Source organism: Falco biarmicus, chromosome 3, assembly GCF_023638135.1.
Source record: "Falco biarmicus isolate bFalBia1 chromosome 3, bFalBia1.pri, whole genome shotgun sequence".
Classification (NCBI taxonomy): domain Eukaryota; kingdom Metazoa; phylum Chordata; class Aves; order Falconiformes; family Falconidae; genus Falco; species Falco biarmicus.
This window is the reverse complement of record NC_079290.1, coordinates 77,100,788-77,244,966: the sequence shown is the minus strand read 5'-3', so window position 1 is coordinate 77,244,966 and position 144,179 is coordinate 77,100,788. Positions and strand designations below refer to the sequence as shown.

Here is a 144,179-nt window from a genome sequence, read left to right as displayed (position 1 = left end):
TGGTCCAGCTGTACCGCAGTCTTTCTCAGTGACACCATTTACCATGCCCAGAGCAATGGTGCCCTTGCTTTGAAAACCACAGCGACTGGCAAGGGGGTACTCTTTCAGAGGGAGCTCACCAGCAGGGACACATGCTGTGGGCACCCATTGCCAACCTGGTGCTGCAGGTGCATAAGCATCCAGAGGTGACGTCTGAAGGGTGCTGTGGAAGGTACCTAAAAAAAGGCAGTACGTTTAAACAGCAGCCTGCACCTTGTGTACAAAATGCGGGGGCTATGCAAACTGAGGGAGGTGGTGAAGCATTACTGTAGGTCACTGACTGGTGCTTTTGACCTTACCCAGTTAGGAGTAAAGTCTTCTTGCAGGACTGGGGGAGAAGGAGACTGGCATCCAAGGGACCAGCAGGGCAGCAGAGACAGGGCCCCAGGATGTGCCTGTCCCTTTCCCACCCATGGAGGGCAGGAGGGGAGGAAAGGAGGGCTAATCTCCACTGGTGCACAACTGAGCCCATGCTAGTGCCTCGCTGCCCCAGGATGTTCACCGCCCTTCTGCACCTCCCCAGGGAGGCATCAGGGTGCTACCATTGTTGGCACAGTGTGCTACTGCACAGGAAAACCTGAGCCCATCACACCGTCCCCAGCAGGAAACCCCATCTTTGGCCAACAGGTGCTCCCTGGAGAAGTTTGAGGGTTTACATATATATACACAAACACATATACAAAATATATGTATTATATTTTATAAAAAAATTAATATATGTATATAAGCCCTGCGTTAGATGTGCATGCAGACAGAGTAGCTTCCCCAGGGCCCAGCAGCCGTGGGCACTAGTGGAGCTCAGGACCAAGCCCAGGGCTCTCCCACTGCCTGGAGCCATGTACATACATGGGGCATCTGTCAGGGTCAAGTGGGACTGCAGGTCCACATCAGCCTCTGAATGCTTCCTCGCGTTACACCAGCCATCCTAGGAGTATTCTGCTATCTTCCAGAGCTGAACTATCTCAGAGCTTCCCAAAAAAACAGTGGGAGGAAGCTCATTGTATTTCATCTGGAGTTTCAAGTGCTAATAACATTGATACAGTGCTTTCAGAACACTGAGACCCTTCGCATCCGTATTGGGCTGCATGGTCCTGAAGGCTCACCAGTTTTAATAACACTTGGAAGAACCTGGGTGGGATTTTGCAAGTGATATGGGGCCAGGAACGAGGCGAGTTTTGCCTGGTTACCTCACAAATAACTTTTTTCAGACTAATTTTTAATCAAGGTTTACATACACTAAGTAGGCATCACTGAACACCGGCAATAAAAAGCTGTATTTCATGTAGCAGCCTTCCCATTCCCATCAATAGCAACAAGAACGTATTTAAGAAGCCCACTTCAAACAAGCATAACTCTCAAGCTTCCTCTGACAAGAAAACTATCATGAAAGAAATCTCTTGTTCATGAAAGACAGGAGCAAAAATCTTCAGAGACCTCCACCCTTCCTGCACCTCCACCCTCCCCAGGAGAAGGGAGGGACAAAGAGCTTGGGGGTTTTGTAGCCAGATGGAAAGAAATCTGGTGAACCCCTGGGTTAGAGACAAGGTGATGCTTGTCCAGCCCAGCCTAGTCCTGTGTCAGAAGCAAAGCACCAGCAGTTTTAATAAAAAGCACTAGATGGGAGTAAAACATCAAGCAAAGTCTGCTTGAGGAGCAGCAGGGAGGTTTTTCCAGATAGGGCAAGTGGGCAGAACATGCTGCTGCAAAGATGTGTTTTATTCTGATGCAGCTCCAGAGTGGTCTAAATTAACTTAAAATAAATGTGTCTGGAAGCACTGTAATAAAGTTCAGTGCACAGACAAATAAGCAGAACTTCCCTGACATGATGCAGAGAGTTGGCCATCTGTCCAACACAGAGCTGCTGTAATTAGAGGGAAATAGGGAGGCTACTTCATAGATTAAACATTTTCCTTCCTTTGGTGAGTGTCTAGGTGATGGTGATTGGTGCTGGTTCCCAAATGCAGGTGGTATCTATCACTTAGCTGGCAGTGGAAATTGCTGACCAGAAGTCACACACCTGGGCCAGGAGGCTAGAAACTCAGCAATATAGGAATTTTGCAGCATTTACAAAGCAGAGATGTTTACATGCCTGCAGAATATTACAAATGCAGCCCCTTCCCCCCCTAAGCCCATTACCAGGAGAGAGCAACACTCTCTCTGCCTTTCACAAAAGGCTAACCAAATGATTTCTTTTCAATGAATCCTCTCAATTCCCGTATACACAGAAGAGGATGAGCTCATCTCCCAGATATGTAACTGGTGTTTGAACACTCCCCCTCTCTTTCCTCCTTCCTTTCTGCTGGCCTTCAGGAGGAAGCTGTGTTTCCCCAGTGCACGCAGCCATTCCGAGGGTACGAGAGCATGTCACATACCAGACGCATCACTACATTCAAAATCAGGCACCCGGGCTGAACACAGCACGTGCTGGCAGTGAGACATAGTTTCTACTTTGAATTCTTTTTCCCTTAAAAAAAACCACCACCACAATAACTTTAGAGCTGTTGATGTGACCTCAGGATTGATAAGAAATACCCTGGACACACACCTTTGACAAATAAATGCCCCAAATCACAGTACTTAGCAACTCTGTATGTAGGTGCTGTTGTTCGAGCACTGAAGTCAGTCAGGAACAAAACCCCATGACTTGTCCAAGCCCTGTGCAGCTCATGACCCAGGAGGATAAGGCAAAATGTCCTGTGATATTTCAGCTTCTTCACCCTTTTTCCTCACCTGTTCAGCACAGAAAGTGAGTGTCTTCCCTGGGGTGCACGGTTAACCAGGACCTCCCATTAGCTCTCCAGATGAAAGAGTCCCAGATCCCATCAGCATGATGTGCAGCACTGTTCCACTCCTTCGGAAACAGCCAGACCCACCATCATTTTCAGAGAGGAAACACAACAGGATTTCATTCGTGACTGACCTGAGCTGGGTCAGGTATATATGATCTCTGAGAAAAAGGAAAATCGTATCTCTGGCCCATCACTTGCATTTCAGATCCTCATGGGCAAGAACCAAGGCTAATGATGGAAGGCATCTACAAAAAGCGGACAGAAAAGTAGGGTGGGAAGAGTGTTGTGATCCGACCATGCACCAGGCCTTGCCCAGACCTAGACTAGAACCTCTTGGGACCCACCTTCAGCCCTGCCTTAGCAAGCACTGAGCTCCAGGGGAGGGGAGAGGTGGTGTCCATCTGTGGCCAAGTGGGGAAAAAGTTTTAGCAGGAATAAACTGAGGCACAACATCAGTGCCATCATGGACAGTTTTGGAGCCGTTACACAGTGTGGGCAGGGTTGAAGGGGGAAGCTCTCCAGCAACACCAAAACGCTGCTCATCTGCTGGCACGATGGTGCACGAGCTGTATTGCATCCTCTAGAAAGGGCACAGCCCAATGCTGCCTCCACACCTTCATCTCCAGCTACCTGGAGCTATGTGGGTACCAAGGTCAGTGCCCTAAGGTAATCCATCCTGTTGGGAGTAAAGAGGTCATGGAGGATTACTCCTCCTTCCCTACCTGCTGCCTTTGCTGCTGCTTGTTCCTCTCCCCCCAGCACATTCCCTTCACTCTCCTCTTTGCTAACATTTCTCTTTCTCTCTTGCACCTTCCCTGTAGTTTATCCTCTGTAGCATCAGCCTTGGCTCAGCCTGGCAGCCCCATGGTCCCCGGAGAGAGCACCAGACCACACTCCAGCGCAGAAGCCCAGCAATCACTGGGTCAATGCTTGCCTATAGCTCCACACCAGCAGCACTAACAGTGCTGTCTCCCTTTCCCACTGCTGAAATAAAAGCAAACCCTGCTTCAAATGAAAGCCAGCACCTGCTTAACTAATAGTTCCTGTAGTATTTGAATAAAAAGACCACCTCCGACACCAGCTGGAAGACAGTTTTGCTACAAAGATTTTCCAACTCTCACAAGTAAGCAACAGGCAGATCAAGTGGAGGGCAATCTGTGATGGAGAGGCAACGTTGGACTAAAGGGTGAGGGGTGGGGAACACAGCAGTAACTCACAGGAGAGAAAATTAAACCCACCATAATTAAATAAACCTCCAGGATCAAAATTATATATGTTGAACAGGGCCAGTATGTTTTCATTAAATCAGGGCCAGACTTTCCCAAAGAGTTAGGCCAGTTGTAATTCATCCTGTTTGTTTACTCAGAGTTCAATTGACTTCCACCAGTATTAAATATTTATTTAATTTCTCTGTGCATAAATGATGGGGCATACTAGCACAAAACAGTGACACTAAAAGCTGTATCCATTAACTGATGCTTTGCAGGGAGAGGGAGAATGCTACCATGTATCTTGCATTATCATATAATGTAGGAAAGGGAGAGGAAATGGCCTTTTCAATTCTCCAAAGCATGCAGTTCGACAATTCTCAGCAGTCTTATCTTGTGCAGAGATTAGAGCCAGGCAAATAAATTAAAGCAGTGTAATCAATGAATGCTTTCCTTTTTCCTGTTTGTGAAGAAGGGAGGGAGGCTGGGTTAACATCAGGCAGTCAGGTTAATGAATGTGTTCATGGGCCAGAATTACTAAATGAGCGTTTGTGCACACACACATACACCAAGCTATTGATTACACATAACCCTATTTCCAAAGAAAACTTCTCTGAATAGTCGGTAGTTCTGATTAGACATTGGACCTGTGAACCACCTGTGGGGACTGCAATTAAAAATATCTGTCCCAGCCTAACTTACCAAGTTTATCGATTTTAGTGCAACAGTACAAAAATCTCGCTGCTGCAGGATATTGAACGTGCATTACAGGTTTGCGCTCGTATCATTACATCAGGTCAGCTGAACACAGAAAACCTGCAATCCACCCAGATAACCCATGTTCATGGATCACTTGAGACCCCAGCTAAAGCCACAGTAAGATTGGTCTCAGCTACAAGATCAAACTTTGCAATCAAAAATCACAAAACAACACAAATCAAAAAGCTAATGGGTGCAAACAGGCATATAACCCAGGCAAAGATCCTGGCTGAAGACTTTCTGGCACATTTGTAAATGAACTGTATTTTGCAGCTTTAGCACCTTTGCTTTGGATTCCTCGATGAACAAAGTCAAACGGGGTTAACATGAACTCGGGTGTAGTGCAAATGTTCTTCCAACAATAAGGTGATGGGAAGCACTTCTAGATCAGAGACTCGGGGCTGAGGCCTGAAAGTTTTCTGCACCACTCCAGCATCCCGCAGGGGCAGTGTCTGCGGTACGTTCTCATCAGGAAGCTCAGAGAAGCACACAGAGCTGCCTCACCTCCTGAGCACCCTAGGAGCAGGGGTACTCAAGGATCAGGTTGCTCCAGTACCAAAGGTAGCACCCCTCCCCAAAAATGCACACACTAACCCAGATGGCTGGCAGACAGATTTATTGCCATAGCTGAACTATCTGATCTGGCTAGTCTGTGTGCCTGCGCGCTGGGGAGCACAGATTATCCCCTCTCTAATCTCCTCTCACATTTCCCTAACCTGCAGACTGCTACCCGCAAACACACAATGTTTGGACTAGTCTTAAACTGTTAGCTATTCACATCAGGGCCCTACTTCTTATTTGCTCGCAAAGCCTCTGGTGCATTTTGACGTGACATAAATAGAGGGAAAGTCCATTTGATTTGCTCCTCCTTGTCAAACACAGTTTCCCCAGGTTACCTCTTTGTTTGGGAATACTGGCTTTTATCATACCTTGGATAAATACAGCCAGCCCTTTTTTAATATTTCCCCCATATCTGCACATTCATTTCATCTGTTTGTCCTGAGACGCTTCCAGCTATTTTCAGTGTCTTTCTGCGGGAGTTCACAAGCGAGTCTTTGTCTCCTACAGCAAGGTGCCCAGTGTAATGCAGAGCAGCGTCTGACTGCACCGGTACTGGAAAGAGGCAGGTTTTCAGATTACTAGAAAGAGCAGCAGGAGAAGACACCATAACACAACTACAGGCCCATTTCTTTCCTTCCCAGGGCCCCGCTGCAGAAGGTGGGGCACAAACTGCAAAAGATCTCCTCCTCCACCCACAGTTTACAGGTTTTCTTCTCCAAGACACCAGCTGAGTGGAGCCACTCAGATGCCAAACTGCAGCCTGCTGTACCCACCATTGGCACCTTGCCGCTCCCCATCACCCCCAAGCCCAGAGCAGCACCCCTGCTCTCCCTACAATGGGCTTCCCACACTCCTCTGCAGGTGAGACCCACCACCCTGGGCTCTACCATCACCACACCAGGTGTTTCAACAAGAGTATAAAGTGGTCCAGTTAATAACCAGGGCTGTGTGAAGGTTCAATGTACAAGTATGAGCTCTGCTCTTTGGTTTGTAATAACATATAATGTATTGCCAGAGGGAGCCATTACAGTAGCACTTAAAACTGACCAGTTTCTGCCCCCAGCAGATAGGATGCTACAAGAACAAAGCGATCAGGAACAGTCTGGTCATGCACCAAGTTTTTTTGCACTTTGCATTGTGGTTAAACTTAGCTAAAAACTACTCCTAACACAAGCTTTTCAGAACATTACGGTGACATCATGGGTTATGCAAGCCCTCGATTGTATTTCTGCACAGCCAGCTAAGAAAAAGTCCCACTGAAGGGTAATATTTGATGATATAACTTTGTATAGCATAACAGGGAAATCCCCCCACAGTGCTTTTCAAGTGAATTCATAATGTTCTATGTTTTTTTGGGGAAAAAATGCAGGGATAAAGTAAAAAGGAAATCAAAAGCACACCACAGTGTGCAAACTCCTCCATTCAGTCACTCTGAAACAGCAAGAACAGCTCACATTTGCATGAAATGGAAAGTAATGTCTGCCAGATGCTTGCCCAGGAAATTATTTCAGGGAATGCTACCGAATTCAGAAAAGCAGCAGCACTGTTATTTAAATTAAACATGGAACAGATATGATAGTTTGATTTTGCTCTATGCATCTCAGATCAGCCAAAAAGCAGCCATCCCTGCAAGGGAAAGCAGCAGTGCTTAGTGACACACTGTAGAGCCCAGGGAAGACTTCGGTTAACTGTTCACAAAGAGCTTTAAAATACCATTAAACCTTTACTAGAGCAGGCAGCCTTTGATTAATAAGGTCTCATCCAAACAAATGTTAACTACTAAACCCATTAATAATTGAGACCAAAGATGAAAACACATATATACTGGGGTCTGCCTCTGTGAGCTCCTTAAGTCAGGGGAGAAAAACAACAGTGTTGTGTGGCTGAAGGAGACGTAGGACCTGCTCAGATATGGAGAAGCTATGAGACCTGGTCCTGCTAAGACTTAGAAGCGATACTCATTCTCTGTAGCAGTAATAAGAATAGGCCATAAGTCATCTGCATTTCTTCATGTTTCCTTTGGAATGGGAGACAGGGCTGGGAGAAACACGCAGATGCCAAAACCTTCTGCTAAGGAGGTGCACAAAGCTGGCTGTTAGCGCTGACCTGCCCTATTGCTTTCTTTCTGCCATACCAGCTTCCCTGAATAAATTATGTCTCTGGGTCTTTTACACCTGAATTTATTCTTCAGCACCCTTTGACTAGGTTTCTTTCTTCGGGAGCAAATTTGACCACAGTGATGACATTCCAAATCACCTCCCATAACCTCTCCACCCTCCCTCTGTGCTCGAGGGGCATTTGGGGGGGTGCAGTGACCTCTGCCCGGACCACTGATACAGCAGCTGGGAATTACTGCCTGGGCTCAGCCAAGCAAAGTGCTCTACCAGCCTTACTTCAAGGGTATAGAGATACCCTGGCTGCTACATAAACTGACACCAGCAGCTGAGAACAGAGCCTCACCTGCTGTGGTCCTATGCTTGCATGCACATTTTATGGTAACTGTGCCCCAACACAGCTTGAGGGGGGGATGCCTTTAGAGATGATGGGTCACTGGCTAGAAACAGTGCCAAACAGCGACAAACAAACAAGCCTCTAAACAACAACAACAACAAAGAATACCTCAAAAAACTACACATTCAAAGACAAGAATCAGTAGGTATTAGCCAGAAATCTTAAAATCTTACTGCAGAACTTCATCCTCTAGGATTAGCAGCAAGAGAATGGATTTACTTTTTCCTCTTCTTTTAAAGCTGGCAAGTGTTTCCCAGCTCTTGTAGTGAAGACACAGTTATCAGGGAAAAATGCAAGAGGGGTTAGTTTTTTGTTGTTCAGCTGTGATCATTGAGGGCAGGATTTTTCTTATGCTTGCTGTATTAGAAGTGTTATTTTAAGAAACAAATTGGGAAATGTCCATCAAAATCACTACAGTTTATGGATAAAAGTGAGCACATCTGTTTCATCAGGCCTTTAAAAGTGTTTGCCTGAAGAGTTTCCTGCAAAATCACCTAAACATCATGACATGTGTATAACAATGTTTAGAATGTTACTAAAACATAATATTTATTTTTATGTATAACATACAGAATATGTATCCTATTATATTATATATACGTTTTATATTCCATATGTATTTCTGACAACCCACTATCTTACTGCACTCTCTTGAGACACCTTTTCCTCCATATAGCCCCAGCAACCAAACCAAACAAAACCTGTACCACTCCCTCCTCTAAGTTCTTGTTTGCAGCAAATCTGAGATGAGAAGGAGCATGGTGAGGCCACTGAGAAATTCTGTCTAATTGAAATCAGAGTGCTTTTCTTGTCTTCTCGATGGGTGATTCCTCCACAGAGCTGACATTACCATCTTTCATGAGAAAGGAGGACTTTTTCACTCAGCTAAACATCAAAGCAAATCTGGTCCTGGTCCTCTTCCTCTCCCCAAGCATACAGTGGGCTTAATGGCCCCTGTGGCCCTTATGTTCCTGTGTGCAGCAGGTGGTTTCTCAGTGTTTCTAGACAAAGGCTTAGATTAAATTAAAGAGATGGGGAACCTGCAGGTCATCTGAAGGGCAATACTCCTGTGAGTGCTGAGGAGAACATCAAGGGGCCCAGAGAACCTGGACCTGTGGTGCTCTGTGGCTGTGAAAGGTAACGATGAGGGAGAAGAGAACGATGAGGTGCTTTCAGGGTGATTTATTTCTGGAGGAGAATGGCAGATGGGGAATTTAGAGGGAAAAAAGTGGATATTAGCAAACAAAGAGCAGAAATGGAGTTTAACAGTCCTGCTTTTTATAAATACATTCCAAATTTTAGGAAAAAACCCAACAATTAAACTTCAGAATCATTTTGGACAGGTGGAGAGATCAGTGATGTGGACAATCAAGGCTGCAGGTCACCAGCAAACAGCATGCAGAAGAGATTCAAGCCTACCTATGAGCCCTGCCAGGACACAGAGCACATTTCCCCACTCTGGCATGGCTGTTACTTTCCAGGGACAGGGCCCGAGTCGCTGCATTCATTTCCTCAGCAGTTATTTTCTTGGAACTCAGCAGAGTATTTCTTTCTTTTTTTTCCTCCCAGACAGAAAAGCATGTGATTATTTAGTATGACAAGCCAGCTTTCCCATCATTTTAATTTCTTTCAAGGAGAAGCACCCCACACAGAAACATACAATGCTACACAATAGCCTGCCAAAGGGTCTATGTGGGGAGTAGAGAACTCTTTCAGAGTGTGTCTAAGGAGGTGACATGTAATGCAGGGTTTTTTCATAATTTTACTTTATTTTCCCCTCTTTGAAAGGCTTCCAGTCAAGTGACATTTTGTTTGATATTCACATCATTTCCCAATTACAGTTCTTTTAGAATTCTTCTGAACAGCTGAATAATTCCTGGCGTGGTTTTGTTACAGCTCATTTCACTGCATTAGCTTCCACTGCCTCTCCTCTTTAGAGAGGCTGAACCTGGGGATGCAGTTCAAATCTCCCTCTCTTGCATCCCTCCCTCTCCACTTTTGCTTTTACCAAAGCAGGTCTCTCTTATTTCAACTTCCATTTTGCAACATTGCTATTATGACCTGGTTTAGTGTAATTCTCCCTGCATATGATAGCTACAAGAAAGGCTAAAATGTATCATAGTGATACACTTGCCCCAGCTGTTCAGCACTACTCACTTGAGGCATTCCTGAGCAGGCAGGGCACTTAGGAATGAGAAGGATCAAGAGCCATACCATGACTCTTACATTCAAGACTCTCCAGCACACTTTTACAGTTGAAGGAGAGCAGTACATTCAGGGTAGGATATTCAGAAGCAATAAAAAAGGAGCAATCCATCCTTTATGCCTTTGAAAAGATTGATGCTCGTTGAACATCTTTCCTGCAAATACTTGTCATCGCTGGCAACTTCATAGATTTAACAGAGCCCATTGAATGCCACTGACAGTCCTCTCGGGTTAAACTATTCACACAGGGAAGTATGTTTTTTTCCCCAGGCAGAGCAATATAGAGAGCTCGTTAGCCCAGAGGCCATCTTAAATGGATGGTGCAGTCCTGGCCTTGCAGACAAAGTGCTTGTCAGTCTGGTTTCTCTCCTCTCCCTCCCCCCAGATTAAAATTGCTGTGCAAAAGCAGAGTGGAAAATGACACACTCATGGAGAAGCTCATGATCATTACTGAGTTTGCCCACAGTTACATCCACTGAACGCAGATTTCAGTGGTACCCAGCCACAAGCCTAAAGGATTTTTCTACTGCACGTGAAGATCAGTTTTGTGTGCTGTGGCAACACTGAAACTCAGTGGGGATGGAGAGCAGCTTCCTGAAATGCATCAGGCTTATTTAAGATAGCTTAATGCCTAGAAAGGAAGTTTCCTGTTGAGGAAACAGAGGTGGATATTACCTCTATGCATAACGCTTCCGTCTTATATAGTTAAAAAGGGATACTAGGAAAGAGCCTCCCCGAGTGTTGTTACTCATAGCCTCATCTCTGCAGACTTTTGAAGCCAAGCTGCAGTCTAAGTTCCCTGATCCCTGCTGACATCCAAAAAGCAGTAACATACGCATCAACAAGAGCAGAAACTGGAGTCCTAGGGCTGAGCATGCAGGGCAGAGCTGATTTTCAGCTACTTGGTCGTTATTTTGTACCCCCAGATTCAAGTCTGTTCTCCAGCCCACCTGTCCCCCTTCTTTGTGGGGCTGTGGGAAGTGCCTGTGGGCACAGATACTCACTGAGAAGTAGAGCACAGGTCAGGAGCTCACTGGGGCTGTTTCACTAAACCAGGCTACCAATGCCTAAACTTTCCTGAAAAGATTGCAAGCAGAGCTTATGCTGCCACCTGGGCTCAGGGAAAAGGCACCAGGCTGGGGAGTCAGGAGCCTTCAACTGCTGTCTCAGCTATGCTGATGATGCTATGCAATGATGAGCATTGCAGTGATCCTGTGCAAACAGGGTCCTGCATCCACAAGCTGGTCTCAGCCCTAAGGTTAACACCAGTTTTTTCACCCTTTCCCCTCTTGCTAGTCTCAGGGAATGAACTCCTCCACCCAGAACCCATCTCCTAGCTCACATCTGAGCTGAGAAGTCGAGATGCTTTCCCTTCCCCAACGCAAAAGCTGAGCAAAGATTATCCTGAGGTCACCTTTACAGCAAGAAGCATATTTCTGAGAACATTCCTGACCACAGAGTCCCCACTGTGCTTTGCTTCTGCTGCACTGAGCCAAGAACCTATAGATTTCCTGCTCTTAAAATACATTAATGTAATAAAAGTCAGAAATACACAGCCTAGTATTCATGATTTAGAGCCCTAAGCCAAACACAACAATTAAGAATTAAGAACATCCTGTGGCAACTCAAACAATCCAAGTCTGTCATGCAAAGGGGTGAACTTTTTACCTGCAACAGAGGAAGAGAGATATCGTGTCCATTACAGCCAAAACAGAAGTGACAGAGAAACATCTGCAATGTTTTTTTCTGGTTTTCCAGTGAATAGATCAACATTACTAATGACTGGCCTCGGCAGCTGTCCTGTGTAATTACCAGCTGCGCTCCGACATTATCATCTAATATTAATAACCACTGGAAACCCTGATTATATTCAGTTTATCATGATGTCATGTCTGGCTTCTTGTCTTTCTACTCCAAGTCTGCATGGTTAACTTAGACTAGTATCACTCCCTGCTTTCAGACTGAGCTAGCATTTTCAGAGTCTCTTTGCTGAAGGTGGTTTTAAGAAAAACATCACAGAGTGAGCAAGGCACTGCAGACATTCAGTCTTTGCTCTGCAATTAGCTCTGTTCTGTCCAGAGTCTTTTTTTTTCCTTTTCATATCCACATCAGTATTTGATCTTTATGCATAAGCTCAACCCCAGCAACCAGCTAATGAACCTGAATTTTAATATTTATTTTAATTTTAATGTGTTTTGACCTGAAGAAAAGTGCTTTTACTGACACTGACTGAAAGACTTAAGTGAGCAATCAGCAGCGCTCCAACACTGCACCTGTAGCACCCCAGAGGAGCAGCCCAGATACACGACCTTTGCCTTTCAAGCCTATGTATCAATGATAAAGCCATGCTTTTCTGTTAGCTTCAACAAGCGAAAAAGGGAGAATCATCTCTCTGCATTTAAATGAATGACCTTAACAACGTTTCAGAAGGGAGACTGAGGAGCAGTCCAATTCAGGAGAAAACTTAGGCTAAGGATTACACCGTACTTTGTGTTTGAGGTTCCACAGTACCTAAACACCAGGGAAAAGTGCATCGGGGTGCTCTCTCAGGGTCTGCATACTCTCCTGAGGGCAACATAGGCTTTGAATGTCACATTGAGATCACAGAAAGCTAAAATACTGCACTAATCTCTAGGTTAAACATGTGGCAGACGAGACAATAGGAGCTTGTGTTTTTTCTTGCTAGCATGCTTCAGCAGCCAGATACCCAGAGGGATGCACCTGCAGGGATGAGGGTGAGCCAGACCTGCGTTTGAGGCTGACTTTTGGCTTCCTGTTGGTATCAGCTTCTAGGAAATGGGTCCTGTTTCCACGAGGACAGATACAAACTGGGCATTTTCCATAAGCCGGTTGGCTTGTTGTCACTACTTATGAGGCTTTTTTCCCCCCTCCTGCCAGACCGCTGGGGAGATGGGCCCCACATTCCTTCAGCCTTGCCAGCTTGGCTCCCCCTTCATTCTGCTGGCAGCAGCAGCTGTGGCATCACATTGCTCCAGAAACCAGGTGCTTCTACCCCAGGGGTACAAACTGCATGACCCCACTCTGTATAAAAGGGCCACATTAGTCATGGAAAGCGCTTCCAGGAAGGCTAATGACAGGAAATGGATCCAGGCACTGACGCTTTGCATATTAAGTATCTCGTACTGCAAGGATCTTCCCTGCTCTTCAATTAAATAATATTCAGAGGAAGTACTGGTCACAAACCTTCTCTACCCTCATCCTTAATAGCTGGTAAAACAGTTACATTGACCCCTTGATGATGTTGCATGACCACAAAAGCAGCGGAGGAGTAGATGCTGTCACCAGGCACAGTAAGTAGAAATGACTGTGCATGCAAGCTTGACGTTTTCTCACGAACATCTGCTTTGAGGCCCTTAGCTGCCATGCACCCCTCTGCTGCCCTCCATTACGGTCATCTGCAAGAAAGCCAGCAGTTTTTATAGTGCAGAGACCCTAACTCAAGAGCTTCATGCTGATAATATACACAAGTCTTCTCTTACTCCAGAGGAGGGCAGACTCAAGTCCTGAGCCGTCACACACAAATTTGAGCACGAGTCTAATATGAATGAAAACATTGCCTTTTTAGCATTTTGTTAAGCATAATAGCAAGGCTGAATCTGAATCCTTATCCCAATCTTAAGGAGTAAGTTACATGTGAACATTGAAAGATCCTGTGCTGAGGATCCTTCAAAATCACAGTGTTACTATATCTAGAACATATGTATGCATACGTACAATGAGTGGCGGATCAAAAAATGAAAGACCTTTTCCAGCTGTTCTCCTATTGTAAGTTTTGCTTTTTTCACTACCATGGGAAAGAAGAATCTGATTTTTCAGCTAAAACATGTGTATTTGGTCTTCCTTTTTCTCTTCAGTGTAAGTGGCAAGAAATAGGGTAATTAGTTTCAAATATTTACACTATTTTGGTGGGGTTTCTTAAGTGGATGAAGCAATATCAGAATATACATGCCATAAGCAAGGGATAGCTGAGCACTAGGGGTAAATGAAGATCAAAGGGCATATATGCACCTGGATGTGCTTCCTTGAAATGTTTTTTGCTTGCACAGTAAAGTACTAGGCTCTGTGTCTATCATATAAACAATATAGAGCATGGGAGTCATGGAAAGGAAAGTGAGGAAGACAAATAAAAATGGTTTGATATCAAATGTCACATTTGAGCTTTTCTTAGAAGATGTAATAATCCTCCAGAAAAGAGAAGGTAAAGGTTTTCATAACATAAAACACTGTTTTCTGAAGCAGGGTACCTAGGCAAAAATCACTGCAAATGAAACAAAACCATAAAGCTGGTAGCAGCTGGGAAGTTCAAACAACCAAGTAAGGGTCTGAGTTGGGTCAAATTCAAATGGACTTATCTAATACAAAGTTGCTGGGTCTCCAGCCAGCATGTGGCAGTCACACAAAGCTCTACCACATCCCTGTGCATCTAACAGGGCGCTCCTGACCCAGGCACTCCAGTTTCCTGCCTTCATTCACTCACTTCTTGATGGTTGGTGGTCTTCCATGCATCTCTGAGAGGCTATCAAAATGTTTTAGTGTTATCACCTGTTGGGAGTAAAAAATATAAAATATTTTGCTCCTTCCAATGAGGTACGATTTTCTTTAAGTTTCTGAACTCAGGAGAGCAGCCGTGGTGCATGATAGATATGATTATTTCTTTTCTTACAGAGCAAATAAGAGTCATAAACATCTCTGCAATTACTTCAGACTCCATCACTGGTATTTTACATACATTTTAGTCCATCGGATTATTTTCAGGTGAATGTTCTTGTTGCTGCTGGGTGCATTTTCTCAGGATCTGCAATCCCACACCTTTATAAGAAGCCTCACAAAACTGCAGCGCTCCCCAGCTGGCTGCTTGCTCCCTTGGGATGCTCATGTATGTCTCGTGTCAATAAAGCTGTCCTCAGTCCCCCTGTGAAAAGGAATTGTTATTTCCTCATTTGAATGTTGAAGCAACACCGGGTGAGACAACAAAATACACCAGATGGAGAGGTCAGGACAGCACAGTCTCATTTATAGGACTCCAAACCACATCAATTTTTTGTCTTCTTTCAGCATACGAGTCCCAGCTGTGTCTCATTTGCTGGTGACAGAGGATGCTAGCAGTGAGAAGGGGGGCAAGATGCCAGGTGAGATCAGCCATTTCACCCCCTTCCCCAAGCCTGGGTGACTCTGACCAAGACCAAGGGGGCCCCAACAGGTCTCAGGTGGTTAGGGAGGGCAGATCTCCCCTCTGAAGCCTGGGGCTCTCGCTGACCTCCCTCCCCTGCCCCCCGAACCGGTGAGGCAGAGGAAGCACCTCTCCCCACACACAGCACCACAGGCGTCTCTTCTGCCACTATTCACACCGCCAGCCCCTCGCATTAGGCCATGACATGAAACACCAAATGAGAACATGAAAAGCAGCAGTGTGCATGCAGCACAGCTAAAGGTCACTGCTGCATGTGAATCCACTTTCAAAAATAATTAATTGAACAACAGCCTGACATTTACCCTGCAAAGGGATTTTTGAAAGTTTGCTTGCTGAAGCCTGATGCTCACAGGCTGCAATGTTTACTGCTGGAGGAGCAGAGGATCATTGTTATTCTAGAGCAAATAAAAGAAAACGGATCAAATTCAACTCTGAGTAAAGGGGAAAAAAAACACCTATGGGCAAACCTTGCATTGGATTGCTCAGCTTTGTTCTTTCTCCCTGCTTTGTTTCATGGGACCAGTGAATACCATTAAGGCTGAACAAATATTTCCAATGCAAAAAGTAATTTCCACTTGCACGGATTGTTCTTCCTCAGGGCTGAAGTTTCTCACACCTTTCCCTACCTCAGAAATATTTTTATTAACGTTATTTTCAACAATGAGAGTCTGAATAACGGTCAGGCAGGTTTTTTGAGGATATAGAGGAAGGAATAAAAGAAAGGAAATTGTGGTGTTCTCCTCACATCTTCTATTTAACTGGTAGCTCAGTTGCAAGTGTCTCATCCTTCTGTTTCACAGATGGGCTGAGCTGGGTGTTTGACCAGCATCAGTTGTGAGGGGCCAACAACCCAAACCCATTCTTTTTACGTACTTGGCCTCTGCAAGCCCATGGGCCATCAATTTCCTTCTGACTATATCTGCCCTTTTAAGCCCTGGAAGGAACAGGCCACAGACTCATTATCAATGATGTTGAACACAGCGGTTACTCACCCAGAAGCCTGTTCTACACAATGTTCATTAAGTATTTTGTCTCACAGGGAAGCTAAAATGTGAATTTTCATTGTGGACTTGGATCAGACTCTATTCCATTTTCAAAGCATCTGAAATTTGGATTCAGTGTCTCTCAGAGCATCTCACCCTCTAACCAGTTTTCTGTCCATTCTGACCTCTAGTGTGGACCCTTACCTAATGCTGCTAGAAAATCCACATGCATCCCACTGTCCTGGGCCCTGCTTAACCACAGACGTAGTGACAACCCCATGCGACCCAGGAGGCTAGTCTGGTAGGGTTTCCCTTCTTAAAAGCCGTGCTGACTGCTTCCTACAGGCTGTGTTTATATCTACCTGCCCAACGCTCTTATTCCTTACTATCACCCCTACCATCTCGCTGCCGCTGCTGCGAGTCAGACGCATGCCCTGTGGTTCCCAGGATGCCCTGGGAAAGCTTCTTTTGTGAAGCGAGTTTACAATCAGGGATTTCAACTCTCCTTTAAAGAAACAAGCTTTTTGCATGCACCGATACTGATTTTAAGTTTTGGCAATGAAAATCTCAGTCTGGCGTCTGTACGTTCTTCTAGTCACAGTCAAGCCTGTGATTCTCAGCACTACAGCAACTGCAAGCACAAGCTTTATTCTTTATATATCACATGCCTTGCCTAATCACCTCCTATTTGTCACGTAACACACAGTTTAAAGAGAATCTCATACACTAGCATGCTGTAGCACCTGGCATTAGAATGCATATGTAAGGACAACACGTACATCTCCCAAGTCACAATATAAAGCAAACATTTTTCTTGAAACAGTATACAATTTCTGACATATTTGCATAATTAGATTTTGTATGATTTATCACATAAATCACAAATACAACCTGCTTTCTGAATACACATCAATATACACAGCATCATACTGCAGACTGTGTGCAACATAAAGACACCCAAGCCAGACTTTCTAGCTCTGCTGTTGTATAGGTACTAGGGGAGGCAAGGAAGCTGGCTGCCGTGTCAAGGTGGTCCCTGCAGTCACATGAGATCGGCTGGATAATTTACCTCATTACTTCAGCTCTGAAATTAATGGCGCAGCCCTAACAGGCCAAGCTTAAGAAACAGGTAGATTTGCAGATTTATTGCAAGAGCTTTTAGGTCAAATATTTTTAAAAATCTTTTTAATTCCCTAAAGGTACATTATGAAGTTGGTTAATCTTCTGGCTGGCAGGCTAGATAGGGCCTGGGACCTCTGGTACCCCTTGGCTTTGGATCCCAGGTCTCCTATCTGCTGGCCTGGGTTACTTATGCTTGATCTCTGTGATAAAACTGGGGGCAGCATCCAGGCCACTTGTTCCTCAAGCACAGCTGATGCACACATGGCATGTTTGTTGACATCCAGTACTAACATTTTGCAGTTCCTTTATCTACATGCTCCATCAGCGGCGTTCCTCCTGTTTGCAAACTCTGATCCACGTGCCACTCTGAGCATGATGCTGAGCTCATTTTTTCGCAGGTCATTGGCAAAGAATTTCAGAAGGAGCAGAACAGAGCTGACTAGGCAGAAAGGTGATAGGTGAGCTTTGGTGTTGATGTAAGCAAGCAAATACACCTAGGGAAAAACAGCTTACCTGCGCCTACACGATGTGAAGCTTGGGAATAGGCAGTTACAACTCAGAAAGGAAATCTTAGAGTGATCATTGACAGCTCTCAGCAATTTCTAACTCGGTGCACAGGAGCAGAAAGAAAGAAAACACCAACATAATTGGGCATCATCAGGAAGGGTAATGAGAACAAGACAGGAAGGAATGCTTCGCCGCCACATAAGAAGTTGGCAGCCTCCATCCTGAAAATGGCATGTGGCTTGGGTGTCTGCATCTCAAAGAGGACATTGTGAAATTAAAGAAAGTCCAGAGAAGGGTTAACTGAAGTGATTAAGGGGATAGTGCAGTTACCCAACAGGGAGAGATAGTAAGAGACTAGGACTCTTCAAGCTTGCAAAAGACAAAGCCAAGGAATATCATACAATGCAATATTAATATAAGGACATCATATCAAAGCTGGTGGCCATGCTGAAAGCCAAATTGTTCAAGTGATCTCATATTGCAGGAACTATAGGACACTCAAGGAAACTGGCTGGAAACCAGTTTAAAGTTGAAAGAAAACAATTCCTTACATAGAAGGCAGTGAACTTCTGGGACTTGCTGCCAGAGCAAACCATGGATGTTGAGAGTAAGAGCTGGTTAAAAAAAAGGAATTAAGTTCACGGGCAATATAGAAATTATTTCTGAAAGGACTGGGCAAAGCTGTATTCTATAATTTTTATGATGGTGATTGTGGATGTTGGAGAACTATGAAGGGCATGGACCAACACAAATGGCAGGGCCTGCATAACCTCCTAAAACAGCCCCTCCTGTTGCCATTAAAATCTATGCCAGCTTTGCAATCATCTTCAAATTAAGCCAGTATACCATAGAACCAGCGTAAGCTCCCATATATCATGAGTGTGATTTGTTGGTAACCCAGTAACTAAAGGCTGTGACGAACTAAAATCTGCTTGATAAGTAGGTGCAACTCTCAGGTGCAGAAGCTTCAGAGGACTTCTGCAGTTTTGACTGGACAATCCAGTTCCATCACACAAGGAGCAGGGTAGACCTCATCAGATCTTAGGCAAAATCTGAATGCAAACATTACTACATATTGCTTACCAAGATACAAGAGATATTAACAAGCCACAATGCACTTTGTTATAATTGAATACTGTGGAGCTGCACATTTATCACATCCTAAAGATACTACATCTTGACCTTCAAATTTTCAGAGACAGACAAAGCAACTCAACAATTGGGAAAGAGTCATGAACAAACTGGGATTCATTTGGCTGCGTCAAGGTTTATATGAAGTTTTTGTTTTCTTGATTTAGAGGATTGTTTGGGAGTGCCCCACAAGGACACTCTCTAGAGCAATGTTCCTATTTACAAGTATCTGCAAAATATCCCCTAACCTCCCTGCCTTTATATCATATATTTTTAAATAGCAGGAAATCCAGACTACAATAAAAAAACCTGCACACTCAGCCCTTCCAGCAAAATGCCAAACCACATGATAGCTTATTCATCTGGTTTGAGTTGAGCCTGTCACAGAGAATGAACAAAACTGAAGGAAGGGGCCATTTATGATGGTTTACTAAATCTCTCCTATGCCAGTTTTCAGTTGCAAGGGTAATACTAGTCACAGTAAAGAGCCTAAATCATGCCCTGTATGTCAGCTGATAATGTCAAAAATAACACAGAAGGGAAACATTGACCCTTACAACTGCTGCTGAGACAGAAGTCATAGGTTACTGATGGGAAAAGGAATGTCTAGCAGCAAGAGAACACCAAGAAATGCCACAGGTAAAACCTCCAAGAACTTCTTGGAACCCCACACCTGAGGACAGTACCACAGCACATTACACTTTGCTTACTAAGGTGTCTCGGTCTTGGACACTTAGCAGGCAACTCTGAGTCTTCTATAGTTCAGATAGGTTAAGTGGAAAATACTGGGTTTGATTTTGCTATCCCAGAGGCTGTGAGGGTTGCAGGAATTTTCTAGGTCTAATTTATATGTGCCAGCCTACAATTTGCCACCAACTTCTGTTGGTAAGGAGATCTGAGAGGAGGCTTGAAGGAATGCACATGAGCACTATATCTCAAGAATCAGAGCTAAAATTATATGTTTGATCCAGTTACAAAACCTGTTTCTCATTGCAACGCAAGTAATCACCCCTGTGATCCTGCTAAATTGACTGGTGTGTCCCAGTTAATGTCTTGCACCACCAAGTTTGTTTAGATTCCTATAGATTAACTTTGGCTTTTGGAGTAAGAGATAGCAATAGTTACTTCTCAGCTAATCACAGGTACCGGGTAAACGTAAAATTGTATCGATATATTGTTCCAGAAGCAGTAACCTTCTACCAAGACACACAGATATCTCACTCGACATGAACTTGTGACTCCTGGATGAAATGAAAACCCACCCTGTTTTGTTCAATTCCAACATTTTTTCTTGCATAAGTTAGTGTTTATGATTGGCTAAAAACACCTCACCTCCTTACCACAATGATGCATTTGTGTGGGAGCAATATTATCATTCCTCCTTAAGGTTCAAATTACACAAACTCCCCCTTTACTCATCAGCCAAGACACCCTCTGAGGAATTTCATAGGAGATGAATGAAGGAACAGGTCAAAACAGGCTGCTGCCCAATGCCATCCTAGGTAAACCCTGGTGTACATACTCGCCTCGAAACCTGGATAGAGAGGATCTGTTCGTATCATCACAGCTTTCTGATGTGGTTGCACATTACAGCATCCTGAACATTCAGTCCCTATTTCAAAGCCTCAAAAGCAGTGAGGCTGAGCCACAACTTTCTACTACTTTGATGAGAATTTGGATCCATGGGGCTTGTTGGGGGTGAGGGGTGGGGGCAAAAGAGTGTGAATTGCTAAATTAAAAAAGAGTTACATCTGTGGTAATAGACATTTTCCATTTGCAAGCCAAGAGCTTTTTCACTATTTTGCTTCCTTGAACAGATTAGCTCTGATTAACAACTGCTTTTAGAATCCTGTGGTGTAACATCAACTTCTCCTGGGTTTTTGGTTATTCCTCTCCATTTACAGAAATATGAGCTCATGTCTGGTGTCTGCTTCTAACCCCTCCTCCCTTGCTCAGACAAAATAATATGACATGTGCCTCCATGCCCTTGGAGGTGTCTGGCTGAAGGTCAGCTCTGGAGCACACCTCCTTCTACCACGAACTGAGCGAACATCACACTTTATGAAACCTCTGTCTCTTCATCACACCATACCAGGGCAGTTAGTGTTACATATTCTCTTAATGTAATTTTGTCCACGTGAATCCTGAGTCTTTCTGAGAACTATTTCCACAGACACAGCTTGCCTCTTCAGACAACAGCTTACAAGGTGAAGGCATGAATGGAGAAACATTGTGGATCAAAGGAATAGCCTCTAAGAGCTGAAGGCAGGAAGCAAGAGAGTTGCACACACACAAGCCAACATTGTTCCTGACTTCTGCAGCTTTCTTGTTGTGGTTTGGTTTGAACAAGTGCTAATCAGTAGAATACAGACATGAAAGATGCACAACGTGTCATTGCTCCTCTGTGGTCTCCTGTGCTCTGCCACCACCCACATCCTCTGGAAAATCCTTCCAAGCTGAGTTCTGAACTACTTCAGCTGAAAAAAAGCCAGAATGTACTAATGCCACCCATGTGTGACAATGGTCACTTTTATCCATAAACATGAGTGCAGTATTGGCTGGTAAAGATACCCGTGCAATAGATGGATATTACGTTACCTCCAGCGTGCTGCACAGTACCAGTTCAGATGACTAAGTTTGAACTCAAAGTCTGGCCTGTTTAGACAGAACTGAACTCCAAGTATGGCACCACAGCTGCTGTCAATACATCTGCACTTTTTTCTATTCCTACAAACACTTTTCCCAGTTTGTTAAGCTTCCTTTCCCCTTTTATGCCTCTTGCCCTCTGAAGGCCTTGCCCAAATACTTGCAGGCTACACCAACGTGCACTTCCAGTCAAGTGAAAGCAACACCCGGGCAGGGTGAAGAATTTGCAAATTGCAGATTAAGGCCTGAGAGAGGAGGACAAAAATAAAAATGGACAAAGAAATGAGGTTTTCCCCCTATAACTTACTGTTGCAAACATTCGAAGAACAAAAATAAGATTCATGAAGGCTGCTTGTGGAGGAGAAATGGAAAGAAAATGTGGGGACTGCACATTAGCTAAACAGAAATGCACATTGATGGTCACGTACACTCATACACACAGTCTGCACGAAGCAGATGATGTGTGTTTGAGACAGTCAGATGCTTTACCTGTCGGCATGTATTGACATGCATATACTCCTACTCATGGACCATGCCTCGATGGAGGCAATATAATCCAAACTGCGTTTTAATAATACAACCACACTTTCAAAAAACTATTGATAACTTTGAGTGTTGTTATTATTCAAACCCCTTGTCATCTCTGGAGACTTTAATTTAATGTGAAACCAAAGCTGATTTTCAATGAGTTCATTCTCTTCATGTGAGAAGAATATGCCTTATCTAGTTAAAAGAAGCTCTACCTTCAGGATTAGACATCTGATTTCATTAAGACTTCTGAAAGCATTTAATTAAGGATTCTTCCTCTTTCCACATTCCTGCAATCACACCATATTGAAGACACCAGGTGATTCTCTCATTTTAATTTTGTCCCCAGTAGCTTTCAACAACTGCTGCTTGAGCTGGAAAGTCTTTCTGCTGAGCCCTGGCAGCAACACCCTGATAATGGCAACATGATGTGCAACACATGCACTTGTTTCTTGCATGCAACCAGAAGCAGCAACTGCACCTCCAGGCCTTCAGGGTACCATAAGGAGGAAAAGGCCACCCAGGTCCAGTGCCGACCTCCCATACGCAGCATGTCTCCTGAGACTGTGGTATTGATGTAATCAGTCAGGAAAGACAGCAAAGGAAAGATTTGGTTTCAGTTCACATGAGTAAACATCTCTTTACATGTTCATGTTTACAAGTTCAGAACAAACACTGAGAAACTAATATCCAAACAAACCTGATTTAACCCAGGATTTTGCTTTTCTGATTTTTTAAGGGCTGTTTATAGCTCTGACAACGTTATAACATCATTCCTGACTTGGCGTTAGTTCCACAGAAACAGAGAAAACAAGACGTGTTACAAAGTTCAAGACAAGCAAAGCATTCAGCCTGCAGGGCATCCCTCTGCCTTCGCTCCAGGGTGCTCGCACCTCCTGGCTCCTTATATCCACCGACAAACCAACTGTATGGTAGCAGCCACAAATGTCTCCAAGAGCATGGAGAAGGAAAGCGAGGGCAGGGTGAAGGGTGTCACAGCAAGGAGGTTCCTTGGGCCCTTTATTGGTAGGGACTGCCTAGAGACACTGCTAGGAGACCCGTATTTATCCCTTGCTAAGGCAATTCATTTACTGCCGGTTGCCCACAGCCTAAAACAAAGTTCAGGGAACACAAATAGGCCTCCAATGCTGCAAATAGGTCTTTTCATCTGTAAAATCCTTTATTGTTGCTAGACCCCAGAGGACTCGTCAAGCTGCCTCACCTGTTTCTTCCCCCCAGTGTATTTATGTAAAACACAGGAGCAATTTCCTCCCCAAACAGTGATGATCTTCCAGAGCCCACCACTGACGCCACGCTGTCTTAACACAATGTTTGTGAAACGATGTTCCTGCCTTGCATTCCTCAGGTACAATAACCCAAAATTTATTAATATGTTACCTTTTTGAAAAAACTTGGATCTACCTGGACAGATAAAAAAAAATAATCAAACCTGATGAATAAATGTATTCCTAGAGATAAAGGTCTGTGATGGGTGAGTTTCAGCTGCTGGAGGACACAGGCTGAGCAGCAAAGCAGCCCAAGCGGAGGGCAGTGTGCTCTCTGCCTGGGCTGCCACAGTGGTGCCCAGCAAGACTCTGCAGCACCCAGCCACTGGTCACAGCTGGCCCGGCTAGCCACAGAGGACAGCTGGCTCTTCAAAACAATGCACATCGTTTTGCCAAACACGTAAATGTCACTGCTAAAATCTGCAGATGGATCAACCACACACAGGCAGTTTATTAACAGTAAAATAGCAAAGTGAATGAGAGAAAGATTATGCTCGATCTGCTTGTGTGCATGTGTGTTCACTTGCATGTGTGGGGAACAGCAACCAAACATGAAGGTTTGTGCAACATATACGAGTGGGCTAATAAACACTGCAACTAAAGATGTCAAATGCATTCAGTGAATGCACAGCAGTTTGCCTATTTGGATATACTTAATTTTGCAATCCATTTATCTATACCCTTACAATAACTTTACTTACCAGCATAGAATTCCCATCAATAAATAAGGACAGTGATTCAATTTTCTTTTTCTAAATGGAAAACACGGTCCATATGACCCTAATCCCTCTGTAAAATACCCCGCCAAAAATACCATATAGACACACATTTAAATATCTTCATTATTTTTATATATGCATATAGGCATATTTAATATGCACACAGAAGCTTATACTAAAAAAATGTTTTCCAGCCATTTGACACTATGACTACTCATTAGGCTGTTATTGCACACAGGAACAGTTTTGAAACTTGCAAAATAAATATTTCAACCACATTCATGGAACCAACCAACTCCAGTCAGAGAGTAGCAGCTGAACCCATGCACATACAGCGTCCAGGAGGGAACTGGGAGTCCGCAAACAGGTGGCTTAGCTGCCAGAGGTCTGAACGGGGCAAGGGGGCCCGGCAGGCAGAATATCACTTTCTGGTACTCAGATGCCCAGGGACCTGCTCGCCGGGCACTGAGGGCATGATGAAAAGAAGAGTTTGGATTTACACACACCTGGAAGGATGAAAGAGTTGAATGCCTTGGTATTGAGTGTATGGAGTCCCTCAGGGATGGAGATATTTACGCAGCATTTCACTGTGAACAAAGTGAGAACTCACTAGCAACAGTGAAGAGGACCTCATCTGGCAAAGTGGTGTGTGTGGTACGTTTAGCTGCTGTCAGATGAGTCAGGCAGAGGAAGATAATAGGAAGGGTCCATGATGAGATGAGCAGTACAACACGGTTCTGAGTGTGTGACTGATGCAGGGCTTACCTTGACCAGCCTCTCTGACACTGTTGGAGCCTGAAAAGAAATCAGACTGCAGTGGGAACCCAAAGCAGCAGCCCTAGAGTGACTACCAGGAGACCTGTACTTATCCCTGGATTACTCTATTTAATTTCTACAGGTTGCACACAACCTAAAATGAAGCTGAGACTCTGATGCTGCAGTCAGGATTGTCTGCCTCCAAAATCCTGCTGATCTTAAAACCAGTCAAGCAAGCTATGGTGAACTCCACTGGCCAAGACAGAATTAAAAGATGAAGGAAAAAATAAAGGCATGCAACGAATTGCCTCATTTTTGGCAAACACACAGTGGACAGAAATGATCACCTCAAGCACTGCTAGCTAAGGGGAATTGACAATCTGTCCATAGCCTGCTGCAAAGCACTCTGAAAAGCAAATGAGATTATTAATTTTCAATTGGATACTGTTACACAGTTACAAGTCAGTTTCCAGAAACAACAGTATTAAATAGAAAAAGAAGTTCCAAGTACTGAAAAATTGTCAGGGAATCCAGCATTTATCATGAAGAGCCTGTCCTGTAAGAGGAGAAAGGAAACTCGGCATGCTGGTGAGTGAGCCATCATCAATATTAATGAAGAAGGAAATACTTGTGGCTGTGCTCAGGAACACACTGCTCTACCTTATACTGGATAAAGGATGGGAATGCTTGCTCATCGCTGCACCACAGAAGCAAAATTCTAAGTGTTTAAATACATGGACCCTGAAGACCCGATTAAGACAACTACAAAATTACTCGCTACAGAGCTTTACCCTCCAAATACTTTCTTTCTAGGATGACCAGTTGATTTGGTTAAAAATATTGGGAAGCATAAACACTGATGACTGGCACCTCAGGAAAGAGCCAGAACAAACACAAACCAAGGCAAGTTTCATATTACAGGAAATGTATTAAATAATGAAGCAGCAACTGATAATGGATGTTAGGCTAAACTGTGTCTACTACAGCTAAATTTAGAGCAGATCTACAATATAATACACGTTTCTGGTAAACAAAGTGTTTTCATATTAAGGACGGGGGTGACCGTGATGCTGAAAGCTGATATCAGAGGAGATGGGGTTTATGGATATGTAAAAGGTAGGTAAAACTTCACAGACAGCTCTCTGATTTTTGATGCTAGGTCCCACCTCCACTTTCTGCAACACAAGCCCACATCTGCTGGAGACAGCAGTGACTTCAGACAGCAGTCATCACATCAGCTTGCCACTCCAGACAAAGATGCATTGGGAGAGAAGAGGTAACGCCATCCCTGCCATCCCCCATGTCAGGGCAGAAGGAAGCCAAGAGAAGCTGAGGACAGGACTCCTGCTCCCCTGGAAGGCCTCAGGTGACAACCAAAGGAGATCAAACAACTGCCTCAGGTCAGAAGAATGCTACAATAAACAGACAAGGACGTCCCAGTTGCAAGCCCAGGCAGTCATGCAAAGCAGCTCGCAACTTAATTGAACAGCCATAGCAAACCCAGATGGAAGCTCAGGAGCTTGTGTTGTACTGCAGCAGGCTATGAAGCCAGGTTTAGCTGAGAAAAGATGGATGTGCTATGGGGACCAACATCCCCAGGAGCCTACCTACCTTTCCCTCCTTCAAAGCCCCGAGGTAACAATTTTGCTTGCACCTGACCTTTGTGTTATACAGTATTTTCTTCTTTATAAGAAGCCACAGGCGGCAGGGCAAGGAGGGAGAAGAGGGCCAGCTAACGCACCCTGCCTATCAGAAGATGACAATACCAACATACTCCCCCCAGCCAAACCCCTCGTGCAAAACCATCTGCAGTCTATGGAAACGTTGCCTGACAAGGCTCAGGAGGCTCACAGGGAGCAAACTGCTGGCATCAGCACAGTGCAAACAGATGAAGGAAAAGTTCACCAAAGCGCTGCTCGAACACAACAATAATGCAAGTTTATTCAGTAGATGGTGGTCAGGCTTTTACTGGGAAGTTAGCTACCCTACAAGTGGCTCTTGAGATGGAAACACTCCATATACTCCCATAATCCCTCTCTTTTTCTTTTTTAGTCAGACCTAGATATATAATATTAAAAAAATAACAAAAACACATCCAAATAAGACAACAACCATTGCACTCCAAATTATTTCCAAATGAAGACTTAATTTCAAACAGATGATGATCATTATGTGAAGCAAACAAGAGTAAAAAATATTGAGTAACAGACTCTGAAACATAGTTATTTTAAACAACCATGTTAAATAATAGCTAGCACACTAAATCACATGTTGGCATTTGAGAAGGTGGAAGCACAAAGACTGAAGACTTACACTTCTTGACCCAGCACCAAACACGTCAGAGGCTGATGGCACGGCTGCATCCTCTGCTCCTTCCCCTTCACTTTTTTCTTTGAACTCTGATATCATCCAAGTGCAGCTTAGGAACTTTCTGTAACAAAAGCCTGATCTAACTTTGGGGCTGGAGGGGTGGGGTGGGGGGAGTCAAACTAGTGCTCTAAACCAGCTTCCCCATCTTAACCCTTTGGCACATGGTGCGGTTGTCAGAGGACGGCATTTATAGCCCAGAGACACTTTTCTGGTAGAGCTGTGCCTCAGGAAAGGAGTCCCATTGCATCATAGCAGAAAACCAATGTTTTCTTCTAAGGGTTTTATTTAGTTTTTGCTTACAGGTTTGGAGCAGTATTATTATTTCAAAGTTAAAAGCAGGCCATGTCATCTTATTCAAATCCTCTCCTCTCTTTCCAGCATTCTCAGTTTATTGGAAATAACTGTAAACTCGCCTTGTTCAGCTGAGCAATATGAAAGATCAAGTCAATTCTAGACCAGTTCTTAAGTACAGTAAAATATAAGCACAGAAAGGAAAATGTCAAGGAATGACCACTATTTTAATCCTGAAAAGCAGGGTGGAAATCACATAAGATTCTGCAAATTTCTTATTTAGTTTTAGAACAAATGAGACAGGGTTAAAGTGCAATACTTGCATACATCCTGATCTTCAGGACTGAATTCCAGCCCTATGTAGTGAAGCAGAGAAGCAAAGAAGCAGATGACTTCTTTTAAATCACAGGGAAGTTGTAGTTCTTGCAGTCCTACTCCGCCAGTAAGGGGGGAAAAAAGACCATCAGGGATACTGTCAATTTACTTACCCAGAGAAACACAGGAGAGACCATTTATCAGCAGTGCAAATTAATAACTGGAGCTACCTCTACTCTTTATATTAGGGTACTTGCTGTCTTTGAAAGCAAAGTCTGCAAACTAGATAAAAGTCATGGGTAAATGTCTTGAAAATTGTAACCATTGTGCACTGAAGCAAAATGTGGTGGCAATAGCAGGTTGGTTTCACATGGCCAGCTGCAGTTTCGGTGTCCCCTGTTTGACATAAGCCTGAAAGATTTACTCTCTCATTCTTTGTATTCCTCTGCTTTTTGGAAAGGGACTGGAGCCGAGTACTTTGGTTCGGGGTAATTCCATGGTTACTCCAGCATTTTAAGGCAGATATGACAAAGTTTGACAAGAAAGCTGATGATTACTGTTTACTCTACAAGATCCTCAAATTTCACATCACATTGTTAGGCAGAGGAAAGACATTTAATTTCTTTCATACGATTTTACAGCTGCCTGTGGCCTTGCACAGCTGTACTCATAGTAACTGATGATCCTGGCTTTAACAACAAAACAGGGGGTCCAATACAAACACTTCAAATCTGTTTAAAACAATTGTAAAATAGTTTTTGCTAAGATTTGATCATTTGCTGCTATGCAAAGATTTTGCTTGCAATGCCAAGAAGTTTTCTGAAAGGTTTTCATTACACAGAGGAAAAAAAGATTGCACATCTTGGGAGAAACCCACAATGTGACTCACAAGCAAGACTGCTAAAGAAAGAGACCTGGTTTTGGCTGGGCCACATTCCCTGGTTTCTAAGTTAGCTTTACATAAGTCTACTAGCTGGACAAAAACCATGCTGATGGCTAACAGCCACCAGGGAGATCACTGGTGCCTTTCATAGCACCAAACCAAAAGAGCACTTTTTATTTTTTTTTCTTTTCCCCACCTGTAAAATGTCGTCAAAAATCAAAATGCTTGCAGGCACTTTATACACCATCTGGAATGACGCTGGCATCAATCTACTTTGTCTTTGCCACCAGCTTGAAGCTGTCACGTTGAAAGGGGTTGCACCTTAAGGGTAGGTGAGCAGAAGCCATTTACACCAAGAGCAGCCAAACGATGGGAGGCAAAGGGGGGTGCCCTGTGGGAGGTGGTGGGACTGTGGGAGCTGGGCAGCCAGCAGCAGCCCCAGTGGCCCAGGGATGGTGTCAGGGCTGGTTTAGCTGTGTCTGCTACAGCAATTCAGTCAAATAGGCAGTCAAATGAAACCACAGATGTGGATCTGTCCTCTGAATAGGGCTCCAGTTTTAGATGTACGACACGTTTGCATTGGGGAGGGAAAGCAGAGAGGAGATAATATCAGAGATACACCCAGAGTAAGGAAGGTTTTGAAATCTAATGGTGCCTCTGGTCCCTGGTTTGAGATCAGAAGGGTGGGTAGTTGTTCTGATTTGGTGAGTGAAAAGTCACATGAAGCAACTGTCTGTAAAAGTGTAAACAGTGGGAAGCAGAATTGCAAGAATAATTACCATCGAGCAAAGCACAGAGCAATGCTAGAGCAGCAAGACACCACACCTGCTTGCCTCCTGCTCTGCCCCAAGATTAAGTCTCTGATGTAACCACAGAGTTACAGTTTTGGCATTCAAGACAAGGGGGAAGGGGAAAAAAAAGTGAAGATGTTGCAATGGCAAGAAAAGGCAACTAGACCTAAAAAGGAAAAATTGAGCTCTTTCAGCTGTCTTCATCTTCAAAATACTTTGCCAATTCTTTGCGAAATGATGTGTTGTGTGTTCTTCTTTAAGGGTAAACGTTTCAAAATATTCAGCCATGGAAGTGTCTTTGGATTTGCTTTTTGTATAAAATATTTGTATAAAATAAAAAAATATTGCTTTATGTATTTTCTTTTCTTCCTGTGAACTAGATGCTTATGCTGACAGCTGCAGATGCCTGCCTAGCTAGGCTTTCTGTGCAGTTCAATGGAGACATTTAAGACTAAACACAGTCTCTTAAGAGTCTCTGCTTCCATATACCTGCACCCTCCCTTCCCACAAAAAAGAGAACCTAACCAGTTTCTCCTTTGACTGTAAAACAAAGCTTCATTTTCTTTGTAAATTAATCTATTCTACCTATGAGCAGAAAAAGGGAGAGAAAGACGATGAACATTATCTTTTCAATGAGAAAAGAAGGATGGCTTTTGTGGGCTATCCCTTTCACGAATGAAAATTGAACAGAGCATGAAGCGACTGCGATGGCCATTCTGACACAACCACCACAGCTGTACTTCAGAGAAAGTCCCTGTTTGCAAAATTCCAGTCCTGGGGCTGGTGCTGCTTTGACCCTTAGAAAGACAATCCCCCAGCCTCAGCATACCCTCCTCTTTCAGGACATCCAGAAGCCCCTTGTGTGGAGAAGAAATGAATGATACTATGAGTGTCAAGAAGTCACAATGAGCAAATCTTCAGAGGGGTGCTTCTGCAGTTCACAATGTTTCATGTTCTTTTCCCATTGCCATCGCGTTTTAACAGACCTCTGCTCTTGTGTCTCAATAAGCTGCTCTGTGCCCATCACAACACTCCGGAGCCCAGATCCCTGGGCTGTGCTTAGCAGCTGCAGCCCAAAGCAAAAGTTCCCTGGGCATCTCTGCAGTGGCAATGTGCAGAGCTGGCCCTTCTCACCGAGCTGGTCGCTCCTCACAGAGGTGACAGGCATTAGTTACCTACCCATAAGAAGCGTTTGAGCTCAATCACCTATTTCAGAGGAAGGATCATAAAATCCTCTGAATTCTTAGTTTTCAATAAGCCTCATGCTCTGAATAATCAAGATAGTCAGAAGTCAAGGCTCACTTCATCAGTTTAGAAAAAATCATATACAAGTTTGCATAAAAGTGAGATTTAAGTTTAGCTAAACCTTGTGAAGACGTCTCTTTATCCAGTAGTGATCCAGATAATGGTTTTTGGCTTTCCTAACTGAAAAGAAAAATAATTTGTTTTTTCTAGGACTCAGCTGTATGTATTTATTGTAAGTTACTTGAACGAACAGAATGACTCCTGGGAAAACATAGCTTTTCCCTGTGCTGACCCTAAACATTTCCCACGTAAAGCGCTTGCATATACAGCAAACACTGGTTAAGAAGATAAACTGTCTTGGACTTCAAAAGAAAAAAAATTCAGCTTTCAGTAAGTAGAGGAGCATTAGAAATTAATCTTTGAGAAATTCAGGAAAGCAACTTCAAATGTTCATTGAGTTTTTTTACTATCCCCCTAACTGTGAGAAATTATTAAAACAGTATGGTCAGGGCTGGCTTTTTTTCAGCTGTTGGTTTTGTTTGTTTGTTTGTTTGTTTGGGTGTGACAGCAAGGAAAAAAATCTGTTCCAAGTCACTTTTACCCCATTACATTTTAATCTAAACCCCATCAGGTAGAATATGAGCTCCTATTCCTTCTCTCCTTGATTATATGCAGCTGTATTAAATCTATTTTAGCTAGTTAACATTCCTAGCCCAGGCACATCATAAAAAAAGTTAGCTGAAATTTGCAGTTATCAAGCTACATCCACAGGATGCAGGAACAACCACTTCATTAGCATTTTGCAACATGGTCCGAATAATTAAGATAGTCAGAAGTCTAGGCTCACTTCATCAGTTTAAAAAAAAAATAATCATATGCAATTTTGCATAAAACTCAGATTACCTCGAACTGGATTTCTCCAAGTTGCAGTCTACTTGCACATTTGCATCTTGGTTGTGCATATAACACAAATCTTTGTTTCTAGTATCCATATCGGGGAAAATAACTCTTCTGCTCTTCATATTTGGGGTACAGACATGCCTAGTACCATCTAAGTTCCTTCTCAGCCACTTGACTGATAGCCACAAAGTGTAAGGACTCTTACAGAAAGGGAAAGAAGGGAGGAAAATGAGCACACACATCTAATTAATCCCAACTGTGGCTTTTAAACTATGCTATTATCAAAAGAAAGATGCATGGAGCCACCTGTGGTGTTAACATAAGGTGCCTGACATTGATAACTACTTGTCTGAGGGTTTCTTCTCACAGACACCTTACTGGTGCCATGTTAGCCCTAGGTCATCGCATAAGCTACTTAAGAAGTGGCAGGAAGAACACTTAAGATAACTCCAACTGTAGTGAAGTACGCTGCAAAGGAGGAGGCCATAGTGTGTACACGGAGGTGACCATTCTCCTAGCTTTGTCAACTAATACTACAGACAACCTTGGGTGGGCTTGTCTAAAGAACCTCGTACCACTGACAAAGGCAAAACTATCTGAGGTAATGCTATGAAGCACAGCTTTTGGTGTGAGCAATTTAATGAAAAACCTGGGTGCATTATAGCACAATTCAAGCAGACATCAGATTAGAAATTTAAACTGAACTACTGTATCTCAAAAAAGCTTGGGTACAGGTTGGTGCAGGGTATGGGAGTTATTATCCAGAAGTGCTCTATCTTCTCTGTATTTCTGGCAGAATTTGCCCTTCTTTCAGATATCTTCATAGAAAAATTCCATCAGGGGGGCAAGTAGGATCCATCTAACTTCCTTATGGAGCTGTAATATTACGGAATGTGAACACAGCAAAGAACAGGAAACAAAAAACCACAAAACGCACAGAATGAAAACAAAACCCCTCACAGCATGAGGTCCCTAAAACTGAAGGACGAATCAGTCTTCTCCAGTTGCCACTACTCTAACTGGCAATATTAAGGACTATAGGAACAATACTCTGGAAAACCATACGACAGTATACACTGTGTAGCTGGTTTTGCCATTGATGAGAATATCTTGCAAGGCAGAAGAGATGTATGCTCCTGAAAGAGCTGTCTCACCCATTCCCAAGATCAAGTACAGTAGAACTGTTAGGCACAGTGCTCCACCGTTCTCCATCGGAGGTCTGGGAGACGGGACAGCATCACTGAACAGCGTTGAGAGAGCAGTAAAGACATTCCCAGTATCACTACAGTCCCCACCAACCACATCGATTATTACTACATTCCCATCATTATGATGAGTCCAGTTCTGTCATCTCTTTGAAAAATGAAGGAAACTTGTACATCAGCCTTTCCGGCCCTCCAGCCAGAATCACATCTAAGGGACCTCTTTTTTAATTTCCCACACATCACTGACAGGATGAGAACAATTAATGTGTCTTATTGATGTCCAAGTCAAACATACAATTAACAGGCAGATTCAAATAGCCCCATGTCTGGAAGACAGTCCATTACACATTCCTCTGATATTTCCTACAGGAGATATGGAAACTTGAACCAATTCAGCCCACGCATCAGAATATTCGGAGCATGCAGTAAATGAGCCACAAACAAATACGAGGTTCAGTGCATCAATACATCAGTAGTCAACTGCTTCGACACCAAACCACAACATTTTGCTGTGTTGTGGATATTATACCAGTTGGTTACATGCAGCTGACAACACTCTGTAACATCGCAGAAGATCCTGATGAAACACCATGCAAAAGGCGTTGCCTGTTCACTGTGCAGAATAATGTGGCCTCCTACTCCTTTAGGAGCCAATAGGCTGGTTCTCCTCTAAGCAAGTGGTTTACATGGAAGCATTTTTAATTAGCTACCCAGGCAAAAATGGGACAGAGGCTGCCACCTCCCTGAGTACCAAATCAGTTCCAACACCAAAAAAAACCAAAAACATTTCAGCCAGTAGTTTGTGACCTTCAAAATGAAACCATCCATCCATCCAGGTTGTTGCAAACCAGGTCTGCAAACTTCGGGCACCTGGTTGTGGGGTTAGGTGAAGGTAGGGTGGGCACTGCCACCTCCCCATGATGTATTACGGTGGCAGCACAGTGGTGGCAGGAGCAGAGAGGTGCTCGCAGCCAAGCTGCTTCCAATGCCAAAGGCAGAGCAGACCAGCTGTGCTGAACTGGAGTGAGCAAGTAGCTCTAAAATGCCAATGCCTGAGCACAGTTGAAGAGTTGTCTCCAGTTACTGTCCCGACAAACGCAAAAAATCCATTCTCTACTGACAAAGTGTGTATTTTGGGGAACCTGAAGAAAACAATTAATTTCTTTTTAGTGATGTCAGTGATTACTTAAGATCACTCCAACATTCGTCATAAATCTCACTGCAGGAACCAACTGAATGAATGGATTTTATACTTCCATAGCTTCTGCTCTCACAAGGCTGAAAGATCACTGATCCAATTGGACTGAAGTATCAGAGAAAGAAAGCATGTCTTAGGGGACTCATCTTGACACATTCAAGCTATCCAGCCTCTGGCAAGTCCTTAGCCAGACCTTTGGGATCTGGTTTCTGCAAAACCCATGACTCAGATGGAAGATACAATTTCCTTCAAGACATCTTTCAGCACTGTTGCAGGGGGCTGAAATGCACTTTTCAAGGCAAGAGTACAATACAGAAAAGTGGAAATGGCACACAACGCCTCCCGGCACTCCAGAACCATGAAAAGAAACGAGAACAATGCTGTGTTTCATTGCACGCGGGACCTGACTGAGCAGGCTGGGGATGGCACTGGCTGCATCTTACGTACCAAACATGAGGGGCAGGGATAAGCATGCCTGCAACAGATAATGCAGAAGTAAACCAGCCTCTGATGTGACAGGGTGTGCACACTCCTGCTGGGGGGCTGAACTTCAGTTATAATTGGTTGAAGTGGTTTAATGTGCTTTGTCTGAACTACTTCACATAAATACACACATATGCACAATATGTAATTAAATAACTCTTTGCTATTTCTTTCAGTAATTCACACTGAAGATCACAAAAAATCCCAGGCCAGATCAGAATAATGATTGGCTTTGACTTCAAAGAGTAATTTTGAGAGCTACTACATTCAAGCAAGCCATAAATATGGGTAATAGAGTTGGTTCCTGTGGTTTTCAGCATCTGGGAATAAGAAGATTTTTGAGTTTCAGATTTGTCTCCAGTTCATTCACCATATTAGTAGAGCCACATCTGAATGGAATTACATGTGCAACTTGATCTCACTGCCTCAAGGATACATTTCTTTTTTCATTTCACATGGGGAGAGGTCCTTTACCCTGGTAATGGAAATGACACTTTCCACTCCCAGCACCTCCCCGATTTAAAAGACTGCAGGAGAAACTGAATGCCAATGAACCCTTTGCTTGCAACAAGCCACCACTTACTGCATTACAGCAATCACCTACAGTGACAGCTGTTATATCCCGCGATCCTAGAATACTTACCATCAGAAATGGTCATGTGAGCTGTGTCCGTTTAACTGGCATAGATCTGAAACTATTACTCTGCTAATCTGGTTAGCTACCTGAAAACATTTTCAGAACAAAAAGATCCATTAGAGACCCAGATACCCTGATTAATCAGTTTGCGTACATCAGAACCATGATGGAAAACAGCAGCTAGAAAATTCTTCCTGTTTTCACGAACTTGAAACAGGGCTTCTGCTCTGAAACAATCCAGATCTCCTTGTTGTGCAGCCAAGGCAACTACAACTTACTCTCGAATTCTTCAGTCTGAATATTTCCAACGCTGAAGTTGCCTCAGCGATGAAGGCTGGGCTCCCTTCCCACTTCCTGTGGCCTGGACACAGACCCAACAGTTTTTCTTGGACCACTTAACAGGATAGGTGCCTCCCTTTGCCAAAGTTGTTTGCAGGAAAGGCATATTTCTAGAATTTAGGGGAAGGAGCGGTGAAGTCTCTGGTTTAACCTACTTCCTATGAGCAGTACACTTTCAGTATAGAAACTATACATGGCCAACTGGTTATAGTCCCAGAAAGAGGAAAATGACATAGTAGACAGAGTATCTGAACAGTAAAGATGTATGATTGATTTTGACATGCACAGTGAGAGACTGAGAGGCAACAGCCAAGTTGCAGGAAAGGAAATTCTGATTAGGTACTGGGTGGGGGGGGAGCAGGAACCTCTACCATGAGAGGTGTCAAACACAAACAGGTTGGCCAGAAGGTTGTATTCTTCAAGAAACTGAGAACTTGACTGGATGAGGCTCTGAGCAACCTGATCTAACTTTGAAGGCAGCCCTGCTTTTGCAGGGGTTTGGACCAGATGACCTGCAAAAGTCCATTCCAACCCAAGAGAAAAGCCAAAGTGGGAATGTCAAGAAACTTGTGACTGAACCAGTACCGTTAAGTACTGAGAAAGAAGGCCAAGTTATTTAAGACATCAAAATAACCAAAGCTAGATGATTAAACAGCATACAAGGAAAGAAAGCAAAAATCTAAAAATTCAACTTAATGCAAAATGGAACACAGAATTACTTCTATAGTCCTGTGTTATAAGCTCAATGTTCAGAAGACTAAAACGCCACTGAAGATCACTCCACAAAAACATTTACTTAATGCACTATTAGAATGTGTAACGGGTAACAGAAATAATGCACATGTCTAAAGACATTATATGAAAATCACCAGTACCTTAAACACCATAATCCAATCTTTGAAAGAATACAAAAAAAGAAGACTAGAAAGGTGATAACAGTGAGACAGAACTTCACTTTGGTGAGACCAAAAAGCTTTTTTGAATACAAAGCATGAATAACATCAAGGTTATCTGAGCACTCCTAAAGACATTCACCTACTGAAAGGAAAATGCATTTAAAACTGAACAAAAGGAAGTTCTGTGTATCTTACTAGTTGCTTCAGAGGCAAGGAAACCGGAAATGATCATTTCAGAGGCAGGTTACTGTCTATGCCCTGAACTGGTGATACAGCAGTTACTTGGTTTATTGTCAGAAGTAGCAGCTTGCTTTCATCTCAGTTTGGTTTTCATATGGAGTAGCATCACCTGGCTGAATGGCTTAGCATGGCAAGGATCAGTTGACACTGCATGAAATGCAAGCAGAACTCTACAAACTCATTTCCCAAGATTTAAAATGAAAATAAGTGAACAATGTAGCAAGTTAGTTTTCATCTCAGTGTCATAATTCTTAGTTTCTAGATAACCTATTAGCTATGTGCCAGTCATGTTTTCTACAATGAAAACTTTTGTTACACAAAAAGTACTATCTTATTCAAAGCACTGTACACCACGAGCACCATCTCACCTTCACATAATTTTACAACTATGTTTAGTTGAGCAATTCTCAATTATTAGAGTGTTTAGAGTAAGACAAGGTTGGGAACAATTTGCTTTATGATGATTGTAAGAAATATTCTTACAGACCTGAGAGCAAACAGCACTATGATGTTGTGCAAGTCTGATCATTTTAACTTGATGCATTCCTGTCTTACCTTAAATCTCTAGTATTACAACTAACTTCAAACAAGATGCAAAGCTCTCAAAGCTATTAAAATCTATTCTGTAACACTCACGTTTTACTGCGTTTCTTCATTTGAAAGCATGGAGGAATTGTTAACGTTATGAAGGAAAGCTTTGAGTAACGATTTCTCAGTCAATCTTCTGAAGCACACTTGCATCTCCTTACTTACCTTGAAAGGGAAATATACCAGAATAAATCTGTCAAGGTTTAGCTCATCTCTCTGAATGCATTACATTACTTGAACAAATAAAAGCAACCAAGAAGCATTCTGCAGAGTAAGAATTAGAAAGATTATCTTACTTTTGCTGCTAACTTGTAACAAAGATTCTTTCTTCTGTTTACAGTACATATCTCTGATTATGACTGTTGCTGTGATGAAATGGAAAGCAACTGCTAAGCCCTTTTGTATAGCACTACCATAAAAATAAAGCTACTAAAATACAACTTAATTTCATACTGATAAAACAAACTGGCAGATGGAGACAAAAACATCCATATTTGCATGTACATGCAGATAACAGTTTTGTGACTTACAGCATCTAAACAGACTGAAGATGACCTAATCAGATGTGGCACAGTGTACTTATCCAAAGTTTGTACCATAATATGTAATACACTTCAACTCAGTTAAGGGGCACTGGTGTTTCTCAATAAATGTCTGCACAAGCAAATGAGAAAAGATGTGGAACAGAACACAACGCTGTCTTTAAAGCATGCATAGGATATTTTGCTAAATACACCGAGCACAGAAGGGCAAAATGAGAGTTTACCAGTTCTCTCCAAAATACAACTACTGATTTTTATTTTTACTTACCCTGTGTGTATTTGCTATCAATGTTAAATAAGACAGTAGTGGTCTTATTTTTTCCCCCTCCTACATCTGATCTGAACAAAACAGCCATAAATGCAGAGGCACTGGAGAGCAGAGTGGGATTTCTACTAGAAATTGTTCATATGCCTAATCACACAGGTATGTTACACAGTAAGAAAAAAACACAGTGCTGCTTTTTTTTTTTTTCGGAACAGATTAAACAAAAATAGTTACAGAAGTTCTAAAAATTCCATATGAAGACTTCAGTATGAGAAGACAGATTCAGTGGAAAGGAATTAAGTGTACCTGTAACTCCGAAAGGACAGTCGACTAATGTTCCTATTGCAAGCTGGGACACAGATGTACTGTGCCTGTAAGCGGAGGACCGCCACTGTGAGACTGTAGGTGGTCACCAAGGAAGGTCGCTTGCTGCAGGGAGCTCTGACCACAGCCACCATGTTTGTGGTAAGAGAAGCCAGAAGAAAACTGGGGGCAGGCAGAGATATTCTGTGGCCACATTTGAGAGGTGCTTAATACAACAGACTATTTGAAATGCACACTAGTAGAGGGACAGGGAATCCTTGCAGAATTCCTGTTGTTATCCAGCGCAGTACAACTGCTGAGCATGAGCTGTAGCAAGATGGGCAAGCTAAGCACAGCCCGCTGCCAGTGAACCAGCACCCGTTGCCCTGGCTGAGCTAAGGGGTTTTGACCCACACACCTAGAGGCTGCAGACACTCTCCAGTCTGCTGCTTCCCCTCCCCACATTCAGCAGGTAAGGATCGGTAAGGTATGAACTGGAAATCAGATTGCTGCTTCGGTGCTGCGAAGCTGCGTGCGGGTTTTGGCTAGGAGAGGGTTACTTTCCTTCATAGTAGCTACTGTGAGACTATGTTTTGGATTTGAGCTGTAAACAGTGTTGATAATTCAGGGATGTTTTCCTTACTGCTGAGCAGCTCACACAGAGCCAAGGGCTTTTCTGGAGGAGCACAAGAAGCTGGGAGGGGACACAGCTGGGACAGCTGACCCCAGCTGACCAAAGGGATATCCCGTACCACATGGTGTCACACTCAAAATTGAAGGTGGGGAAGAAGGAAGGGGGAGATGTTCAGAGTGATGGTGTTTGTCTTTCCAAGTCACTCTTAGGTGTGACGCAGCCTGGCTTTCCTGGAGATGGCTGAACACCTGCCTGCCCATGGGAGGTGGTGAATTCCTTGTTTTGCTTTGCCAATGCATGGCTTTTGCTTTACTCATTGAACCGTCTCTTATCTCAACCGAGTTTTCTCACTTTACCCTTCCAACTCTCTCCTCCATCCCACCAGGGGGGAGTGAGTGAGCAGCTGTGTGGGGCTTAGATGCCAGCTGGGGTTAAACCACAACAAGCTGACAACTCAAGACATGCATTTTCAGTTGTGCGATGATTTTTACTGCAGTTCTATGTGACCAACATGTAAAATGAGTTGTTGAATCAACAAGGGTAAAATCATAGTAACACTGAGGTCTGGCTACAGGTTTAGTGATATTACAAGCCACAGCACTTCAGTTTTGTTAACAGAGTAACACAGCATTAATCCTAAGAGTTACAAATATAAAGTGAAAATGATTCATTTTTGTGTGTTCAGTGATGTGCCATATACTTATGAAAACTGAAACACTAAGAAATTTTCAAAACTTACAGGACTTTTATGCTGCACTTCTGACACTCCTTGTTCTCATTCTACAAAAGGTTACCCACCTTTGATTTAGAGCCTCTTTGCTGGCGATGTTTTTAAAGGGATGTATTTTGAGTTTCAGAAATTGTTTCTGAACTAATACCCTCATTTTTACATACCATCACCCCCACACACACACCGAAAAGTGCTAGCTTGCTAAGATCAGCTAAAATAAAACCCAAAACATGACCCGAGCCATCACTGGCCAATACACAGCAGAAAAATGAAAACAGTGCTTTGGTGGCTAATAAGCAGTATCAGACAAAAACTTCAGAAACAGTATAAAAGCAGCAGGGACCACAGAGTATCTAAGGAGCAAGAATATGCATCAATTACAAATGATGACATGGTTGCCCATCCCATCTTCATCATGGCCTGTAACAAAAGGTATAAATCTTCTTACATCACCACTAAGACTTTTTTTTAAAGTCATCTTGGCACGCTTCAATATCTTTCTGATAAATGTACCATACCATTTCTTTCATAAATCACTTCAACTTTATAAGATTTGCAGGGCTATCCACAGAGGGGTCAATGAAAGATAGATATTTAGATGCTTTATCTGATATTAATCCCACCATCTCGTCCTATGTATTTTTAAAGCAGCAACATAATACTGCAATTTGTTAACTTCTCCCCTGCTTAGTGTATGAAAACTCTTGTGTACTGCTGCAGAAATAATGGACATAACACTGACTAAAGCAACTTGGAATAGCAAATCTAAAATAGCCATAACATCCAAATATAATTCCACACAACTTTTGCATGAGTCTAGGTTTAATTTGCTTTACAGGACAGTTGGCCAAACAATGACATTTATCATAAAAATATCCTCTCCATTAAGCAAATCTCATTTTTCTTTCCAAAAGAAAATTCAATGTATACTCTGAGCATTCAGTGGCTCATTTTCAAGATTAGCCCACACAGATTTTTTTTTTGTAACAAAACAAAGCAATTCAGTTAAAAAATGCAGACCAATGTACTGACATAGTCATATTGCTTTTGGCTATGTTGACTTTAAAAACCATGCCAATTTTGCTATTTTTCTTTAGGTTTTATTAGAAAAAAGCAGCAGATCAACATTACAATTCAGAGTCTAATCTAAATATGCACTTGACAATGAAGCACATCTGAATATGAAGTGAAAAAAGATTCCAGAAAACCTTCAGTTTTGCCAGTCTCCTGCTAGCCAAATCATGTATCTTTTCTGCTGGCTTTCTGATGACTGAAATCAAACAAGAAACAAAAGATTTATTGCTATGAAAACAAAACTGTAGTACAGTAGTATAGGTCTTGGGCGCTAAGTGTATCCTGTCAAGTTAACTTAATAATTTCAAAGTGTACTTAAACCTTTTGTTTGGCCATGAAAGACCATAAGCTGACTGACCCAAGTAGAAACTGAAACAGAAGCTTTGGACACAAAAAAAAAAATAAAACAAAACAGTTAGACAGCATGTTAACCTCCAGTTTTCAGACAGTAATAAAAAGATACAATTCCAACAGCCAAGAAATTAAAATAAAAAAATGAAAAAAGTTGACCTGACATTCAAGAGCTATGTTTATTCTTATGCTCGCTTTTTTTGCACCCAAAAGAATTTTAGACTCACCAGAAAAAAAAAAAAAAAAAAAAAGAGTATTTATGGACTATCTCACAATTGAAAAAGAGAAACAATTGTCTTTTGACTTGGTTATTTTCCCCCACTGAGGTATAAAATCTACATATAAATTTGATACTTCACTATAACAAATCGTACTTTTCATAGTTCTGATTTAGTTTCCATTAAACCCTGTTTACTTTTTGTTTTTAAATCACAGAATTCTTATTTCATGTTACTGAATCTGGTTTCCAGCTCTCTCATTTATTTGTGAATCTATATTTAGTAGTCTGGTTACCACTGCTAAACCAGGGAAAAAAAATCTTGGAACTTTCTTCATTACAACAGCACTTTCAGCAGAGTTTACTGATGTGCAAGCAAACTACAACGATATGCAGCTCTTCAGAGAGATTATTTCATTGATTATGTTTCCACTGTCCAAACGTTCTCAAAATGACTTGCTGAAAGAAATTTTTTCGATCTTGTAAACATCAGTGGGCGCAGTTTCACTAGTATGTGTGGTAGTTTCACATCCTTATACAGGAAGGCTGGTTCACAGCTACTGAGAAGCTGCAGGAGTTCTAACAGCTGATGAACTGTGGATTCTGCAGAGCAGAAGATTCTGTTGCTACTTAACAGTGTAGCCCAAGTATCAGCCGAGGTAGCCCAGTCAATTTTTTGCTTTTTTTTTTTAGAACCTCTCAGAATATTTCTGGAAGGGTGACATTGCGAAGCAGCCACTGCTGGGAGCGGCTGCCATTGCAGTCTCTGATGCTGGGTACTTGGCTGTCCTCTTCGGTGGCTTTGTCCAGGCACTGGTTACTGTTCACGTGCAACAGGGTTAATTTCTTGAAGACAAAACAAAAAGAAATTAGTTTTACAAAATTCACCAGGCATAAGTTCACCAAAAAGTTTCTAGTGGCCATTAAAATTCTTCCACAGGTATGTAGGAACTAGACAAGACCCCTTGGTTACTGACTCCATGTCCCAATCCTAAAGAACACTGAAACACGCTATTTGATGTGGTAGATATTAAAAACAATGCTTTGTGAAAAACAGAACAGTCTGAACTTTTAAATCACGTTCTTTATCAAGCAATATCCACCATTCTTTAAATAGGACTATATACCTAGGGATATTTGAGGAGTTAGAAATTAAAGTTTGGTAAGATATACAACTTCAATTATTAGTTATAAGAGAAGCTTTGATCAGAATGAACACGTGAAATATGTATTTGAAAGTACACTTTTATCCTCAGCTGGGGACACAACACTGACCTTACATTGTGTTCTTTTAGTACTATGTTCTTTTTTAAAAAATATGTTCTTTAAAAAAAAAAAAAAGATGTGTACAAGTTCACATACATATGTATCTTTTGCAATACCTACTAATCTTACTTATGCAATCTTCCATACACCACTCTGTCTACCTCCGCACTATCCTCATGGACAACAGATCTTCAAAAGTTGCATTTCCTGCCACTGTGCTGTGGGTACTCATCAGTGCATCAACTTCTCTATGGTACTGACAGGCATTACTATCAGTATTTCTTCTCTCACTCAGCAGCGCTACTGGACTGACAGAAAAGTGGCAGAACAAGCAGGCCTTGTGTGCACAAGCAATGAAGGGTAAAATAACCCCCAACCAAAAACCTGAGCACATTTCCTCCGCTCATACAGCACATGAAGAACGAATGAGACAGTTGGAACAGACATAAGCAAACAAATAACTAACACACAGGTTTAGGTTTTGCTTCCCCCTCCTTTCTCTTTCTATCTGGTAGACACCAAGGGAAAGGGGCTTCTTACATGTCTCCTGAACAGAGGCAAAAGAAAAATAAAACCTACAGGAAAATCATCCAGCTAAGCAGGCAGGAGTTCTTGCTAAGTACTCCCTAAATTGTTTTTGTGTTTTATTAGCCAGCTTTCAGTAAAGTTCTGAAGGTTATACCTAGATTTTCCACTGGCAGAATGAAGAGAAAATACAAATACAGCCAAATCTATGGCTCAAGATTGACACAGGGGAAGTTTTACTGTCTTTACTGTTTTACTGTCTGTGTCAATCATTGCAAGACAGACTACTGCATCTTCAGACACCTAAGTGCAATGTTCTTCCCAAATGATAAAGTAGAAACAAAATAAAAAGTACTTTGGTGAATCGCTGCCATGTAGTAATATTACTCATCTTATTTACTTAAGTCATGTGAACTAACTACATTAAAAACAAGAATGAATGGTTCCCAAGATTCAAATTTAATCATTTAAATTAACATTTAATCCTGAAAGCCTTCAACAGCTTGCTTCAGTCTCCTACCAGCAGCTGCTAGCAACGTGCAGAAATTCAAGTAAAGATCCACCATCTTCCACATTAACTACCATCCTAATGAAAAAATCATCTTTCATACATATTTCCTTTTAGTCTTAAAGGCTGTAGGTTTCATTAACACCTCAGCTACTAAAATCTACAGCAAGTCTATTTAGTTAGAAATACCTTGTTAGGTATGCCCAACCCACCCTTATTTCTTTTCTTTCTCTCGCTCTCTTTTTTTTTTTTTTTTTTAATCTGTGAAATTACTTTTTAGTAGCTAAATATCCACATGTTCTCTTTATAAAACAGTTGTCATGATTATACTGGCAAGATTCTCCTTCCACAAATTGTCTCACAATTGTCTTTTGCAATAAGTGATTTTAAATTAAGAAGTTTTAGAACTATTCCTTACTAACTAGCCATGATTTAAGTCAGAGTTCTTGACAGCACTATATCACAAGGGAGTTTTTAGAGCTTGCAAATCAAATTAGTGATGAATGGATCAACAATCAATGATTTCTAGATCTGGCAGTTCAACATGTGAACTTCAAATAAATTTGAACATGATGTACAAGAAAAAGAATAAATTAAAGGTAAAATTAAAATAAAGCTGCTTTAAGCATCTCAACCTTAAACATATCATGATTAGAAATGTAAAATCTTCCTTATAATTTTGGGATGCTGATTTTTTAATTAGAGAAGTATTTCCTTTTAACCTTGTGCAAGATAAGATACCAGGTGACGAATTTGTCACAAGTTTGTTAGCATTAACTTTTACTGGTCCAGAAGATACCTGGAATACTTTTCCATTGTTAATCTCACTGTAACACAACACTACACTAGCAGACTAATCTTTCTCCAGAGGACCTAAAAAGCACATTAAATATATTCTTCTAAAAGCTCCCCCAAAATTCACCAGGTAATTAAATCGATACAGATTGATTTAATGTCTATTTAGTGATTACACAATGAATTAATAACAGAGGGAACATAACCCTGACCTTGTTTCCTGTTTTGACTGTCCAGTAGTGGTTTCACACTGGAATATGTTGCTCTGTAGGTTCATGTAAAACGCAAGTTGTCACAAGTCATTAGAAGACTTACCACTGGATCATATTCCCAAAGCTGATTTCCTTTTAGATGGTGGCACTTGAGCATCGTTACTGGGCCATTAAGTTTGGATACATCTAAACACAAATCATCTGTTCGAATTTCCTTGTTGGCAGTATATGAGAAAACCTAGACAGAAAAAGAATGAGAGGAACTGGAAAAAAAGTTCAACTAAAACTTCCTGGGGCAGGGGGAACATTTGTGCATTACTTCATTGATATCCACTAAAACTTTCAGGGTTTTATTCTTTTCCATTCAGCGTGTATAGAAAGATTATGGTGGGGTTTTTTAGGGAATAAATATAAACACTATACGAACAAGCTCTTCAGTCAAAACTGACATTTTTTTTAATTCTAGACTGCTTCCTGTACAGAAACAGGAGAATCCCCAACACAGGTAATCCCTGTATACTGAAAAAAACCCCAACATCAAGAATTATTGACAAAATAGAACAAAAACCAAGATGTAAAATAAATTCCAGAACTGACCCCCAGAAAAATGTACATTATAAACAGCGTTTCAGGTACAGGCATGTTTGGGTTTTATTTTTAAAGTAATAATGCCAATAAGGACATCTAACCAGAAGACAGTCCCAGAGAACCTACAGGAGGTGAAAAGTCTTGCTTGCAGCAGGTCTCCTTTCTCTCCTCATTTCTTTTTTGACTTGAAAGTTGATCTAAAACCTATTACAATAAGGCCTCAAAAATCTACAAATGACAAACCACTCAAGAAATCTTCTTATGCATTTCCTCTTACAGGCATCTTTTTCAGCAAGGGTTTCCTAAACTTTACCACTTTGGTATATTTTAAAGATAACTACTGAAAGAACTGAAGAATTGTCCCAGTGAGGAGAAGTAGTGTTCCAAATAATTCAATATATTAAGAAAATAAAACAAAATAATCACCTGATTGCCACCCATTCCATGGCAGTTAAAAATTCCAACCTTCTCATTTTCTTTCCTTGCCATGTTATCCAGACATTGATTTGTCTCCACATTTCTTATCTAGGAGTGAAAAAGAGCACCTCACCAAAGGTTATTTTTTAGAAGAGAACTAGGTCCATATCAAACCACACTGGCACCAGTTTTCTCTGCCATACACCAGAGATTATGGGAATGAAATGTAAAATATAGCAGCAACTGTACTACAATGAGAAACCACTGTCTGAGACTCAAACTCCCAAGCAAATTCTCAAGCTACCAGGTTACAGAGCCACGTTTGTTTCTTTACTTTCTTTCAGGGATCCTTCCATCCTGGGGACTCTCTTTGCTTAAAGGCTCAGCTATAACAAAATGGACACAGTTGAGTCTCCAGCCCAAAACCTTCAGAAGTTTTAAAGCACTCTCCTAGGCATGGTGGGTTTAATTCCCTTTGAAATCATGGGTGACTGGTTTCAATTTCCTCACTTCTTAAGTTACAGCCTTAATCCCTGTATTACTATATAGTAAGCAGGCAGGGGTAGCAAGTCTCTTGATAGTCATGCAGCAGCATGAATGCCTGCTCCATTTTGTTAAAAGCGCTTCTTTTAAAAACAAACGGTACAAAATCACCCTACAATGTGCTCAATATTTGCCTCAGCGTGGCTTGTAGGGGAGAGTAGGTGCATGCTCATTTAGGAAAGCATCATCTGTACTACCTTTACAGTCACCTAAGAAACTTTAAAGAAAAAATAAGAGAAATGTCTAGCAAGGTTTAGGGATCACTGGAGTTTGCTGGTCACGGACGAGGGTTCTGGCGGTAAAGTTCAGAGCTATTGTTGGGCCAAGCCCTTGCTTGACCTGGTCTAGATCTTTAAGCAAAATTCTGCTCATACTCTACTTAGAGAATGTTATATAGAAAGTTATTCATAACTATAAGTTTCTGAAGGAATATTTCTAAAGCCTTTCTATGTAACATTTAGTATTGTAGCAAAAAAGGGAGAACATTCCAGTTACAGTACTGTATACCGAAGTTCAGTTTTCTGCCTCACTGAGAAGCCAGATGTATCATTTCACAAGGAACACAGGTGCAAGATACTTGGACTTTGCTGGAGATAACTTGTTTGCACTACTCAGTTCAGAACACAACTTACCTACCCAACGTAAGTTGCACATTAAGATATGTAGAATAAAATCTCACCTCTCCTAGAGAAAAGTAATGGCGTGGAATTTGGGAATCAGGATAAACGTTCTCCAGGTACCAGGAGAAAGGCTTGCACTGGAGCTTGCGTCTTAGTCCAAGTCGTGACGATATGTCCCCATAATCAACTTTAGTAACTCCTGTAGCAACAAAGAAAGTTTTGTTCAATGACTGCTAATAAAAGTTATGTACATCCACTTGATACAAAAATGATCAGTATAATACACTGCTTGCATGAAAGACTTTCTCTTTAGAAAATCATCTCTACACAACAAAATGTTTTGGTTTTTTTTTAATATAGCATTACACTGTTTATATTCTCAGAAAGAACATGTCAGTCACTACCTGTGACTTCTTTTTCCAGATAATTATAGAAAAGATGGAATCACTACATCCGTGCTACACGTCGATTTATTACCTGTGGTTTGTGGAACAATCTGAATGCAGTTGCTTACTAAGTTATCAAAGGAGCAAGGTTAAAACCATTACAGTCACTAACGCCATTCCATCCCCAATGGCAATCGGGGTGTATAACATGGTAGTCTCCTCTGGAGCAAGGAGAATTCCATTTTAATTTAATTCTGTAAGCCAGGTACCACCTGCTGGACCTTCACCATCTATCTAACTGCACAAAGAAACAGTCAGAAAGCAGCCTTCATACAGGGAACTAATCCTTTAATAATTCAGTATTTGTTCAATATAACTGCAGCATTTGCAGGAAGTACATTCACCATTAGACTGTTATCATTTTTTGTGGTATTTTGCTTGCCTTTCTTCTCCTTTGCTTCTCATTTATCAAAGTGCTCATTCTTTCTGTACCTTCCTACTGCTTTGTGGTTATTGTAATTCCTTCCAAAGATTAATTTGTGCAAGTCCCATCTGCAGACAGGTTAAGGAAGGTGTGCATGATCAGTAGATATTTTTGCCTGACCAGCATTAAGCGCTAGTCATTAATATTCCAGTAATACTGATTAATTAAGGGTAGAATAATTTCTAGTTTTCAGGCATCATGGGTTTTTTGTATTTTCCACACTACACTCCATAACACACAGGCCAAAAGTAATATACTACAAAAAAACCCAAAAAACAACAAATAAAACGAAAACCTAAACCAAAAAAGAACAAAAACAATTCCTAGCAATTTAAATTCCCCTCACAGACCACAAATATGGCTCAACTGGCCGCCACACTATAGACCTCCAGCTGCATACATTTTTCAGAAATCCCTCCACTTAGAGGACTGTGAATTACCTCTGAAATTGTTGAACTTTTGAAATTGAGTTCGAGACATTGTTAGCATACTGTGTTATTACATCGACCAACCAGAAGATGGTGTATGTCTACTCAATTAAGACAGATAACTGCCGTTTCAGCTAAATCTTTGTAAACATCAATAAAAACATTAGTAATTTCAGTATTCCAGAAATAAAAAATGTTACACAGGCTTTTTTTTTTTTTTTAAAATACAAACCTAAAAGGCTTTTTACAAAGATGTTTGAGAACTACACTGGAAAGGGAATGAAAGCAAAGGAGAGCTTGTTTTTTTAATATTTTGAATAGTGTGAATGAAATTTAAAAATCTCTTGGAATAGAATACCAAAAAACTTCAGTTTGGGCTTTCCAGTCACAAAAGAAATTCCAAAACCAAAAACCACAAGACAAAGAAAACCTCCAAAAAAACCACTGTTCTATCTTCACCAAAGCAAGTATTTGCTCTACACCAAAAGGAGCACTCATTCAAAAGATGATGAAGCAAGAAGAGAAAGGTTGTACCAACCACAGCTAAGTATGGAGTTCTTCGTTTTTCAGTGATAAAAAAGCTGCTGATGGATGAAACAGTTATCATGCCATCCTTACAACAACCTTACAGCACTCAAAACTATTTCATCAGTCTGCTAAATCGACCACCTTAAGAAAACAACACTGTTAAGGCTTTGTCACATCACTGGATGGCAGTAAGAATTAAAGTCACAACCATAAACAATTAAATGCAAAGTGACTTAATAGCATATGTGCATGCTGTTTCTTAAAGTATTTTAAAATGCCAACAAGTAGAAAGAAAAGTGGCAGCTGATTTTCTCTCTGTTACAATGCAGTAAAAGGTATGTATTATATTACATTTAACCATTTTTAGTCTGAAAGATTTTTTTAGAAATCCTCTCTTAAGTTAGGTTTGCACCAAACTATATATTGCCACATAACTGCAGTTAGCAGCAGGTTAGCAGATGGACCGAATAGCAGAACAGGTATAGTTGCCTTAGGGGTATCCTTTAAAGAGGCTGAATTACTCCATTTCCTAGATTTCTGGTACTTTATCTGTATTACTCAAAACTAGCTTGAGTGTTCCTATACAGTGCAGTGGCGGTCACTTACGGGTTACAGTTCTTTTGGGAAGGAAAAGAAAAAAAGGAAGCAACTAGGAAAACTGCAAAGTATAAAACATATAAAAATTAAGTACATGTGTAAATTGTTATTTCCTCCACAGACCAGTAAAGTTTATATACACATGAAAGTGACATATATCTTCCAGTGTTTTTGTACTTGTTTTTAATGGCTCAGCTAAAAAAACAAAACAAAAAACAAAGCACAAAACAAGAATTAGATCAAAACTTCCCCCCAGGAAAGAATTATGCCAGACTCCACAGCTATGTCCACAATCACATGCTTTTTTTTCACACATATATTTAAAGATGTACTAAAAATTAAATATTGATAAGGCAAAAACTACCACACAAAAAAAGTTACACCACCACCAGTTCTTTTGCACAAATAAAGACTCATCTCAGCAACAGCTTGTGCTACCACTATTCTTGAAGAAGTTTGGTATGCAGTACCAGACTACTCTGATTAGTAATATATAATGGTCTTTCCTTACACCTTTAGAAACACATACATATAATGATGTCTATCAGTAAAGTACTCCTTCAGATTAATTTTCTTTGTCACCTTATATTTGAGCTTCCTATCGGTTGTGCTGCAACAGTTCTGCCAGCCTCAGAACTTCAAAACAACTAAAAAATTGCTTGCAAAGTTCAACATGTGGCAATATATTTATGCTAAATTGCTTTGAAAGAAAAAGCAGCATATTTTGATCAAGACTATCAATTGTTCAATCATTTTCAAAAGCATGACAAGTATGAAAACTATTTCATCTAAAACTAGTCTTCTGTTAAAAATCATAGAACTTGTTTTTACTATTATGAAACTCGATAAGCAATAATAATTTTAAACCAATTTGAACAGTTCCATTATTTGCATTCCCAATTAATGCTAACAGGGAATACTAGCTGAAAACAAAACCACACAAATAAAAAAGTTATCCATTTCCAGTCTACCTATGGAACCTTGACTTACCATGCTTGCCTCAAGACAAGTGCATGCAACAATTAGAAACTAGGCCTACTGATGCAGTTTTCAGAATAACACATCTAATGTCTGCCTAGATGGCTCTTGCTCAGGTAATTCTGCAATGCTGTCTTTTCAGGCTTTCTGCCTTTCCACTTAGCCCCAGTGCAACAGAAGATACCTTCAAGGGCAAACTTTTGCTCAACAATAAAACTAATTTCTATACCAGCTAGATGAGGTTCTACCCGAGCTCACTGAAGTGGCTTTCTAAGATGCCTTCAGCTCGCCAGCTGGGATGGGAGAGGCTGCTCAATGACAAGAATGCATGCCGGACAAGGAGTGGGGGTACATGTAGGAGCTGGAACCCAGACTCACATGCAGAACAGGGAAACCATGCAGTCTGAAGGTATTCATGCTTCACTTTTAAACTGAGGATACCAAATTTTGCAGCTGTCACTTTATCATTAATTAGTAGTTAGGAGAGAAGGGCAGGGTGAGGTAGCTGTGGTAAGCCAGCCTAATGCTTTCAGCTTCTGCTGTGGAAAGGGGCAGCTTTCCCTTGCTCACCTTCAGATTCCTGCTGCACCTCCTGTGCTGCCACAGGGGTGAACTTAACCAGTGGAGAGCCAACCCACAGGACAAATAACCCTAACAGGTTTGGCAAGTCCAATCAGTGGACACAGACAACAGTCAACAAGTGAGGGGAGGTGAAGCCCTATCACCTGCCATGGAAAGCAAGGCACTCTCCTCACAGCAAGCTGTCAGACTGCCATCGCCATCTTGTGAAGCCTCACCTTGGACAATCTAGTCCTAGTATTTTAGGCTGGAGAAAGTGATGAACGGCCACCATTAGGAATAAAGAAGTGGCAGTGTCCACAGAACAGAATCACTGGAGCCAGGAATCAGATTATTCATCTGCATGTGCTGGACCCATTTTCTGAAAGCCTAAGAGGAAACGGTCTGGGAAACAACACCTTGCCGTAAAGCATGACTGTGAGGAAAACAGTCAGCTAATGAGAAAAGACTATAGCCAGTGCCATTACTGCCATGGAAAATAGCTGTTGTGTGCAATAAGATAGGTTTGATTTTAGTTGAGGAGCAGCTGCTGCAATACTTCCCTGCCCAACTACTCAACTGCCCTACCCAACCTAACCACTCCTAAGGAGAGAGGTGGCTTCTAAAATGCATTAAACCTTAAAACAGACAAGTAACAATTTCTACTAGGCTGTACTTATTACAGAAAAAAGGATTACAGGCTTATTTTTCAAGAGGGCAGCTTTCCATTTAACTACATTACATTAATAGTACAGTCTCTTGAGTCTCTATCATTCAAGCAGTAAGCCTTTTTTTTCCCCCCGCATAACACAAATTACATGAAGTGGGAAAGCTACCTGAAAATCCTAGGTTTGCTTTCCTGGACCAATCCCTCTGTGATTCAGTATCTTAGGGGAGCAGAATAGAAAGGATATAAAGGAGGAAACAAATTTCTTGTTAGCTAGGCTCAATGATGCCTGTCAGTATATTACCTCCCCCAAAATCCAATTTTCTCTTCCATGTCAACTAATAAGAAAAAACCTGGGTGCACAGCGGATTGCTTGTTTTCCTTGCTCATCTGCACCCAGGCTTGCAAACCAGCATCAGCTTAAAAATTCTCACCTCAGTCCTTGCAAGAACTCAAGACAGTGTCACAGTAATATTGAAAGTACACATTGTACTTGTACTAGCGAAGAGTTTCACAAGCTGCATGCTGTACTCTGCCAGAGGGCCACTACACCATCATTCTGTATGAACTAAACATTAAAATGTTTATGTTAGAAGGATACCTGGAAAAGCAGAGTATGGCTAAATGAGCCGATGCAGCAGAGATTCACTGAGTTTCTAAGACAACTATTGGCCAGAAAGAATTACTGAAATTCACACTGATGTTACTTGCTGTCAACGGGTAAGATCAGGGTCTGCAACACTCAGGTAAGATTGGAGATATATCAGAATAACAACAGCAAAGTGCTTGTGAACTTCCCAAGACAGCAATCCTTTCTAGTTAACACCTACCGGCTCTCACAACTTACGTGGATTTGGGGGGCGGGGTGAGAGGCATGAGTGGCACTGAGTACATTTATGTGCTCATTCTATGAACAACAGGTATTACATCATACCTAAGAATGACCCACAGTACTAACCACTCTTTTCACAGCCCCAGGCAACAAATCAGTTTCAGAGCAACAACTTCTTCAGGTACTACATGATCCTATTCTTGAAATGCTTAGAAATTCTATTAAACTTCAGTGCAGTGTCAATATGGACACACGTATAGAAATGAGATTGTGTGCCAGTTGGAAGGTGTAGATGCTCTTAAGAGGAGCCTGGCAAGAACACATCCCTATCCAGCAATCATTCAGTCTATCAGCATACTAACTATGCAGACATGCATCTTTTGAAAGGAAAGAAAATATACAGTGCAGTTAGACAACTGCTTAAGTTACTTTCACCATTTCAAAATTTTTACCCTATTCTGGTTTAGATTGAATTCTTTCATTCCTTTTCTCCAACAGCAGAATGCATGTATATTCCACAACACTGCAAAACTCTGAAAGTAAGTCCTATCAAAATAACAATCCTACAAAATTCAAACAGTATGACTCCTTTTGTAGCCTACACTTAACACATGAAACGGAAGGACTACAGAGATTATATATAAAATAACAGCCTTATCATGGTGTTCAGTAATGTAAATTTCTTTTCAACAATTAGATAATTTTTATAGTTAGGTGTTCCAGCTACTTTTTACATTTTAAAATCTTGCTTGACATGGATGCATAAAAGCAATCTTAACCAAAAATGATTGCACCTATTTAAATACAAGTTTTCTGAATATCTATACATGTCATGTTTGAATTCATAATGCTTCATTAACAACAACACAGGGCAGTAACCATAAGCTATTAGCTTCTGATTTCAGCTAAGCTTTGAGTAGCAGTAAGAATTATTTTTAATTAAAAAAAAAAAATCTTACACAGTCTTGAGTAATACATTCTCTTAAGACAAAAAAAGAACATAAATCTGCACAGTGACTTGTTCTCAACAAGTATTCTTAAAACCATTAATCTAAAATTTGACATTGTTCAGACTCATACTACATTGTATTACAGCTTTTAAATTTGAATACTAATGCAGGTTTGATAAGTCATAAGGAAATATTAGTTTTAAAGATACATTTTTGGAAAAGCAGACATGGTATATAGAACTACCACTTCGTATTTAAAGTCAAAAGCCTCTATTGTCTCAAGTATTTAGAAATTATGTCTGTTGTTACCCAAAGTTTGTCTCTTTTCGTTTGTTTTTTTGAACAACAACAACAACAGCAACAATATTCAGTAGTGGAAAGTAAGTAATCAGTATTTCCCAGGCTTCCTCTCTTTCCCTGATTTATTTTTTTTTTCCAGAAATTGAGTTAATAGTAAATTTGCTCTCATATTTTACATCCTCTTGGTTTTTTAACATCCATTTTATGAAACATAATAAATATCATACAGACAAGTATACTAGCAACCTGTTCCTATACTCTGGATAGTGAAGTGCAAACTCTACTAAGCCAAAAGATGTTAACGTTTTAATATTTAATAGGTATTTCTCATAACCAAAGGCCTGCTCACCTGGGGAAATGATGTAAAAAAAGTTTTTGAATTCATCCATCCAGACTTCTGCAAGTCGCCTGTTATTTTTGTTGATAATCTGCCCTGTACCTCCTGGAAAAGTGTATGGTGTTGCTTTCCTGAACACATGACCAACATGTGAACAAGTTACAATTTCCAAAGTGCCACCACACTGCCAGATCTGAAAGTGATAGAACAATTATTCCATAGCTTCAAGTTGTTAAAAAAAAAAGTTTAAAACTGTTAATCACTTGCTTCTGCTCGAGCTGGAGAAACAACATTAGTTGAGGTCTAGAACAAACACATACTGCATGGAAGAGAAACATATGCCTGTTTCCTGCTCAACAGATAAAGATGCTCACAAACATGAGTCAGGCACCATAATAAAGTGTATATCAGGCCTCGAAGCAGTAATGCATCAGCAAGGCTACTTTGGAGAACTGGGCAAGTTGACAGCATTGGGAGGAAAAGGCTCACATGAATCACAGGAAGTAACAGGTGGTGATCTGTCCAAAAAACTCTATCATAAAGTAGAATATACATGTAAAAACCCCCATACATTTCCCAACTAAAGATTCTGAAAATATTTGCATTTTTACATTGGACCTCTAAAAATGCAAATCCAGGAGGCTGAACTACTTCAGAAGTATCCACCTGTATATTCTGAGATAATAAGTAAACCAAAAGCAAATAGTTCAGTTTGGTAGGAACCAAAGCGAGAACACCACTGGTTAAGTCCACATCCAAATGAACAGATGCAATAATTAAGTTAGAAAACAGCACGAGGAGAGTTTGTAACAGAAGTGCTCACATTTCACTGACACATTAAACCATGCACTGATGATATCACCCTTAACTTATGCTACCCAATTAGCTTTTCTAACTGAACTCCTTTTGACACACAGCCATTCTTCAGAATGACCGTCCCAATCTTTTAATCACAAAGCTATGCCAACAATTCACCATGCACTTTTCACTAACAGCTACAGTCTTTACATATCTACATTGGAAGAACACGACAGAAGCAAAGTGCTAACTGCAACAGGGGAGGACACTGATGCAGGCAGCAGATCTGTATTTTACAGAACTCAAGATGCACTGTCCTGAGTAACAAAACACTGAAAAGTTTTACCTACCCTGAAAGAAATTTCTAAGTTTTCTCCACCCCAAATATCCATTCCAGCATCATATGTTCCAATTTCCTGAAAGTAATCTCTGTCTATTGAAAAAAGACCTCCTGCCATTGTAGGTGTCCTGGGGGGGGGGAAGACAAAAGGTAAGTGTCAGTCATTATGAAAACATACACTTAAATACATTTCACCCTTACACTGACAAAATATCTTTTTATTTCCCAAGTTTCTAACACATTCCTGCTCAGTAGGTTTCCATCCAAATTCAGTTACCATCGATGTACTTGCTAGCCCAAAATTTTCCAGGGATGGAAGCAGTTATTGACAGTTCTTCTTATTTTCTCACTTCAAATTGTAATCCAGATAAACAGCTCCTAGAAAGCTGCTGCAATTCCAGAGAAAGACTTCTGGCTTCAGTGCTGGTAATTCATAAAAAAGAAACCAGTTTCTGACAGGAAATTTATACTTCTGGCAACTGTTCTTGAAAAAGTTATGGGAGGCCATGAAGCGGCCTGCTTGCTTGCACTATTATTGCTTCATAGAAGAAAACTGTCGTCAGGGTTACATCCAGATTTTCTTTAAAAATTCCTTATTGGTAGAAAAAGAGAACTGTGCTGGTTTCTCCTAACTTTACCAACATCTCCCAGATTTCCACCTTTTTAGTCAACTAGTGTACAAATGGTAAATTATACATTAGGCTGATGACACATCTTTGCAGTTCAAGTACACAAATTACTCACACTTTTAGAATAAATTATTTTATATCACTAGTCATTTTCCTCAAATGCATTGGACTTTTTCTGAAGGACACAAAATATAAACCAGGTCACAATCTAACAAAACATTTATGTAGCTTTCTCCCCTAGAAAGGAAACTTGGTGGTGGTGGTGGGATTATACAATTAACCATATCCTCAGAAGAACTCTTGATTTCTTAAATGAAAAAAAAAACCCAAAACCCAAGAAGCAGTAAAGGCCATATCCTCAACTTTATGGTAAGTAAACATCGCCCACTTTTCAGAACAGGAAGGCCAGAAAAGGTAAGTTTGCAATTGTTAAGAAGTATACATTATACATAAGTTATCTTTTTTCTTATTACCTTTGCTACAACATCTGCATGACATCCTAGTATTAATTCACCTCTCAACCATGCACTTTGAAGAAATTACGTTTATATATGTATGCACACACACAAATACATACATACACATGTAAAAAATCGATGCACCTTTTCAAAATGTTGTTTACTTGTTTGAGTAAAAGATAAAAAAAGCCTCAATAAAAATCTGTATATTGGTACAAAAACTAGTTAAAAGCTAGCAATTTATCAGTAATTGACATAAAACTTAAAATTTTCTCAAGTCACAGGCTGACTGCTTCCTTCATTGCTACCAAACCAACACCAGTCCATGTCAAAGAACTTTTATGCTGTTCCTTTGGCCAGACAAAGATGATGCGACAACACAATTCATTAAGTACTCACTCACAAGATTAACGTAAAAAGGATATCATTAAACAATCATGTGAACACTAACTGACTTAATATTTTCTCATTACCTAACAGGAAGGGTTCGATCTCCTTTCCGTCGATCCATCTCTCTCTGAGGAACAGGATACCAACGAAAATTCAGCTTCCAGTTGAATCCACCATAGGTCATGTCAGACCCTGCCATATATTCAAAGGTGTCATCGCTAATTACGTCAATGATAGGACACACCACTGTTCTCCTAGACAAAGGAGAGAATCAAACCCTATTAATTAAATTGTCAAAAAAGATGGTGGTGTTTTTTTAATTTTGTTTTTAACACATGCAGTTTAAATTTTCATAATGCCATCTCTTAACAACTGTACTCAATAGATTATTATCATGAAACATACTCTCTGTCTTGCTAATTAAGAGTTAATTCCCCTAAAGGACAATGTGTTTTTCTGATACAATTTTGGCAATACTAGCACTTTTTAAAAATAATATTTGCATTATTACCAGTAATAAAGAATCATCTCTCTGCAGATAGAAAAATTGATCACAGCTTTCTCAGTGGTATAGTAATTGTATAGAAAACAAGGTTTTCATTTCTAGTTAAGCAAAGTAACTTGCATGTTTTGAAATTAAAATGTGGTCATTATGTCTGGGGAAGTATTCTTATATGCCCTTAGGACTAAGAAATGATAGCCATTGTTAACGAAGTATAACTACTGTATCAAAGTTGACAGAAAGAGGCCTCCTTGTCCACTCTCCTGACATTATTAAGACATACTCACAGAAACTAATCATCTTAAAAACACTTAAGAAACCATCCTCAAGCAGGCTCCCTCTCACAGAAAGCTCTGCAAAAAGATTCAGGGGTTGCAACTATATTTAAAGGACTTAGTTGAGCCATTTGCACAAATTTTAACAACTTACGTATCGTAGTCTCATAAAAAGTGTTTTAATAGTAACTTAAAGGTTAGTATTACATCAGCACAGTGCTGAACAAAGATTCATTATCTGAGGATTTTTCACTGTGTAATGCTGTATTTTGTAACGTTAAATTTTCAAAGTTATTTTAATCTATAACCGTAAGAACAAAACAGAACTGTAACGCCATACTTACATACTTAATATCTAGTCTATTTAATATGCTGCTCACTAACAGACTGGTGTGCATCTACAGAGTTACTGCTCAGATGTATAAATGTCCTATAAAGCAGACCATTCTCTCACTCCTTTTTTTTTTTCCTCTCAATACAATTTCCATCACACTATCATGGATATAAGTGCTGTGAGTATTGACTTAAGATAGAAATATAAAGCTATGATACTGCAGTGTAGATCAGTATGATTCCAGTAGCTATTCTAACTCTAGAAAGTAATCACAGAAAACCAAGTCACAGCACGTATTTCCACAATAGAAACACATTACAAAATAAAGAAAACGCAATGAGAACCTGAAAACAGTAAACCTGACAGTTCTTGTTCAGAGCGTTGGCATTGCAAGAGATTAGGGCTCCATCCCTTCCTCAATAATGTCTTCCCAAATTCGTGAAGAAACGGGCCAGGTTGCACACGGAAGACCTCAAATTCCACTGCTTTCTCAACTCCATTTGTGCTCAGGTCTTCTGCTATTTAACACACTATCCCACACTTCCCAATATAAGCTTCAATTTAGATCAAGTTTACTTTTTAAAAGCTGTACTGATTTAGCCTTTTATACTTACACCAATGAGCATTTATCCACCCCTTCAAAAAGTAGATAGTTGCTTGTAGGCTATATTGTAATACTTTGAACATTTCTTAATAACCAAAAAAACCAACATGGACCAAAGATGGATAATTACCTGTCAGCTTTGATCCTTGCCAGCAGAGGCTCAAGCCAGCCTACTGTACATTCACAATGAGCATCTAAGAAGGTGATGACCTGGCCTTTAGAAGCAGCAGCCCCCTTTAATCTGGCTCTAATCAATCCAGAACGCTGTTCCATTCGAATCACATGAACAGGTACTTTTAATTTTTTCACATAGCTCTCCAGCGGTCTTTTCAAGAAATCTGCAAAGAATGATCAAAACCATGGAAACTGTTAGTTACATAGTTAAGCTTTTCTTCCCCCCAACTCTCCTTTGAATGAAGAGACTTGAATTAAGAGACATTTCCTCATTTCTTTTCTTTTTCCTACTTTCCTCTGCTGCTTATTCTACACTTCACAATATGCCCTTCCACAGTTCCATGTGCTTCACTTGCTAGAGCTGGAAGTTCTTCCTCCTCTTCATTATGGAAAACATGGAAATGAAGAGAGTGTAGAATGCTTACATAGAAACCAGATGGGATAGGCAAGCTGTTATTATGGAGTAGATATGACTCTTACTTTCAAAAACATACACATAAGTGCTCTTGGACATAAAACTTCTCTACCAAGAAAATACAGAAAATGATCCGACTAGCTGAACATAAGGAATTGCCTTTTACAGGAATGTAACTTTTACAGGAACCGTAACAGGAATGTAATTTTTTTGAAAGCAGCTGAAAACATGCTCAAATCTTTTTTTCAATTTTGCTTTCTCTAGATTTTTCTGGCTAATATTTTTTCCATTAATTTATCACTACAACACCATAAAACAAAAATAAAGACAAAATAAACTATATATAAATGAGTATCTGTAACACCAACAAACCTCAGCTTAGCTGAGGAACAATTTATTCAAAATAGAACAGCCATAACTGACTACCGTATGCCTAGGGACTCAAAATTGCTTGCATTACAAAGAGCTGCTAAATCAACAAATTTCCCATTGCCAGGCACAGTTTTTGTCCATCATGAAAAATTAGACTATAATGGATGATGCCAAAGGAAGAACAAAGAACTGAGGGGGAACGCAACTGACAGTCACACAAACAATAACTTGCAGATCCGAATTTGTACAAAAAGAAAAACAGTCTTGTAACACAGCTACGGAATATATCAGATTATGCACTCAAAGCACATGGGAGTTGTACTACACCAGTGCAAAGCCTGTAGTAGGATTTAGCATAAGGTAGTAAGTACCTCATATAAGAATAAGCGTGACACTGGAGGGGAGGAAAAAAGGCACAGCATGAACTCTTAGTGGTTGTTTTGTAAATCTCAAGAGGCAGAGCTGACCTGAGGGTGATTACCATTCCTTACCACTGCTCTGGATGAATGAGTTCTAATTGCCTCCTCATTTTTTTCTGTGCATTGTTGGACTGTCACAAAAACCCACAGAAATAAGTTCTGACAGATCTTGCAAGCTGAACTGTGCTAAAAGAGCATAAAAGGTTGATAGATCTTAAATATTTGTCTCCAGAGAAACTCAAAGCAAGTTAATTCTTATTTTGCATATTAACAGAGACTCATAAATAAACGTTTATTAGTACAAACCAAGTGTACACGTCTGAACATCTTGCAGGCCTTTTGGGGTCGAGCACAGACAGATCATTTGGCTGAGGCTGTAGCAAACAATCTCAAATCTTTACAGTGTAGCTTTCCAAAGCCATGCATTACAAAGAACTAATGATAATGTTTATAGTTTTAATGTATATGGCTTCCATGACATACACAAAGAGAATAAAACGGCAAAACATTCTCTCTATGCTAACCATCTCACGAGCATGTCACACAGATCAGCATGTTCCTCTGCACATTTCAGGTGTAGTTCCAATAAGCTTTCTAAGTAGTTCTAACTACTTAAAGCTGAATGAATATAGGCTGTTACATTGGTCCTTGAACACAGAGTTACATTAACAGAATGGTAAAATTCTACCAGGAGGAAGAGAGGAAGAGACACGTTTCAATAATACAACTGCAGCCATTCAAGAACTAGCATAAAACAAAGTTGCATTACAGAAAACCATGGGTCAACATATTTAATATAAAATCCTAAGTCCTACCTACATTTTCTCAGTAAGGTATTTCAAATTTCAATTTATCTTTTCAAGTAGTTTTCAATTTTTTTTTCTCTAAGAAACAATCACAGATGTATGCAGTGTTTTCACTACGGTGGGAAGAGGTTTAAGATCAGTCCTTCTCCCATGTTTAACAGCGTCCATAAAAATATTCTGATTGAACACCTTGTTCAAAACTTCAGAAGTTTTCTTTTCCCAGAAGCAAAACACTGTGACAGACATTCAGTAACCGTGCCCTTAAAATATTACTATAGTTTCAGTAAAATAAGCAAAAAGGTAAAGCTTGACATTTCATCCCTACAAAAGCATGGAAGATAACTCGAGCATCAAGATTTCTGGTGCTCCTATACTAGCACCAGTTAGGGTTAAATGCTCAAATCTAAGTAGCTATTTTCCTTCCAGAGCACTGCTTCTTAGAGCAATACACATCCCTCACAAACTGCTTCCTTAGTTCAAGTAGCAAGAGGCTAGAGTTTTGGACTAGTCATACATCCAGAAACTGGTAATAGTTTCTTGTGAGGCAAGACTTGCTTTTTATTTTTACAAAAAAGTATTTGAAAAGTCTTCTAATGCAATAAATGTTTGGTCTATAGGAGATGCCAGAATCAAGCAGGAGAGATTATTTTCTATACAACCCTATTAGTCATATTTATACTAAAACTTGTATTAAACACTGGAATGAAAAGTTTTGTGCATTACAGAGTCAGTTGTTTACAAGTCATTCAGGATGACAGCTGCGTAAATTTTTAGCATTGCCTTCTATGCCTCAGAGTAAGGTTTGATAATATTAAAAAAAAATTACAAATCCACAAATACTTTTACTTGGGAAAAATAATAATTCATGTATTTTCAGAGGTATAACTTCACTTTCATTTAACTCTTTCTGCTGGATATTCCTTTCAAACTTTTTCCGTATCAAAAGGACGCATAATGCTACCCATGACTATGGACAGTTTAAAGAGTATCTTCTATGGCAGTAGCACAACTATGAAAGCCAAAAAAGTAAATCTATTCAGTTCAAGTCAAGTAAGTGCATAAATTGAAAAACACCTTGCCAGTTCTATTAATCACATCTATATGAATATAAATGAAAAATCTGGTTTCAAACAATTTCTTTTTTAAATTAAACTATACCAAAACACTCATTTTATCACATACAAGCATCCAAACACAGTTTTCAGAAATGTGAATACTTTTACAAGACATTATTGGCAGGAATTTAGTTTTGGTTAGGTTGCCTTGATCTGTATCTGTATAACCAACTTCTGTGAGTGTATTCTAGCCCGATGCAATCTGCCTACCATGCCTGGCCATTCAGTGCTGACCTAGTTTTAAGTACTGACTAATCCTGATTTCTCCTGTTAACTTTTTTTAACTAGTTAACAAAGATCAATACTTAAAAACGAAACATGCAATTCTGATCAGTAACTAGCGAAAAATGTTACAGATATATCTTGTTTCTGTGTGTGTGATGTTATTATGCAAATTCATTCTTCTAAGAGCATGACACTAACAGGTACAAAGTATGCTTCAGGCAGACTGAATGCCTACTTTATTCCAATTAAATTGACTCCGGTGCTAGAATTCAAAATAGCCTACTTAGGCTGAACATTATATTTTTTTCTGGAAAAGTCTGCTGGTTTAGTTCAACACAAAAAGAACACAAGTACATATACTAAACTTCATATCCTTCTGTTTTACTTAATCTAAAAGCATGCTTGCTGCAACGATAACAAGGTTTTGAAAAACAAAACAAGACTTTCAGTAATCATTGAAAATAACTACAAATAGAAGGTGCTTGAATGATCTGAAATGAAGAACACAGATTTCAAATTGAAACAGGTTCAATAATACCACCAAAAAAAGTCTGAAATGCTGTATCTTTCAGCCTGGAATTAAGTTCCCTTCCTTCTATTACCTAACCCAAACCCAGAAACAGTTATTTAGAGAAAGCCACATGGTTTTTTTCACTGGACTACAATTCTACTTCATAATGAGGACATGGCTGCTGCTATGTTAAACATTTTTCCTAAAACGGAAATTGAAGAGGTAAAGCAAAAGTCAGATAACGTCTACATTATTTTACTCTTAGCTTGCTCTTTATTTCTAGTTCATATTGAAAGCTGACCTGTAAAAATTAATCATTAGCACTGATCTGAATTAGTGCCAAGGACTGTTTTCATAAATGAAACAGACAACACTTGCAATAAACTTTGTTTTCCTAACAAGAGTCTGCACACAAAAGCTAACCAAAACAAATGTATTGTCTCTGTTCCATTAAGGAAGCATATACCTGTACAATAACCAGGTATAGGCACCCAGAACCCAACTATCAGGATCTGTGTTAAAAAGAGGATTGTTCCCTGGGAACAACTTCAAAAAAAGTGAGCAGTTTCACATGCATTAGAACCAAAGAAATGTGGAAATTTTATATAAAGGTTGAAAAAACACAAGAAATTGAGGGATGCAATTACAAATTCCCCACAAGTGAAAACAGTGAAAATTTGACCTTGTGCCTTTCTAAAAGCAAAAGTCAATCACACCTCTCACCTAATCTGGAACACATTTGTATGGCAGCCTTGCCCTTTGCATGGGCATTCCTCCTCTGCTGCCAGAATGTAATTGTGTTTAAGGCCTCTGTCCCTTCTTCCAAATTGCACTGAAATTGGCTGAAGCAGTTAAAGTTAGTATCAGGTAAGAAAGAAAAAGCAAGCAAGGTGCCCAAGAGAGGAAAGGAACACAGACTGATAAGAGTGCAAACACAATCTGAATGCACAAGCTATTCATCCTTAGGAAAACACGTTGGTCAGGTCTCAGTTTAGCTGATACTACCTTTCTTTTAGTCTACTCAGGTGCTCCACCACCAGCTAGCTGTACTTTAGACCTACATAGTTTGGATATGCTACGGCATCATACGTACACACAACCTGAAGAAGTTCATTATACTTTCTACCAAATTAGATATGAAGTGCAAAAATCCCCTCTTCTTCAGCTACAAAAACTCCTGTTAATGGTTACTATCATAAAACCTCCTGTTAACCACTGCAATCCATATGCCATTCTGCTACTTAGACCATAAGATCAGGAATCTAACGTCTCTCTTTGTACATATATGTCTAAACAACATCTCTTGTTCGAACAACAGTCAGCCACTTTACTCTGAAGTTGGAATTACCATAAGCAGTAGAATATGGATTTTGCATGACTGGAATCAAAAGTATCAGGCAGACACGTCAGCATGCTGGGCATAAACACCTTCCCTGACTAAAGCATGGGAATTCCTGCTGCGACAAGTAACAGCCTACAACTGGTGGCTGCTAAGACATTTTCTGGTGGCTTACTAGCTATTAGTCCTAGTAAAAAACTTTCAACGTAGAAAGATAGAAAAATAGGTGATTCAATACAAAAATATAGAAACGTTTTAGATTAAAAATCAACATAATACCCTCTCATGTCCATTTACAAACACAAGGAAAAAGAATATCCCTCAAGTTATACTTTATAATCCCTACCACCGAAGATTAAGCAAGAACAAGCCAAATACCAACTATTAACCAAAATTAAATATAAATTATTGTCTAGAAAATAATTATTTCCACTGTATTGTAATTCACAAAAAAAATACTAAAAGAGTAGAATCTAAATAAATCAGCTTCAAGTTTTGTCTATTAATTTCATTACACATGGAACATTTCATTCTGTAGCACTAGTAAAAAGCAGAATCTCTTACAGCATAGAAGTTGAGTTTCAACTTCCCTTGAACTGAATAATCAAAATTAATCCCTCTGAACACCAAGCTTAACAGTGGTAGTGACAGTGAATTTGGACATGTGTGACAAGCAGGCCTATTTACTATTATTCACCAGGTGATTCAGGTATTAAATGCCCTCAAGCTTTAGGAATGCGTTTAAACACAAAACATGAAAACTGTAATAGGATAATCCCACTAGCAAACACAAGCTCTACAGAGTCAACAGAAACATAACCAGATAAACTTACACTAGTTTTCAGCAGAGAATGATCCACCTGTATTTCAAAATGGGCATCGCTGACTCTGCCTTCCCCTGCCCCAGCTACTGTGTTACTGTCTCTTGCTGAGGAGAGCTAAGCCCGTAGAAGTCAGTCTCAGGTTTTGAAGTAAAAAGAGCAGCAAGCTAAAGCATCAACGTTATCATTACCTCTTTCACTGGCATCATCGACAAGGACAATTTCTTCCAGCATGTGTCGTGGTGACCGGTTTATCACACTATGAACAGTTCGTAGGAGTGTGCTCCAAGCCTCATTGTGAAAAACAATGACAACACTTGTAGTGGGAAGGTTGTCTACGTACACCTTTGTTTTACACCTATAAACAAAAATAAGGCACATATTTGTAAAGGCCAAGCCTTCAGTTAGAACTGCAATGTTTAGGTTTATTTCTGGGTATCAATACTAACATTCATGACATAGCAATTGTATGTGAAATATGACAAAGGAGCAAATGGTGCACAGATTTATATTTTTACCTAAAAAACATCCTGACTTTTATGTATACTTCTATGTATTCCTACCACTAAAAAGGGGGAACATCAATTCAATAACCAATTCTAGAAATGAGAGAGACATCCACACTGCTAACACACAGAGATGATAGCAGATTATTTGTTTCCACTACCCATGTTTTTTGAAGAGTAGCATGTCCAGACACACTAATCCAAGCCCCTGATTTAGGCTTGCATTCCATCAGAGGACAAGGGAGAAACCCTAGTACTGTAATGGGGACAGAGGGGGAATGGAGAGAGACACATAAGAAATGGCAAACAAACTAGGAAGTAAATGCAGTAAAAACACAATAAAAAAAAACCCCAAATAATAATTAAAAGAGGTAAAGAATTCTAGACACAGCTGATGATTGGAAAAAGCCAAGACTACATGCATGCTACCTATAAAACCAGTGAGTTAAGTACATTTCATAATTTAACGTGTTTATATTACATGAAGAGGTTAGGGGTTTTTTGGGGTTTTTTTTTCTCCTCATTGTATACATGTTGGAAGTATTATAAAAGTTCATCAAATTAAAAGAGAATTACGTTCACACTCCAAAGTTTGCGTGGAAGACCATAGCTTTAGCTCTTCTAACAGCATATGTAGGGTATTTGTGCAAAATATGACATGCACTCCAAGTAACTCCACATGCTGCCAATATTTTACACTCTGCAACACTATTTTAACACAAGTGATATTTTCATTATCTCGTAGAAAAATCAATACACTGTACATAAAGTACTCTTAACAATTCTGATAATACAATTCTGCTCAAAAAAATAACCATGCAAATTTAAGTGTTCCCCCCACAGATCTGTTCCTCCTTCATATTCAAAATTACACACAGAAACTTACATAAGATTTGATGGTGCTAAATCCTGTAAGAATCAAAGCTAGAGAGATACATGCAGATCTCAAACACAAGGAAAACACTGAAGCAGAAGAAGAAATATACTCAGTGGAGCTTCGTTCCAACAAAAAAGCTTTTATTAGATCCCAAATTATTGAGTTGATTCACTGTAATGTAACCTGATCTAAACACTGTTAAAATGCATTAACAAGTATTCATGACTATCCCCTGAACAGCAGTGCTGTCTGAGAGCTTAAGAAATACCTAGTGAATATTCTTTGCCCTGAACATACAAAAATAATACTGAAGAAACAGCCTGCCAATACAGGATCATGGTGTCAGCATCTAATCCCACCCCACCCAGTGACACCAGGAACGTCAAACAGCCAAAACCAGGGGTTTTGCAAAAACCAGGAACAGCCAAAACTGGGGTCCCAAAATGAGTATTTTATTTGCTGGATAACTTGGTTATCCAGAGCTCTTCTAAGTGAGAGCAGCTCTCATAATACATAGGCATTTCAGCTCTGATGTGGTGACAAAAGCCCAGTGTACCCAGAGATCCCAGAAAAGATAAGTCCAGGTACAATTGAAGAAATACCTGGATGAGCTTCTGTGGAATCATGTTTCATTTCTAAGAACTGAAGCAGTAGGATCAGGCACTGTCTTCAATATTATACTTACTTATTATAAAATTATGGCCAAATTTAATTATTCACCACACTGAAGTGAACAGCATAAAATCTTTAAGAAAAGCAGCCATACATCCTTATATTTTCCAATTGAATTAATGTGTAAAAAAAAACCTTGCAAAGCATGCCGACTGATAATGTTATTTCTGTGGTATCACTTTAATACCTTTTCAGAAAAATGCTATGAATTTCAGATGAGAAATTCAATGACAAGCCAAATAATTTTTCATTTGTCACTTTTTCAGCCTATTTTGCTACTTTAAAATCGAATTCTAAATGTTTTATTCCTTCTGCTGCGTTGTTCCTTACACCAGAAAATAAGTGTCTGATTGTAGACCTTCAGCTACAGTACTAATACAAATCCACCAATTGTTCCTCTACTTTTTGGCACAATAAATGTAAAAAAGTTGTGAGAAACCTGTTACCAGTTCTCTGTAAAAAGCAATAACAATGTGTCATTCATCAGGAGTATCCTGCTGCAGTGGCCACAGGATCTACCATCGCGATATGAAATCTTGCACCTCCAGCCTCTCATTGTTTAACAGTTTTACAGAAGATTTTATTTTACTGAGCTCAAATCAATGAATTGGTATAATAAAAGCCAGCCAAGTGATCAGAGACTACCATGTTTATGAACGATTACAGTCTGAAGCATAAATATAACAAAACATTTGAGATCTGTCTTTGAAGGGGAACTTATTAGCAATATGAGAAAACCAGGTATTTTTTGGGACACACTTTCCCCCTGCAAGGCATTCTCACTGCCCTGTCCTGCAGAAGGTGAACATTCTCCTTTCCATAACAAGACTTGCCTATTCTCACCCACAGAGATCAACCCCTTCTGGGGTAAAAACTTGTACCTGGGGTAAAAAGTGACCCTGGACTGGTTTGTTTACCAATATGTAAAAGGCTGCCATGCGTAACACAAGGGTGTTTCTGGCTTGGAATTTTTTAATGCTATTCTTAATAAAGTGTTTGGTGTGAAGTTATTCTAAAAAGACTCATTGATGCAGGCAGGATAAAGGAAAGAATTAATAGCATGATACCTGATTTATAATACTCCTTTCACTTGCCTTTCTGTATATAACTTTTAGCCGTATTTGTACAATTTTTTGTGAACGCATATGAATAAACCCTCTTGTTTTTCATTTTGACAACACTTACATACACTCCTTCCCACCCTCAGGAATGTATGGCTGCAGAACATAAACCAAGCAAAATGGAACAGCTGATAACTGTGATCAGAGCATTAGCCTTCTACGTAAACCTGTTTTATCCTTACTAACAAACATTTAAATTAAGAATCCTTTTTGTCTTTCATTTGAAAACAAATTACACCAGACAGGGATTACTATAGAATTTAAAATAAAGCATTAGTTTCAACCAACCGTTACGCAACATTAGTAGCGGAATATAACCATGAGGGGTATGACACATAGGGTATGAATTAAGGACAATTTGAATTTTAATGAACTACTAATACATTATGTTCCTTTTCTTGGATCATGCCTCAAACAGTTTTAAAATTGAGTGCATAATATTAGGAAGGCATACCATCTCCAGTAATTTAATGAAGACTCCAAACGGCAGCTGAGCATGTCTACTTCATATGGAATGCATCATCCTTTCCTTAACCTATGGCATTCACCATGCAAACTCTCGGCTAATGTGATTCCATACATTATTTAGATTGTGGAAACTCCCCAAAAATGTCAGACATTTTAAATGCAAGCAGAGACTTACTGCCCTATTACCTAAAGACACAGAAAAAGAATAGGCCAGATTGTTAAAATATGATCAAAACAAAAAGCCTAGTTAGTCTACATTTCTTAATGTACACATTCCAATGCTCAAATCAGTAATACTTTATTTCATAGCAAGTCTCCGTCTCATGCACTTAAATCCCCACCTTCAGCTGCATTAGCCTTGTATTCTTCCCTGTTTGATTTCTTGCTTCCATGTAATTAGGAAATGAAGTGGAAAATTAATTAGGAAATAAAATTAAAGTTATCCAAGATCTTTAATACCCCATCAAAATCAGATTTGAGAAAAAAATTGAGTTTACAAACGATACTTTAAAAAGTTGTTGTGCAAAGGAACAGGACTATAAAGACATAACTCTCCTCCAACCTCTGTTAAGATGTTAATAACATTCTTCACAGAATGTCACTTTTTTGCAATTTAGCATCATATATTCAGAATACTTTGGCCTAGTTCCTTATAGCTACACGGTTACTCCTAGGTCCACACCTCCCCAAAAGCACAAGGCAATGTAACAGGTCCAAATCCATCATAATTTGAATTTCAGATCAATGGACTAAAGGCAAAGGAAGGACAGATTTTAGCATATATGTGTATAACATTCCTAAAGAAGAACAGTGACAGCAAAATAAGTACAAGTTGTTGTCCTTAATACCCTGTAGCCTGATTTCAAATTTTAAATCCATTACAGAAGTTCTTAAAATGGGAGGTCAAAAGCAGCTCTGGGTTGTGTTATGCTTCTCTGTTACCACGACTTTTTGTGCAGGTGTTAATTGAATCATATAGAAGCTCTGCATGTTGTAGATGGGGAGACATTCAGGGGAAAAAATAATCTCAGAATTTTATTCAGTGGACTATGTATAGCTATTTGAAAACTACCTGATGCTACTCCAAATGCACCTGAAAAGCCTCTGAAGAAACTGCTTTCCTACTTTCTCTTTCACCCCAGGGTACAAATAGCCCACAGAAGAAATGACAGAAATAACAAGAAGAGACATCAAGTAAGGCAATTCTTTCCAAATAAAATTAAACCATTAAATCTCATAGTTTAACTGCTGCTGCAGCACAGTCGTGCACAGAAAGACAACTCCTCATACTGTGTTTTCTGCAACACCACAACCACGTACTTTCAACCCTCCTCCACATCTGGCCAAACTGGAAGCCTCTCTTCTCTCATGCCAGTGAGGGAATGAGAAAAACATACTTCACCACCGCAGGGACAGAAGAAATCTACCAGGCAATCTTACAAGATCCTTCATTTGAATTCCTCAGAAGGTGAAATACTTCTGATACCTATCAGCTCTGCTCAGTGCCCTACTCGGAGATCAATAAGGCTTACGTGCTCTAGCCACCAGCACCCAAGATGCACAGATGCTGGGAACTTGGGACACCACCCTTCGCTATGCCAATGCCTCCTCTTTCAGCTTACTGTTGGCACTTTTACAAACACTTCAAATATTATCTTAAAAAGGTGCAACTGTGCAGCCATCTTACTACAGAACAGCACTTGGCATTTTATCAATGTTATGAAATTGTATTTGTGGATCAATTTACTTAGAAATTATCCCTAAAACCCAAAATTGAGTGTTACATGTGCAATATTGTCATATCTTGAAAGACAAATATTTAAATGTTAGCAGTGATCTGTTTGCACACTCTTCCAAGTCATGCTAAATCATTTCTGAAATTAATATAATAAAATGGGATTTAATGTCCTGATAGCTCTTAAACACTTTTGTTTCACAGGCTAAAGAACCATACACCCCCAAAAACAGCTATAAACAGGGCAGAGGTCTTGTAGGAAATCAAGTATACACTTTCATAATGCTATGCAGTGAGACACAATGAGGAAAACCTCATTCACTGAGGTGAACAATGGAACGTGAAAAAAAAATCTAGATGATTTTCTAGAAAGATGATGTCATCATTATATTCTGTATTAGAAATAAATGCTAAATTTCTAAATACTGTAGTGCACGTCTCTGTTCTTTCTGATGCCACCAACAGGTTATTGTCTATGAAAGAGCAATGAGAGGACAAGTAACATCAGAGTATTTTAAAATAAGGAATTTTCAAAATGAGGCCACTTATGCTTACCTAATCACAAAATTTAATAGACTCAGACACTACCTGAACCCTGACTTGCTATACCTGATAGCAAGTTTATTCCCAGATTCCACCACTTTTTCACAGAAACAAGGCATGACCAGTAATTTCCAGTGGCTCAAAAACATCAACAGCAGTAAAACACGTATGCGATCCTTGTTTTCTAGCCCAGCGCACACAGCCCAGAGCACTCTGATAAAGGACAGAGATGGAACACAAGCAAAAGTGTCTCCTGTGCACTAGGCAGCTCAGTTGGGAAATCCCAGCGGAGCTCAGACCGGAGTTCGTATGTGCAGTAGGATAATGCAGTGCCAATGTATTTTTGAAAGCTGTGCTGGCAACAGATTGGGGCAGGGAGGAAGATATATTTCGTCATCTTACAAAATTAGTACAATGCCTTATCTTGCACACTACAAACAAGAGTTATAAATAAAAGCTGCAGTTATAAATAAACTGTATCCCAGAACTTAAATGTGACAAAGGAATAATCTGTGTCTTGCTAAAAATCAGGTTAGAGTTGAAGTTCTGAGGAAACGATACACAGCACAGCCCCCGTAATAAATGTGTTTAATATTACCAATGCAGTACAAACAGCATACTCTTTAGTATTAAAATATACTGGAGTATCTGGGATGTAAGCATCAGTATTCTTAGACTTGAAAACACACATTTATTTTCTATTGAGGTTACCAAAGTTAATGCCAAATCAATAGAGAGAAAATCAGGAAGTCTGAGCTCCTCTCATGAAACGCCAGGCTTTAATTACTGATATCTGATGAATATTGCTGCAGCGCCATAAAATGTCAGTACTCCATTGTTTACCTGTCCATTTTCCATAAGTTATAGCCTGCAATGAAGTTAATGTAACAAAGCTGAGGCACAGCTATGCCCAACACAGAATCTCCTCTCTACTGAAGTAATGAATGAAAACGGCTTTGAAACAAGACCGAGAGTCACCCCGAAGCTGCTGAGACTGACCTACATTTCCACCAGAAGGTAACGCCCTGTGGCAGGGGTAGCACAGAAAGTGTCAAAACACTACAGCAAGAACCACCAGCACTTAAGTCAAGTAGTGTGTTTCTGGTGAACACTGACTTAGTCTTTCCTGGATATGAGCAGCAGCATCCTGATATCGTTATGAACAAGGGTGTTAATAAATCTGCTTGTGACATAAACTTTAACAATACCTCAAGCTCTCAAATCGAAGACAATCCAGCTGGATAATGATCTAATTTTCACACAGAAGCAACATGGCTAAAAGCAATACTTCTCAGAAGTATTCTGAGAAAGATGGAATCACTGACTGTCATAACATGCCAAACCACTTCTCACTACACAGACTCTGCATACAACCACAGTTTTAACTTGTGGCCGCACAAAGAGAAAGCGCTACAGGTAAGGTTGCAATAAAACTTCATGCTAACCCTGAAGCTGCTTCGTCCAATCAAATCGGAACAAGTTGGTTTAGAAAGGTCTTCATTTCTATAATTTGTATCACAACTCCAATTAATCTTTCTAAGCAGGTGACTTGAATGCAGGCAAATCCTTTATTCTTACTTAAACATTTCCATCCAGCCTGCTTAGTGTCTCCCTTCAACAGTGTTACATAATTTACCTGACATCAAGAGTATGATATTTTCCTTTCTTCTGATCTCAAAGATTTGGATATAAGAAAGGTCGCATTATCTCATGAGTCAAGTAGAAATCTTCTTTAGACCCTGGAAACAAAATCCAAAATGGTCCTTAAAACCATCGTGGTTACAGAATTCAAGCAGAATTTCACAAAAATAATAAGCTGCAGTTGGCTGTTTTCCTTATCCTGAAAGTGATCACAGGAAAGAACCTCTTGACAGAAGCAAAACCAATTCTGTCCTCAAAGCCTGAAATTGAACCTTAAGTCCTCTAGACAAATTATTTTCCATACTTGACCTATCAATTTTTAAAAAGTTCAGGATATGGCTGCTCATCCAAAATGGAAAACACTCATAACTAAGAATGAGATTGCCAAGTGTTTGCATGTATATACAGACACACATATGGATATTAGGTATGTATATATATATGTATGTTGATATATAACCAAAAAAAACCCCACCCCAAACCAGTTTACAGGAAGCAAGCTGATTTTAAAGTGACTTTTTTCCCCTCTAAACTTTCTCTAGGAAAAAGATTTATAGGTAATTTCTTCCAGCTAACTCATTAAGTCAACACGAACAAGAACATTTCCAAATGTTGACTCTACAGTGGGTCAGCAACAAGCTATATGCACCACAAAAGCCAGATGAAAAAATATTCCTGCTTGAAAGAACCGTAAAGTCTTTAATGCCTCACATGCTTCAGACTTTGAGCATGACATTGCTGAAAGTTACATTACTAGTCATCAGATTAGCAGATTTCCTTTACAGGTGCCAGGTTAATTAACAGTCTAGAATTCTAGCCTGTACCAAAACATTGAATAAACTTCTGAAGTCTTTCACCACCTATGTTGGCAACTTGCTCTTTTTTATTATCTTTTATGTCACTATGACCTGAGCTAAATGAATACCAAAAGTTCACAAAGCATATCACAATTTATGGAGCTATTTAAATCCCCATGATCTTATGGGGATTTAAAAAAAAAAAAAAAAAAGGAAAAAAAAGAAAAAAGTGTGTCTTAATACACACAGGGTTTTTTCCCCCCATGTTTCACCTAATCTGGTGCAACTGCAAACTGCTGCCAAAAACAACAATCCCACTTTAGACCATTACAGTTTTGTCCCATCCCCTTCTTTACACCAGATCTGGTAATCACAGAGCTGCTGTGTGTTGCCTCAGTTTGCTGATTCAACAAAACATACTTTTTTCTCCTCTTTGGTGTGCAATCCTCCATCCAGCCAGTGAATGCCAAGGCCACACAATCATCAGATCAGTATGAACAGAAGCAGTGAGAACACTTTGTTTGGCTGCAGTCCACCAGATTATATGTAGTATAAAACTGCCCCCTTAGCTATTCTCCTGAATTAAAATAATTAAAAGCAAAAAGAACACACTTTCAGAACCCTCACAGAATAAATACTTTAAGTGCTGCCATTTAAAAACCCCATAAAATGTCACACATCTGAGTTGTAAGAGCATATGTAGCCTTACTAGTTTTACTATGAGTACATTTACTCAAACTATTTTCCTCACACAGGGATTGTGTAAATTTTATGAATGTGTTCTATTACAATTTAACTGTAGTATCCTAAGATATACAGCAAATCAGTTTGTTCTGAGAAGTTAAAAATCCAAATTCCAGTGTATCTCACACGTACAATTCAGGTTTAAAAACAACATATTTTTAAAGTACATGTATGAAAACCAGATCACAGTCCCATAACTGAAAAGCATTATATTGTATCATATAATTAACAGTGCCTAAACCTAAACCTAAATATGGTTCTTTCTAAGCAAAGAGACGACAGAATTAGTCATATGTTGGACTTACTCAGAAAGGAGCCCAGCATAACTGCTCTAAACTCCACAACATTCATTTAGTTTAGACTTAGAAAAAAGGCTTAACCTCAGAAAAAAAAAAAACCTGCCTGCTTCCTCCCAATTGTGCAAGTAAGCTTGGCAGCAGGAACTGAGCAGCGTAGTTTGATTCAGCAAAAAAGCCTTAATAATGTCCTAGTTAAACATTAAGGTCTTAGTTAGAGATCTGCATCTTATTTTTCTATTAAGTGGCTGATGTCACAGTTCGTATGAACTTAGAGTCAGTTCACTCAAATATGGAGGGCCACCTGGCTATAAGCTCTGATTATGCCCTAACACTATTTATACCATTTGAAACCCAGCTACCTACTTCCCGGATACAAACAGTTTGAGAAAAGGACAGTTAAAAGATCCCAAATGTTATGCAGAACCGACTGAGGTATAATAAAATTTTTGACACCCTTAACTCTGGCAAAATTATACCAACTAAGGGGAAAAAAAAAAAAAAAGACTAGGAAGCTCTTTTATGTGAATTTCTACAGAACCTGCAGCCTTGGGGAAAAGATTGTTAAGGTATTCCAAAGCAATAAAAAACACACTCCTCCTTGCTGCAGGTCTGCTTGGGAAAGCCTATCATTTTCCCTAGAAATCTCACCCTGCAAAATAGGACTCCCTCCTAGCTCAGCATCATAAACTCCAGTGTAGACCAGAGCTTAGATGAATGACTGCATTCTGTCCCAGCTATGCCTCCATTGTTTCCAGCCTTGACCACTTGTACCTGGAAAAGAGCAGCATTTTGAGATGCTCTTTTCTAGTTTAAAAAAAGTCAGAATTGGGCTTAAACTCTCACACCCGGGACACAAATGTCTCCTTAAATGTTTTACATATTCCACAAATTATTAAATAATGAATACAGCCTGAAAAGCTCAGCTTTAGAACACAGTACCCATTCTTAATTTTGCAAAGCAGCTTCCAACTAACCTCAAACAGCACTGAGAGTAAAACCAAGTCATATGACACATACAAATGTCATGCATTTAACCACAGCATTTCCAGCCTGAATACCAGTCTAAGACACATATACACAGCTGAACACCTCTTCTAGTCACTGATACCTATTTTATTCATTGCCTTCCTCACCCCCAGTAAATTCAAGGCAAGATTCCAGTGTTCCTAATCACTCATCTTTCACTTTGCTGTCATGTCAAGCCCACAGCTGCATATTTTCCTGGCAACTGTGAATCAGCTCCCACCTTGATGACTGATTCACAGATCAGAATAAGACATGCTTACAGAAATTATTCTATTAACAACTTGCTATCCCCAGCTGCTTCTTGCCCTGCAACAATATCCCCCCCAGAGGCTGTGGCCCTGTCAGTTACATTAGTTAGTTACACTAACATACCCCAGTCCAGATTCCGGGAAGTATCCAGACTAAAAAGTTACTTATGATTTAGCTTTTTCTCTTAAGCAAATCATTCAGTTGGGATAACGATAAGAGTAGGTAGAATAAAGCTCCCAATTACAGACATAAAATGACTAGCAATTCTGGCATATGTCAATGTTTTTAAAGGTATCTGTGTGCCTCAGTAATTTTGTGCCAAATAGTAAAAATAAATATAAATCTGTTAATACAACTGGGTTACAGCTCAACAGAACACAGTTTTCAACTTCTGTAGATGTCTCATACTGAGGAGTTCCTTGAGCTGGAGAAATGCCTAGAAGTTATTAAAACAGCTCACATATTTGTTCTTCCAGTAAGGAAACAACATTTCTTGGCCAAAACATAAATATGATGCCCGGAGTGGGTCGCCTATAGACATTAACCTATGAGTACTCGAGGACTGAGTGGACACACAAATGTGCTTGCCTTTGCACGGATGACAGGGGGATTTGGCAGAACTAGAAATTAATGTGAAGTATAATGCAGACTTCAAAAGCTGCTCTCCAGCCGAGAGGTTATGCCACCCCCATTAAATACATGTAGCAAATTGGTCCTGGCACACCTGATTCCACCAGCTTTTCAATGATGAACCGTTAGGCAAAACTTTTACAGACTTCTGCTTTATAGAAAAACTGACATGCTGGAGAATTATAGGACTTGAAATAGTCACATATTCTCCCCACACTACATTAAAGGAAGCAACCCACAAAACCTGCGAAGAAAATAATTACATGGTTGAACAGCTAAGTATGCCTTTGAACATACCCTGCTTTTTCAAAACCTTGATTGAAAGCGCTACTGCAGCTGTGCTGTAAGTATATAAATGTGGTAAGGAATGATTAGAAATTAGCCATTCTCCTTCTCCCCAAACTATTTCTATATTAGCAGGGATATAGATAGAACAAGTTATAACAGAAGCAACTCCAACACAACAAAGTGTTCCTGACCATGTGAGTATTTTGACTAATCAAACAAATACTTTTGTAAGACAAACATACAACACCAGAGCATATTTATAGTTTTCACAATTCTGAAAATGGCTATAGTGTTCTTGGAAAGTAATATTAATCCACACATACAGATTAAGATACCCTTACATTGTAAATACAGCATTGTTCTCAAATCTGCTGAAGAAGTGTTAACACATTCCCTAACTTCTTAATCGGTGTGACCTTATAGAGTACATACTGAAGAGATGACCAAAGGAGGAGCTTTTTGGGGACCATTTCTCTCTCAAAATCTACTAAAAATGTACACAGCAAATAAAAATTAAAACTGTTGGCACCAATTCACAAAAACAGAAAATCCAACCCTACCCTGAAACCTTACCTAAAATTTTATTCTGATTCTACTTTCACACGCATAATATAGTGACAGTATTTCTTTCCATACAAATGGAAAAAGAGAAACAAATGCAACATTACTAAATCTATAATGCATATCTTACTGTGAAATACAGTAACTGCAGAGCATAGCCAAGTGTTCAAGACAAAAACTTCCTGTAGCTCAACTTGATTTAAAATTGCGATTCCATTTGTCTGCAAAAGCTTGAGTGGTACTTAAGTAATACATTTTTTAATAGTGTACAACAATTTCTCTTTCCATTTTTGGTTTATTAGAAGTCTAGACTTCACAAAGCTTATGATTAAGTCAAATTTGTGGGTCTAAAAAGTTATTTTCATATCTTTGCACTTACACTATAAAAATGGTAGAATACATACGTGCAAGTTTTACAATATGAATGCTGATAAACAGATGATGTTAATTTATTTCATACTTCCACGGTCATAATGAAAAATCACTCATGTTTACCTTCCACATAGCCAACTGTTGTAACTATAATTTCCCCATAGTTTTGTTAATTCCTTCCATTCATCTCTTCCAGAAAAAACCATAAAGAAATCACCCCAAATTAGCATCCCAGGTTTGGCAAGTCTCCAGTGAAACTTAGGATTTTTCTCACGAGTAAAGCAAGTTGAGAATACTAACTACAAGTCCTTAACCAGTGGAAGTAACCCCTTTACAGTGAGGCAATTTCTTATTCTGTAGAGTGTGATAGAGGGGGCAGACACTATACATGAATCTGCATGAATGCCAAGGGATATCATTGCCAAGTTACAACCACAATCAGAGCAATAACATGAGAGAAAAGGAATAACCCCCCATAACATGTCAGTTTCAAAAGAAAACCCTGCAAGCTCATGATTTGCATTCTTCCATCATACAGAGAAACAGGCAAGTAGTGACCATAAAATCTGACTCATATGTCTGAAAATCAATTGAAAAGTTACACTAATTCAGACTTATGAAATCAATATTTTGAAAAATATACGGTTCAATTATTAAGAACACCTGCACTACCAGGAACTTTCACACTACATAGAATCACATTCATTAAAATAGATGAAAGTACCTACAAACCAGCTCTTTATCACTCACTAAAAATGAAAAGTGGTCAGAGCTTCATCTCATTCTTCTAGTATTATCTTCTGAGGTAGGAAATGAAAAGAAATTAATCCAGCAGCTTGGCCTTGTATATACAGAAGCAACAGCAAAGCTTCTAAAGAAATGGGGTTTCTATAGAATCTGATTCTTGCAAGAGAATGCTGATAATTGATTGGGAAAATCTTGTTTCATGAGCTTCATTTAACTTGAGAGTCCCTTTCATAAATGAGAGGGATTGAGGGTGGGGGGGAGTCATCAGCTACCCTGCCACAGTAGCCCCAGGAGACTAAAGCAATCTTAGTTTTATTTAAAACAAGGCTACAATTTTCTTTTTAAATTACTTATGACTCAAATAGCTCTGAAAGGATCAATATTCCAAAGGCAAGATCAAACCCAAACCAGATGGATATTAGAAAATATTATAATACAAACTAAATGAGGCTTTGCACATTTCATTAGGTAAGAAATTTTTAAAGTACTTCTCTCATCATCAAACCTTTTATATTTCATATAATTCAGAACTTTAGTTTGCCTCATTACAAGCAGTGCATGAATTTTTCAAATAAGTAATTTTTTTTCCTGAAATGCCAAGTCTTAAGTTAACTTTGTTTCCTTCAACCAAATTAATTTCCATTCCCCTGAACAGGCTTCATATTCATAATCGGATTCAAAGTTAAATAATACTGAATAAAACCGGTTTCTGCTGCTCAATCTTATTTTACAAGTAAGTACCACAATAAACAGGAAATCCTCCTACTTTTCACTTCAAAAGTAGGATCTTACAGAACTGAACTCTGTTTTGGATCATTCTTTGCACATTCTTCATTTAAGTCGAGTACACTTTTAATACAACATAAAGCACTTACCCTTCTAACCTGACATCAGGTAAAGATCTGTTGAGTGCAATCATTTCACTTGCCATTAAATTAAATTGATTTATTTTAAACATTTCTTTCATTTTTTCTTGCTCCTCTTTTGGAATGACCACAGGCTTCCCCATCTCTCCAGGTCCTTCATGTGGTTTTTGTATGGGTTCTGGAACTAAAAATAGATAAAATATTGGTAACTAATTTTATGCTTGTTTTTGTTTGTTGATACTTTATTTTACACTGTAGGAGTGTGTACTCCTGTTTATAACAGTGTTCTAAACACACCCCCCCCCCCCCCCCCAAGTTTTGGAATTGAAAACAAATCTTCATATTTGGGAGTTTAACAGAAGTAGTTATGCACTACTCTTGGACACCACAATTCATTTGAAAAAACAGTAAGGGTTTATATCTATTAGCATTATGTCCTAATTGACTTTGCTGTTAAAGTTCTAGAACAACAGACATTTATAATCTAGATTGTTCTTGCACACACAAGCTTTTCAGGAAAAGTTGGATTTTTCTTTATGGGGATTTTAGTAAAGGTTCAAGTAAAATTATATCTTTATATTTATTTCAACATTTTTATTTTGACGGAATGACATCGGCATTTACAGTTTAGAAACAATTTCTCTTAGGTTTACTAACGTTATTTTTAGTCAACATCATTACATTTTGGAGTTTAATGTTACTACTTGAAACAGAAACATTAACATTTAGCATGTTTAAACCGAAGAAATCTTAAATAGCATATATCTGATCAAACTGATGAGGGAGACAGGAAAGAAAAAAGGAATCCAGACTCTTGTATTATTTGTTTTTTTTAAACAAGTGAAAAAACAAATAATTAAAAAATAATTTAAAAAAAACTGTTACATTTTCTTTACAAATACTCATTTATTTTCTCCTGAACTGGAATGTTTTAAATGCCTGAATACTGAATTTGAAATATATTACTACTTTACAAATCGAATACAAATTTTAATTAAAAAAAAATAGTAATTTAAAATCTAAATGGAGGAACTGGAGGTATTTTAAAATAAAGGCACCAAAGCCCTCAGTAATAAGCCTAGCTTCAAGTTATCTTTAATTTGCATCTAGGACAGCACAGTGTAATTAAAGCTTATGCCAAGAGCAAGTCGCCGTGTAAAGAATAAAAATAAAATTTAAAAGAAAGCCCAAGACTTCCATCCTTGCTGAAACACTAAGACTTAATATATATTCTTACTAATAACTGAAACATTTTGCTAGTTTGCATTTAGCATTTATCTGTTAAAAGCACAATGTGTTCCTTGAGAAACTTTCATTTTCAAGTACTTGAAGCGATTGCACTATTTGCATTAGCACAGTAACATTTAGCAGAGAAAATCCTCCCGCCATAGAGATGCTTTCTTTTTACCAAAATGCCCTTGACTTCCAGTTGAGCTATACAATTCTAGAAGCTGCCAGCCATCCACACATACACTGAAAACTGACAGAATGAGTATGTCCAAGCAGGTCCTGAGCGGACTGACTTAGGCACTCTTTTAACCAGGGGTTAAAATGAGCAAGCAGTTTGCTTTGCATCTTTGCCTCCTAGGAAAGTACTATTGAACCCACATCAAAACTTGCTGATTAGCCATTGCATAACCTTTTAAACTAGAATTTTTGTCTTTTGGAGGGATAAGTAATATAAAAGTATGGTACACAATCAGTCAATTATTTGGGCTTACTTTAGATATTCATCTTGGTTTTATTACGTGGGCTACTATAACTTTTTATTAAGTGTATAGCAATTAGTGTATAGGTTCACTTGGACAGAAAATGATTAAATGATGCATGTTCAACATACCTAAAATGATTAAACAAAAGCTATCAGAATATAGTTATAGTCACCATGATTTTTAGCATTCTGAAGAGTGAATACCATATTTGCTTTTCAGAAGAAAAAATAATTTCCTGTTTCGTTTACACTCCGAGTTGTTTCTTAACTTTGACTAAACCAGTTACACTGAATAGCTAAATTAACCAAAACCACATCTTTCACATTTGCAGATCTTGCTGTTAGATGCTACTTGAGGACATCAGCAAGTTGGATTCCAGGTGTATAAATTCCACAAATTCATCAGTTGAATTTTTAAATTTCTCTAGCAAATACATACTACTTGATTACACATTTTACCTAAATAAAGTAGCCCCCACTTCTGCAGAAAAATCCAGCAACAGCTAATTAGATCCACAGATATTTTATGGAACTCACTAAATGCAAAGACAAGCAAGCTTGGCGTGCAGGCACAGTGATGACTTTCCAAGAAAAGTTAACCATTTTCTCTGAGGTTTCTGCATTTATGGTAATCTGTTTTCCCACAAAAGCATGTAGCTCCATATAAACACAAACCAACATGATTTTCCCAAAATTACAAATTTTATGGACAGGTAAAACCTCAGAGAAGTTTTGTCTCTTAGACACACCTCAGCCTTTAGAGAACTAGGCTGATCTTTTTGATGAACAGTTCCTCTTTTCAAAAACTGAATCTGTGTTTTATATCTTGAAGCTGCTCACTTTTCTTCTTAGGAATTTTTTATGCAGATGAGAATATTCAGAACCAAGTCACAACTTAAGAGATCCATCATTACCAAAGAGCTCAAAATTCAGAACATGAGGCCTTAATTGGCACTTGACAAAAATGGCTGGTCCTAGTTTAAATTTGTCATTGCCCCAAGAAAAGAATGTAAATAGCAAGTAGCTGAGATAACAAGACTCTTGCAATACCAATCCTAGGTCTGAGATATATTTTTTTCCCTCCAAGGATTCTAATCATTACATAACTGGAATGCCATTTGAGGCAAAAAAAAAAAGGGAAAAAGGATGAGTTTGGAAGTTTACTTAGAAACTGCATCAAGTGCCAAAGCTGAAAGTTCCTTTGCAGTCATATCTTTAGGGAGCCTGTAACTGTGGTAACAAAGGACTCATTTGATTTTCATTTAAGTCAAGACCTCTGAGCTGATATACAGGACTCTTACAGAAATAAGATGGAGCTACACAAAAAAAACTTTATTAGTAAAACCACAGTACCACCTGGGCATTTTTTGTTTACAGAAACGGTCCCTTTTTATATAGTTGGAAAACAGTCTGAACTCTTTCTTTAAGTCTAGAACTCGTTTACACTTATCAGTAAGTTCTGATCCAAGCTGTGAAATCTAAATTGTAATGTCAAAACCCCACCTGGAAACAATAATGCTCAACTAGCTATTCTATGATTTTCAGGTTTAGAAAAAACGACTACATAGCATGGACGACGCTTACTAAGGTTCTGTGATTATCTTTCCAACTCACGACAACCTTTAAACTTACACCAATAGCCTTCCATCAACAGCTACTCTTTGTGAATTTGACTGATGAACCATCAGGAATTATAAAAAGGGAGCCACTACCCAGAGGCTATACCAATAGAAAGAAAATCTGTGACAGTTTGGGCAAGGGATATACACCATCCAGGTCAACTGGGTAGCTCAGAATAGGTGGGACAAACTGGGTTGAGCACTGAGGAGAGCTTTCCCCAACCTACTCCCACCTATCTGGAGTGGTCACAGCGGGGAGAAGAGCGAGCAGCAGTACCAGCCAGGACAAACACAGGCTCCCTTCCCAGCTCCCAAGACTGATGCTGGAATCAACACTGCTAGATGTTCTGATCCCGTTTCCGCAGGCTGCCTCCCAAAGCTACCCTTGTTGTCTTCCGCCATGGTGGAGGGGCTGGGAGCCTACTGCCAAACCATCCCACACAATTACAGTCACTAGACTGTAACTACTCCTCCTCTGGTATCACTTTAGTTCCCCAGACCTGTACCACCCAGACTCCATGCCAGGCCCCCTTTTCCAGAAACATCTTCATCTCAGCTCTCTCGCTCACAGCCTGGTAAGCGCTTGTTCCTTTTCCATATCACCTTTTGTCCCCTCATCTCCACATTTGCATCATTTCAACTACCAACCCTCAACACCTCTCTGATAGTGGACACAAGGACCTTTATCCCACTCATCTTACATTTCCCCATAATCATGTACGTACATTTTTCCACAGATCCACATTCCTTTACTACTTATTTTGAGCAATTTGTAAAATGTAACGGTGGTATACATACAATCCAATATTAGATGCATAAGCTGAAGCTCACAATTTAAGATGCTACTATCCTATGCCATCAATACCTAGGAGAAATTTTTTTCCCAAAGGCAATTTAGACCACGGCTCTTAAGTCTCATTCTGATAAAAGAAACTCCCTTCATTTTCTGTATTAGAAACCTAAGGAAAACATCCTTGTAACTTCAAAAAAGCCTGAACTGTCCAAAATTATGCTCAAAATCCTTTGCTCCTGCTGAAATATCTAAAGACAAATCTTTCCAACTAGGCGAGCATAGCCTAAAATAAACTTACAAACTCTTCAGAAAAACTTAACTCATATGTCAAGTAGGTTCATTAAATGCCATGGAATTCTTCCACGAATTGCAAAGAGAAGCTATATACCAGAGTGACACAGACAAGAGACTATTAAATTCAGAACACTTACATAATTTATGCTGAATCAAGAAAACTAAATCAATTATGGAAATGAAGGGGGGGTGAAATGTGAAGTGCAAAAGCAGATTTTGATAAAAGCTTAACAGAAAAAATAACTTCAATGTTATCTGAGAAAATTCTAGCCATTCTGAGTGGGAATAAATCCACTACAGACTCTAGTCAGTAAACTACCGGTACAAGCAGGAATATCTAAGATCAGGCATGCAACTGGGTAAAAATAAGTGCCACAGTGTCAACTACAACCACAGTTTCTAGCAGACATATTTCTGCACATACCTTAAGAAAAGTTAGCTGTTTAAAAAAACAAGACAAATATACAAAACTATACACAAGGTTTTGTTTGGTCGGTTGGTTTGGGGTTTTTTGTTTGTTTGTTTACAAGCCAACTATAAGATATTAAAAAGCTAAAGGAGTTTAATACACACAGGTTAGGGAAAGGCCAGAATGAAGGCTGTACTCAGCTAAGTAAAACTGATGTTGCATAGGGAAAGTTATAAGCTTTAAAAACTGCAGATCTTCCCTCACCTGAAGGATCCCCCCCAATGACTTTGTGTAAAGTCATCTGAACTTTCCACACCTTCATATATCAAACCAAGTTTGATTTATATATTGACTACAATTGCTGTTTGCCAAAAGCAGAAAAAAATCCTGTTGCAATTCTAAAGAAGCCTGATGTAAGTTATCTCCTTAGCATCATGTAAAAACTTTGTGGGAACCTGAAAAGTAGACTCATTCCTTACCACCACAGTATCAGTCATCATCTTACACTCTGATGTAAAAAAAAAATTCCCAACTTTGGGGGTGGGGGCGGAGGGGGAGAGGTAAAAAAAAGGAAGACTGAGTTCCTATAAAAGACATACTTTCTACAGAACCCTAATTAATTTTCTTTTCACTTTCTTTTCCACTTACTGAAAAAGAAACCCGGAAGATGAAATGCAAACAGCTGAAAATTTATGCCCTTTCTGCAAAACTCAAGTGAACTAGAACCTCTATAAAATGTTTGCATGCAGCTGTGGAAACTACTGTTCAGAGGTACTAAGCACAGAAATTCCGCATTTCCTATACATTGTGTTTCCCTGTGGAGATTTATTGGCTTGTTTTCATCATGGGGGAAAAAAACTACAACAAAACTAACATTTCCTAAGCATGTTCCCAGAGTTATTCTATAACAGAGCAATAGGGTTCTTAAAACATTTCAGAAAATTTCCCAAGAAGGTCAAAGTTGTCCATACCAGATGTGAACAGGTGAAAATGTTTTTGTGATGGAAAGCATTAATTAATCTAAAGTACAATTGGCTGATCAGACTTAACATTGAGCATCACTGATTAAGTTTCCTACAGCAGCAGCGAAACATACAAACACAGCTCTCCCTGTGGGAGAGACCCCCATAACTACAAAATTAGATGCTTCACAAATGAACTAGAGGCAGCAGGTGCCTGCAGTTCTAAATACTTGTGCTGAGACATGGTAGAGATGAGAAGTCTCCCTACACCAGCTCTTTATCCCATGTGATCAGCTATGAAGGCCTCCCTGAAATAAAGCTGGCAACGTGAATGGTACTGGCTTTCCAAAAAAACCTCGTTCAGCTCATCTAACCGGTACCCAAAAACTACCATGTCAGTTAACAAAACCTAAATCTTATCTGAAGATCTTTAGTACTGAATAATACGGCTCTCACTTCAAAGGAAAAGTTAAGTACATAAGTATGTGTGTATATATGTGTATATACCCCCCATATTTGTCACTTTTACATGCAAGTTTATTCTAGTTATTTTCATATATTTATTTTCATTACAACATTCACTGTCCTTTATTGCTATAGTCAGTTAAATTTTGGCTTAGGTGGGGTTTTGTGGTTTTGTTTGGGGCTTGGTTGTGGGCTTTTTTGTAGGGGGGTGGACAGTGGTGTGGTGTGCACTGTGGCAGGGCCAGGGCACAAGTAAGTGTGGTCATTGGTTTGGCCTGTTTTACTACCAAGTCTAGTGAAGTTAACAATGCCTTTGCTTCCTCACTGCTGGAAATTTAGAACATGCTTTAGACTATATTAACATAGCTCACATTCCTAAACAGCTTGCTGTTGCACAGTTTTATTATTTTTCCATACACATTCATGCTTAGAATTCTACATCTTAAGTATTTAAATCTGTAACATACATCTCAGCAACGTGCTTATTTCATTCAAACAAACATTGAACATTTAGCAACATCTGAATGCTGATGCAATGCTATATTGTTGGGGCAAAAAAATCAAACGTTTAAAAGGAGTGCAATTTTACATGAGCACAATTTAAAGATTACTCAGGCAGAAAACTTACCATCTCCAGCAGGCAGGCCTCGTTCTTTTTTCTCATCACATTTGTTGCATTCACTGAAGTACAACAATAGAAACATATCCAGAAGGACCCAAACCAAAGAGGTGGCAAGGACCACCTTGCAATATGCAAATTTTTTCATGGCACTTTAAGTCAAATACAAAAATAAAAAAAGTATAAATAAAAATATCAACAAGTTGCTTTAATCCACTTTGAGAGGCCACGTTCTGTATCTGGAAAAAAAAAAAAGAAAAAGAAAAAAGTCACAAAAAGTTACCTGAGGCCAGCAGCTAAAGGCAGAATTTTTATCTACTTTTTAAATGTAACTATTTAATTACCAAATGCTGTATGTATCAAAATGAATCCTCTATGCACGCCAATGAGATTAAGGGAATAGGGTCAATTAAAGCAGCATTATTCTAGTCCTTTGAAACAAAACGAGTGACTAAAACAGAGTGCTCTGCTGAGCCACGGGAGAAGAGGGTAGGCAGGCACATATAATGAAATTAAAAGGAACTCTCTGGATCCTCTGGAAATCAGAACAAGCTAAATGAATGACAAATGACAAATCAGGAACATCTCAGAAAGCAGGGTATCAATCTGTGCTGCATGAAGCCCATGGCTAATATTCCTCATGCTCCTCCCATGTAGTACACTCTGACCTTCTGGGCTCATCACTAGGAACACTAGTCTACAAATGCCTGTATTTTACATGGAGTCTAATGGCATATTGCACCTACATCACAAAGAAAAATGCTTTGCTTTCAGCCAACCAAAAATAAACACCCCTTTTGGTAAAGTTAAACAGTAAGTAAAGTGAAGCAAGTACCTGCAAGCTATTGTGATCACTTACTAGGCATTCAAAGCTAAAGGTGTCAACTATATAATTCTGATGCTTAATAGTTTAAATTCTTATAAAACAATCTTTTATATATTTTTCGACATGCATACATTAAAATTTTAGAATGCCAGCCTTTGAAATTATCTTTTTTCCTACTGAAACTACAAGCAAATTTTGTTACAAGGACTGCTTTTTTTCCATGACTGACAGGTGGGTAGGGCAGAGTCAAGAAGAGCTTGGAGCTTGTTCACTTACACTAAAATATGATTATTTTTTTACATTTTTTTTATTTTTTTAACCAAAAGGTTCCCCAGCAGTGCTGAAATGTTTCAAAGTACTCCCAAAGTATTTCCCAATTGGAATAGCTTACTAGTTAAAACCAGATATGAGATATTCCTAACTTAGAAAATACATAGAAATAACACTCTTCAAAACCACACTAGGATTTGAAAATTGATATACACACAGCTTCTCTTACATGCTTTCAGCCTAGACTGAAGAATTTATTGGAAAGGAAAACTTTAATCATAAACCACGATTATGCAAAAACCTCACCAAAAAACTGCATCGTTAAGACTACCATTTCTTTAGTATTTAATTGTCATAATTTGATTCCTCACTCTCACACACACACGCTTCTTGAGTGAAAATACTATGACATCCCCCTTGTAAATACAGCTTATTCTTCTTTGCAGGAGAGACACTCATGTCTCCATGCATCCCTATACACTTAAGTGGTATAGGTTTGGATGGCATAGTAGCGTAGGAGCCTATAGCTTTCCAGTTGTACAAGACTGGAAGGGCATATATCCCTCTGCTTCCTGCATAGGTGTGCACCACATGCCAAGAAAGAGTTTTGTTTGGGATAATCTCAGTTTGCATCTATATAGTTTTGGTATACAGGGATGACTATATAAAATTAGGAACTGCGGAAGTATCTGTAAGTAACAACTTGATGGTAAAATAGCAGGTGAAGTTATACTACGAAACACTAAGTGAAGTATGTTAAGAAAAAAATCCTAGGGATTGGTTGTTTGGGTTTTTAAATAGACACAAGTGGGCCTGAACTCTGGATCTTGGAGTTGCACTATAAGCACTGGTGATCAGCAGCAGTGAAAGAAAAATAATTTGTTACAGACTACTAACCGAAGAACAGAAACCAAACCACCACTATGCCATTACACAGTATCTGCTGTCTCAAGCGCTGGATGAACATCCAGTCTTATAATTTCAAAAAGGATATAGAAGGGTTAGAAAGGACAAGTCAGAAGGGCAAAAGGATGAAGACAATAGCTTCATCACAAGATGTAAGTGAAGACAATAGCATTCTTCTCGTCTGGAAAAGATGTAACCCAAATCAAGTGGCAGGTCTATAACATCAAAGGCTGCATGGAGATAAACAGAGAATAACTGTTGCCTGTTACTCCTACTTCTTATATTGGCAGAAATCAAGTGAATTTAGCAGAAAGACATTAAAAACCAAAAGGAACGTAGTCCCCACAACGTGTAGTTACGTTAGGGGAACTGCCTGCCACAGTACACTGCCAGCACTGCAAGTCTATTCATCAGCTATTAAATATCCAGCCCTCACCCCTACTTCAGGCAGTCCCTGACTGCGACTCTCAAGTCACTGCACACTAGGAGAGCACAGTGAGGAAGTGTCATTACAGTTTCCCCTGTTCTCTTCCCATGATATACACTATCAACCACTGGCAAAAACAAGTACTGTATACAAATAAAATCTGTTTGACATGGTAAGACAGTACTTAAACTCTCCATACAATAGCTTTCTTCTTTTGCTCTAATTCGACATACTATAGAAATGATCTGGCAAAAAGTCATACCACCACCCTGCTTGCAGTTAAAGAAAACAACTGCTAATTAAAAATAGTAAGTTCAGACTTGTGAGATATTAGGCTATAAAAGAAAGTATAAAACACACAGGAGCACAGTTCTTAGGGGTCCTCAGGCTAGCAAGACACTGGTAGAACTGTAACCTACACCTTTCTGTCCATAAAAATACCAACTATATGAAGTGTTTTAAAATACATAGGCTGGCACTATATCTGCCTCTAATGCAAGAAAATTCCTTTGAGAGTTCAGTGAAATGTGAAAGAGACACCTTCTGAACCCTTTGAATCCTTTGAGGGTTCAGGGAGTGAGTAAGAGACAGCAATGCAAAACTTACTTTGCACACTGCTTTTTCAATTCACACACACTGATGGACCATCGATAAGGCCCTTTAGACAAAGGCTCTCACTCCACTGGGCTGTTGACCATCTCACAAGTTACACTGTAATCACACTGTAATTTTACCACTGTTTTTTGAGACAGCACTTCCACTGTCTGCGTACCAGCAGAATTCAGGCAGCACAGCAGTGAAGCAGAAGGGCCCAGAAACTCTGCTGAAGCAACTGCTCTTAGAATACCAGAGCCTTGACCCAGAAAGAGCTCCAGAAAGACAGCTCTACCATGCAGGGCTTGGGCTGTAAGCTGGTGTTGGAGTGATGGTGGTGGCCTCACTCGTGGGAGCGGTGCTCTGCCTGAGAAGCTGCTTCTTCAGTGGAAGGGGCTACAGGACAACGTGAGCACACCGGTACAGCATGAACAAGGGTGACCAATTGGTAGATGCATTTGCAGAGACCTTGCAGTGCCACAAGTCTGAGCACCATGATGCAAGGAAGAAGAGACAGGTAGGCATTGCACTCAAAGGATAAGTGGATGGACACTCCCAAGGTGGTGGCTGAGTCCCCAAGGTGGTGAAATTAGTGACTTGTGGCAACAGAAGGAAAGTCTGCAGCCATGCATTTCCAGAACAGTTACACTGCCTGGGATGCTGTTGAAAGACTGATGAGTCTGCTCAAGTTCAGCTCTTAGACAACCATTCCTTGCCTGTTCCTTCATGTGTGAATCAATGATACTACCAGGTGCGAACCTGAGCATATGAGCAGTAACTGCAGAGCTTGGAAGGGTAGAGATCAGCAGGCATGAGACCCAGACACTGCTCTCCTCAATTGCTGCAGTGAGAGGGCAAGATTCAGGCAGGAGCGCACACAGCCTGTCAATACTTGGCTGCACGGCTAGTGTCAAAGGCAGGCCTCTAAGGCCACAGGACCTGCTTTGAGGAATGAGGGCTGCTGGCCAGGATCTCAGTGACAAAGTGAGGCCAGCAGCATCACGGAAGGGCTCTTACACTACTTCTGTGAAGCACACAGAAGGTGGAAGCAGAGCTACTTTAGAGGAATAAAGAAACCTCCTGAGAGTGTAGGGAGGTACTCAATGAACCCTGCAGTTCAAGTTCAGAAGAAACGAGAGCAGCAACAAGGCACCTGTAAGGATGATGGCAAAAGCAAGGCTAAGAGTAACGCAGATCCACTGCTGTTGGGGGGGCAGCAGACCTGGTGACAATGGGTGTGGGAAATGCTAAGATACTCAGTGCGACTCCTTTGTTATTGGGTCCCCCAGATCTGCCCAAAAAGCAGACTGATCCTATTGTAGGGTCATTCTTTACCATCTCTGACAAGTCACAGTGATCCAGAGTTGCCTCAGGATTAGGAAAAAAAAAAAGCTATCATCAAGAAGGAAGAGTCTAGAGAACCACCTTCTAGTCAGTGTCACTACAGTCCCTGAAAAGATTACGGAACAAATCCTCCTGGAATCTATATCCACAAACAAACCAAAAAAAAAAAGAAAAAAAAAGAGAAAAAAAGAGGGTGGGGTGGGGTGTGTGTGGCAACTGGGAACAGACAGCACAGATTCACCAAGGACTTGACCAACCTGGCAGCTTGCAGTAAGGAGAGGACTGGTTTGGTGAGCAAGGAAAGATCAGTGAATATCGTTTACCTTGCCTTTAACAAGGACTGTGATGACAGTCTTCCAGAGTACTTTGTCAGAACTGAACAAGACATGATCTTCATGAAGAAGTGGGCTATGAGGTGGGTGGACTGCCAGCTGGAACAGCAGGCTGCATGGGTTTTGACCAGCAGTACGAAATCCAGGTGACACATTCACCAGTGGCATCTTTCAGACGTCAAAACTAGAGCTGATGCTGGTTAGCATCTTTACCGAGAACCTGGGGGACAGGAACAAATGCATGCTCCGCAAGGTTGCTGGTGACACCCCACTGGGGGTGCAGCATGCAGATGATTCCCTGAAACAGTATCCTGGAATAGCCCTGGGTGGCCAATCCTTGTGACACCCAAGGGCTAGAAAAACAGTTGGGTTGAAAACCTCACAAAGTGCAACAAATCCAAGTACAAAGTCCTGTACCCAGCACTGAATAACCTTATTATCCATTTGGACTGGATGACAAGAGGCTAGGAAGCTGTTCTGCAGAAAGAAACCTTTAGAGCCTGATAGCGAGTTTAATATGAATTAGTGTGTTCTTACAGCAAAGAAAGCCAACTGCACCTATAAACAAGTCCGGTAACCACAGCAATAATCCCAAAAGGCATTGGTTTAATAATTGCCTTTGCTACTGAGTAATGTAATAACACTGAAGATTTTTGCCAAACCAGGCATTTTTCCTCCCTTCAATATACTGGATAATAGACCACAAAACCTTTACACCATGGAAGTAAAAGTAGTATTAAAAACACCTTGGAAGTAGAAACAGAGGCTGTAACTTGGCAAGAATAAACTGAAAGGAGGAAAAATGGCTATGTTCAAGTCTTGTTACTTCTGAAGGTCAAGTGATTCCCCCCTCCGACAAAATCCATGATACACTATAGAAGAAGGTCATCTTTAAAATTACTGGTCTTATAATGTGCATTGTTTCACTTTACCACCTCTCTTACCAACACAGTTGGCATTGAAAAAAATGCTTAGTCTTTTCAATACGACACGTGACTATTGAGTCATTTTTATCTTTGGACCAACTTCATCTTTATTTACACTAGTAATCAGTCTTCAATACGACTTTGTAACAGACTTGACACAGGACTTCATTGCTGTTATTCAATGAAATCAGGATCCTACACTGGATGTGGCACTGAAAAAGCTGATGTAAAGTTTGCTTTCCAAACTTGCAGATATGAATAAACAGAAGTTGGCACAAAGTAAGGGTTCATCAAGATCCTGGCACATTTGCTATTTCTAAGCCATTAATATCAATTTAAACAAAATGGAAAGCAATTAACTGAACAGCATATAAGAAAAGATTGATGGCCTACACAAAATTGAATTTTCAGCTCCTCAGTCCATTTAGTAATGAGGGAGAAAATACTGGCATACTCTAAGGTAACATATTAGGCATATGTATGGATTTTTGAACAAACTTCTGAAAAATGAAGCAAACGCAAATTGGCATTGAGTATTGTCTAAAACTTCATATATCTGAACTATTAATGAGGCCTATCTAGTTTAGTATGTCTCTATTTGAGAACAGAAGCGACTAGACTCAGGTTTCTGAAGTAGTTTTTCTACTGTGATGATGCTTGGGTTGGTTTCTTTTAACTGGCACATGCTCTGTTAAATTATTAGTGCTTTGCAGAGAGCTCATTACCATCAGCTCATCAGTAAATAGGTCTATTTGAGGACAAATAAAGCATTGCCTAGTTTCAATGCTACAAAAGCAAATTTAAAATACCATTTGAATCAGAGGGTCAACCCATCACTATGCAAAACAGGTGTATTCTTTGGCTTCTTCACAGAAACACAAACACACCTGGTAAATTTCATCAGGCAAAAAAATATTCATGAGCTCAAGAATGCCAGTACTCTCTTCTGCTCAGAAATTAACACAGAAGTACTCTTCATTGGCCTACACTCATTTGATGGATTTTGAAAGGTTTTAGTATTCAAAAGTCATCTGTTCGGTACGATTCAGAAACAGTAAGTTCTGAACAAGTGATGAGAGAAAACAGATCATACTAGTCTGAGCAGTATGACATTAATTCATTAAAAGCAAGCCTACTCTTCAGAAAAATCTGAGAAATGTAGGTGAATAACATCAATTTCTATTCTTCTTGGTCTGTGTAGGAAGACTGAACTTCCAATTAATTAGAAGTGAATTTTCAATTCATAAGTCAATTTTTTAAATTGACCATTTGAAAAACCTCATCAGTTAAGTTTCTAAAACTGGTGGGCCTTGGAATGAAGGAGGAGTAAAATAGAAACATAGGATTAGCTGACTACACTTGAAAAACAAGGATGAACTTCACACAGAAGCTGAATTTATTGGTTCATAAAGGCCTTTCTCCAGTTAAATTAAAATGCATAAATATGCTTATAAAAGTAGAAGCTCTTATGAGATGAAAATCCTGCTCATCACATAGAAAAGCAATGCCAAAAATTGAACAACAGGTATGTACTCCATCCACAACTCTGTCAAAGTGTATAGAACTAAGTCACTGTGCTCTTGAACCTCGGATTCTTCCAGTGTAAAATCACAGAACCATAGAATAATTCGGGTTGGAAGGGACCTTCTTATCTAAGTAGTCTTTACTTCACCTCTAAATTTTTATGACTAGTTCTAATACTACTTCTACAGATACATAGTGAGGAAATAACATTTCTAAATTCAGAAAAAACACTTTCAAATCCAAGCTCTTCTTTCAGTTACTGCAAGAAAATTTAAAAGACACTGCTATTTTGGTACCTACACTTTTCAGAAACCTCTTAACTACAATCATTTAACTTCTGAAAACAATTTATCATTTTGCAAATTATTGCTTAGCAGTTTCTCAAATGAGTTTGTAAGTAGTATGTACTATCTTGATTAAATCTTAAAATTTTCAAGAAATCAAGCAAGCATTTGGTCAACACTTTCAAGTAGCTCCCACTACTACACAGTCCTTCCTGATTCTCTTCCTAATCAGCACTACTCAAATAAAAATAATAAGTTGCAGATTAATAACTACCTAGTATGATCCAAATACTAGCTATACAAGAAATATGGTTTACCTCCATTTAATAAAGATGAAATATGTGAAAATTAATTGCAACAGGGACAAAGAATGGAAATGATCAAACCCAAGAGGAAGCAAAACCAACTGAGACCACCTACTCTGGTAAAACCAGGACAGCCTGTATAATCCCTTCAGTAGAGCCCAGAAAGAACTGCCACGTGAAATTTCAAGGTGTGATAGCAGAAGAGTCTGGTAATTTACTGCCTAAAACAGGCATAAATTCAAGGGCATTTAAAAGGACAGCAAGTTGTTCAGACATACATGCTTAGTTTAATATAATAAAGTATATTAATACGGCATTAACATACTATACATTAGAATAGTAATTAATACAGTATATAAATACTGCAAATGTTTCTATAACAGACCAAGTGAATGATCAGAGATGTAAGCAGACCAGAAGTGTAATAAAAAAGAAATACAATTTTGATAAAATTAGGACAGTGTAAATTTCATTCAATCCATAATTGATTGTTTTATAGATATAAGTTACTGCTATCAGCTAGTGCAAAACATTTTAAATGTAGCTCCCACAGGCAAATTGTTATTTAAGGTGAGGAAGATCAGGACTAATACAAAAAATAATGTGGATAAACAACTAAAGATTTATTAAAAAACCAACTTCATAGGCTGATGAGAATGGACTTTCAATAATCTAACAACTGTTTTCTTTAGTAACCTTGGTGCTAGATCTAGATGGGCAATCTTAAGACCTGTTGCCATTAAAAAGGAACAAGTGATAAGGTATGAAGAAAGATGGGTTTGTGGACTGGAATAACAGAATCAAGATAACATTTAATAAAGTATGTTCAATAGTATGCACCGGAGCATGTAACTGCTCTCAGCTGAAGAGTTTCAATAAAGCAAATGCTCATAACAGTAACACTGAGCTGCCACTGTCATCCAGTCATGGATAAAAGGCCAATGAGATTTTTGGATACATCATTTAGGTATTCTTAGACATAAAACCAGAAACCATTGTACGAAGCACAAGGCAAGGACAAAGGGAGAGCTATGTGTTTAGCAAACGAGATGTTTCAGAGCAGAGCCCTGTGGATTTGTAAGAGACCACTGCAGGGGACTGGACACAGTGATCCAGATGGCCCCTTCTACTCCTCCTCTTCCAGCCTGGAATTCGTAGGAGAGTAATGAACACAAGTGAAAAGGCCTAAATATATCACTTCCAGAAGCAAATGTAGATGCCAGATCTTTTTCATAAAACTCCTCCATACGAGCTCTGTGTTTGGGGTGTTTGGTTTTGGGTGGGTGTTTTTGTTGTTGTTGTTGTTGTTTGTTAGCCTTTTAGAAGGAATAAAATTCTCCCAATAGATTGTTTCTGAGAATAAAAAATTATTCACAGAACTCCTCAAATGAAAGTCTCTGAAAAGCTGCTTAAGTTACTTTTTCCCCCCCAGCTGTAGCCAATACTTTTCCGACTGACTTTAAGAGAACCCAGTGTTGCTTGCAGAGAGAAAGTGCAATAGGCAAGGTTTTAAAGGACCAGATGAAGAATATTTTAATCAAAAGTTAAAAAACAATTTAATCCACAAATTTTGGATTTACATTCTCTTTTACAAGAATTTTTGCTATTCAAGAAAAAAATAAATAGATCCAGGAGGGAGACAAATATTGCCTCTCAGAATATCACTGTAAACACAAAAGATAGCTAAATTTTGGAAACCAAAAATACAAGTGCAAAGACTACTGTACTCATATAAACAGCTGAGATTTGCTAGACTCCCATGACTTTAAAGTAGCTTTCAAATGACTGAGGCAACATTTTAGGTTTTCTGTCTGCTCTCCAGGTTGAATGAAAATTGTTTAAAAATAGACTTAGTCAGGGATTCTACAGACAATTCCATTCTCTCAACTGCTTTGAGATTTAAAATATACTTCTGATTGTTCACTGGTCATAATAGTATACGTTATTTAATAATGCCAATCCTATACAAAAAAAACCTTACACATTTTTACAGTACTGCTTCAAATATTAGAAGTACATCATTAGTTCAATTTAATTACAACATGATGAAATGAATACACAGATATATAGTACCTTGAAGTCAACAGCAGGAAGTTTTTGCACAGTCATTAAGTTATTGGGTATTAACAGTACTGGCAGGCAGGTTCAAAACTCCATTATTCAGGTCTTTTCCTTCTTACACTGAACAGCAGACATTGCCTCTCGTGACAGCTACAGAACAGGCAATCCTTTTAGGAAAGTAGATTTATAAGCTGATAGACAGTTATTTCTTTTCCTGAAGCAACTGCAGTCTTAAGTTGGGCTACTGATGCCTCAGATGCTGACAGAATAAACACTCCTCTTCAAAGCCACAGCTACTTCACATACGCACTCTGGGAGCGCTACTGAGTGTGCTTGACTTAAGAATAACAGCCAGCTAGAGAATACAGACAGTATTTTCATCGGTATCACAGGCAGCGTGAAAACAACATGCAATTGTTACCAACAGCAGCAAGAGAGGATTTTAACGTCAGTGCTAGCAATGTATCAAGCTCCTAAATCCCCAGCATATAGTAATTAATGGCTGAAGATGCATCAGTAAGACTTACTCAAGCTTTCTACTACCCTTTGCCTAATAGGTTGAGGTAGGATTTTCTTTGTTTTTTCTTTTTGGAAGAGTCACAGTTGGTGACCCAGCACTTAGCTTTTTCAGTACAAGCAACACTCCTGCCAATCAGCATCCCAGAGCTGTAAAGTGACTCCAACATTTAATAAATCCCTGATGAGCTGTGCTAGTTGGACTTCCAACCCCAACACTACAGGGCTGGAAGAGGAAAATACAGGTCACATCAGTACAGGTGTTCTAGGTGAAGACCTCAATTTCCTCAAGAAAAACAATTCTGTCATGTGAGCTACAGACCTTGCAAGTTCATTATTACTCAGAAGAAACAGATTTTTTAAAACTAATTTTAGTTTCCTTATTAGAACTAAATGGTGGTTCCAAGGCTCTTTTTAAGAAATAAAAAGCTGAACTACCCAAAATTTATATTACAATGGGATAGTGTCACAGTAGTAGAGATCAGGCTATTAGTATACTATTTGCTGTCTGCAACAAAAACCTGTAAACACCTCCACGTATTTTAGATATTCAAGTTTGTGACATGATGTAACACAGCCTGAAGGCTTCCAGCCAAAAGAAGCATCACTTGGCCTTACAAGGCATAGATTCACTAAGATCAAATGCATGCAGCAGTCAAGAATTTCTAATAATCAAGAAATCACACAATTCAAGAACTATTTAAAATCATCTCACAGGTGCAAGATGAGCTATAAGTAGAATAGGCTAGCTGACACAACTTCTTTTAGAGTTAAAATTCTTACTGGAAAAAATTAAGATTTACTATTGCGAACAATCTTCTTTAACAAATAACAAGCACTAGATTAGACTACGTGGAAGTAAAAATACAGCAAGCTTTTCCCATTCTCAATGCTCATATTCTCCATCTTCCTTTATAATGTTTCTGCTTAGTTCAGAAAATCAAATTTACTTCCAAATTTTATTAGAAGTTCCACATTAAAATGTCAAACTGCAAACTCAGTTTTTACCAGCTGACTGAACTAAAAAGAACACTAATCTTATTAATAGATCACTTTTAATACAGATGTGTCAAATATCAGTAGAATTTTCAAATTTTGTAGTATTTGCTTTGAAATATTTTGAGAAAATAAGCAGGTTCTTCTTGAAAACACTGATGAACACAAAGGGGGTTGGCATTTATTCTACTATTGCTAGAAGAGATGAAAACTAGCAACTCACGTGTCTGTATTAAAGAATCACAAATTTCAAGAAGAAATCCTTCACTGCTTAAAGGTCAGAAGAATTCACTGTTGCCAAGCTAGTTACACATTTTTCATAGACAAAGACCTAAGCAGACTATGAACAATCAAGTGAATAAATCTTCTACAAGGCATCCTTGAAACGTTCCTCATACATTACAAAAATTGTTAAATCTTGCAAGCTATGTCTCAAATATTCTAAAATATCAAACTTCCATAAAGCTTCTGATTATTCTTCAGCTTTTGGCTTTGATACATATCTAGAGTGGAATAAAATTGTTCATTAATTCTTCAAACAATTTTAAAGACAGCAGAAAATTACATAGGCAAATACTCATCATTACGGATGAACCACTAATGGGCAAAAATTTGAATTAAAGAAAAGCAGAGTCAGCTAATTAGAAAATACTATAAAGGAGATTCCTGGAAACATAGGGTAAATTGCAGTGAACTGATTAAACCATCCTTACGTGTGTAACTGCAGAAACTTCAAATTCTGAAAACTTCCTATCATAGATTAAAAATCCAGAAGGGGAACTTGAAGAAACAGCAAATGCATTCAAAGAACATTTTTTCTCTCCCTCCAAAATATGTAGAAAATATTCAAGAAAATAGTAAGTATTCTAGAAAAAAAAGCTTTGAAAACACCACAAGTAAACAAAAAAAGGATACTACATGCTGGGACCACGGGGTGTTTATCCTAGAGAAGCTGGCAGAATTCTGCCCAGAGTAACTGCAGAACATGCTGAAAAATCAAACACTGGCAGATGTCAAGTTAAAAAATGTTTAATAGGACAAAGCATGTGACTAAATGTGAAAATTTAAAGAATTAGGAAATGTAATTTGACAAAATAAGGGTGACAAACATTTAACCCATGGTGGGTTATATTCTCTCAAATAAAATGAAGAATGGTGAAGGATTCAAAAGTTTTGGTAATAAGCTTTACTTCCAACAGTGACACTAAAGATAGTTTAAGAAAAAAATACTAAAGATATACCACCACCACCCCCTCCACATTTAGGGAAATACCAAAATACTAACCCTAAAGTAGCTCATCAGGTTTTCAGGCCTAAATACTTTTTGAAATACAGAGAAAATATCAGATCTCGATCCAAAAAAACTAGTAAGCCCCAAGAAAGAAAACAACTTGAATATATGCTTCTGTTCCTTTTTCTCTTTCCCCCCATCTTGAGCTGGAAGACAGGGATGAGGAGCAGAATGAAGCCCCACAGTCCAGGAGGAAAAGGTCAGTGACCTGCTGCTCCACTCAGACATGCACCAGTCTATGGGGCCAGATGGGATCCACCTGAGGGTACTGAGGGAGCTGGTGGAGCAGCTCACCAAGCCACTCTACATCATTTATCAACAGCTCTGGCACACTGGAGAGGTCCCAGAAGACTGGGGGTCAGCCAATGTGACATCTATCTACAAGAAAGGCAGGAAGGAGGATCCAGGGAACTACAGGCCTGTCAGACTGACCTCGGTGCCAGGGAAGGTTACGGAAATGGTCATCCTGAGCACCACCACACAGTACGTGCAGGACAGCCAGGGGATCAGGCCCAGCCAGCATGGGGTTATGAAAGGCAGGTCCTGCTTGCCAAATCCAATCTCCTTCTATGACAAGGTGACCTGCCTTGTAGATGAAGGAAAGGCTGTGGATGTTGTCTACCTGGACATTAGTAAAGCCTCTGACACCACCTCCCACACCATTCTCCTGGAGAAACTGGCTGCTCATGCCTTGAATGGGTGTACTCTACACTGGGTTAAAAACTGGCTGGACAGCCAAGCCCAAAGACCGGTGGTGAATGGAGCTACATTCAGCTGGCAGCAGGCCACCAGTGGCGTTCCCCGGGGCTCAGTGCTGGGGCCAGTCCTGATTAATACCTTCAGCGACAATCTGGATGAGGGAATAGAGCGAAACCTCAGTAAATTGCAGATGACGCCAAGCTGGGCAGGAGTGTTGATCTGCTGGAGGGCAGGAAGGTTCTGCGGAGGGATCTGGACAGGCTGGACTGATGGGCCAAGGCCAATTGTATGAGGTTCCACCAGGAGAAGTGCCGGGTCCTGCACCTGGGGCACAACCACCCCACGCAGCGCTACAGGCCTGGGGAAGAGCGGCTGGAAAGTGCCTGGTGGGAAAGGACCTGGGGGTGCTGGCTGATGGCTGGCTGAACATGAGCCAGCAGTGTGCCCAGGGGGCCAAGGCAGCCAACAGCACCCTGGCTTGTATCAGAAGCAGTGTGGCCAGCAGGACCAGGGCAGTGATCGCCCCCCTGTACTCAGCACTGTGGACGTCGCACCTACAATACTGTGTTCAGTTTGGGGCCCTCACTCCAAACGGGATGTAGACGGGCTGGAGCTTGTCCAGAGATGGGCAACAAGGCTGGTGAAGGGTGTAGAGAACAAGTCTTATGAGAAGCAGCTGAGGGAACTGGCATTGTTTAGCATGGAGGGAAGACTCTCTACAACTACCTGAAAGGAGGCTACAGGCAGCTGGGTGTTAGTCTCTTCTCCCATGTAACAAGCAACAGAACAAGAGGAAACAGCCTGAAATTACAAAAGGGGAGGTTTATATTGGATATTAGGAAAAATGTCTTCACTGAAAGGGTGATCAGCACTGGAACAGGCTGCCCAGGGAGGTAGAATTACCATCCCCCCTTGGAGGTATTTACAAAACGCGTAGAAGCAGTGCTTAGGGGTATGTTTTAGTGATGGACTGGGCAATCCTGGGTTAACAGTTGGACTTGAACTGTCCCCCCCCGGGCCCGGGGCTTCTCGGAGTCGGGTTGCTTGGGAATGCAGCCCAAAGCGGGTGGTAAACTCCATCTAAGGCTAAATACGGGCACGAGACCGATAGCCAACAAGTACCGTAAGGGAAAGTTGAAAAGAACTTTGAAGAGAGAGTTCAAGAGGGCGTGAAACCGTTAAGAGGTAAACGGGTGGGGCCCGCGCAGTCCGCCCGGAGGATTCAACCCGGCGAGCTTGCGGCCGGCCGGCGCGGGCCCGGCGGATCTTTTACAACCTAAATGATTCTATGAAAAGCTGGATCAGATATGGAGAAAAAAAGAAAAAACGGCATTGTCCAAAATTTGTGCCCCTTTGCTATCTCCCTATGCAAATTAAAGTCTACATCAAAAGAAAATGGCTGTATTTATACAGACATGCCACATAGCTCTGAAGCATACATTCACACATGAAGTCTGTTTTCACATCATAAAGCTGTCTGCTCAGCAGGTAACTTCTGCTGCCAGCAACTGTTTTGTACTTAATTAACATGCACAGTATTGCACTAAGGATAAGATTCTTCACATCCATCCTTCACTTTCCCTCCTATACTCACTTGCTTTAGATTTAGTTTTTCTTAATTCTGTCTTCCCAGAGATCTCTGACAACACAAGCTTGAGAAATACCATGCTTCTAAATTTTTTATTTCTATCGTCAATCCATGCAAATGTACACACAGTATAAAAAGAACAACGATGAGATTTTCTTCAAGGACCTATATATTTGTCCATGTAAAGTCTATTTCTAAAGTAGGCAATGTTTGTATTTTGGGTTCTAGTTTGAATAGGTAAACAAGAAAAGAACTGTCAGATAAAATGCTAAATAGGCAGAATAATAAAACAGAGTTCTGGAAATCCTTTAGAACTTGGGATCAATTGCAAGATTACACAAGAAAAGAAGAAACTGAAAGGGAGAAGTTGCTATAATAGTTTGCAAACAGCCCAGTACAGCAACAGCTCTTCTTCAGGACTAGGGTCCTAGGTACTTTGTCCCCACAGCATCTTGGTCTTTAGATCTGGTACTGGTATTTCCAAACGACCAGAGCTTAAACTCCACAATTCAGACTTCAGGTGAGCTGTAGAGGTTTATATGCTGAAGCACCTGTGATGCCTGACAGTATAAGAGAATTTACACAATTATGAGTACTGTTCATTTTGAACTGTTCAAAGACTGGTTTCACGTTTTGGGACAGTCTCACAACAGAAATCTACTCTCCTTTTCCTCTTCACTGCATTTTCCCCTTTGATATTCAGCAAGCAAACTATCCTTAACTTTCCAGCAGGCAGCAGCTCTGACCAATTCTGTTCCATGCAAGCAGATGCACTTTCCTTCCCCCATTGCTCTTACACCTACATCTCCTAGGCTGCTATCACACAAACAAAAATTAAGATAACAGGTGAAGCAGAGGCAGGGTGAAAAAGTGATCTTCTGTTGCTGCTGGAATCAAGATTATATAACGAAAGGAGGAATAAGGAGGAGAAGACAAGACCTCACCTGTCTAAGAAATATGCAACTGCCCATATGATTCAAAAAACCTGAAGCACACAGTATTCACCTATCCACCTAATGTCCTTCTGTAACTGTAAAAGTAGAAAATGATAAACAATGGACCTAAGCATGGAAATTGTAATTAACCATGGACATGTCTAGCTCATTACAAGTTATGTGCAGGCAGAGTTTCCATATTCCATTAAGTGGAAGGGAGAGAACTCTGTTTGATCCACCCAGGTCCCATGCCAGTCCTAATGGAAATAAATGAAACTGATTTTACATTAGCAGTCCCTACAAATATGAATACATGAAAAAGCTAGATTGGCAGACAAATCAAAAAGCCCAACTGAATAGTCATGAAAGACTGGCAAAAGTTTGATGGCAAACAAACAAAAAAGACACTATCTGGCTGTTCAGCAGAATAAAATCACTTTTAATTGAAGACTACTGAGACTATACAGGAAAAAAAAAAGAAAACCACCAAAGACTAAAAAAGACAAGAAATCCAGTCTATTAATTTCATTGTGAACAACTTTGTCCTCTCTCCTCTGCCCCCAACCAGACATGTTAGATAGCGTTGTAAAAAAATACTTACAAACCAAGACTTCATTTGCCACTATTTCTAGACAGACTAAACGCTGGCTACATTGAAGACTTTCCTTAGACTCATCTCCAATACTACAATAAATATTTTAAGCCTCTTCATATTCACTAAAGTTGTACTTCCAAACAATTTAGAAAAAATAAAATAAAATCCACTAGTTAAACTTGGTTTGCTGAAACTTCAAAATGTAAAGTATGATCACTGAGACCAAGAGTATGTTGCATTTAGGTCCAGCCAAGTATGACAAAGAATGTCTTGGGTTTATAGTTTTACAGAATGAACTTTATTCTGCACTCTGGACCAACCTTTATAAAAAGTATACCACTATTAAATAAGAGAAGGCATAACAAGAAAGAAAAAGGTCTACATCAAACAGGCAGATGTAAATTTAAAGAAGCACTTGGGTTGCCCTATCAAGTCACTGTATTCACAGCATTTATGCAGGACTGGATGCAAAATTTGGATTTCCAAAAGGTTAAAACAGAACCACTGAGCACTCTTTAGAGCTTTCAACTTCATTGAAACATAAACCAATTGATATTCAAGTTCACAGTTGGTCAAAAAGCCATAGTATGGAAACAGTAAGTTGAGTCCTATAGCAAATCAGGATTGCTATTCTCTAACAGCTTCAAAAATCTGTACTCCTTTTAAACAAGCAAACCTACCATGTTTTGAGTTCATTTGTGAAAGAAAATGCTAGAAAAACACAAATCAGTAAACAGAAAAAATTAGTTTTCACTTAGATCACAGAAAGTATTTAAACAAAGTCATTTTGACAAGAAAAATGCTATATTTTCAGCATTCTGTAATAAATACTTCCAAATGTTGCTGGATTTTATTTCTTAATACTCTAGAGGAAAAATGGCAGATTCGCTCACACGTTAAATGTCAAGACTATACTCTTACAGCTAGTGACTCCAATAAAATGTTTTCCATCTAGCTTAACTTCTAAGTTTTCATACTAATATGAAAAAGGTTTGGCAAATTTAAATAAAATAGCCATATCAAGACATAGGCATTGCATCAGTAAAGGGAAAAAAAACCACCAACAACTTAGAATTTGTTATTTCTTGCACTGTGCAGTAGTACAGAGAAATCTGAAGTCTGATATGAAATTTAAGGTAGAAAGTTTATTTCCTGAAAGAGTTCACATTTCCCCCCCAGTTACCTGTAAGACTGATGCTAAGAATTTTCTGCATAGTTGCATAGACAAAGAAATCAGCAGAACATTAGGTATGGCAGAGATGTATTAGACTTCAGTACATTACTTAAGTTTCTTCAGATACTTAGGTGCTTCCTACTTTGCCAATTTTTTCCAGAAGTTGTCAGGCACTTTGTAAAAAAACACTTAATATATAATTTGACACATCATTTTTTGAAGGTATAAAGCTGGTAGCAACTCTAAGCTTTTTTACAATTCAAAATTCATATCTGACTAGAAGCCAAGAGAGAAACAGGTCACTGTAAAAAAGGTTAATCTGTCAGAAAACATTAAAAAAGGGAATAAGATGGAACTGTTTTGCAAATTCAGCTATACATTAATTGGAGACTGCAGCATTTGAGTAATACAATCACTTTTAAAAGTACCTGATTAAATTTAAAAAGTCTTTTTTAAAATTCTGTGCTCAAATACATTCTAAATTACTTTTCAGTAACCTTTCCAAACGATTTGCAACTTCTCTGAAAATACTAGTCTTTACAACACGAGAAAGTAGACATGCCTAAGAAGCCATACCATATGGTTAGACCATAGCTAAAGATTCACCAACACGCTACTGCGTAAGTAGTTGCTACTCTATCTTCTCTCTTATTCCAATATGCCAGCCTCCTGCTTTGCCAGTAAAAATTTACACAGCAATGAAGAAACTCAACCAGGAAATAATACAACTGAAAAATAACCAAAAACAATAGTGCTTTTTCAGCCACATCAGCCTCCCAGTGCAAACCCAGACCAAACAATACAGACCAACCAGGTAACCCTCCCCCAACAGCAGTTATTTCCACTCAAATCCATAACCTTATTAAATTCACCGTTAAAGTCAAAAACCAAGAGGTGGTTGGGCTACAGCAGAAGAAATATCAGTGGAGCTATAGCTCGAAAGACCAAAAGCCTTAAATCCAGAAATAAATTGAAAAAAAAATTACCCTAATTATTTTTTATTCTGAGTAGCCTCTACTAATGTTTAACAGCATTAGGTAATAATTTTGGATATATTTTTCCTTCTCCCCTGAAATTATGCTTGTTCAAGCTATACTTTTTAAGCACTAAATGTAAGAGTACATGCCAGATTAAGATCTTTTGAAGTCAACTGGAAAAGGATCCACTTAGACCTGAAACAGGCTTTTTCCTTTTTACCCCACTGAACCTGAACTTCAAAGTTAGTCCCAATGAGTTCTTCAGAACTCAGTCTGCGAAAATTAATCTTATGAAATGTGCTAACAGGTTTGCAGGAAATAAAAAAATAAAGGTGAAAAATAAGCACAAAATGTCAATACCAAAGATATCAACCAGAAGACAACATTTAACACACTAAATACATTGAACTGGTTAACCTTTTTTGCCAAAGGAAACATAATTTGTTGTACCACATCTTTGCCAGTTTGTCCCATTAAATTTGGTTCTCCAACTTGTTTCAATCAAGCTAAAAAAACCCCAAACAGTAGTACATGGGAGATGCACACAGAGAGAAGGCTTGACAAGAGCTTAGCTGTTAAACATGTCACTGGACAGCCAGTGACACAGTGGCCTTGGCTCGTATGACAAGGATGCTTTAAGGGAACTGTGTTTACTGTAGAAACACAGAAAAAAACCCCAGACTTTCTTATTTCAAATGGATAGAAAATTATTGATCTGCATTCCAGTTCATTGCCCTAGGTCACTCTTCTCAAGGTGATTCTCATACTGAGAAAGTAAAAGTACATTTAGGAAAACTAAAAATGGGGTGCTTTACCCACTTGGGTATTGTACTTTCTAATACCCAGAGACAACCACAGTACCAGATTAAGTTAGGCCTGTGCTAGTATCTAAAGGCATTCTTATGGACACCTGTTTAATAGCTGTAGACAACTGCACTAGCTCACCAGGACCCTAAAGGAACACAAAAATATGGAACATGCATTTGGTGGATTGACCCTGGCTGGACACCAGATGCCCACCAAGCCACCCTATCAATCCCCTTCTCAGCTGGACAGCAGAGAGAAAATATAATGAAGAGCTCATGGGTCAAGACAAGGACAGGGAGATTATTCACCAATTACTGTCATGGGGAAAACAGACCAAACTCAGGGAAATTAGTTTAATTTACCAAACCAGAGTAGGGTAATGAGAAATAAAAACCAAATCTTAAAAACACCTTCCCATCACCCCTCCCTTCTTCCTGGCTTAATTTCACTCCCAATTTTCTCTGCCTCCTCCCCCATAGTGGCGCAGAGGAACAGGGAATGGGGCTGTGGTCAGTTCATCACACGTTGTCTCTGGGGCTCCTTCCCCCTCAGGGGGAGGCTCCTCACACTCTGCCGCTGCTCCAGCCTGGGGTCCCCCCCATGGGAGACAGTCCTCCACAAATTTCTCCAGTGTGAGTCCTTCCCACAGGCTGCACTTCTTCACACACTGCTCCAGTGTGGGTACCCCCAGAGTCACAAGTCCTGGCAGCAAACCTGCTCCAGCCTGGGCTCCTCTCTCCACGGGTCCTGCCAGGAGCCTGCTCCAGTGCAGCCTTTCCAGGGGGTCACACCTGGCATGGGGCTGTCCACTGGCTGCAGGTGGATATCTGCTCTACCAGGGACCTCCATGGGCTGAGGTGGACAGCCTGCCTCACCATGGCCTTCACCATGGGCTGCAGGGAAATCTCTGCTCCAGTGCCTGGAGCACCTCCTCCCCCTCCTTCACTGACCTTCAGGTCTGCAGAGTTGTTTCTTTCATTCTCAAGCATCTCTTCAGCTGCTGGATTTTTTCCCCCCTTCTTAAATACATTATCACAGAGGTGCTACCACCATTGCTGATGGGCTCAGCCTTGGCTAGCAGTGGGTCTGGTCTTGGAGCCGGCTGGCATTGCCTCTATCAGACATCGGCGAAGCCTCTAGCAGCTTCCCACAGAAGCCACCCCTGCATCTCCCCCCATACCAAAACTGTGCTATGCAAACCCTATACAACGCAACGACAAAGTAGTAGCATACATGCAGTCTCCCTTTGCTCTAAGATACATCCAAAGCAGACAGACCTGACCAAAGCATCAAAAATTCCTAGATCAAATTTTGTACTAACCTCCTCTGCAGGTTCACAGCCATCTGGATGGTCCACTAACACTGGTGGCAAAATCCCGATACATTGCTGTAGGGCACCTGTGGGTAGGGACCATAGAGCAACAGACTCGCCTAGGTCATTCTGACATGAATGTAGAAGCAGAAGATTTCTTCCATCCACAAGGTTTTAAGGCTGTCCTAGAAGAAAAACAGAAATTCAGATAAGTTCCAGATTCAATTCTGGCATAGCTTGAGGTGGAAGGGGAAGGGAAGTTTCCCAGCATTTAAGACTTCAAAATCCAAAATCCTGTGCAAGGGAGAAGGAGCCAAAAGACTGCTTCTAAAAAGAGGCAGTGAACTGAGCCTGTGAGGAAAACAACATATGCAGGGTAGAGTGGAGAGGTGGAACAAGTCATCAAAATTTTTTAGCCTTTCAGATGATATGATTTAAGTGGGAGGACTGCCTGTCCTCCCAAATAAGCAGTTCTCTATTTTTGAGTTCTATATATGTCGCCCTCTATCCAATCATAAACACTTAGCACAACAAACTATGAATTGTTCTTGATAAGGCTAGAAAACAGCCTCCTCAACAGCACACATTCACATGAGCAGCTCCCCAGATGATCATTCTTTTGGACTAAATTTTTCCATACATATTTAGTTTATAGATGTAAGGGTTTTTCACATTCTTTCATCTCTCGCCCACAAGTTAAACATTAGCATTTATAACGACAGCTTTTGTAAAAAAAACAGGTGTTACTAATCTAACACTGACCTGATGCTTAAGAAGCAATGTTTTTTCACTTCTAAAAGTGACACCTGAAAAATGATGGCTGAGCCTTTCCAAGGCTTTGTTAAAATTTTAGCAATAGTGAATGAACTCTTTCAAATCTTTTCCTTTACCCAGTTGATACAGCACTATCTGAAGGAAATTCTAAGCAGCTGAAAAGTAAACAAAATATCTTAACAAAGAAGAAAGCAGATTTTTTTTCAATGTTAAATGCTTGTAACCTGCCTACACCTAAGGAATATTTGCCATACATCATGACCTTGTGTGTTGTATTTGCCATATTGTATATGAGCCTACTAAGTTATTTAAGTTTACTGTTCTGTTTAAACTGTTGGCTTTATGCATTGCCTGTCCAGATGAAGAATTATGTACTAGGGAGGAAAAAAAATTAAGATGCTGACACTATGATAACATGACAGTATGGAGGAAATACATGGTAAGGAAAGCTAAGACTGGCAGTGATTGAAAACATGTTTGTCAACTGCTTATTCTGAAACAAATTATGACCCCCAGTACCGAGGCAGGTGCAGCAAGTATAATACTTGGCAGTTTCCCATTTTTTTGGGTATCAAAGTAGAAAGGGAAAATGTCTCAAGTCCTAATTTTGTTCTCCATTTGAGGATAGATTACCAAAATACTGATAAAACATACTGATAGAATAGGAATAGTAAGCAGTTTTATATCCACAGAAGTGGCTTACAGTCTGAATTTTAAAAGAGTGGCTAAGAATCTCCCAGAAATAACATCAATTTTTATCAAATCTGAAAAAAATAAGGAAGTTTCAAAGGGCCAGAAAAATACGGGTTCATAGGATGATCCAAGCCACACCCAGCAGGACACCTGACAAATCACATGACTGTTACCTTTCTGAACGTGTTAAATATTAAGAGATCATGACAATTCTGAAGAGATCCAACCGCCTTTATCAAAGCAAATTAGTCACAGGCTTCAAGAAAGTGAAACACACAGACTTCTGTGACATATCTGACAAGGCTCTACACATTGTACTGTCACATACAATACAGAAAAAAAAATCAGCGATGCTTATGTTAAATTAACTTTTTTTTATATCACTTTTCTTCAGTAAAACTCAAGTGCCTTACAGAGATGGAGAACACAATCCATTTTTACAGATGGGGAAATTAGTCCATTACTGGCTAAGCAGCTGCCAAATCTGGGATTAAGTTTTATTCTACTTGCTCAAGAGTTGTAACTGAAGTATCTATCTATACATCTGTCCAGTTCGATGAAGATCCATATTCTAGTGATTTTGCTAATTTAAGTATTTCTTCAAAGGATCCTAAGACGACAGGCTCTTTGTTCAGTGTGCTCCAGACACTGGACAGAAATAGCTCCTATAAAACCCACAAACAAAAAGCGAACAATAAAAGCAGGACACACAGAGAATGGTCCACGTTGCCATTAGTAAGCAAAGCACATCTACCAAGGGCAGATGTTCGCTTCTTCATAGTGAACTTCCACACACTTACAAGCATGTAATTTCCCTTGATTTTTCTTTGGGTTACAAAAATGTCAATTCGGTCATTCTTTCTGCACATACCATCTTTCCTAAATCACCAGTCATTACCATCACCCTCCTGAGGCAAATTAACTGTGCCTACATCTTTCTTGAAGTACAATAACAAAAACTGATACAGTACTTTAACCTTACAATACAGAACAGAGCAAGGTTCAACTCCACATGTTCTCTAGATTATACCACCATTTATTCATGCCAATATATAACACACCTATTCTTTCTAAAGAACGCCACTTTGTTAACTCTCATTTTGTAACTCATGGCTTGCGGTCAGGGTGGGGAACAGGGTGGCAGGAACAACTTAAACAGTTGTTCACCTTTTATTTTTGTGCTATTTTGACCCACATATAAACCATTTCACTTATTCTTCTAAAATGCATCCTATTCTTTCAGGCCATTTTCCCAACATTCAAGATTCTTCTGAATGAATTACTCTAGGAGAACCTGCTTTAGCAGGGGGTTGGACTCTGCTAAATGATTTCCAGAGGCCCCTTCCAACTCTGACCATTCTGTGATTCAGTGAATTGCCAGCCCAACTTCGTGTATCTGCATTTATTCCCAAACATATCTTGTCTTCAGGTCTCACAATCATATGCTATTCCATTGCCCAATTCATGATCAGGAACAATAGTCTGAAACAACTACACAAAATCCCATACAATATGCTTTCCCCTTGCTGAAAGTGAACTACTGAAAAACAAAACTCTGGCTACTGTTAACCTAATGATTTTACACGCATGCTAAAACAGCCTCTTTTTTTTTTTTTTATTAATCTAGGCCACGTTGCCTTTGCTTGGTCTGTAAGAGTATCACATGTGGCTTTCCCCAGTCCATAAGCTTCCTGTTTTAGAGGATGTTAGACTGGCTTGATAATGCATTTCTGATCTTCACAGAAGGCTTTCAAATTTGCTTCCCTAAACAGCATGTTCAGAGAGGACTATCTTACCTGTAACTACATCTCTTCAGTATTCTACTCTAACTGGATTTTCCATTATATCCTGTCAAGAACAAAAATCAAGGCACAGTATGTGTGCAGAACTCACTGGTGATTTTCTCATGGTTCTGACTCAAAACAAAAGTCATTTTAGCTAGAAACAGGCAAAAGAAACCAAGGTAAAGAAGATGCAGTGTGCCCTTTCATTTTCTTCATGTAAATCCAAAGTAACCCAGAAAAAACTAATAACCAACACACACCCAACCTGATGTGGGCAGGCAAGTGGGTTTGGAGACAAGAACACCAACAACAGGATATGTAGGTGAACAAAAACAAGAAAGCATCTGCTGCAATAGCACTTATGAGTACGTAGATTAAGGTTACCAGTAGCCATTGGCTTTCAATGCTCCATACAGCATTACACTGCTATGCAGTCTAAACTGAAGACTACTACTGCTTTTAAACTGTGCATACAAAATAGCCTACAGACTTCAAAGGGAATTATTGGAGCTGGGATTTTGGAATTTGGAATCCAAGCAGCTTCTGTTAATAAGTTCTTATATCAACTCCCAAGTATTTCACAGGATGAAGGTTAGATGAAGATATTCTAGGTAGAGATCTCCCTTGCCAATAATTTTCACTGTCCTGTTTTATACCCCATTACCACCATTCTGTCATCACAAGCACCAGTAGGTGCCTCAGCTTTTTTAAGTGACACATAAAACAAAGAAAGGGATTTTTTTGAAAACTGAACTTTAAGGGGAATTGAATACTCTTGAGGTTTTTATTTAAACCAAAGCAAATTTTAGCTAGCCACTCTGATATGCTGACCAGATTCAAAGTCACAACATTGAGTACAAATATAATTGTCTCATATTAAGTGTCTATGCTGAACAGTCTGAATATTTGCACTCACATTATTCAGAGAACTTCCTTCTAACACATTTAATGTTAATAACAGCAACGATCATGCAGAGTTATCTATGCACAATAAAATATCTATTTCCAATTGTCACTCCATTCCACTTACCACTTTCACCTCTTCCCAAATATAATATTGGATTAACTATGATTTTTCAGTCATGCATTACCTTCCCAGTCTGTACAGTCAATTTCTCTTTATTCAGTGACATACCACCCACCCCACACAAAATCATCCAGTTGCCATAAGGTATGTAGCAAACTCCATTTCATCAGCTTGTTTTTCTACCAGCTCAGTCCAGTGGTATGACCCTGCACATGACCAGAAACACAAGAGTAGGGGAGTGAATAGGAAAGCATGAAAAGGAGACAACATTATTAGCCTGCCATGAAACTCCAGAGAAAACAGATTTATAACACTAAGAAAACCACATCTTCTACCTGTTGGTCTTGAAGTGACCAACAATACATAAAAAACCCCAGAGCATACAACAACACAACCATGGTTTTATTCCTTAAGTCTCCATGGCTTTATCTTATACAGAAAGACAGCAAGGAAAATAATAATTTAAATAAATCTTTCCTAATGGAGACAATCCAAAGATTTTTTTCCTGCATGCAATTTGTCAGAAAAAAGTAAGATCCATAGGTGTAATTTATAATACAATCAGCAAACCATAAACACAGGTATGTGCTTAACAGGTGTAAAGTACACACTGCTACCATACTATCTCCCCAAAACTCATAAAAAATTGTCAAGGTAACAGTTATTTCGATCAAGCTGACATCTAAAGTGTATGACCTTACTTTTCTTGTAGGTTCACCAACAAAGCCATGATTCTGGCAAGTACGGCCATGCAAACAACACAGCGTCACCTTCCTCTCACAGGCCTCCTGCCTTCTGAGGACACTGACTCAAAGCAACACAAGCCAACACTAGCAATGTATGAAAGAGACCAAGAGTGATTGAACCCACAGGGATTTTTTTAAGGAAATATTAATTTTAGAAGTCACCTGCAAAATGCACACACACACACACGCCCCCAAATCAAGAATCCAGCAAAGCCCATTTTCACTTTGCTTGAGAGTATTACACTGCTGGAAAGCAGAAGAAAAAAAAATACAAGACAATCTACTGCTCTCAACAGTAAAACGTCTACTATCATATTCAGCATCATTATTAAGTCTCCTTGGACTATAAGAAATATCTTTGTCATAATTCAAACAGTACCTATGCGGAATTACTTGGGGGGAAAAAAAGCTGTCTTTCATAACCTCACACTGCTCTCCGGAAAGACAAAAACCAAATTATTTGTAAATCAGGAGCAGCATTACAGGTCTGTAAAGATGACAGAAGTCTTTCTTAACTATTGTGATTCAAAAACATTAGAAAGCAATCACCACAACCAATTTATTTTGATAGCATTAACATATATCAGCCTTAAGTAAAAGCATGGAGCATCAATGGTCCAGGCATGCTTGCCTTCACTGGGACTATCAACAAAGAGTTGTGTGTTGACTGTTGTGAGCTGGCAGACACCCTCTGCACCTTCTCTTCAGCCACCAGGAAACAGTACACTCATTGTTTCACAAGTATGCAAAGCAACCAATGTGGATTCATATGGAGGATGTGAGCCACAGAGCAAAATGCATTAGACACCTCTCAGCTCCTTCAGTTGACAAAGCATTCACTACGAAGGAACCCAGAAGTGAAAAAAAATAAGATTTAGTGTCCACTACAAGTTTCGTTTGTTTATAAAGAGTGGGTAATTTAGCTTTTCAGTAATTTTTCTATTGTAACCAGCTACTGAAAACTCAAAGACTGAGCTGTACTTCCCTCTCAAAATCTCCTATTTTGCAATAGTTCCAACTCCAGTCTTGCCTTCTCTCCCCTGGCTCACAGAGCTCAGGTAGGACCAGCAGTAGGCGCACACCCCTGACATAACAGACAAAATGCTTCCTGTATACAGAGTGTATACTTTGGACCTCACTGACAACTCTTCACCACAAGTCACATGAAACTCAGGAGTCATCAGATAATTATCACTTACTGTAACAGCTCAAGTAACCATCTTCCTCAAAAAATGTGAGTAGAGCAACAGCCTTAAACCAAGCAGCAGCAACTAGGCAGAATCATCAACCTGCTCCAGTATGTCAACTGGCATTAATCCCAGCTGCCTATACAGATGTGTGCATGTGTACAGGTGCATGGGTATGTACACTAAGTGGATTACTTCAATTAGTTCTTATGAATGTGGCTTGACTCCCATTTTCAGAGTACTGTTCTTTGCTAGAAAAAGCATACGTGACATTAACATTGGCAAACAAACATAGGATCCCTTCAGCTGAGAAAGATGATGCCTTCTGTTTAAGCTTTCCTAGTCTCCCTTGACTCATTAGAAAAAAAGTTCCCAGACCTGCTGAGGAAAACAAAAATCCTAATTAATTATGAATACAAAATAGTTAAATACATAACTACGTTAAAATCAATCACAGCTACCTTCATAAATGTTCGGTAAACTTGCATGCCCTATGATGACCAACGCTTTCTTCAACAGTGAGCAGAGAGCTTCAGGAAAGCAGCCTGCTATATTCTCAGGTGTAATACTCTACTGAATAATCTATAACCTCTCTTTCTGATATACTGCAAAAAAAAACAAACAGCAGGAAAGCTTACAGGGAAAGAGTGCAGGAGAACAGAATTTAGAAAATGATAATATAAATATAATAAAATATAAAATATACAGTAAATATAAATTGAATATAAATATAAAATATATAATAAAATATTAAATTATGATAAACTGAGTTATCGTCATACCCAGTTTCTCCATTTCCACTGATAATTTTTAATGGAACTACAGAGAGCAAGATAACCACAAATATTTCCCATTACCTCAGGTACACCAGGGGAATGCAAAATTATGGACATTCATACATGCTGCTTTAATGGTGCTTAAAAGATCACAACCTCATCCTTCCATGGGCCAAGAAATCAGTTTGCAAGTGGAAACGGGCAACTGTGGGATAATAAAATTACAGCAACTCTGTCCTGTATGTAGAGAAAGAGAACTACAGAACTGTTCTACTTCTAACCAAAGGCTTAAGATTTTTTGGAGATCACACACATATACAGTATTATGGTGTGCACTGTAGCATATTACTTAAAGTGAGAAAAGTGGGAGGGGGAGGTATCTAAGCAAGATCCTAAGACTTGCCATTCAGAACAGGCAGTACTTGAAATAAGTCAACTGGTAAATTTGTAAAAGCAAATGTCAAATTTACACAATGCTTCTCAATATTTACAAAGCATCTCAACGATATTTTCTCATGAATATAATAAACAAAGTGCTAAGTGGTAGGAAGTCCCCAAAGTAAAACCACTGCTCCACACATCTAATTATGTCTGTTTAGACACTAAGAAATCATTTCTTCCAGCATTCTGGCAAAACAGAGAGTCTACTGTCTATTCAGCTCTGTACCTTTACTGTGAAAGAAATACAAATATTAGAGTCCTTACTCTAAACCAAATAATTTATCGCTGTATACAGAGCTAAAAAAAGGCTGTTTTGTATACTAACTTAGGAACCAAATGTAACCAAAAAAAAGTCACAAATCAAATAGGAAGTATTCTCTTGCAGGATGCAATTAGCACTTGTTAATCAAAGAGGAAAATGTGGAAATTGTGTTCTTGTCTACAGGCTTTTATGAAGCCCTATATTATCACACATTACATTAGTCCCCCAGTAAGTAATGGAAGTATTAGAGACAGCTGTTTAAGAAGTGAACAAGCATATCATAACTCCGAAGTCCAAAATTATGCACTGCTTATTAGGAGGACTTTTAACTCAGGGAACACTAAGTTTACAGCACATAAAAGTAAACCTTTAGAAAAACCTCAGCCTAGAACACAGAAGTAATATGTAGAACCATGTCTAGGAAAAAAAGTCTGGCCTGAGGGCTCAGTTCTTTGAAAATATTAACACACTATTTAAAACAGAAATTTTGTGGTGAGGGAAATAAATAGAAGTGAAGAGGGAATGGTTTGCTGCCTTCTGCCAGATATAAAGCATTTCAGTAAGACTGTCTGTCAGTGTCAACAGGAGAATATGTACCCTAAAACAACAAGCTGCTTGACTGAGCATATGTCTTCATACACAAATACTAACTCTCCCACAGAAATTCTAGTTTCGGATATCTTCATCTGCCTCCAGGCAAAGCTTGCAACAGTATCTGAAATTTGGCTGAGCTGACAAATGACTATCATTTCTCATCTGCAAAAGTAGGAAGATCACTTTAAACAAAAAAAAGTTTCTTCCATTCTTCTGAGCAGAAACAGGCAGCCAAACATTTTCTGGCTGCAGGTGAGATAATGGTCCCTATTTCAGGAAGTTTTGTTTACCACCAAGGAACACAGGAAACATTACGTTATCAAGTTTCCAAAACAATGGATTCAGTTAGTAATGCGGATCCTAACTTTTTTCTTGTCCCTTTCTGTGAAATCAGTAGCAGGCAGTTGAAACAGAATACTGAGAGATATTAACACTGTCACCACCAGGATGAGGAAGCTGTGACAATAAGCCAATGAATTAGCTTTTCTAAAAAAAGCACTTCTGTTTTAATGCATTCTTTGACAATGCAGCATTTTAGCATACAGTTTCCCAAATCATGCTGCAAACTTTAAGGTTTCTTCCTAGAAATACCTTGTTTTACATAGTTTACTAATTGCTGAGTAAGTCATCTGTTTCCAGTACCATTCTTTTTACAAGCACGAACTCAGAAGATACCTTGGTATGCAGTTTACATATACCTCATGCCTAAAATAAAGTTAAAAATATAAATCAAGAATACTGAAAATCAGCACTGCTGCTCAAGGAGTGCATAATAACATCTCCTAGTCCCTAAGCATTTGCTTCTATCCCTACACTCCTTCCTGACATCACCATGTTTGTGTACAGGTTAGAACTAATTTAGCACAGAAACGTACTGCAATCCAGAAAATTTTGCAATATATTTCACAATACATGCCTAAGGAAGAGAAAGTATGGCCAGGAAAAGACTGTTTACTTCAGCAGCAGTGGCAGACTGGCACAGTCACGAAGTTAACAACCTAATTTTTCAATTTTGAGACTTGCCATTGTTGTTACACTAAATCTCAACAGACCTGTTATGTGGCAATTATGTCTTCTATTTTCTCTAATTGTTTGGTTTTCAGTTATTCTGTATCTGCTTTCCACGTCAATTTAAAGGCTACTTTAGCAGCTGGACCAGGAACACTAAATTACATCATAACATAATGAGAGAAGGATTATTAATCTGACACCTGGCAGAACGCTTCAGGGTCTGAGAAACTTTCACTATTGGAAATCTCCATCAGCTATTCAGATATAAATTCAGCCATTTAGCATTTTCAGTAACTGGAAATACATCAGTTATATAAACTTGCTTCCCTAAAACACCTGGCTGGATGACAGTTGAGGAATAATTCTTGTTTGAATATTCTAGAAAGGGATGAAACGGGAATCTTCCATCTAGAAGCTCATCCTAGGTTACATCAAAAGTTAGGCAGGAATACAAAAACATTCAGAATGTTTAACTTTCTAATCAGTCCCTAGAAACAAAGTTATTAACGACAAAATAGTGTAACAAGTAGGCTAGGTACTTCCAGTGTTGAAAGGAAGGTCAGGATACAGATTGAACCATGACTTACAGAAGAATAAAATTTTAACATTTTATTTGATAGCAGGTACGCTACACTATAGAATACTTCTGCAAGCACCAAAATGAAAGAAGGCACCTTTTAAAAATACAGTTAAATAAGAAGCAACAGAAATATGAATATATTATTTTTGTTCAATTGACACTGAACTATTCCTTTATACAGATGGGAAAAATTTTTGGAAGTACTAGAACTCTTTTAAACCACTTATCTTGAAATGTTTAACGTGACATTAAGAAAAGCAAGCAGGAAGCGCTGAACACTTTTGCACACCTCATGATAGGCCAAAACAAAGCCTGCCAACTCATTCAGCTTTCAGCAAAACGGTTTGACAAAGTCATACCCTTAGCAAACCACTTCTTAATGCTGGCTCCTGTGAAAGGTATCAACTAACTTTCTGTGCATACTGGGAAACGTACTGTTTTTGAAAAACTAAAATCCAATTCACCATTACTAACTAAACCAGAGAACGGGTACCAGCTGTAAAAGCATTTTTAAGACCTTCTCTGCAACTGAAAACTTGGGGCTTGTGATTACCTCCCTGAGAGGCTCCCACCAGAACAGAAGACCATCCATTTGTCAGAATACCTAAGCTGGGTTTTCACAGTATGATACATGTACATTTAGCTTCAAATCACTTTGATATAAAATTAATAAGAACCAATTTATATGTAGCATTTCAAGTGCTTCATCAGCTTCAAAAGAATAGCAAATGCTGAGAAGAGTTATTTGCTTTGCAAGCTGAAGTGTTCTACAAACCAGGTATGCTCAAGCCAGTAACTTGTCAACATTACTCTTATATTTGCACCAAAATGCATTCCACACTTCCAGAAACTAAGTTCTAAATAAACAGATGATGACTTATATATGGTCTTTTCAGCAAAAGCCCTTTAAATACAGAATGGAAAATTCAACCTGATCTTCCATATCCTAACAACAATATTCTGCTTACTCATCCAGAATGAATATGACAAAAGTTTGTACAAGACATAAAGCTCAGTGCTATCTTCAGCACATGTACATAAAACAAAACTACAAGTCTGTAGAGAGCATGTAAATTTAACTTCTTATATAACTATCTTCTCAGTCTGCTTTGGAGTGCCATGTAATTTTTCTCTCAACTGACATCACATCTTATCCAAATATATCAACTGTCCTGTCTACCTCCTCAACAATTAATACAACATACCCCAGGGCTGTAACAGTGTGCCCTATGCTGTAAACGAAAGCAGACAGTATGTCTACTTTACACTTTACTGGGGTATAAAACCCCCTCCCACTTCTTGCCAAGTTCCCACTGATACTCTTCTGCTAATCATAGCTTACCCTCTTTTACCCGAGTTATATCAAAATATTTAGAATTTAAAGCATTTTCCCCCCATTTTTATGTTTCATTTCCAGAAAGCACAAGCAAGCACAAAAAGAAAACTAAGTTCTATATCAAGAGTAAACTTCACTCGTGTCAGAGTCAAGAAGGGCAGGATGGAAGTCCAGTTGATTTTTTTCCTACCTAAAACTTACTAGACAGGGTAACTACACTAGTCAAAACTTTCACCTGCCAACTGGTAAATTCTCCCTAAACTACACCTACATTCTCTTAACAGTTAGGGATTTTCTAACTGTTTTACTAATTAGCTTGCTACACAACCGTGTCGCTATTTGAAAAAAGAAATGGCAAGATACTATTTAGCCATCTGAATATTGTTATCTTCTAGAACAAGACACCTACCTTATTATCTCTTGCCAGCTCCTCTGTTCCCTTCTCCTACAGGTGTTTGCTGCCCAGTTTCCTGTCTGCCTATACTTGGAGCCACCACCGCACGCCTTTAGGCAAAGCACTGACTCTCCAATGCTGCTTGTAGCTGCAGCAAAGTAAAAAGCTGAAGAGGGGAATGTCGCTGCTTCCTTCACATTACTCAGTCCAGAGAAAGTTGAGATCACAGCTTTATTCTCATCAACAGGATCTTGTACCAGAGTCTTTATTTCAAAGCTGTTCATATGCTATCAAAGCATCTAATTCTGACCCACCCTCAACTACTTCTAATCCTTAAAAAGATGCTTGGTAACATCAGTTATGCCACCCAGTTCCAATCTTCCTCAGTCTCAAACATTTGCACTTTGCGGCAATGTACCTCCTTTGAAAGAGCCTTCAACAAAGCAATGTCTCATTACGAGATTTCATTTTGTTTTTTTCAAGCTGAGGTGTAGCTTTTGACCATTTACATCTTACATACTTATAAAAATAATTACGAGGTGAGGAGCCAACATTACAGTATTTCAATACTGTGACCCAGTGGTTTACTTATAATGCTGTGAAAAGAATGTCAGTGACCCCTGAACATTACCAGAATGAAGGAAAATTTGAGTGTAACAGAATGTATTATATTACATGTAATCTGCAATTTTTTTGTTAATATGCTAAACTGGGGCCGGGGGGGCGGGGGGAAGTAATCCCCATTAGGCAGATCAACATAAACACATGAATCAGATACCATTAACATCAAATGGAAAAAATAGTTACAATACACCTTAAGACAACCTAAGCTTTTTCTTAGTATTTATTAATTTCAAGGCTTGAAGCAATCAATTCTTTAGATTTAATTTTTTTTAATGCCAAGGAAGTTGTTATAATGTTACATATTAAATGTGAAAAAAGCAGCTAATTCTGGTAATTAAATAAAAATATGTCCACACTTACAATAACATTTCACTTCTTAGTAACATCAAGTCCCTAAAATCATATCATTTAGTAGCATTCCTTCAGGAAGGTGGGAGAATATGATTTATAGTGTAAGAAGTCCTTCCTAATAGTTTCTGTGCCATTACAGCTTAGAACACATGTCCACCAAAGAAACTAGGTCATAACTAAATATCCAACAACTGCATTTGAAGAATGTCTGAGCAGACAGTTGCTTTTATCAATTTTCTCGTACCACTCTTCTGTGCAAGTTGCTGTCACTGTTAAGAAATAATCCTCAGTTTTCCCAGTGTGGTAAGGTATCCAGTTTAATATTTTTGTGTAGAAAATATTAGCACGAAGACAATGAATTGAGCTTCTTTCATTCCTTTTCCTCATGGTATTCAGAGAGTAAACAAACTAGGTTATCACTGTCCCTAATTACATCAGCTTACATACTTTAGATGTACAAACAATACATTAATCTTTTCATCTTGTCTGAAGTCTGTTCTCCTCCTCTGTTTTTTCAGGAGAAGGTATACTTCCAAAATAGCCACTTTATAAGCTAATTATCTCTTCTATAAGCAGCTTTCAAACTATTCCCATTAAAGAAACAAAAATTTAAAAAACACACACACATTCAGTGAATTCAGACCGAGAGTTCACAACCAAACTGTTGAAACTTTGTGTCAGGGAAAAGAAATATGACCAACTACTCATTACTACAAGCAAAGCGGTTTAACTTTGACCACTATGTTCTTCTAGAAAACCTACCCTGTAGCAGCAGCTGGCTACTTTCTTACAGTTTAAAAGGACCCGCTGCAGTAGGAGGTGCAGCACACTGAAAAATATCTGTTGGAACGCGGATGCTTACAAATAAATCACAGTCTATCTGCAAACAGCCATTGCTAAAACAAGTTATCCTGCCTTGTGGAAAGTAGAACTTGTGGGTTGATCTCCCACAGATTTCAGTGAAGAGCAATAAACGCAGCACCTTGCTGCTGGCTGCCCCTTACAAGCTCTCCTTTATTCCTCCACTCCCAAAACATCCATTCCCCACATGATACTATTTTAGCTTCCCTATGTCTCTTAATTGCCAAATCAGCAAGAGGTATCACATGCCAGGGTTTGTCCCAAGGTTCCAGAATACCATCCAGTCAGTCAAAACCATGGCTCACTGGTGAGCTGGCAGGCTAGGAAAGAACAGACAACTGTTGAGTTATCTTTCTTCTTCCTCAGCATCAATTTTCTCCCGATTTGTGCCAATTTAATATTTTGGCGACTTTTCCCCATAGAGTATAACTAAAAGCAGTCTGCAAATAGGGGGTGGGGGAGTGGTCTGTATAGGGAAAGAGCAATAGAGGGCTGAAATGTGAACAGAGCAGGAGATCAAACTGTCTCAAAGGGCAACATTTCCTCTCCTGCCAAAGGGATTTTTGTTTCCTGGCTGGGGCAAGCATTCACCTGAAAACACTATTAGCTTTTACAACGAGGACTGTCACAGGGGATGATGTTACCGTATTTGATACATGATGAGAAAACAGACAACCGGCAGGCGGAGAACAGGACCCCAGCCAGTGCTGCTGTGGCCAGGGAAACACCCCTCCCATCTCCTGAAGACTGGACATGTGATCCACACAGATGCAGCCAAAGCAAGTGCCTTCAAGTTTTTCAAAATGTCCTTCAAACCTTTTGTGTATTAAAGTTGTCTCTTTACTTTCCTTTCTCCTGAAAGAACCATGTAAAAAAAAAAATAAAAATGTTTATTTATAACTCTATTATACTGTTTTCTGTTCAGCTTCAAAAAGAACACTTTTCTTCCATAACCTTTCATTTACAGTAGATACAAAGATTTTCAGACAGATACACAGTTTTAAGATAGAAGTCTCTTAAAATTTCCCATCTATATACAGTTGATTTCATAAGCTTAGAGGCTTTTCAGTAATATTTCTCCTTAAGCATTCAAGCTTTTATAAATAACTATCATTTTTTTCCTCTCCATCTGAAACAAAGCCCTTTTGGAAAAGAAAGATAATTCTTCAACAACTTTTTGCATAATAAGACTGGCTAAACTTTCTCCTTCTTGTGTCTGAAAGTGTCAGCTCGACCCCATGACAAGTTTCATGATGCCAAAGCAGTAGCAGTTCCAGCTGCCACCAAAGAGCCAAACTAATTCCCTTTCCTCCAAACCGCAAGACTCTGATTTGGAAACATTTAAACAGTGTTTGTCACTTGGGCCACTGTGTTCACTTCCTCTTCAATATGCCTGGCCATAAATAGATTTCAATTTATTTCAAAGATGCCAGTCATCACTTTTCTCTTAAAGAAGTCTTGTCTCTTTCTCCTGACATATCCTAGTTTACCTTTTATGTAATGGTTTCATACATTGTTAAAACACAAAGGAACTCATTAAGTTATTCATAATATATTGAAACATCTCTATTAAATTAAACTAAATTATGTCAAGAATTTGCATGCAAATGAAAATACAAGACCTCACACCTTTTCTGAATACTCTCCAGGCACCAGTACACTAAAATGAACATTCTCAGTAAGCTGACTTTGAGATAATTTTATTTTAATTCTGAAATACTTGAGTTAAATGAAAAAAGTGATGATTTGCTGAAAAAGGTTGAGCTTCACTTTCAGACAACCAGGTCTCTAAGACATGTCAAACTAGATAACCAAAAAAACAAACTACTAGCAATTTCTATTATTTTCACTTCTTTCAGATATATTTCTCCGCTGCCATTCTTGAATCATTACCACATCCTTCTGTATAAGAATTAATGATGCAACCAACCACTCATTACATATTCAAAGAAAAGGAAAACATGGAGAAACCACACATTATGGCAAACTTAAGCTGATACAACTTAAGCTACAACAGTAATTGATAAAAACTGTTTTAAACTAACAATTAGCCAGCATTTTACAAGTGACAGATACATAAACACACACAGTCCCTTAGAATAACAATAAATTGTTCTTGTTTCTGCTCCATAAAAATACTCATCCCTGCAGACGGAAGTGGCAGTGAATCATAATTTCATTAGCCACCACAACAAAAGATAGTTTCATTATAAGAAAGTTGGTATCACATATTTTTACAGCCTCAGAGTTGAAAAGTTAGCTACGAGGATCCCAAGGTCAAATATTTGATTTCAAAATCAGTGCCTGACTTGCATGCTATTTAAGTCTGGGCTCTTCTGCATAGAAGTGACAATAAAGAAAGCCTGCTCGTTTTAAAAACCATCCCATTGTGGATTCTTTGTTCAAAAATGCTAGTGATTGCAGCTAGTGGATTAGTGCAAACGAGTGACCACAACTCAGTGCTATTCAACTCTACTGCAAATAACATGAGGTATGCTATAAAAAATTAAAGGCATTGTTTTCCTGGCAGAAGCCAAAATGTTTTATGTAGTTTTCAATAGAGGAAAACATGGTTGAAAAGAGTCCTTAGATGTCTTTCAAATATACAGAAACCATTGTTTCAGCTCTAGGAAGTTCTTAGTGTGTTTGGAAAAGTAAAATTTTGAGGAAAAAAGCAATACTCATGACAGTCTAAAGCTCCATAAAAAAGCTTTGCTATAATGCAGAGCAAGAAAATTACATATTATTGTACTTCTGTGAATCAGATCACAGCTGAGATCAGGACAATTGGTTTCTTGCGCACAGCAGATTTCAAGCATTAACTGGTTGCAGAAGAGTGATTAGCTTTCCTGGACATGGAAAGGCAAAATAAAAGATGTGATTTGACAACTCTGCAAAATCTAAAAGGAACTAAAAGATAGAAACATGAGGAAGAGACGAAGGAAGGCAGGAAAGAAAATACGTAACTTCCAGAAACAGAGGGTTTGGTTTTCTGGGTTTTGCAGGGTTTCTTTTTTAAAGATTTAACAAATTCTATATACAAGATTACTTGGGAATTTTGGGGCATTGGTTAACTTACATTTTTTATTATTAACTACTCAAGATTTATGTTTTTATGATTTAGAACTGCAGTGCAAAATTAGTTATTATATAGCCTGACAGCCTATTCTGATAGAGAAAAAAGTTTTGCGTTGAGTATGCATACACAAGGTGCATGTTGCTTTAAAATGTTCTAACCAGTTCTGTTACTCACTGGACTCTTCAGCTTATTCATTTTTAAATACCCTTTTTCATTTGATGACATGACACCATAGCAGAATAATGTGAATAATATCATGAAATAGTACTTGAATTCGTAATACCAAAAAAAAAAAAAGTATTTGACTTTTAATGACTATACCATATGCCTTCTGAATATGTAAGTTGAATTTTTTTTCAGATGCTTTTGTCAGAGTAACTCTGATTCTGCTGTACTACATTTCAGCGTCGTTCTTCCAACTACACTTCTACAAGAGTTGATTGATTGTTCAATATTTTCAGCAGGAGTCTGTTAGTGTTACTGGACAGTCACAGTACCAAAGGTTTCCTCATTCTTTAACAATCTGTACAACAAAGTAGTATTTCAACTACAAACATACAAATTATTTTAGACTTGATAAAATATTAATGCAGCTCCCAGCAATTCAATTAATCTATTCACAGTCGAACATCAAATACATATTTTAGAGCATATAAAACCTATAATGAACACTATTTTTTTCTAAAGGTACACTACCAATACTTTTTAAGCTCTCAGCCCACTGGAGTTATTTGAAGGCAAGATTATCAGCCATTTACTTCTGGAACTCTGCACAGCTGAAAGTCCTTAAGGATGGTGTTGATCTATACACTTTGAAAATATTTAAGTCCAATGTTCATAAAACTTGTGATGCCATACATCAAAACCAATCTGAACTGAAAAAAAAAAAAAACCATTTTTTTTGATTATGCCATCTAACATAGCAGCAGCTGCCCTATTTTGTTCTGCTTTAGCAGGGAACTTGAGCTTTTACAAAGAATAAAGAATTCCTGTGCATCCTTCCTGTCACATTATTCTCCCTATCCACTTCAGTGCCCAAATAAACCACAGCAGAAGTTGAAGAAAAGGGACCACTGAGCAGCTTGGAGTTGTTTTCCCACAGTTATCTTAGACCACATTTCCAAAACATTACCAGTCTGTTCTTTAAAGAGGCCAGACACTTAAAGCAAAGTCTTAAGCAAATGCAAGGTTAACTTACTGGACTTTCGTATCCCATCTGTAACCCTTTTTATACATGAACAGCACTGGAGCAAGGAATAAGTCGTGATATGAATCTAAAGGCCTTTCAAAGCATGCAAGAAGTTACAAAGAGTGTCTAATGTGTAAACTGCATTAGGGCTCCTGAAGGTGGTACTGTGCTTTCCTACTCTGTAAAGTTACTGAACTGAACAACTTTGTATTTTTCATGCTGTTTGAGACTTTCCGTTCAGGAAAATAAACAACAAAATCTAATATTTGGAAGCGTCAGACTGAAAAGGGACTTCAATTTTGTAATCTCTCTTTGCAGGCAGAGGGCCTTAAGGGGTGAATTTCGGGTTTTTGAAATATATATTTCAAATAAACATATTTAAACTGCCGTACTTCTGCATTTCAGGAAGCTTAATATTTATAGTACGATGTGTACATGTCCACACTACCTCCAGAATTTGAAAAATGAAAACAAAAAAGGTTTATTAAACTACTACTGGTTTAAGTATCTGTATTTCTTAAACTTCTGATCAGCCACCCCTGAAGAAAAAATTGCAAGAGTATATTGGAAAAGGGGCGAACTAAGTCACACACTGCCTGCAAGAGTGGGGTGCTTTTGGCTATTTGAAGTATACCTGTTGTTCCAAGTATCTCTTTGGAACAGGACTGCTCTGGTATGTCGTCTTCAACCATTTTTTCAAAGATAAAGAGAGCAGACATGAATTTTGTTGACATGATACTATAGACAGAGTTTAAAACCACAAATTGGACTTAAAAAAACCACCTTCTGTGGAAATGCATCCCTACCCTCTTCACTACAGTCACTAACTCACAAACTGGACATTTAAAGTAGCATTGCAATCAGAAATTGAAGTAATTTCTTACAGAAGTACTGTCTGGAAACAATAGTCAAAGCTGAATTTTGCATCTAGAATTTGGATTCAGCTTCTGTGTTTGAAAAGTATATCAATTCCAATTACCCTGAGTACACAATGAACTGAAAATTAAATAAATCCATTAGTTTAATTTTAACTTAAATGAGTCCTTAAAGATAGTTTAAAAATGCCCCATCAGTGAATGTTCTCTCTTCAATGTATTTAGTGCAGAAACATCATGAACAGGACACATCATAAGAGCCCAGCTTGTTCTTAATGCTAAATTATTCATAATGGTAATCAAACTGATAAATATCACAGAGTGAAAGCACAGCTCTGACCAGTCCTGTTTTTTTTCACCTACCACTAACTTGCACTTGGACCATCTGAAGATTCAGAAGTCTATTGTACTTGTGGGTGGGTGGTGGTTGTTTTTTTTTTTGGAGGGGGGGGGAGGTGTAAAAGCATCACCTAGCAAAGTTAAGAACTGACCACATGAAATCACATCTGCTTGTCATCCACTTTTGGCTGGAGTGAGAGACAGCTTTATGTTTGGTCTTAGTCCTTACTCATCCTGGCCTCTTTAGTTAAACTAATTTTAGAACACTGTTCCGGAGACATTTGATTAAGACCAGTACTAGAGATCTCTTTCTCTTTACAGAGGTCCATGGTCATTTGATCCATTTCTCAGTTAGCTTTTCAGTCAGCTTCTTCATTCAGATATGCAATGAGCTCTTCCAAATCTCTCTCCACACTGACAATTGACCTTCACCAATATTCCCATCCCCTGGTGTGTTCCTCACAGAGACCTCCAAAAAAAACATTGGTTTCCCTCTCCCTGGAAGAATTCCCGGTAATATCACTTCCCTCTTAATTTTCAGTGTAATTCTGGTTATCATTCACAATTGGCGCTAAAGCATTGCCAGCATACAGACCGCATGGGAAAAGAGATGATAATGATGACCTGCGGCTACAGAAAAGTCAACAAATTTGGATTCAAGTTCTTCAGGCTCTGTTGACCTTCACCATGTTGTGACCGTAAAATAAAGCTAGTATTCCTTGTCTCCTGTAGAACTACTTAATGTTCTGTATTTATTTAATATTTAACTGTGATATTATCATAATTCTTGTGGCTGATGTAAAGCACCAGCTGAAGCTCTGGAGTCTACTCTGATGCACTGTAAAAAAAAAAGTCAAAGAAAATTATGTACCCTCTCACTTGCCTGTAACAAGTTTTCACAGGCAACTTGGATGTTGAATGTCATCCCGATTCAAATGTTCCACATAACTAGGATTACAAATTTTGTCACATGACTTCACTTACACATCAGGAATTCTCTTAACATGAAGAAATATTGGAACTCAACATGAAAATAGTACTGCACCCCAGTACAAAACAGTATATGTATAAAAAATGCAAAGTTTGTCTACAGTAAGAAATCCCACCAAAAAACGATTCCTAGAGACTCTACCACTTGCACAGCTTAACCAATATTAGCACTAGTGAAACTAAAGTAGGCTTTCCAAAACATTTACAGTATTACACTAGCTTGTAATTTTTTTAAAAGCAAGACAAGTGTTATGGAACAGAGGACTAGTTCACACCTGCCTCCAAAGGACGCTAATGCTCTTTCAGCCAGACAGCAGAACACTGAACTGGCTTATCTTTTGGCTAAGTTTTCTAAGAGAGTAAAGTTTCTGAAAGTTGATACTAGCATGGCACAAGGAGGGGAAAAAAAAAAAAAAAGTATGAAAACACTTCCCTCCTCGACTAGGAATGAATTTCACAGCAGCTGTACATCAGCTTGTCCCACAGTCTGAACTTCCACAGCAGCAAACTGCTGCTGCTGTATACTGTTCTTCACTAGAGTAACTTCTCACAGAAGAACACACACAAATGTCTTAAGTACAATCAGATTATGCAGAATAGCAGTCTACAACACAAACAGCGCTTAATAACCCTACCTGTATATCAGTCTTAAATGCTGGAAAAGAACTGTTAATACAGGAAAAATACACAAGCTGAAACTATCAATGAAAGCTGCAGTGGTCATTTAACGCTGATTCCAGTGAAAAGGCACCATTACAAAGCATTGACTGCTGAGGATAACTTTTGAATTCCACAGAAAAATAAAGGTGGCCACTCCAATACCAAAACCAAATACCTCAGCAAAAAAAAAAAGTTCTGAAGCCACTTAACAATCAAGTTCCATACCACACCTACCATTTAAAGGCAGAATAAGATAAGGGAAGAAAAACAAAAAGCAGTGGGTTATTTTAATGACTGAAAATAAATCCCTGAATCACAGAAGCAAGGATAGTAAGCGGTATCAAGAGACAATCTAGGGAGACCACCTTATCAAGTGTACCTACTCTTAAGTGACCAAGTCTCCAAGCACATCTGCTTTCAGTGACAACGGAGGCTATCAGTTAAACACACCTTTATGTTAACTGTTCAATTCCATGGGCCCTTCAAACAACGACAAGAGGAATCAAAGAGCCAAGGATAAACTTCATCCTTTTTTAGATGCAGAGGGGAACGTTGCCACATGTTGGATGAGGAAAAGGCTGAGATACTTAAAGCTTTCTTTGCCTCAGTCTTTCATAGCAAATCCAGCTTCCCTCTGGGTACTCTGATCCCTGAGCTGGAAGAGAGGGATGAGGAGCAGAATGAAGTCCCCACAGTCCAGGAGGAAAGGGCCAGTGACCTGCTGCTCCACTCAGACATGCACCAGTCTATGGGGCCAGATGGGATCCACCTGAGGGTACTGAGGGAGCTGGTGGAGCAGCTCACCAAGCCACTCTACATCCTTTATCAACAGCTCTGGCAAACTGGAGAGGTCCCAGAAGACTGGGGGTCAGCCAATGTGACATCTATCTACAAGAAAGGCAGGAAGGAGGATCCAGGGAACTACAGGCCTGTCAGACTGACCTCGGTGCCAGGGAAGGTTACGGAAATGGTCATCCTGAGCACCACCACACAGTACGTGCAGGACAGCCAGGGGATCAGGCCCGGCCAGCATGGGGTTATGAAAGGCAGGTCCTGCTTGCCAAATCCAATCTCCTTCTATGACAAGGTGACCTGCCTTGTAGATGAAGGAAAGGCTGTGGATGTTGTCTACCTGGACATTAGTAAAGCCTCTGACACCACCTCCCACACCATTCTCCTGGAGAAACTGGCTGCTCATGCCTTGAATGGGTGTACTCTACACTGGGTTAAAAACTGGCTGGACAGCCAAGCCCAAAGACCGGTGGTGAATGGAGCTACATTCAGCTGGCAGCAGGCCACCAGTGGCGTTCCCCGGGGCTCAGTGCTGGGGCCAGTCCTGATTAATACCTTCAGCGACAATCTGGATGAGGGAATAGAGCGAAACCTCAGTAAATTGCAGATGACGCCAAGCTGGGCAGGAGTGTTGATCTGCTGGAGGGCAGGAAGGTTCTGCGGAGGGATCTGGACAGGCTGGACTAATGGGCCAAGGCCAATTGTATGAGGTTCCACCAGGAGAAGTGCCGGGTCCTGCACCTGGGGCACAACCACCCCACGCAGCGCTACAGGCCTGGGGAAGAGCGGCTGCAAAGCTGCCTGGTGGGAAAGGACCTGGGGGTGCTGGCTGATGGCTGGCTGAACATGGGCCAGCAGTGTGCCCAGGGGGCCAAGGCAGCCAACAGCACCCTGGCTTGTATCAGAAGCAGTGTGGCCAGCAGGACCAGGGCAGTGATCGCCCCCCTGCACTCAGCACTGTGGACGTCGCACCTACAATATTGTGTTCAGTTTGGGGCCCTCACTCCAAACGGGATGTAGACGGGCTGGAGCTTGTCCAGAGATGGGCAACAAGGCTGGTGAAGGGTGTAGAGAACAAGTCTTATGAGAAGCAGCTGAGGGAACTGGCATTGTTTAGCATGGAGGGAAGACTCTCTACAACTACCTGAAAGGAGGCTACAGGCAGCTGGGTGTTAGTCTCTTCTCCCATATAACAAGCAACAGAACAAGAGGAAACAGCCTGAAATTACAAAAGGGGAGGTTTATATTGGATATTAGGAAAAATGTCTTCACTGAAAGGGTGATCAAGCACTGGAACAGGCTGCCCAGGGAGGTGGTGGAATCCCATCCCCCCTTGGAGGTATTTACAAAACAGGTAGAAGCAGTGCTTAGAGGCATGGTTTAGTGATGGACTGGGCAATCCTGGGTTAACAGTTGGACTTGCTGATTTCGAAAGTCTTTTCCAATCTAAATGTTTCTATGTTTCTTAGAAAGTTACATTTCCTACAAGAAACTACAAACCACCAAGTAACCTGCATAATCCAGGGCTTTAGAATTCAAGTAATTCTCTTTAGTGGATTATAACCAGACCTTTATGTGAACCTGATGGTAAGAATGCCTCAATGAGTCGGGAGTTACTACAACAGTACATGCGCAAGATATTTATGCAGTGCTCAAAGTCACAAGCTTCTAATTCAGCCAAAAAGTAAATGCCCCTTAAGAATCCTCATATTTCATAGCACAAAACCATATTTAAGTGATCAAAAAGTGAATAATAGAGCAATTAGCCAGCTCTTTAATACATTAGGTAAAAGTATATCAATTCCATTGATTTTTATGATGGGCCAATTTCACATAATGGATTAAGCTTGCTAGAAAGACTGTAAAAGGGAAAAAATGCTTTGCCAGAATTAGTGGAAGATGGTGTCAAAATGCTTTTACGACAATCACACAGCTAAAACATTTTATTTGGGGATGTTAAATTTAGAACACTATTGGCAAGAAAATATTTGGTGCTAAAAGTTAAATAAAAGTGATGATTACAGCACTGCAGATATATCTTGCAGATTTCTGTTATATTTTGCTTTAAATATTTTGGTTTATCCCTAGCTAAGAAACAGGAAGCTTGGACTATGAATTCACAAACTTCAACACAGCAAAAGGGTATCAGCAGGATGCTTCAAGGATCCATAAAGCAAGCAACATTTAAAGGCACTAATGATCTGAAAAAGAAAGTAAAAAAAGTTAACAGTTATGTAGGTTAGTCAAGTACAGAAAACAAAGTTCAACCATGATGGACAGGTAACAAAGCAGCAAGTAAAATTCAATATTAATAAATGCAGAAGAAGTGTCACTGAAAGGTAAAGACAGAATTATTAGTATGGTCAGCAGCCTTCTAAATTAAGCAGACCTAGTACAAACAAGAGGATTACAAGCATCCCTGTGGAACTCAAGAAAGATCTCTGTTCAATATGAGAACATAGCTGTTGAAAATTAAAAGTATCAGAATTCAAAAGATTCAAAAGAAGCAATGGTAAGCACTCGCAGAACTGTGGTATCTTCATATAAAACTAGTGCTTCATTCTCAATCTTTACTTAAAAAAAGCTGCTACAGTATTAGATTAGGTGGAGAATTAGAAATTAGTACTGTTAATACAAAGAATCACAAAGCAAGACATGAAAAAATGCATGGGTATAAGTAGACTTAACAACATAAATAGAAAGGAAATAATTTACACCAAAAATTCAGATGCTGCTCAGTGAAAGTGGGAAGTATACAGTTCAGAGGTATGCTTTTTTTGATGCAATGCTTAATTAAATATTCAAAGTAATTTCTAGTCCATCTTTATAATAAAGAATCTGCCAATAGTCAAAGCAGCACAGAAAACTAGACTGGGATGATGAACATCACGTTTAAGGATCCATGACTACTTCTATGAAGTATAAGATCCATACCATAACAGAAGTATTCAACATTTGCTTCCTTTAACACTTCTTGTATCTGCTACAAGCTATTCATCTACATGAACTTCAAATAAACCCCACTGCCACAATTTCAATGCTAAAATCACCGTGTTGGACCTGTGGGGCAGGGGGACGACACAGGAGGAACACTGCCAAAACACCACCGCCCAAATAAACTTTAAAAATCAAGGTCCTGAAGAGCAACACTGGAATGCAAAACACACACTACAACTTGTCCTGAACAGCACTACAGACTTCAAGATTTTGGTTAATAGTTTAAGACAAATAAAAGAACTCAAAAATTCTTGATAAAGTGATTAGTTCTTAAGTGTGAAACAGCACCAGTCCAACTGCTAAAAGGCATTTTAATGCATCTTATATATATATTAAAAAAAATAGTTCTATTTCAATTTGTAGGCCAGTCCTTTTCCTTGTAAGCAGTGAAGGCTCCCAGCACAGGTCAACTTGCATCTAGAGATAGTTCCTGCACTTCCACATAGAAGAAACCTAATGAAACAGACCTGGGAGGACTGCAGAGCCAAAGATCAGACCATTTTGGTCCTGTGAATCAAACTTTTGTGCCAGATGAATAGTCTGAGACTTATCATGTGTACTACAAAAAAAAAAAAAAATCACTAACAAAATCTGTCAAGAATCTTGTCTCTTGAACTAAATATAATGTAAACAATATTCAAATTATTTAAGTATTTGGAAGCACCCTGTTTTTAAATGAGTGTCCCTGGAGCTATTGTTTGTTCTCATCCCAAGACAAACATCATGCCCTTTCCATAATAGAAAAAAAATATTTAACAAATTTACAGCTAACGTATAGTTTACCACCATACACACAACAAAGAAAGGACAGTAGGGTACTGTTTTGCTAAAGCAGCAACTTGGCACTGAAACTTATTCTAAATTACCTCCATTCTTTTTATACCTTATTGCTGAACTCATTTGAGCAAATCTAGTTTGAGATGATGAGGGGGGAGGAATAAATCTTTGTATAAAAGTGAAACAGTACTGCCTCACCACTAGGCTATGCAGTGACTGTCACACAGTATTTTTAAAACATTTTCATGACTTTCATTAGCATCTTTGAATTGCCCTATTCCTACAGGAACAAGGTATATATGAGAAACAAGGTATCCTCACTCACGCAGCTTACAATTCTGAAAAGCCAGGCAGCATCCAATAATAGTCCAAGTGTTATCATTATCACCTTGATCTCAAGGGTGGCTTGCATGTGGTGTCCTTGCCAGGTACCATTCATATCATTTTTCTGAAGACGATCATGCTGCCACAATCTCCCTATCAACAATCATTCGAAGAATATTTCTCTCTGATGTGCATTTGCATTTTACAGATAAGGTAAGCCTGCTAAAATGCAGCAAATCCAAATTCAAAGCACTAACAATACCACTTAAGGCAGGCCAACATCACAGGAGCACATGGACAAAATTCCAAGTCACAGAAAAAGATGAAGCTGGCACCAGAAAGTGAAATGCTTTCTCCAATATAAGCAATCCTTTGTATTTACAAGAAATACTAGTTCTGTGGTGTTCCAAGCGTTCAGAGTAGCATGATTTTCGCTGCCTTTGCAAAGGAACAAAGTTGAGAATAGCAGTGTATAAAAATACATGGTCAGTTACATAGTTTTGGTTTGCACAGCTGTTGGCTATGTTCATTTACAGTTCATGTAGTGCCAACATCATTTATGTAAACAGAAGAGGCTGGTTCACTCCTGTTCATCGCCATAAAAGTTATTTCTCTCAGCAGCTGCTGCACAAAAATCAGTTTCTATTTCAGTATCTCACCCTGTAAGTTTATGAAGCGGCAGGTTCTAGAGACTGCTAAAAACAAGAAGGACCTAAAGAAACTTGACCGTATTTAATAATAAACGGGGAGGGGGGACAGACGACGCACACTTCTGCTTTCTTGGAGAGAAAGAAGGCTGTAACCCTCTGTTCACACGGGTAAAGTCACATGAAAACTAATTTGCTTTTAGGCAACTGCTTGGAACGGGAGCCTTAGTTCCCCCGACCCTCTTCAGTCAGCTTTATAAATTAAAAAGGAAATAAATAAGGTTGATCCGGATTCCGGCAGATAAGACAAAGTCTAAAATATTAGTCACATGTTATGTAATAAACATTAAGTGATCGAACTTGATGTGACAGCGGTGCCGCGGTACGGCCGGGGATGCTGCCCCGGTGCTCACACACACACACACGCGCTCCCGGAGGCTGCCGACACGCCGCAGCACCCCGAGCCCTTGGAAGCAGCAACGGGACACCCCAGCCCCCGCCCGCCCCCTTCCCCGGCCAGCGGCCGCCCAGGAGCCGCCGGCAGGCAGCGCGCAGGCGGCGTGTGCCCGGCCCCCCGCCCCGCTCCCCCCACGGCTGCCCCCCGAGCAGGCACCACGGCGGGGCCGCCCCGCTCCTCCGGCCGCCCGGCGGGGAGGAAGCGGCGAGGGGCCGAGGCGGCGGCTCCCCCGCCGGCGGCCGGAGGGGGGAAGAAGCCCGACGCTGCCCTTCCCCCGAGCCGCGGGGCGGCAGCGCGGAGGGGAAGCGGAACCCGAGGCGCCCGGAGCCCGCACTCACCTCGGCCCTCTCTGCCGCTGCGGGGCGGCCGGCGGAGGGCGGCCGGCCGGCCGGTCGCTGGCGGGAGGCAACGGACGCCGCCGGCCCCGCCGCTGCTGCGCCTGTCACCGTGCGCCCGGGGCGGAGAGTCCCGCAGGGTAAATCCTCCGGGCGGCGGCGGGGACGGGCACGAACCGCGCACCGGCCACTCGTCGCGGCGGCCGCTACCTCGCAGCAAGTTGAGGCGCGGCCGCCGTTGCCGTCGCGCAGCCGGGCTGCCGCCGGCGGCCGCCGCCGCTACAGCCGCGGGGAACCGGCGCCTCCGCTCGCCGCCTGGCTCCGCGGACGGGGAGGTAGCGCCGCGCCGCCGCCGCCGCCTCGGCCCCCCTCTTCCTGCGGCTGCCGGGAACCGCGCTCCGGGCGCAGCGGCGCGGTCGCACGGAGCCCGGCGGAGGCGCCGCCGCCTCCCTCAGCGCCCCGGAGCCCGCAGCTGCAGCCCCCGGCGGCGCCCGCTCCGCATGCCCCGCGCCCCACCGCTGCCGCCGGCGGCTCCTGCCCGCCCTCCCGCGCGCGCCGCTGCCGCGCGAGCCCTCCTCAGCGCCGCGGCTCCATCACCGGCGCGGGGGCGGCGGCGCGGGGGGGCGGGCGCAGGGAAAGGGGCGGTCACCGCCCCGGCGCGCGGACACGTCCCCCGCGCGCCCGCCCCGCCCCGCCGCTACCCCGGATGTGCGGGGGCACCCGGCGGCGCGGGGAGGGACGGACCGTGGCGCGCGGCCGGCGCGTGTGCCCGCCCCGGTACGGCGGCGCTGGCGGCCGCCGGCAGCTCTGCCCCCCCGCCGGGCGCGCTCGCCTCGCCCGGTTCCCGCCAAGGAGGCGGGTGCGCGCGTCGCGGGCCCGCGCCCCCCAGCCCTGTGGCGGCGCGGCGGGCGGGCGGCCGTGCCTCGCGCGGGGGCTGTGGCTCCGCACGGGGCGAACGGCTGGTGGGGCGCGGGCCGGTGCGGTGCGGGCACCCGCTGCGCCCGCCGAAAGGAGGTCTGGGGGCCCGGGGCTGAGCGAAACGTCGCGCCGGGCCGTGCCAGGCCCCTCCGAGCGGTGCCCCCCGCGCCAGGCGCTGGCCGCGGGCGTGCGGCCCGTTGCAGCATCGAAGGGTGACAGTGTGCCCTGTACCAGCGTTTGTGTGCAGGGGTTATTTTACACAGCTGGGAAATCACTTCCAAACCCCCCTCGAGACATATTTTGACACTTGAATTCTGGGAATTGTTTTTCCCTACTCTTAAATTCGGCTTTTTAAAGTTTATAGATCAAAGATTGTGTGCCCTCTTTAAAAGGTCCAACTAGCAAAGTTTTCAGCGAAGGAAACGCTGGGGTTCCTTGACGAGTGAATCTTAAAGTCTCTGAAATGATGTATAGTTTTAAAGAGGTATTTGTTTACAGAACCCAAAACCCATGCTGTGCTCATTATAAACATATTTAACAAGTTCCTTGGCAGAAACCCTATATTCTAAATACAATTTAAACGTGGAAAGGAAAAAAAAATAAAGACAGTGTGCAGACCAAGTTAGGTGAGTGCCGAACACTGCTATATCGACGGGGTTTTTTTGCTGGTGCTTCCATTTATTTCTCTCTTCAAAGCTGTTTCTGTTCAGATGCTGACTCGTTCTAGTCCTTTACCCACCACACACTTGCAGCTGCCACTACCCCTATGGTATTTTTATTTTGTCTAACCCCAAGATTCATTTTCTTACTCTTTGCCACATACGCAAGTGCTCCTTGCTCCTGCCTCTCTCAGAAGTAACTTAGGCCTTTTTCTAAAGGCACTTAGGTTTCCCAGCCATTCCTTTGGGACATTTTTTCTTCAGACAAACCCAGCAAGTTCCGAATCCTTGTGTGCCCCCACAGACCTGTTGAGGATGAGTCCTTGGTTTGCTGGGCAGAGAGCATACAGAATCCTGTTTCTCCATGTATTTTGATGCACGCATATTTTGACAGCTGTATACTTGCCTACTTTTGCAATTGCTAAAGAAGATATTTCAGCCCCAGCATCTCTAAGCAGGATGAGACAGGCAGCAGCACAGTGGTTGCACTTGGACTCCATCTGCCTGTTCCTCCCTCGCTGGGGACAGTCAAAAGTGGATGATGGATTCCTGAGGAGAGGAGACATCTAGCCAGGGTAAGCCAAGGAATAGACTAAAAGTGGCTTTGACTAATGTTGACTGACGTAGTTCTAGTAAAAAACATTTTGAAAAATGCTAAAAATTGTAGCTAGGTGACAGAGTAAACATGCGTGTAAAAATACCAAGGTAGCCAATGCATAAACAGTAGGACAAGGAGGCATTCTTCGCCCAGCGCAGGACTCGCACATGTGTTCACCCTCAATGAGCTGAATGGGATTCCTTGTGTGCTTAAACAACTTCAGTGTTTGAGCTTTGCTGTATTGCTCAGCTGATACATTCACCAGGGACTGCGTACTACAACAGGCAGCTTCCCTGTGAGCGGTAACACACGCCAGTGCAAGAACTATAGAGCTGCCTTCATTTAGCATTTATAGGCTGGGGATTGACTATGTGTGTATTTATACACAGGCAGGTAATATAAGAAGTATCAGGCTTTCCTATGCCAAAAATGTGTGTTTTCAATTTATACTAAAAAGTTTTAGGAAGAACGATCTATTGTATGCAAGCAGTTTACTGCATGCAAGCAGCTTAACACTTGTTCTGTTATGATTGATGATGCTATAGGACATATCCCAAATCCCCATGGTGGAGTATCTTTATGACACCTCAATTATCTATGCTATTGCATTGCAACCAAGTCCAGGAAACTCACTTAACAAAAATGTTATCCATTTTGTGAAAAGAAGTCAGTGTGAGACATCTAGATACAGCCAAAGACACTTTAAGAAGCGATATGAATTCACTAAACCATGTAGATAAGAAGATGTAATTTTGGAGTAAGTGTACATTCAAACATGTAGTCTGTAATTTAAGGACTAAGTTTATAGCATTTGTATTAAGAGAAGTATATTGAGATTCAGATTTATGGATTGTGGAGCACTACTAAGTCAAGTTTATAAAATTATTATTGGAGGGATATTTTAAAATATGTACATCCCCAAGTCATGAGAACAAATAGATTTTAAAAATCTTTGTGATGGTTTGTAATTACAGTCAATGCTATTGCTATCCTTCTGATTTCATGACACTCTCAAATTGCTCTGACATACATACTGCAGAAAGCTGGGGGGGGAGGGCGGGCAGGATTTCTAGGATTTCTCTTGCTTTGGTTACATGTTTGTCCAAGCTGTGCCACTCCTCTGATGTGCCCAGAACCCCACAAAATACCAGGTCTGGGGAAAACAGCTAGTATACTGCAGAGGGGACCCCGCTGTGTAATTTGTACTGTAGCAGGTACTAACTGGCACAGTTTCCTACATCGGTCTCCATCCTACATGCGCAGCCCTCCTACAGCTGCAGAGAGGTGAATTGACCAGGACAAATGCCAAAGCTGCCAGGCTCAGGGTAGATGAGGAACTGAAGTTCGAACTACCTGCAAGGTAAACAGAGGCACCAGGTGCCAGATCCCAGGGGATGTGCAACTGTAATTCGTGTCAGCAGCATGGCTTAGTGTCATGAGGACAATAGCCAGGAGCAGCCTTGCCAAGGAATCCTCACAGAACTGGGATTAAAACATTCCCCAGCTGAAGCAGGTCACTGTGTCAGAGTTTGGCAGTTCACTGCATTGGAATCTGAAGCAGCATCCCATTTGAACGGAATACAAACAAGCAGTATCTTAATAGAGGTCATTTTGCACTCATTCAGTATTTAAATGGCATTTTAAAAAGAAAACCTTAGAAATAAAAAGTATACTTACATGCCAGATACAATCCACTTTGTAAAAAGAAAGGAATGTATAAGCACTGTCTTCACATCAACTTTGGGGTAGGGTTTGTCCCATCAGAGCTAATTGCCAATGAAAAAATTGGCATTTATTGTTCAGGTTGTTACAAAAGGTGTCATAAAGTAACTTTATTGTAGCAAATGTTAAACTATATTTGCATTATTTCCATCGCATTGTCTTTGTTTTACAAGCTGTCTGCAATAGCTGTTCTTGGAAGGTCTCCAACAAAGCATTCTCTTTGGGGCTACTAACTGCAAATAAGATTAAAGCTTAATATGTCTGGTAATCAGTTTTCTTTTAATGAGTGCAATTTGATTTCTTATGGTCAGCTGGGATCCCATGTATCCTCATCTCTTCTGTTTTTCAACTTGCTGCTTTCAATAACCCAAAAAGGCCATTTGCCAACAGATGTCCTTTCACCACTTTTCCTGAATTGGAGTGTCATCTGAGAGGTAGTCATAGATGGCTTCTACTCCAGAATCCAAGACTTCAGTCTATTAAATGTGATGACTTCCTTTTTTCTCCAGCCTGGGCAAGAACAAAGCACTTTATGTTCTCCATTTGTTCTGCTGACATGCAATGAATAAAGATGGGTAAAGCTCATTTGCTCAAACCAAGCAAACAGGAGCAGATAATCTCTGTGCTCCTCACCTATACCACTGCTTTGCTCCAAGAGAGCTGTGACTGTACTAGGTGATTTTTTCTTCATAACAATAAAAATCCCCTTTGGGGCAAATGGCAAGCAAGAAAAGGAGAGCACCATAAGAACTTGTCTATCCTTCATGAACCTAATCTCACCCCCCAGCTGATCTGATCTCACCTCACTTGTAAGGGTGGGAGGAGGGAACAGCTGGGATCTGTGTTGGTACCCCAGAGGGGAGGGTAGAGCACCTTCTCAAGTCCCAGGGTGCAAGTGTCCCAGCACTCTCATGCCATGGATGCTCCCTGAGCCCATGAGTGCCCAGCTCTTGTCTGCTTTGCTCCTTTGCTGGGGAAGAGTAAGAGCAAGAACAGGTCTCCTTCACCCCATTCCTTCCCTGTATTGGGCTGCAACTGGGACACTGTCCTGTATCTGAGGAGAAAGTTAAGGACAGAAAACCAGTGACACAGGACTGGCAAAACTGGACTTAGGTAAGCCTAACCCTACAGATATCATGTGAGTTTGACAACCTGATAATTACTGAATCATTTGGTACCATGTGCAAGCTGAACAGCAGCTGCACAGTGTTACTGCCATCTATGCTGCAATATTGTACCACAGAAGGGTCAGAAGTTGCAGGAGACCATGCATAATGAAGGAACGCATTTGGTAAAAGAGAATGCTTTTGGCAACTCCTGCAGTGTCTTTTTTCAATATTCCTAAAAAATCATCTTGATGATACTACATTTTTTCTGTTGGGGCCTACTTGGAGCAAACCGCCAGAGGCTAACGTTGTCAGCGTGTTAGTTCCTCATCAGGAGCTAGTTTCTCAAATCCCAGCCCTTAATTTTTCACTTCTGTTAACTCTCCTATGGAAAACAAGCTTTAGGACAACATCAGAGCATATCGGTATATTCATCAGTTTGGTTGTCAGAGGTCCAAGATGATATAAAACAAGTTTGCCAAGGAAGGAGGTTGCTTCTAGGTATAAACATTGCAAAGAATGTAAACACCAGTTTTCAAAATGTTAAAAATGTTTTGGCAGGTATGAAAGTGCTTCCATTTCCATCTGCATTAAACCTGGAGCTTATTCATCATTCTTACACAGCCTGTTGTTATTTCATATGTTGTAATTTCTTTGGATACTTATTTCTAAGTTTGTTACAGAAAAAAGAAAAGCGTATGTTTCTAGCATATTTCTGTTACAGCAATGACATGTTTCAATATATTACAAAACACTTAATCCACAACTACAAAATGTGGATGTTTAAACCACGAAAGAAAAATAACTATTACACTTCATTCAAATACAGGTGTGACCGAAAGGACTGACAATTTATCAGAAACAGCTCTAGCCTTTACAAAGTGAAAGTGACTGGTCCTATTCTGGAAGAAATATGAATGAGCTTTCTCCCAAGAAAAATAGAAGCGGCTGAAGGCAACACAAAGGTATAGTAAACCTCTAAAAGATGAAGTCTCTATTTTATTTTTACCAGAGTAGCTTTATGTTATGGATAAACAAAGACAAGATGCAATTTTATGTAGCCATTTGAAAGTTCATAAGCCTGGTTAAAGCAACTTTTCTCAAGCAGTCTTAAAAACAACAGTAAAACTAGCAACTAATTTTTTTTTTTTGTTTGCCTGATATACTGTTGCGTCTACACAATAGTAAGGTCTGTCTAACACCATCCGTTCTCCCTGCAGATGGGATCCCAGTGTTCTGATTTCAGCAGGATGTTTTTGTCATTGACTTAAAAACAATAAGTGATTAAAGCGAGAGCAGATACTAAATGTTTTCACATAAAAGCCTGTCACAGATTACTCACCCAAATGCTTCCATCTATCCTTCACTATTTACCATCGCTGTTAACACAGTGGGTCAGCAACATAATTTTTTTGCCAAATGTGAAGCAAGGCAATCTTGTAGGGGATGCCTGAGGCCGCTTGGAAACCACTTGCTTGAAGGAAGAGGAGGTACATTCTGAAAAGGGACTGTAGAAGTGGCACCCGAGGGCTTCAACTTTGTACTTTGGTGGCTTCTTCAATAAATAGGCTCTGTTTATCACATACAGAATAGCAAAGGACAGGAAATGGGCTTCCCACAGGCAGGTCTGCAAAACGAAGGTACCGTCTGCTCCACACATCATAGATCAACCACAATAAAAAGGCTGAATTCATCAGTGTAGAGAAACACTGCATCCTTAAATTATGCCTTCAGTGACAACTGAATAGTCCATTTGCCTTCAGCAGGTTTCTAGCGGAGTCAATGATTGGAACTTAATAAACAGTTATGTTAGAAAAGCGCTATTTGTTATATATATGGCTTGTGAAGCACAAGCAGCAAAAGCAAGCAGGAACATTTCAATTACAAGTGGCAGGTAAAGGAAGTGGACTGATGTGATAAAAATACACTACTTAACACTCACCTTTCAGGTAAAGCAAGCCCTTAATAAGTATTTGGTAGGTTTTCCCATTAATCTGGTGCTCCTACATTATGTGCGTTAATTAGCATTCCCACATGTTACTTCCAGCCAAAAGACTCCACCTATAATCTAGATTCCAGTTTTATTGCCCAATTAATGTTTTAAAATAGTCAACACCCACTGCAATTCAATGATTTAATTACATTTACCATTTACCTAAATGACATTGCAAATGAGCCACACCTGCACAAAGGGATGGTTTGGGTCAAACCAAAGGTCTGTCTAGCTTCATATCCTCTCTCTGACACCCCCTGAACTGGGTATCCCAGAAAAGATTACACGGGCCACTATAAACCCATGGTGGCACCTCTCTGGCTTCCAGCTGAACTTGGGTTTAGTTTCTGTTTTCAATAAAAAGGTGATTTGCAGTTCATTTTTTTTCTACAACTTGCAGAAGTCTGCAGAGGCAGTAATCCTGAAGATCATCCTCATCTGGGTCTCCGCTTAAATATGTGCTTAATTGAAATGTACTGGCAATACTTAATTGCTGCAGGTGAGCTTTGTAGACATGAAAGCTGCTAGCAAAAGCAAAAGGCAAGTCTTAATTCAGTTTCTCCCTTCTGATCTCACCAGACCATAGGGATTCGCATACTTTCCCTAGGGTTTTGATTTCTGGAACCAGTGGATGACATGTTGAGGGGGCCAAATAATTTATCCAAAGTATAAAAAGGCTTTGCTTTAAAACCAAGGAATAATCTGTCACTCAGAACTTCTTTGCTAACAATTGTTGAGTATTAGGAAATTGTCTAACGTTCTTAAAGCTCCATTCTTATTCTTAAATCCTATTACCCCACAATCTCAAACTATATGCAAGTATAAAATACTTTACCTAGGATACGTTTGAGTAATAAGGGTATTCTAACAAGTTTTCTTCTGCCTTGCTGTGTGGAAATGATTTTGGATATTAGTACATTCACTGCCTTCCTTCTAGAGTTGCATGGATTTTAGAGCAGGTGGACAAAAATCACTTTGTCTGGAGCTGTTTTAAAGCTTACTGCAAGATTCCTGAACCCTGCACCAGAACCAAGCACATCATGGCTGAGCACGAGCCCAGCGTGGAGGGTTAGAGGAAAAAAAAAATATCCAGCACCTCAGGGTCATACTTGGCAGCTGCTGTTTCAGCCCTAGAGGTACAGCAGCTGCCACAGCCAAACCAACAGTGCTTGGAATGGACAAAATAAGGAAGATCTGCCTGAACTGTTGATCTACTTCTCCTTCCCACCTTGTGGCTTGCCTGCATTTTTTAACTCTTCCTTTATGCAGTGCAAATAGTTCTACCTGGAGAGTAATCTTGTGGATCCAGGAGAAAGGCTGTTTTCTTCCCTATTACGCAATACAGCCACAGAAACCTCCCCTCCCTTTCCCCCAGCCCCACCCAAATATTACATTGTTAACTTAAAAAGAAGCTGCATTATTTCTTGGATATATATTCAGAAATCCTAGCGCAGGTGGATAATACAGAAAGATTATTTCATCAAATGTAACAAGCACAGAGACTGTGCAAGCAATGAGTTAGACGCTTTGGAGATGAGAAAAAGATGTAGTATATAGTCTAGAACCAGCACAGCAGCATTGAAGTAAATTCAAGTATTTAATTTTATATGAATCTACTTTCATACCTTTATTTTCCTCCAGTCTTCTATTTAAAAAAAAAAAAAAAAAAAAAAAGAGAGAAAAAATATTTTGACTTTCCAGAGTGCCATTTCTGAGATGGTATCCCATAATGCAAAAGGGAAAAGTCTGCAAGCTTTCCAGTGTAAGTGAGCAGCAGATGTGTCCAGTAGAGCTCAGTAAGTAGGTATTTCCAGAGAGCTTAGATAAAGTGCTTAATACAATGCCCAAATACCACAAGTCCCAGTGGGATCTTGAAGGTTGCTGTAGAAGAGACAATGGAAGAAAGTCAAGGACAGTGCAAGAATGTGATGTTTCATTTTCGAACTGTTCCGAAGTCCAACAACCTTTGTGTGAACCTGTCAGTCTGGCAAAGTCAACAGCAAGATGCAGCGTGTGGCGGTGGCCATGGAAGGTAATATAGTACCTGCTCAAGGTTATAAACTGCATTCCACTTGCCTGGTACTAATTCTGGGGCCAATCACTTCCATCAGAGTCAAGAGTAAGCACAGTATCATAATTTCCTAAATGTTGTTTTAAAGTTGCTCTTTTGCATCTAAACAAAGTCTCTCTTTTTGTCTGCTCATCTGAATGTACACAAGATTTGAGTATTATTGAGTGTTTGGAACACTGGCACTTCAGTCACCGCAAGTCTTAGGTAAGTAAACATGTTGTACATCCACCACATTTTTAACCCAAGGTTCTCACAGCTTTTGCTGATGCCACTGTCTCGGTCCCATTCTTGTTAGACAAACAGCTACACATATACCAAGGACGGGGGACACCACACTGAATCCAAACTAAACTTCATGTGACCCTGTAAAGCAAGTTACCCCTGCTTTTAGAGAGGCAAACTGGCATCTTGCCCCAGGTAGCAAAGCAAGTCAATGACATCGTGCCAAAAGGATTCAGGGTCTTACCTCCCCTCCCACTCCTGTGCTTCATTATTGGGTCATGCTCCTATTTTATTACACGCATCTCCCTTTTCACTATAGCATACCACTGTTCAGCACAGTTTTAAGAGTAAAAGTTTCTTTTTGATTTGAAATGTCCTTCTTTGGATAAAGAGAATGCTTTGCATAAAAAGAAAAGTGTTTTCTTCGAAGATACACTCCTGTCTTGGAAAGTAAGTGTTAAATCTGTCTAGCTGAATATGGTCTGCATAGTTATTCTTTCAGAGTATGACTTCATCCATAGCACACGCACAGCCCAGAACACAGTAAATTATTCTCCCTGAAAATTCCTTTCATTACTCTCAGATTGTTAAACATCACCTAGTGGCAAATTGGTAACTGATGTCTGTTGTCTGAAATTGATTTGCAGGCTTATTCCTTTTGTTACACACTGGGGTCTCTTACCTTTTGTGTCTACAATGTAACTAAAGATGCAAATAGTTTAGGATGCAGAGAACATTATGGTAGCTGATTTGCTTTTTTCTAAACTTGTATTTATTTACTTTTCAAAAACAGCTTTTTGTGTTGCAAACAATGCTCATACACACAGTTACACATCCTCTGGTATTACCTCAGCTGCAAAATACAATTTTCTACCCAACCTTTGATGTGGGACTTCAGCCTCGTGTACAGCCAACTTCTGCCCATAGCCACTCTGACTTTGCAAAGGAGTGACCTTTTGAAATTAACACTGTTTTATTCATTCAGTATCACTACTCCAACTAGTTGAACAGTATCAGTATGATCTGAGGCCTCTGAAAGGAAAAGGTTTAATCAGAGACCCTCATTCAGTCTTTGGGAGCATTCTTCAGAAAGACAATACAGGCTTAAAATTGATTTCTTGCAGAACCTCTGAGTGGCTGCTGTGAAGAACAAGGAGACGGCATTGATACGAGTCTCATGAGGAGAGTTGCTTTAGCCTGAAGAATGCTGGAATTCCCCAAAGCTGAATGGTGATGAAGGTAATTACCGGAAAACATAGGCAATGTTTTGATGTTTCTGCTGTTGCCTTTTCTTCCTGGCTTTTGGGGTTGTTTTTCTGTTAGTTCCAGCAGTAAAGCCAGCATCTGCAGTTTGCTGCTGCCTACTCAGCTAAGCAAGTAGCAAGCATTACACTTTGGTTATGGCGGATCAGGCCCTTAATCCGAACAGTACTGTCCATAATGAATCAAATAACCTCCTGGGCATTTCTCTTACATATGGCACAGTTAATTACTTTCAAATAAATAACTTCCATAGGCACAAAGTGCTGCACTGCTTCTAACACCTGAACAGTGAACTCGGTCACATATTAAAACAGAGGAAATGCCTCCCTTTCTAAATTTCTTCTAGCTATGCTACAAATCAGCCACAGTTTATATTTCTATTAAATAGGCAGATTTTCCTTCCCTCATGTGTCCAATATATTTTTGCTTGGTTGCTCACCTTGCTAAATCCCAAACAACAGGCCCTGATGTTCTGAATGGCACTTTTATTAGGATTATTGTTCTACAGGCACTTCCC

General features: G+C 39.9%; 1 protein-coding gene and 1 long non-coding RNA gene across 4 annotated transcripts; both read right to left on the bottom strand.

Moving 5' to 3' along the window:
• Positions 1–40,621: 40,621 nt before the first annotated feature.
• GALNT1 (polypeptide N-acetylgalactosaminyltransferase 1) lies at positions 40,622–133,661 on the bottom strand. 3 transcript variants are annotated; one of them, XM_056333154.1, is made up of 13 exons: positions 133,114–133,661; positions 106,218–106,393; positions 85,529–85,758; positions 78,657–78,831; positions 64,697–64,863; positions 58,439–58,646; positions 56,677–56,847; positions 55,127–55,244; positions 53,991–54,171; positions 46,993–47,132; positions 45,780–45,878; positions 44,869–45,003; positions 40,622–42,305 (listed from the first exon to the last, which is right to left on the bottom strand). In XM_056333154.1, exons 3-13 carry the CDS (start codon positions 85,665–85,667, stop codon positions 42,159–42,161), a joined length of 1,680 nt encoding a protein of 559 aa, XP_056189129.1. In that variant the 5' UTR covers positions 85,668–85,758; positions 106,218–106,393; positions 133,114–133,661; the 3' UTR covers positions 40,622–42,158. The 3 variants fall into 3 exon arrangements, with proteins under 3 accessions (XP_056189129.1, XP_056189130.1, XP_056189132.1); XM_056333155.1 differs by having other exon boundaries at positions 106,218–106,388; XM_056333157.1 differs by lacking the exon at positions 85,529–85,758.
• Positions 68,097–73,466, bottom strand: LOC130146714 (uncharacterized). The gene is made up of 3 exons (XR_008820987.1): positions 73,286–73,466; positions 72,064–72,166; positions 68,097–68,335 (listed from the first exon to the last, which is right to left on the bottom strand). It is a non-coding gene; the product is annotated as an uncharacterized LOC130146714 (long non-coding RNA).
• Positions 133,662–144,179: the final 10,518 nt, after the last annotated feature.

Coding starts and splice junctions, on each gene's coding strand:
- GALNT1 (XM_056333154.1), bottom strand. CDS start 85,667: ATGAAAAAATTTGCATATTGCAAGGTGGTCCTTGCCACCTCTTTGGTT. Junction 56,848..58,438: donor GCAAGGATCAAAGCTGACAG/GTAATTATCCAT, acceptor TCCTTTGTCTAG/GAGAACAGTGGTGTGTCCTA. Junction 42,306..44,868: donor TTTGGGAATATGATCCAGTG/GTAAGTCTTCTA, acceptor TTTGTCTTCAAG/AAATTAACCCTGTTGCACGT.